We start from the raw sequence: 144,179 nt of genomic DNA, 5'->3' as shown, positions 1-144,179 counted from the left end.
GGCTGCGGAAGAGTTTTCAATATTAATGCGGCAGAGGCACAGGAAGACCCGGAGCTTGTTACGGGTACGTTTCTTATTGACAATAAATTTGCTTACGTTTTATTTGATTCGGGTGCGGATAGAAGCTATATGAGTAGAGATTTTTGTGCTAAATTAAGTTTTCCATTGACGCCTTTGGATAGTAAATTTTTACTCGAATTAGCAAATGGTAAATTAATTTCAGCAGATAATATATGTCGAAATCGAGAAATTAAACTGGTTAGCGAAACATTTAAGATTGATTTGATACCAGTAGAGTTAGGGAGTTTTGATGTGATAATCGGTATGGACTGGTTGAAAGAAGTGAAAGCAGAGATCGTTTGTTACAAAAATGCAATTCGCATTATACGAGAAAAAGGAAAACCCTTAATGGTGTACGGAGAAAAGGGCAACACGAAGCTACATCTTATTAGTAATTTGAAGGCACAAAAACTAATAAGAAAAGGTTGCTATGCTGTTCTAGCACACGTCGAGAAAGTACAAACTGAAGAAAAGAGCATCAATGATGTTCCCATTGCAAAAGAATTTCCCGATGTATTTCCGAAAGAATTACCGGGATTACCCCCACATCGATCCGTTGAATTTCAAATAGATCTTGTACCAGGAGCTGCACCAATAGCTCGTGCTCCTTACAGACTCGCACCCAGCGAGATGAAAGAACTGCAAAGCCAATTACAAGAACTTTTAGAGCGTGGTTTCATTCGACCAAGTACATCACCGTGGGGAGCTCCTGTTTTGTTTGTCAAGAAGAAAGATGGTACATTCAGGTTGTGTATCGACTACCGAGAGTTGAACAAACTTACCATCAAGAACCGTTACCCACTACCGAGAATCGACGACTTATTTGATCAACTACAAGGCTCGTCTGTTTATTCAAAGATTGACTTACGTTCCGGGTATCATCAAATGCGGGTGAAAGAAGATGATATTCCAAAGACTGCTTTCAGAACACGTTACGGTCATTACGAGTTTATGGTCATGCCGTTTGGTTTAACTAATGCACCAGCTGTGTTCATGGACCTTATGAACCGAGTGTGTGGACCATACCTTGACAAGTTTGTCATTGTTTTCATTGATGACATACTTATTTACTCAAAGAATGACCAAGAACACGGTGAACATTTGAGAAAGGTGTTAGAAGTATTGAGGAAGGAAGAATTGTACGCTAAGTTTTCAAAGTGTGCATTTTGGTTGGAAGAAGTTCAATTCCTCGGTCACATAGTGAACAAAGAAGGTATTAAGGTGGATCCGGCAAAGATAGAAACTGTTGAAAAGTGGGAAACTCCGAAAACTCCGAAACACATACGCCAGTTTTTAGGACTAGCTGGTTACTACAGAAGGTTCATCCAAGACTTTTCCAGAATAGCAAAACCCTTGACTGCATTAACGCATAAAGGGAAGAAATTTGAATGGAATGATGAACAAGAGAAAGCGTTTCAGTTATTGAAGAAAAAGCTAACTACGGCACCGATATTGTCATTGCCTGAAGGGAATGATGATTTTGTGATTTATTGTGACGCATCAAAGCAAGGTCTCGGTTGTGTATTAATGCAACGAACGAAGGTGATTGCTTATGCGTCTAGACAATTGAAGATTCACGAACAAAATTATACGACGCATGATTTGGAATTAGGCGCGGTTGTTTTTGCATTAAAGACTTGGAGGCACTACTTATATGGGGTCAAAAGTATTATATATACCGACCACAAAAGTCTTCAACACATATTTAATCAGAAACAACTGAATATGAGGCAGCGTAGGTGGATTGAATTATTGAATGATTACGACTTTGAGATTCGTTACCACCCGGGGAAGGCAAATGTGGTAGCCGATGCCTTGAGCAGGAAGGACAGAGAACCCATTCGAGTAAAATCTATGAATATAATGATTCATAATAACCTTACTACTCAAATAAAGGAGGCGCAACAAGGAGTTTTAAAAGAGGGAAATTTAAAGGATGAAATACCCAAAGGATCGGAGAAGCATCTTAATATTTGGGAAGACGGAACCCGGTATAGGGCTGAAAGGATTTGGGTACCAAAATTTGGAGATATGAGAGAAATGGTACTTAGAGAAGCTCATAAAACCAGATACTCAATACATCCGGGAATGGGGAAGATGTACAAGGATCTCAAGAAACATTTTTGGTGGCCGGGTATGAAAGCCGATGTTGCTAAATACGTAGGAGAATGTTTGACGTGTTCTAAGGTCAAAGCTGAGCATCAGAAACCATCAGGTCTACTTCAACAACCCGAAATCCCGGAATGGAAATGGGAAAACATTACCATGGATTTCATCACTAAATTGCCAAGGACTGCAAGTGGTTTTGATACTATTTGGGTAATAGTTGATCGTCTCACCAAATCAGCACACTTCCTGCCAATAAGAGAAGATGACAAGATGGAGAAGTTAGCACGACTGTATTTGAAGGAAGTCGTCTCCAGACATGGAATACCAATCTCTATTATCTCTGATAGGGATGGCAGATTTATTTCAAGATTCTGGCAGACATTACAGCAAGCATTAGGAACTCGTCTAGACATGAGTACTGCCTATCATCCACAAACTGATGGGCAGAGCGAAAGGACGATACAAACGCTTGAAGACATGCTACGAGCATGTGTTATTGATTTCGGAAACAGTTGGGATCGACATCTACCGTTAGCAGAATTTTCCTACAACAACAGCTACCATTCAAGCATTGAGATGGCGCCGTTTGAAGCACTTTATGGTAGAAAGTGCAGGTCTCCGATTTGTTGGAGTGAAGTGGGGGATAGACAGATTACGGTTCCGGAGATTATACAAGAAACTACCGAGAAGATCATCCAAATTCAACAACGGTTGAAAACCGCCCAGAGTCGACAAAAGAGCTACGCTGACATTAAAAGAAAAGATATAGAATTTGAAATTGGAGAGATGGTCATGCTTAAAGTTGCACCTTAGAAAGGCGTTGTTCGATTTGGTAAACGAGGGAAATTAAATCCAAGGTTTATTGGACCATTCAAGATTATTGATCGTGTCGGACCAGTAGCTTACCGACTTGAGTTACCTCAACAACTCACGGCTGTACATAACACTTTCCACGTCTCGAATTTGAAGAAATGTTTTGCTAAAGAAGATTTCACTATTCCGTTAGATGAAATCCAAATCAATGAAAAACTTCAATTCATCGAAGAACCCGTCGAAATAATGGATCGTGAGGTTAAAAGACTTAAGCAAAACAAGATACCAATTGTTAAGGTTCGATGGAATGCTCGTAGAGGACCCGAGTTCACCTGGGAGCGTGAAGATCAGATGAAGAAGAAATACCCGCATCTATTTCCAGAAGATTCGTCAACACCTTCAACAGCTTAAAATTTCGGGACGAAATTTATTTAACGGGTAGGTACTGTAGTGACCCGAACTTTTCCATGTTTATATATATTAATTGAGATTGATATTTACATGATTAAATGTTTCCAACATGTTAAGCAATCAAACTTGTTAAGACTTTATTAATTGAAATATGTTTCATATAGACAATTGACCACCCAAGTTGACCGGTGATTCACGAACGTTAAAACTTGTAAAAACTATATGATGACATATATATGGATATATATATAGTTAACATGATACTATGATAAGTAAACATATCATTAAGTATATTAACAATGAACTACATATGTAAAAACAAGACTACTAACTTAATGATTTTTAAACGAGACATATATGTAACGATTATCGTTGTAAAGACATTTAATGTATATATATCATATTAAGAGATATTCATACATGATAATATCATGATAATATAATAATTTAAAATCTCATTTGATATTATAAACATTGGGTTAACAACATTTAACAAGATCGTTAACCTAAAGGTTTCAAAACAACATTTACATGTAACGACTAACGATGACTTAACGACTCAGTTAAAATGTATATACATGTAGTGTTTTAATATGTATTTATACACTTTTGAAAGACTTCAATACACTTATCAAAATACTTCTACTTAACAAAAATGCTTACAATTACATCCTCGTTCAGTTTCATCAACAATTCTACTCGTATGCACCCGTATTCGTACTCATACAATACACAGCTTTTAGATGTATGTACTATTGGTATATACACTCCAATGATCAGCTCTTAGCAGCCCATGTGAGTCACCTAACACATGTGGGAACCATAATTTGGCAACTAGCATGAAATATCTCATAAAATTACAAAAATATGAGTAATCATTCATGACTTATTTACATGAAAACAAAATTACATATCCTTTATATCTAATCCATACACCAACGACTAAAAACACCTACAAACACTTTAATTCTTCAATTTTCTTCATCTAATTGATCTCTCTCAAGTTCTATCTTCAAGTTTTAAGTGTTCTTCATATATTCTACAAGTTCTAGTTACATAAAATCGAGAATACTTTCAAGTTTGCTATCTCACTTCCAATCTTGTAAGGTGATCATCCAACCTCAAGAAATCTTTGTTTCTTACAGTAGGTTATCATTCTAATACAAGGTAATAATCATATTCAAACTTTGGTTCAATTTCTATAACTATAACAATCTTATTTCAAGTGATGATCTTACTTGAACTTGTTTTCGTGTCATGATTCTGCTTCAAGAACTTCGAGCCATCCAAGGATCCGTTGAAGCTAGATCCATTTTTATCCTTTCCAGTAGGTTTATCCGAGGAACTTAAGGTAGTAATGATGTTCATAACATCATTCGATTCATACATATAAAGCTATCTTATTCGAAGGTTTAAACTTGTAATCACTAGAACATAGTTTAGTTAATTCTAAACTTGTTCGCAAACAAAAGTTAATCCTTCTAACTTGACTTTTAAAATCAACTAAACATATGTTCTATATCTATATGATATGCTAACTTAAAGATTTAAAACCTGGAAACACGAAAAACACCGTAAAACCGGATTTACGCCGTCGTAGTAACACCGCGGGCTGTTTTGGGTTAGTTAATTAAAAACTATGATAAACTTTGATTTAAAAGTTGTTATTCTGAGAAAATTATTTTTATTATGAACATGAAACTATATCCAAAAATTATGGTTAAACTCAAAGTGGAAGTATGTTTTCTAAAATGGTCATCTAGACGTCGTTCTTTCGACTGAAATGACTACCTTTACAAAAATGACTTGTAACTTATTTTTCTGACTATAAACCTATACTTTTTCTGTTTATATTCATAAAATAGAGTTCAATATGAAACCATAGCAATTTGATTCACTCAAAACGGATTTAAAATGAAGAAGTTATGGGTAAAACAAGATTGGATAATTTTTCTCATTTTAGCTACGTGAAAATTGGTAACAAATCTATTCCAACCATAACTTAATCAACTTGTATTGTATATATTATGTAATCTTGAGATACCATAGACACGTATACAATGTTTCGACCTATCATGTCGACACATCTATATATATTTCGGAACAACCATAGACACTCTATATGTGAATGTTGGAGTTAGCTATACAGGGTTGAGGTTGATTCCAAAATATATATAGTTTGAGTTGTGATCAATACTGAGATACGTATACACTGGGTCGTGGATTGATTCAAGATAATATTTATCGATTTATTTCTGTACATCTAACTGTGAACAACTAGTTGTAGGTTACTAACGAGGACAGCTGACTTAATAAACTTAAAACATCAAAATATATTAAAAGTGTTGTAAATATATTTTGAACATACTTTGATATATATGTATATATTGTTATAGGTTCGTGAATCAACCAGTGGCCAAGTCTTACTTCCCGACGAAGTAAAAATCTGTGAAAGTGAGTTATAGTCCCACTTTTAAAATCTAATATTTTTGGGATGAGAATACATGCAGGTTTTATAAATGATTTACAAAATAGACACAAGTACGTGAAACTACATTCTATGGTTGAATTATCGAAATTGAATATGCCCCTTTTTATTAAGTCTGGTAATCTAAGAATTAGGGAACAGACACCCTAATTGACGCGAATCCTAAAGATAGATCTATTGGGCCTAACAAACCCCATCCTAAGTACCGGATGCTTTAGTACTTCGAAATTTATATCATATCCGAAGGGTGTCCCGGAATGATGGGGATATTCTTATATATGCATCTTGTTAATGTCGGTTACCAGGTGTTCACCATATGAATGATTTTTATCTCTATGTATGGGATGTGTATTGAAATATGAAATCTTGTGGTCTATTATTATGATTTGATATATATAGGTTAAACCTATAACTCACCAACATTTTTGTTGACGTTTTAAGAATGTTTATTCTCAGGTGATTATTAAGAGCTTCCGCTGTCGCATACTTAAATAAGGACGAGATTTGAAGTCCATGCTTGTATGATATTGTGTAAAAACTGCATTCAAGAAACTTATTTTGTTGTAACATATTTGTATTGTAAACCATTATGTAATGGTCGTGTGTAAACAGGATATTTTAGATTATCATTATTTGATAATCTACGTAAAGCTTTTTAAACCTTTATTGATGAAATAAAGGTTATGGTTTGTTTTAAAATGAATGCAGTCTTTGAAAAACGTCTCATATAGAGGTCAAAACCTCGCAACGAAATCAATTAATATGGAACGTTTTTAATCAATAAGAACGGGACATTTCAGTTCACTAGTTTGTGAGCCATTCTACATGCCTGTTGTATGGAGGTGGGCTCGTGTGAACTTATATCTTCTTGGATTCTTTCTGGTAATCCTTTCACAAACGCGTCGATCTTCTCTTCCTCATCTTCGAATGCTCCCGGACACAATAGGCACAATTCTGTGAATCGTCTTTCGTACGTGGTAATATCAAATCCTTGGGTTCGTAACCCTCTAAGTTCTGTCTTGAGCTTATTGACCTCGGTTCTGGGATGGTGCTTCTCGTTCATCAAGTGCTTGAATGCTGACCACGGTAGTGCGTACGCATCGTCTTGTCCAACTTGCTCTAGATAGGTATTCCACCATGTTAACACAGAACCTGTGAAGGTATGCGTAGCATACTTCACTTTGTCCTCTTCAGTACACTTACTTATGGCAAACACCGATTCGACCTTCTCGGTCCACCGTTTCAATCCGATCGGTCCTTCGGTTCCATCAAATTCTAAAGGTTTGCAGCCAGTGAATTCTTTGTAGGTGCATCCTACACGATTTCCTGTACTGCTAGATCCAAGGTTATTGTTGGTATGTAGCGCAGCCTGTACTGCGGCTATGTTTGAAGCTAGAAAAGTACGGAATTCCTCTTCATTCATATTCACGGTGTGTCGAGTAGTCGGTGCCATTTCCTTCAAAATAGTCAAATGGAACAAGTTAATCATACAGAATATTAAGAGTAGTTAATAGTATTTCGTAGCATAATATGAACTCATTTATAAAAGCTTTTTCTTCATATTAGCGTTTTATAAGTTTAAATTCGGGTAGTACCTACCCGTTAAGTTCATACTTGGTAGCTAATATACAATTCAACTACTACAATTCTATATGAAAAACTGATTATAATAATATTTCGCGTTCAAACTTTTACACAATATTTTACAAACTTACAATACCGCTTATTTTACATATAGCATGAAATATAGCACACAATAAATTTGATACAAGATGGTTGTGAAGATAATTCTAGCTAGTACACAAGTCGTTCAGCAAAGGCAATAAAGACACGTAATTCATACGTCCAGAAACAAGTCATGCATTCTGGTTTTACTAGGATTACTTCCCATCCTTGGTCTTGTGGAACATAACCGTTATGGCCGTTGATAAGACAGCGTGTTGTAACGCTGTCAAAGGGACGAGGGTTACGTAATGTCCAACAGTCCCGTAACAATCTAAAAACCTCATTTCTTACCCCAATTACCGACTCCGTCACTTGTGGAAACGTTTTGTTTAATAGTTGTAGCCCGATGTTCTTGTTCTCACTTTGGTGAGAAGCGAACATTACTAATCCGTAAGCATAACATGCTTCTTTATGTTGCATGTTAGCCGCTTTTTCTAAATCACGAAGTCCAATATTCGGATATATTGAGTTAAAATAATTTCTTAACCCATTGCGTAAAATAGCATTTGGGTTCCCCGCAATATATGCGTCAAAGTAAACACATCGTAACTTATGGATTTCCCAATGTGATATCCCCCATCTTTCGAACGAAAGCCTTTTATAAACCAAGGCATTCTTAGAACGTTCTTCGAATGTCTTACAAACTGATCTCGCCTTAAATAGTTGTGCCGAAGAATTCTGACCGACTCTAGACAAGATTTCATCAATCATGTCTCCGGGTAGGTCTCTTAAAATATTGGGTTGTCTATCCATTTTGTGTTTTTATACTGTAAAATAGACAAGAGTTAGATTCATAAAAAAAAATACTTATTAATACAAGCAATTTTTACATATATCATAAAGCATAAGCACACTATATTACATATATTACACCACACGAATACAACTATCTTATTCCGACTCGCTTGTTTCTTCTTCTTCGGTTTTGGTTCGTTTTGCCAAGTTTCTAGGGATATATGATGTTCCCCTAATACGAGCCGTCGTTATCCACATTGGTTTAGAAAAACCTAGTGGTTTAGAGGTTCCCGGGTCTTTGTTACAACTTAAGGACTTCGGGGATTGACGATACATATAAAGTTCATCGGGGTTGGAATTAGATTTCTCTATTTTTATGCCCTTTCCCTTATTATTTTATTTTGCCTTTTTAAATTCAATTGGGGTAATTTCTATAACATCATCAGAATTCTCGTCGGAATCCGATTCATCGGAGAATTGGTAATCCTCCCAATATTTTGCTTCCTTGGCGGAAACACCATTGACCATAATTAACCTTGGTCGGTTGGTTGAGGATTTTCTTTTACTTAACCATTTTATTATTTCCCCCACCGGTTCTATTTCTTCATCCGGTTCCAATTCTTCTTCCGGTTCCGATTCTTCTTCCGGTTCCGACTCTTCTTCCGGTTCCTCTTCGGGAACTTGTGAATCAGTCCACGAATCATTCCAATTTACATTTGACTCTTCATTATTATTAGGTGAGTCAATGGGACTTGTTCTAGAGGTAGACATCTATCACATAATATCAAACGCGTTAAGAGATTAATATATCACATAATATTCACATGTTAAAAATATATAGTTTCCAACAAAATTTGTTAAGCAATCATTTTTCAAGTAAACACGGTCGAAGTCCAGACTCACTAATGCATCCTAACAAACTCGATAAGACACACTAATGCAAAATTCTAGTTCTCTAAGACCAACGCTCGGATACCAACCGAAATGTCCCGTTCTTATTGATTAAAAACGTTCGATATTAATTGATTTCGTTGCGAGGTTTTGACCTCTATATGAGACGTTTTTCAAAGACTGCATTCATTTTTAAAACAAACCATAACCTTTATTTTATAAATGAAGGTTTAAAAACCTTTACGTAGATTATCAAATAATGATAATCTAAAATATTCTGTTTACACACGACCATTACATAATGGTTTACAATACAAATATGTTACATCGAAATTAGTTTCTTGAATGCAGTTTTTACACAATATCATACAAACATGGACTCCAAATCTTGTCCTTATTTTAGTATGCAACAGCGGAAGCTCTTAATATTCACCTGAGAATAAACATGCTTAAAACGTCAACAAAAATATTGGTGAGTTATAGGTTTAACCTATATATATCAAATCATAATAATAGACCACAAGATTTCATATTTCAATACACATCCCATACATAGAGATAAAAATCATTCATATGGTGAACACCTGGTAACCGACATTAACAAGATGCATATATAAGAATATCCCCATCATTCCGGGACACCCTTCGGATATGATATAAATTTCGAAGTACTAAAGCATCCAGTACTTTGGATAGGGTTTGTTAGGCCCAATAGATCTATCTTTAGGATTCGCGTCAATTAGGGTGTCTGTTCTCTAATTCTTAGATTACCAGACTTAATAAAAAGGGGCATATTCGATTTCGATAATTCAACCATAGAATGTAGTTTCACGTACTTGTGTCTATTTTGTAAATCATTTATAAAACCTGCATGTATTCTCATCCCAAAAATATTAGATTTTAAAAGTGGGACTATAACTCACTTTCACAGATTTTTACTTCGTCGGGAAGTAAGACTTGGCCACTGGTTGATTCACGAACCTATAACAATATATACATATATATCAAAGTATGTTCAAAATATATTTACAACACTTTTAATATATTTTGATGTTTTAAGTTTATTAAGTCAGCTGTCCTCGTTAGTAACCTACAACTAGTTGTCCACAGTTAGATATACAGAAATAAATCGATAAATATTATCTTGAATCAATCCACGACCCAGTGTATACGTATCTCAGTATTGACCACAACTCAAACTATACATATTTTGGAATCAACCTCAACCCTGTATAGCTAACTCCAACATTCACATATAGAGTGTCTATGGTTGTTCCGAAATATATATATAGATGTATAGACATGATAGGTCGAAACATTGTATACGTGTCTATAGTATCTCAAGATTACATAATATACAATACAAGTTGATTAAGTTATGGTTGGAATATATTTGTTACCAATTTTCACGTAGCTAAAATGAGAAAAATTATCCAATCTTGTTTTACCCATAACTTCTTCATTTTAAATCCGTTTTGAGTGAATCAAATTGCTATGGTTTCATATTGAACTCTATTTTATGAATCTAAACAGAAAAAGTATAGGTTTATTGTCGGAAAAATAAGTTACAAGTCATTTTTGTAAAGGTAGTCATTTCAGTCGAAAGAACGACGTCTAGATGACCATTTTAGAAAACATACTTCCACTTTGAGTTTAACCATAATTTTTGGATATAGTTTCATGTTCATAATAAAAATCATTTTCTCAGAATAACAACTTTTAAATCAAAGTTTATCATTGTTTTTAATTAACTAACCCAAAATAGCCCGCGGTGTTACTACGACGGCGTAAATCCGGTTTTACGGTATTTTTCGTGTTTCCAGGTTTTAAATCATTAAGTTAGCATATCATATGGATATAGAACATGTGTTTAGTTAATTTTAAAAGTCAAGTTAGAAGGATTAACTTTTGTTTGCGAACAAGTTTAGAATTAACTAAACTATGTTCTAGTGATTACGAGTTTAAACCTTCGAATAGGATAGTTTTATATATATGAATCGAATGATGTTATGAACATCATTACTACCTCAAGTTTAGTAGGTAAACCTACTGGAAGTGACAAGAAATGATCTAGCTTCAAAGTATCTTGGATGGCTTGAAAGTTCTTGAAGTAGGATCATGACACAAAAACAAGTTCAAGTAAGATTTTTACTCGAATTAAGATAGTTTATAGTTATAGAAATTGAATCAAAGTTTGAATATGAATATTACCTTGAATAAGAAAGATAACCTACTGTATATAACAAAGGTTTCTTGATCTTAGATGATTACTTGGAATGGATTAGAAAGCTTGGAAGTAAATTAGTAAACTTGAAGGGATTTTTGAAGTGTTCTTGAAGTGTTCTTCCTATGATGATTATAGCTTGATTCTTGAAGTGATTTTTGATGAAGATGATGATTAGATACTGGAAAAATACATTCATAATAGTGTGTGTGTGTGTGTGTTGAGAGAGAATTAGAAAGAGAATTGGAAGTGAAATGGAGTGAATGATGAGTGGTAATTGGTGAGTGGTGAGTGGGGTTAAAAGGAGTTCTAGTTAGTTGACTAGCTCATGGTAGAAGTTAAAATTGATTAGTCATACATGACATAATCAAGAGTGGAATCCCATGCTAGTTCCTATTGGTATATACCCATAGTAAGTACGTTTTGAAGCTGTGTATAATACGGGTAAGAATACGACTAGAATTCTTGATGAAAGAAAAGAATGGGAAAGTAACTGTAACCATTTTCGTTAAGTATGAGTGTTTTGATATATGTCTTGAAGTCTTCCAAAAGTATTTTAATACATCTAAATACACTACATGTATATACATTTTAACTGAGTCGTTAAGTCATCGTTAGTCGTTACATGTAAGTGTTGTTTTGAAACCTTTAAGTTAACGATCTCAATTAATGTTGTTAACCCATTGTTTATTATATCTAATGAGATGTTAAATTATTATATTATCATGATATTATGATATATTAATATATCTTAATATGATATATATACATTTAAATGTCGTTACAACGATAATCGTTACATATATGTCTCGTTTCGAAATCCTTAAGTTAGTAGTCTTGTTTATATGTATATAACTCATTGTTAATATAATTATGGAGATACTTACTTATCATAATCTCATGTTAACCATATGTATATCCATATATATATCGTCATGTCGTTTTTACAAGTTTTAACGTTCGTGAATCGCCGGTCAACTTGGGTGGTCAATTGTCTCTATGAAACATATTTCAATTAATCAAGTCTTAACAAGTTTGATTGCTTAACATGTTGGAAACATTTAATCGTGTAAATATCAATCTCAATTAATATATATAAACATGGGAAAGTTCGGGTCACTACAATATGTCTGCCCGTATGTAAGAGGATCAAGTTCTGGAGCGGGGCCAGGAGCACAGTCGGGATCGATAGGTGGGTCTTCTGGTTCTCCGGTAGGGCGGAAAAGAAAGAATCCAACTACGACAGAAGCAAGAGCTTATCAGATGGTTGATGATACAGATACTGCTTATGATGTGAACACCGGTATGTTCTAGAATCCTTATACTATTTAGTTGAATATATATACATATATTTTAGTATAGTGGACTTCAACTCTAGTTTTATTTGTGTTTTGTTGTGTTATGTTGCTTATGTGTTGGTCGTAACCCTTGTATGCTTTGTGGGGTAAGGGTGACCTTTAGATTGACTTTTGGGTTTAGAACCATAAATTGGGATATGTTAAGTACCTTGTGTAGTGGACTTTTGGTCAACATGAGACTATTTGATAGCAACATTGTTGTGACGAATATGATAGAAAGAGGACTATGCTGATTGGATAATTGATTTGCTTAATCAGAAGTATGACACTGCTAGTTGAGTGTATTTTGACATTGATGGACGTATTCTGTGATTGATATGACATTAGTGGACCTTATTGACTAGATAATATCCTATGCTTGTTGGATGCGCGGCAATATTGGTAGGTTATGTTTGGACAATTAATGGACACTCTTTAGGGGTAACAGTGATTGAACAGACAGTTTGACTAGTTGTAAAGTAGTTAGTTTTTTACCGATGCTTTTAGAAGGGACCGATAGAGCTTAAGTTTGTGGATAAGGTAAGTAGAATTTTCCGTTTCGAGCAACTCAGAATGAAAGTATGATTTACAAAAATATGCTTGTGTCTGGCCAACAGAAGTATATTGTTGATATCGCTCTAATTATACATGTTTTATCTCGCGATATCTCCCTCACTTTGCTCAGTTTTTGATGATTATGGAGCCTATTTGATATGCTTATGAGCTAAATGGCAGTTTGGGGGCTAAGGACTTGATTTGGTGTAAAATTGACCAAGTCTTAATTAAAAGTGGCAAAGAAAATGGCAAGTGCATAATTCAGCATCAAAAGCACCGCTCCTATATTCAAAGCACCGCTCCTTCCAGATAAAAGCATCGCACCTAATTCAAAGGCGACGTTCTTGTGCACGTTTTGGCTCCATTTTCCACCAGTAGCCAGAAGCGCCGCTCCTATTGCCAAAAGCGCCGCTCCTAGCCAAGCAAAAAGCGGCGTTCCTAAGTTAAAGCGTCGCCCCTGAGTGAAGCCAAAAGCGGCGCTCCTGAGTAAAAGCGGCGCTCCTGAAGTATGCCAAAAGCGCTGCTCCTGTATCAAAAACGATGCTCCTGTCACTGATTCAACCCAGAATTTTCAGCACTATAAAAGGAAAGAGATGAGGCCATTTTCAAAAGAGCTGCAATCCTAAGTCTGATTTTCACCTACAAAACCCTAATTTCATCATCCATTGGAGTTTGAGGGTGAATTGAAGGAAGGTAGCTCAAGATCCATCATAGTTTTAGCTCTAGATCTTCATCTCTTTGTATTTCGGTTGTAATCTTCACTTTACTTTATCTCTTTTGAATCAATTGCTTGTAATAACTTTAAATGATGATTATTTTTGTTTCTATGCTTATGATTAGTTTAATCTTAGCCATGATTGGCTAAATCTATTGTGTTTGCTTGTCTATGAATCTCTAATGTAAGTGTTTGCCTCTAAATCAATTGAATGATGTTGTTTGAATGAATTACATGATCAAGTGTTATTGTGTTAGCTATAGATCCATTGGTATGCATTTGTTTTAGGCTTTACTTTGATTACATAGGTTGAGTAGCCCTCTTAGTGATTTGAGAAGTGAATCAATTTGTGCTTCAACACCTTGAGTGATCTAGACAACTAGCTTAAGGATTTCAAGTGATTGTGTTCTTGATCTAGGTTGGTTTTCAATTGGCCTTTAGTCAACATAGTGGTTTTCGATTATCTTAAGTGATTTTGATAGTTGAAGGGTTCTAAGTTATTTCAACCCAAGCATAATCTCAATAACCAATCATGCTTAACTTGATCTTAGAATGCAATGCTTATGTGAATTCGCAAGGTGTTATTTGATTAAGGTTTGATAGTGATGCTAAACATTTAATACTTCAACAACTAGTGCGATAGCAAATTGGGCAAAACGGGGCAATCCAAGCATAGAGAGGATTAGACAAGTGAACACTACTTAGTTAATTGAATTTAGTTCTTAATATTTCGTTACGTGCTACTTGCTACTTTTTTTAATTGTTAAGTTTAAGTTTTTTTAATTGTGCACGTTTTAGTTGTTAGTCAAAATCAATCAAAACCCCCTAATCAAACAAACGCCTAGGACAATTAATAGTTTCAACTATTCAACTTGCATCGCTCTCTTGGAACGAACTTGAAAAGAATACTTACATAAAAAGTGCTAAAATAATCAGGTTCTAAGTGCTCGCTAGTTGTGTGTGCTTATTTGTAGTGTTTGATTCTTTTATAAGTTTTGGGGGTAAAAGATGTATTGTTATGCGACACCAAAAACTTTCTTGGCGCCACTGCCTGAGAGTGGTTAGCTTAGTTGAATATTTGGTTTAAACTTTTATTTGTGCGATCCTTTTGTAAGGGTTTACCCTTACAAAAGTTACTTTTCTCGTCTTTATATTCTATTTTGTATTGGAAAACCGTTTGTGTTTGCGTTGTGATTGAAGGATAGGTACATTGGTGTATGAAAACAAGGTCCCACAAGGATCAAGAGTTTACGCATCCATTTTTCGATCCGGAGAAACACGTGCACGGGGTTTATAAGCGTAGAGTAGCAAGGGTACTAAAGAGAAATTTCGAAGCTTTACCGTTTTGTTTAAAAGAGATGGATCCGAATGGTCAACCAATTCATAATGAAGAGGGTGATCCAATCATCCAACTACCGGTTAATTAAGAGCAACTAGATGATCCAAATGACACGCCGATGTGAAATGCTAGATTGGTGGCACCAACGGTGATAGCTCTGGCTATTACAAAACCACCAATTGGAGCCGATAATTGGAAGATTGAGGGAAATTTTTTCACAATGATCAAAGATATGTTTTTCCATGGGTTAATAGAAGAAAATCTGTTCGAGCATATTCAACACTTTAACGATATTTTTGATCTCTACAACACCAAAGATGTCACCGATGACGCTTCCAAGTTAAGGGCATTCCCCTTCACACTTAAAGGAGACGCAAAAGTTTGGATAATGAATTTACCCTAAATCCCTTGAATTTCGGAAATCAACCGTGACTACGTCACCGGTTAAGACGAACATGCAATTATTTATTTCACTCTTTTGTGATAGCTTCATTCGTACTCTTCGAATACTCGAATTATTTTATCCTTATTACACTATGGTAATAAAATTCTATTTATCAACTCATAATCGTCATGAAAACATTTTTATTGTTAGCCATGACAACCCCGATCAAATTTCGGGACGAAATTTCTTTAACGGGTAGGTACTGTGACGACCCGGGAATTTTCGACCAAATTTAAACTTAATCTTTATATGATTTTGACACGATAAGAAAAGTCTGTTATGTTGAGTCTAGAAAATTTTGAAACTACATTCATGTAATCAATTACCTTTTGACTATGCTCGACGATTCATGAACCATTAAATGGATATGATTGTATATATATGTGTATATATATTATAACTTGAATACGTAAACATATTATTAGATATAATACTTTACATGAACGTATTTGTTTTAATATGTTTATCGATGGAATTGGAAGATAATATCAAATGATTGATTTATCAGATATATTGTATGATTGCGAGTCTCTGTTGAGAGGTCCACTTTGATTTAGGAAACTTTTCTTTTTAACGGTATTCGGAATAATTGGTAAGGTGATTTACATGTAAGAACAAATGTGTCAAATAACAGAATCTAGACAAAGGTTAGTGGAGATTCCTATTTGATTTCCAAATCATGCTTTACAATATTTTCCTCATGACTTTGTTAAGATAACTATTCTAGCTTCCATTTTATTTAATGCGAAAGTAAGAACGTGGAGTGTAATTAACTTAGATGTTGGATACCGACAAATTAAGTAAATCGAAATCTTACATTAAGATAATTTCATACCTTCATTTAACCTTTAGACTTTATCCCATGCTTCACTAACAAACTATAATTTAAAAACTTGAAATCTATTATGAGTATATATAATTTACTTTTCTAAAACATTTTATGATATAACGATTTCCATTATTTTAATTTTTTAACAAAATGATGGCTGCTAATTCTAGTTCACATGTTAATTATTTATTATTATAATATTAATAGTATTTTAATATTATATATATTTCTGTTCTAAATTTACACATCCGTGAAATTGATATGAGACATACTGTGACTGATTGATGAATTATTTGGATATTACTATGCTTGTTTGATTCTCTCCACTTACTCAAAATTTTATCTTATGTTATATATCACTATGTTGTTTTGTTTTCATATTAATATATTACATACATATATACACATACATCACCAACCACTATCATCAATTCAATTTCCCGAATCCAAATACCCTTATCATGATCTATTCTCTATCCCATAATTCAATTGTTAACTAAAAGCTCACAAAACCCACTTAGCCATTTGTTTCTTTTCTGCTTTCTATTTTGAACACCCAAAACCACCAACCCACTTTGGACTAAATCCCATGAAAACCGAATACTCATTTGATGTTGCAACAAACATCGGTTGAAACACAAATTTCTTACTAACGTTTCCGTTTCAATCATAAATCGAGCATCACCCTAAACCATCATCAAACCCTTAACACTTACTAGCTCTTCATGCTTGATAACCACCACTATAACCGGCTCTCAAACACCACCACCATCATCCATTGAGTCTTATCGAACACGGTCACCACTAGCTACTACTATTCAGTTTTACTACTTCTGTTCGAACACCTCTACTACTACTGCGAATTCTCTTGTTCCCAAACCACCTAGCTTAACCGTACCACCACCTTCACTCTAATTCACCGTCTCTCTATTTCATCCTCTCTCTCTCTTGGCCATGAACCACCTTACAAATCAAGATCACCACTAGTTGTTTCTATTCGAATGTAAACCAAAACCAAACACCATCATCCGTTAATCATTGTTACTAAGACGTTTCTGTTGGTTTCAGTCGAATGACAATGGCCATCACAAACCACTTACTGCTGCTACGAAGATTACTGCTATTGCTGCTAAACGAGTTTCTGTTACGCTGTAAAGCAACCAACCATCACCATCGTTGCCATCATCAACCCACCACCTAGCCCATGATCACCATTATTTTTGCAAACTACCACCACCACGAAGACCTGCAAATCCCTTACTATTCCTGTTTCTTGATTCACATCGAAACCCATCTGCAAATACCTTCTTTTGCTGCAGTAAGTTTCTATTTCGATTTCATTAATAACAAGATGATGGTATTGTTTTTTACGAATGAAAAGATGAGATAGAAAGATGTTTTTCTTGTGGCCGACAGATAAGAAATCAATCACCACTTGGACGTGGACCCATTCCCTAATTAACTGTGAAACCTTTATTTAAAACCACGACATATTCATACTTCTAAATGGCCTAATGTTTAAAACTTCTGTTTCCGTTCTAGTTATGGTTCACAAATCCAAGTTATCACCATATAACCTGCAACTATTTTATTTGATCCTTATTGCTGACGTGATGTTAATTTCTTGAAGAAACCCACAAAACCATCGATAACCAACACCACAATTAAATATTCAAACCCACTATCCGCATACTTTATATTATTGTTATTAAACAGATAAATGCGTATTTTTTTGTTTTGATGGCCGACATTCATTAAAAAGGAGAACCCCACAAAGAATGGTAACTCTCCATTTACTTTATATCACGATACTTTGTTCCTGCTAGCTGTCTATTTTTTTTGAAAACCGAAGACCCCAAGTATTTTATCTCGTTCACCCTAATTCATTTATGAAGCCGATATGGACCTGGATAAATTGCTTGGGCTAGATGGTGGATTTAGTTAATAAGCATTTAGACAAATTAATTGGGCTCGTTACACTAAGTTGGACTGTTTTCATACAAAACCCATGACTGCAGTTTTCTATCTATATTTTTTTTCCTTTGTTCGATCCATGATTAAGGAGGACATAATAACAGTATGTTCCTATGATAATGAACATGATGTGGTTGATGATAACTGAGAACAGTAGGATAATTGTGATTTTACGTGATAGAGATGAAAGGAGTTAAGATGATAAGATGATGATAGAAATAACGAAGTGTTGATGATCATGAAGAAGAATGGGAATGATGAGGATTAAGATGATTAGTAAATTATGATTATGATTACGATTGTGATTATGATTATAATGAAATGAAAAATCATGATGAAGTTTGATGATGATGATAATATACGAGAATGAATGATGAAGGTGATACATGATACTAGTGATTCTAATGGTTATGGTTATGATAAACAGATACATGATAAAATTAATTAAAGTCCTTATTAAATCAGAAAAACAAGAATGGATGGATGGTTAGAGGTGTTTGGTGTTAAGCGAGAGGTCTCGGGTTCGAGCCCCGGTGATAGCATTTTTTTTTAGAAAAAGAAGAAGAAGAAATAGGGAAAACAGAAAAACAAGGGTTATATATTACTTAGATAGGAAGTATTTCAGAAAAATCTAAATGGATCAATGGTTAAAGCTGTTATCGGGTTAGCGTGACATTGCGGGTTCAAACCCGGACTTGGGCATTTTTTAAGGGGCTATTTCTTTGAGGTAGTTTACTTAATACTCAATATTATTATTATTAGTGTTATCAATATTATCATTATTTTATCATTAACATGATTCTTATTATTATTATAATAATTAATATTATTACTATTATTATTTTTAAACATTATTATTATTATCATTATTATTAGTATTATTATTATTATTATCATTATTATTATTATTATTATTATTATTATTATTATTATTATTATTATTATTATTATTATTATTATTATTATTATTATTATTATTATTATTATTATTATTATTACAACATATATTTTTATGCAAAATATATTCATTACCTATATCATAAATAGATTAATATTACATAATGTCTTGTTTTTAACTAATATAGTATTATTTATATATCATGTACATACTATAACAGATTACAAGTATTAACATAAAAATATATAAGGACATTAGTCTTAATACGACGTAAACTTAGTTGATTAATATTATATGTGTTAATATATATACTTGGTGTAGGTTCGTGAATCCGAGGCCAACCCTATACTTGTTCAATGTCATCATATGTATTTTCACTATAAAATACAGTATAGTGAGTTTCATTTGCTCCCTTTTTAAATGCTTTTGCAATATATATTTTTGGGACTGAGAATACATGCGCTTTTATAAATGTTTTACGAAATAGACACAAGTAATTGAAACTACATTATATGGTTGAATGATCGAAGCCGAATATGCCCCTTTTGCTTGGTAACCTAAGAATTAGTAAACCGATCTACTAATTGACGCGAATCCTAAAGATAGATCTATCGAGCCCTACAAGCCCCATTCTGGAATTTGGAATGTTTTAGTACTTCGATTTTATCATGTCCAATGGGTGTCCCGGAATGATGGGGATATTCTATATGCATCTTGTTAATGTCGGTTACCAGGTGTTCAATCCATATGAATGATTTTTGTCTCTATGCATGGGACGTATATTTATGAGAAATGAAAATGAAAATCTTGTGGTCTATTAAAATGATGAAAATGAATGATTATGATAAACTAATGAACTCACCAACCTTTTGGTTGACACTTGAAAGCATGTTTATTCCCAGGATTGAAAGAAATCGTCCATTGTGCATTTGCTCATTTTAGAGATATTACTTGGAGTCATTCATGACATATTTCAAAAGACGTTGCATTCGAGTCGTTGAGTTCATCAAGATTATTATTAAGTCAGTGATAGTTGGATATATTATGAAATGGTATGCATGCCTGTCAATTTTTGATGAAATGAAAGTTTGTCTTTTAAAAGTAAATGCAATGTTTGTAAAATGTATCATATAGAGGTCAAGTACCTCGTGATGTAATCATATGTTATTGTATTCGTTCTTATGGATTAGGACGGGTCTTGACATGTGGTATCAGAGCGGTGATCTTAGCGAACCAGGTCTTGCATTAGTGTGTCTAACTGATAGTTGCTTAGATGCATTTATGAGTCTGGACTTCGACCGTGTCTGCATGTCAAAAGTTTTGCTTATCATTTCGTGTCGAAAATTACCTACTTATCATCCTTAGGAAATTACCTGCTTATCATTCTTAGTCTAGACACATCTTACTGCATTGATTGTATGAATAGTGTATAGACAAATCCATATCTTAGTGTATCTGTTACTGTAGACTTTATCTGACACGTTTCCTTAATTTCCTCCGTAATATACGGGATCTTCTGTACTATATTAGATATTCTATATAATTAGAATATTATCCGATAACCGAAAATCATAATTACCTGTGATTAATTTGATGGAAAAAAATAATAAAAATATAAAAAATAAAAGAACATAGGCTGCTGTTCGACGAGTTCAAGAAAAAAAATAAAAAAATTGATTTAAGTTTTAAGCTTGTTTTGGACAATCTTTACATCATGAAATATATTTTAATTTCCTCCTAGAAACTATCTGAATCATCAAATAAACCTAACACATAACAGAAATTTAGAAATTTACCATTAACAGATTATTTGACTTTTGAATTTAAAATTTTGACTTCAAAATTAAAAATCAATATGATGAATTATAATATGAGATTTTGCATATAGTTTAAGTAAATGTTTTCAAACACAACTGCATTCATAAATTTTGAAATTGTATCCGAATTTGATCAATTGCATTTTCATTGTTCATGAATATGAACTCAATCATTGAATTCGAATTTAAAACTGTTTTGAACAAAAATTATAACATGAATTAGGTAGTACAACGTTCCTAGAAACTTTATGGTTCATTAATTTAACTGGAATCATCAAAATGAATTCCAATTTCCACATGAACAAAATTGTTGACTTTTTGAAATTTAACTTTGACTCAAAAATTGGAACTTGTTAGAAAGAATTGGGGTATGAGATTTTCCAGATAGTTTGTTCAAAAGATTCCTAATAAAACTGTATTTATGGATTTTAAAATTTATTAAAAAATCGAGTTTTGAATAAAATACTCAAGAACAGAGACTTCGTTCCTGTTTTTCTTTATTTTCTGTTTTATTTTTCAGATAAATGTGAAGGTAATTGCTGATTGGTAGTGAAACGAATTTGGAATGACTGAATTAATCAATTCGATCAATTTATTTTATAGCAGCTAATTGATCGACAGAAATATTCGCTCAGACAAAAATAATAGTGTTTAGAAAGAGACCTGTAACAAAATTTTCAAATTGCCTGTTTAATCGCATTGTATCAGATTGTGATGGAATAAAGTTTGAAAGAGATCTGTAACAAACTAATCCGCGTAATTTTCTGTTTTGATGCATCTTCATATAATTAATATTGATTATTAATAGATTACTAATAATACTAATTAATAATAATAACATTAATAATAATATTAATATTATTAATAAAGATAAAAATAATAATTGATAAAAAAATATAATATGATAAATATGATAATAGTAATAGCAATTTTAATGATAATAATGATAATAATGTAACAAATTACATATATCGAATTTTATATCTATATTTTATATTTTTTAATAGTATTAATAATACTGATATTATTATAATTATTAATATTAATGCTAATAATAATAAAGAGAGTAAAAATAATAATGTTAGTATAATACTATATTTTAAACTTGTAATTACCTTGTATATATTGACATCACACCTTATTAGATACTACCATATTTAATAATTTATATATAACATATATTGAATATTGAATATTTATACATTTTATATATTATGAGGTTGCATATTATTTATATTATACTCTATGTATGTAAATATAATGCTTTATCTACATAAGTACTATATGTTATTTCATAATAGATATTATAAATTTCCAGCGTGTAATATTATACTTTTTATATTACAATATACCTATAATAATATTTATGTATAGAAACTCTATGTGTGTGTGTGTGTATATATATATATATATATATATATATATATATATATATATATATATATATATATATATATATATATATATATATATATATATATATATATATAAATATATATAGTTCACTTCGTTAAGAAAAAAAATCGAGTACTAAAATCATTTAATACTATTTTTTTAAAATACTTTATATATATATATATATATATATATATATATATATATATATATATATATATATATATATATATATATATATATATCATTTTAAATATACAACTTTATTATATCTTATTTTATTTTATTCTACATTTTTATTTCTAACACTTAAATAGTATTTTATTTCAAATTATATTTCCAATCATTATATATACATTTAAACATATATGTATCTATTTACAAATAGTGGTTCGTGAATCATCGGGAATGATTGAAAGTCAAATGAATTCATGAATATAGTTCAAAATTTTGAGGCTCGGTTTAATAGACTTTGCTTATCGTGTCGAAACCATATAAAGATTAAGTTTAAATTTGGTCGAAAATTTCCGGGTCATCACAGTACCTACCCGTTAAAGAAATTTCATCCCCGAAATTTGATCGAGGTCGTCATGGCTATCAGTAAGAATGTTTTCATGACGAATATGAGTTGATAAATAGAGTTTTATCACCAGTGAGTAATATGATTAAAACAAATGGGTTTATGTGAAGAGTACGAGTGAAGCTATCACAAAAGAGTGAAATGAAGAAATAGATATTCGTCTTAGCTTTTGACGTAGTCAGGGTTGAATTCCGGAATTCAAGGGACTTGGAGAAAATCTTTTTAATAAGATTTAATTCTTCGGTAATTAAGGGAATTAGAATCCTATTTGATTAAATGCGATGATCTGTCTCGATTGCCCTTCAGGATATTTTACTATAAATCCACCCCTTTCATTTCCTTTTTATTTTGGAGTTCCATACCTTTGCTTTCTCTTCCCGACTTTAAGTCAAGCGAATAATGGTCTAGAATTCGTATGTATGAAGTTTCGAATGAACATGGCTAATGTTCTAAGAGAGAGATTGTAATAGCACGATCTTGATTGGTTAAATTACCAGATTCCAAGAGAAAGTATAGAACTATCAGAAAGATATGTTCTCGATATGTTTGGAGATTAAGTATAATGTAAGAGTCGTGTAACATGGTACATGATGACATTATGGTCTGTGAATCACCACGTTTCATTAGAAACTCAGCATGACTTACTGTAATATAATCACGTTGATTAAGTGTCATTATATTATACTAAATCATGCATCAATTTCCAACACTACTTCAAAACATTCATAATTCAAACTCTACGTTTTTCAGAGATTTAGAAACTAAAATAGTTTTCCTTTATGATATAACACAGATAGCGCGGAGAGATAATTAATATCGGACAAGAATATTTATGAAGATATCTTCAGAAATATTGAGGATATTTATAATGAAAGATACGATAATATCTTAGAATTTCTAATATCGATGGATGATGATGAAAATTTGTCCGTAAAGATTTAGAGTCATGAGCAAGGTATTCGTTAATGATTTCAGCAGATACTAAATCATTTGGATTCTTTAAAGGCAGGTTTAGTCTTTGTGATTTGTCCACAACCTCCTTCATGGTTTGCTCCATCCGTTTTCTAGTATCAAAACTTTTGAGCTTTTTCAGAACTCAGAGTTCTGATTCGTAAGCTAGAGTGCTTTTCAGAAATTCAGAGATTCTGAATTAAAATTCATCAGTCCAAAAGATATACGTTATATATAGATATATAACTGTTGACATAGGAACGCTACGAAATTCGAGAATAATGATTCAAGCTTTTTTTTGTTTTTTTTTGTATGGCAACTACTGTTACAGAATGTAGGTGAGTACATGATGAGGTTTCATGAATAATATAGATATTTTTCAGAGAGACTAAAGCCAAAGTTGCTGGTACATCTGTTGATAGTGTGGTGGAATATAAAAGGTTCTCTGGTAACGATGATGAAAGACAAACTTATGTAGTGACCCGAACTTTTCCACGTTTATATATATTAATTGAGATTGATATTTACATGATTAAATGTTTCCAACATGTTAAGCAATCAAACTTGTTAAGACTTGATTAATTGAAATATGTTTCATATAGACAATTGACCACCCAAGTTGACCGGTGATTCACGAACGTTAAAACTTGTAAAACCTATACGATGACATATATATGGTTATATATATAGTTAACATGTTTTTATTATAAGTATGTATCTCATTAGGTATTTTAACAATGAGTTATATACATAAAAATGAGACTATTAATTTAAGAAACTCGAAAACGATATATATAACGATTATCGTTATAACAACGTCTTACTAGGTACATATGAATCATATTAAGATATTGATACAATTGGTTAATTATGTTAAATGATAAGTAAATATATTATTAAGTGTATTAACAATGAAATACATATGTAAAAATAAGACTACTAACTTAATGATTTCGAAACGAGACATATATGTAACGATTATCGTTGTAACGACATTTAACTGTATATACATCATACTGAGATATATTATATATCATAATATCATGATAATATAACAATTTAACATCTCATTTGTTATAATAAACAATGGGTTAACAACATTCAACAAGATCATTAACCTAAAGGTTTCAAAACAACATTTACATGTAACGACTAACGATGACTTAACGACTCAGTTAAAATGTATATACATGTAGTGTTTTAATATGTATTCATACACTTTTGAAAGACTTCAAGACACTTATCAAAATACTTCTACTTAACAAAAATGCTTACAATTACATCCTCGTTCAGTTTCATCAACAATTCTACTCGTATGCACCCGTATTCGTACTCGTACAATACACAGCTTTTAGATGTATGTACTATTAGTATATACACTCCAATGATCAGCTCTTAGCAGCCCATGTGAGTCACCTAACACATGTGGGAACCATCATTTGGCAACTAGCATGAAATATCTCATAAAATTACAAAAATATGAGTAATCATTCATGACTTATTTACATGAAAACAAAATTACATATCCTTTATATCTAATCCATACACCAACGACCAAAAACACCTACAAACACTTTCATTCTTCAATTTTCTTCATCTAATTGATCTCTCTCAAGTTCTATCTTCAAGTTCTAAGTGTTCTTCATATATTTTACAAGTTCTAGTTACATAAAATCAAGAATACTTTCAAGTTTGCTAGCTCACTTCCAATCTTGTAAGGTGATCATCCAACCTCAAGAAATCTTTGTTTATTACTGTAGGTTATAATTCTAATACAAGGTAATAATCATATTCAAACTTTGGTTCAATTTCTATAACTATAACAATCTTATTTCAAGTGATGATCTTACTTGAACTTGTTTTCGTGTCATGATTCTGCTTCAAGAACTTCGAGCCATCCAAGGATCCGTTGAAGCTAGATCCATTTTTCTCATTTCCAGTAGGTTTATCCAAGGAACTTAAGGTAGTAATGATGTTCATAACATCATTCGATTCATACATATAAAGCTATCTTATTCGAAGGTTTAAACTCGTAATCACTAGAACATAGTTTAGTTAATTCTAAACTTGTTCGCAAACAAAAGTTAATCCTTCTAACTTGACTTTTAAAATTAACTACACACATGTTCTATATCTATATGATATGCTAACTTAATGATTTAAAACCTGGAAACATGAAAAACACCGTAAAACCGGATTTACGCCGTCGTAGTAACACCGAGGGCTGTTTTGGGTTAGTTAATTAAAAACTATGATAAACTTTGATTTTAAAGTTGTTATTCTGAGAAAATGATTTTTATTATGAACATGAAACTATATCCAAAAATTATGATTAAACTCAAAGTGGAAGTATGTTTTCTAAAATGGTCATCTAGACGTCGTTCTTTCGACTGAAATGACTACCTTTACAAAAACGACTTGTAACTTATTTTTCCGACTATAAACCTATACTTTTCTGTTTAGATTCATAAAATAGAGTTCAATATGAAACCATAGCAATTTGATTCACTCAAAACGGATTTAAAATGAAGAAGTTATGGGTAAAACAAGATTGGATAATTTTTCTCATTTTAGCTACGTGAAAATTGGTAACAAATCTATTCCAACCATAACTTAATCAACTTGTATTGTATATTATGTAATCTTGAGATACCATAGACACGTATACAATGTTTCGACCTATCATGTCGACACATCTATATATATTTCGGAACAACCATAGACACTCTATATGTGAATGTTGGAGTTAGCTATACAGGGTTGAGGTTGATTCCAAAATATATATAGTTTGAGTTGTGATCAATACTGAGATACGTATACACTGGGTCGTGGATTGATTCAAGATAATATTTATCGATTTATTTCTGTACATCTAACTGTGGACAACTAGTTGTAGGTTACTAACGAGGACAGCTGACTTAATAAACTTAAAACATCAAAATATATTAAAAGTGTTGTAAATATATTTTGAACATACTTTGATATATATGTATATATTGTTATAGGTTCGTGAATCAACCAGTGGCCAAGTCTTACTTCCCGACGAAGTAAAAATCTGTGAAAGTGAGTTATAGTCCCACTTTTAAAATCTAATATTTTTGGGATGAGAATACATGCAGGTTTTATAAATGATTTACAAAATAGACACAAGTACGTGAAACTACATTCTATGGTTGAATTATCGAAATCGAATATGCCCCTTTTTATTAAGTCTGGTAATCTAAGAATTAGGGAACAGACACCCTAATTGACGCGAATCCTAAAGATAGATCTATTGGGCCTAACAAACCCCATCCAAAGTACCGGATGCTTTAGTAGTTCGAAATTTATATCATATCCGAAGGGTGTCCCGGAATGATGGGGATATTCTTATATATTAATCTTGTTAATGTCGGTTACCAGGTGTTCACCATATGAATGATTTTTATCTCTATGTATGGGATGTGTATTGAAATATGAAATCTTGTGGTCTATTATTATGATTTGATATATATAGGTTAAACCTATAACTCACCAACATTTTTGTTGACGTTTTAAGCATGTTTATTCTCAGGTGATTATTAAGAGCTTCCGCTGTCGCATACTTAAATAAGGACGAGATTTGGAGTCCATACTTGTATGATATTGTGTAAAAACTGCATTCAAGAAACTTATTTTGTTGTAACATATTTGTATTGTAAACCATTATGTAATGGTCGTGTGTAAACAGGATATTTTAGATTATCATTATTTGATAATCTACGTAAAGCTTTTTAAAACCTTTATCTATGAAATAAAGGTTATGGTTTGTTTTAAAAATGAATGCAGTCTTTGAAAAACGTCTCATATAGAGGTCAAAACCTCGCAACGAAATCAATTAATATGGAACGTTTTTAATCAATAAGAACGGGACATTTCAGTTGGTATCCGAGCGTTGGTCTTAGAGAACCAGAAAATTTGCATTAGTGTATCTTATCGAGTTTGTTAGGATGCATTAGTGATTCTGGACTTCGACCGTGTTTTCTTTAAAAATGATTGCTTAACATTTTTGTTGGAAACTATATATTTTTAACATATGAATATTATGTGATATATTAATCTCTTAACGTGTTTGATATTATGTGATAGATGTCTACCTCTAGAACAAGTCCCAATGACTTACCTAATAATAATGAAGAATCAAATGTAAATTGGAATGATTCATGGACTGATTCACAAGTTCCCGAAGAGGAACCGGAAGAAGAGTCGGAACCGGAAGAAGAATCGGAACCGGACGAAGAATCGGAACCGGAAGAAGAATCGGAACCGGTGGGGGAAATAATAAAACGGTTAAGTAAAAGAGAATCCTCAACCAACCGACCAAGGTTAATTATGGTCAATGGTGTTTCCGCCAAGGAAGCAAAATATTGGGAGGATTACCAATTCTCCGATGAATCGGATTCCGACGAGAATTCCAATGATGTTATAGAAATTACCCCAACTGAATTTAAAAAGGCAAAAGAAAATAATAAGGGAAAGGGCATAAAAATAGAGAAATCTAATTCCAACCCCGATGAACTTTATATGTATCGTCAACCCCCGAAGTTCTTAAGTTGTAACAATGACCCGGGAACCTCTAAACCACCAGGTTTTGTTAAACCAATGTGGACAACGACGGCTCGTATTAGGGGAACATCATATATCCCTAGAAACTTGGCAAAACGAACCAAAACCGAAGAAGAAGAAACGAGCGAGTCGGAATAAGATAGTTGTATTCGTGTGGTGTAATATATGTAATATAGTGTTCTTATGCTTTATGATATATGTAAAAATTGCTTGTATTAATAAGTATTTTTTTATGAATCTAACTCTTGTCTATTTTACAGTTTAAAAACACAAAATGGATAGACAACCCAATATTTTAAGAGACCTACCCGGAGACATGATTGATGAAATCTTGTCTAGAGTCGGCCAGAATTCCTCGGCACAACTATTTAAGGCGAGATCAGTTTGTAAGACATTCGAAGAACGTTCCAAGAATGTCTTGGTTTATAAGAGACTTTCGTTTGAAAGATGGGGGATATCACATTGGGAAACCCATAAGTGACGATGTGTTTACTTTGACGCATATATTGCGGGGAACCCAAATGCTATTTTACGCAACGGGTTAAGAAATTATTTTGACTCAATATATCCGAATATTGGACTTCGTGATTTAGAAAAAGCGGCTAACATGCAACATAAAGAAGCATGTTATGCTTACGGATTAGTAATGTTCGCTTCTCACCAAAGTGAGAACAAGAACATCGGGCTACAACTATTAAACAAAACGTTTCCACAAGTGACGGAGTCGGTAATTGGGGTAAGAAATGAGGTTTTTAGATTATTACGGGACTGTTGGACATTACGTAACCCTCGTCCCTTTGACGACGTTACAACACGCTGTCCTATCAACGGCCATAAAGGTTATGTTGCACAAGACCAAGGATGGGAAGTAGTCCTCGTAAAACCAGAATGCATGACTTGTTTCTGGACGTATGAATTACGTGTCTTTATTGCCTTTGCTGAACGACTTGTGTACTAGCTAGAATTATCTTCACAACTATCTTGTATCAAAGTTATTGTGTGTTATATTTCATGCTTTATGTAAAATAAGCGGTATTGTAAGTTTGTAAAATATTGTATAAAAGTTTGAACGCGAAATATTATTATAATCAGTTTTTCATATAGAATTGTAGTAGTTGAATTGTATATTAGCTACTAAGTATGAACTTAACGGGTAGGTACTACCCGAATTTAAACTTATAAAACGCAAATATGAAGAAAAAGCTTTTATAAATGAGTTCATATTATGCTACGAAATACTATTAACTACTCTTAATATTCTGTATGATTAACTTGTTCCATTTGACTATTTTGAAGGAAATGGCACCGACTACTCGACACACCGTGAATATGAATGAAGAGGAATTCCGTACTTTTCTAGCTTCAAACATAGCCGCAGTACAGGCTGCGCTACATACCAACAATAACCTTGGATCTAGCAGTACAGGAAATCGTGTAGGATGCACCTACAAAGAATTCACTGCCTGCAAACCTTTGGAATTTGATGGAACCGAAGGACCGATCGGATTGAAACGGTGGACCGAGAAGGTCGAATCGGTGTTTGCCATAAGTAAGTGTACTGAAGAGGACAAAGTGAAGTACGCTACGCATACCTTCACAGGTTCTGCGTTAACATGGTGGAATACCTATCTAGAGCAAGTAGGACAAGACGATGCGTACGCACTACCGTGGTCAGCATTCAAGCACTTGATGAACGAGAAGTACCGTTCCAGAACCGAGGTCAATAAGCTCAAGACAGAACTTAGAGGGTTACGAACCCAAGGATTTGATATTACCACGTACGAAAGACGATTCACAGAATTGTGCCTATTGTGTCCGGGAGCATTCGAAGATGAGGAAGAGAAGATCGACGCATTTGTGAAAGGATTACCGGAAAGAATCCAAGAAGATATAAGTTCACACGAGCCCGCCTCTATACAACAGGCATGTAGAATGGCTCACAAACTAGTGAACCAGATTGAAGAAAGAATTAAAGAACAGACTGCTGAAGAGGCCAATGTGAAGCAAGTCAAAAGAAAGTGGGAGGAAAACGGTGATAAGAATCACCAATACAACAACAACAGCAATTACAACAATAATCGCAACAATTATCCCAACAATCGCAACATCAATCGCAACTACAACAAACGGCCCAACAATAACAACAACAGCAACAGCAACTACAACAATCATCCCAACAACAATAATAACCGCAACAACAACAACAACAATCAGAAGCAGCTATGCCAAAGGTGTGAAAAGTATCACTCGGGGTTCTGCACCAAATTTTGCAACAAGTGTAAAAGAAATGGTCATAGCGCGGCGAAGTGTGAGGTCTACGGACCAGGGGTTAATAGAACGAAAGGAACAAATGGTGTCGGAACGAGTAATGGCGGAGCAAGTAGTGTCGGAGCAAGTTATGCCAATGTAGTTTGTTATAAATGTGGAAAACCGGGCCACATTATTAGAAATTGCCCGAACCAGGAGAACACGAATGGACAAGGCGCGGAAGAGTTTTCAATATTAATGCGGCAGAGGCACAGGAAGACCCGGAGCTTGTTACGGGTACGTTTCTTATTGACAATAAATCTGCTTAAGTTTTATTTGATTCGGGTGCGGATAGAAGCTATATGAGTAGAGATTTTTGTGCTAAATTAAGTTGTCCATTGACGCCTTTGGATAGTAAATTTTTACTCGAATTAGCAAATGGTAAATTAATTTCAGCAGATAATATATGTCGGAATCGAGAAATTAAACTGGTTAGCGAAACATTTAAGATTGATTTGATACCAGTAGAGTTAGGGAGTTTTGATGTGATAATCGGTATGGACTGGTTGAAAGAAGTGAAAGCAAAAATCGTCTGTTACAAAAATGCAATTCGCATTATACGAGAAAAAGGAAAACCCTTAATGGTGTACGGAGAAAAGGGCAACACGAAGCTACATCTTATTAGTAATTTGAAGGCACAAAAACTAATAAGAAAAGGTTGCTATGCTGTTCTAGCACACGTCGAGAAAGTACAAACTGAAGAAAAGAGCATCAATGATGTTCCCATTGCAAAAGAATTTCCCGATGTATTTCTGAAAGAATTACCGGGATTACCCCCACATCGATCCGTTGAATTTCAAATAGATCTTGTACCAGGAGCTGCACCAATAGCTCGTGCTCCTTACAGACTCGCACCCAGCGAGATGAAAGAACTGCAAAGCCAATTACAAGAACTTTTAGAGCGTGGTTTCATTCGACCAAGCACATCACCATGGGGAGCTCCTGTTTTGTTTATCAAGAAGAAAGATGGTACATTCAGGTTGTGTATCGACTACCGAGAGTTGAACAAACTTACCATCAAGAACCGCTACCCACTACCGAGAATCGACGACTTATTTGATCAACTACAAGGCTCGTCTGTTTATTCAAAGATTGACTTACGTTCTGGGTACCATCAAATGCGGGTGAAAGAAGATGATATTCCAAAGACTGCTTTCAGAACACGTTACGGTCATTACGAGTTTATGGTCATGCCGTTTGGTTTAACTAATGCACCAGCTGTGTTCATGGACCTTATGAACCGAGTGTGTGGACCATACCTTGACAAGTTTGTCATTGTTTTCATTGATGACATACTTATTTACTCAAAGAATGACCAAGAACACGGTGAACATTTGAGAAAGGTGTTAGAAGTATTGAGGAAAGAAGAATTGTACGCTAAGTTTTCAAAGTGTGCATTTTGGTTGGAAGAAGTTCAATTCCTCGGTCACATAGTGAACAAAGAAGGTATTAAGGTGGATCCGGCAAAGATAGAAACTGTTGAAAAGTGGGAAACCCCGAAAACTCCGAAACACATACGCCAGTTTTTAGGACTAGCTGGTTACTACAGAAGGTTCATCCAAGACTTTTCCAGAATAGCAAAACCCTTGACTGCATTAACGCATAAAGGGAAGAAATTTGAATGGAATGATGAACAAGAGAAAGCGTTTCAGTTATTGATGAAAAAGCTAACTACGGCACCTATATTGTCATTGCCTGAAGGGAATGATGATTTTGTGATTTATTGTGACGCATCAAAGCAAGGTCTCGGTTGTGTATTAATGCAACGAACGAAGGTGATTGCTTATGCGTCTAGACAATTGAAGATTCACGAACAAAATTATACGACGCATGATTTGGAATTAGGCGCGGTTGTTTTTGCATTAAAGACTTGGAGGCACTACTTATATGGGGTCAAAAGTATTATATATACCGACCACAAAAGTCTTCAACACATATTTAATCAGAAACAACTGAATATGAGGCAGCGTAGGTGGATTGAATTATTGAATGATTACGACTTTGAGATTCGTTACCACCCGGGGAAGGCAAATGTGGTAGCCGATGCCTTGAGCAGGAAGGACAGAGAACCCATTCGAGTAAAATCTATGAATATAATGATTCATAATAACCTTACTACTCAAATAAAGGAGGCGCAACAAGGAGTTTAAAAGAGGGAAATTTAAAGGATGAAATACCCAAAGGATCGGAGAAGCATCTTAATATTCGGGAAGACGGAACCCGGTATAGGGCTGAAAGGATTTGGGTACCAAAATTTGGAGATATGAGAGAAATGGTACTTAGAGAAGCTCATAAAACCAGATACTCAATACATCCTGGAACGGGGAAGATGTACAAGGATCTCAAGAAACATTTTTGGTGGCCGGGTATGAAAGCCGATGTTGCTAAATACGTAGGAGAATGTTTGACTTGTTCTAAGGTCAAAGCTGAGCATCAGAAACCATCAGGTCTACTTCAACAACCCGAAATCCCAGAATGGAAATGGGATAACATTACCATGGATTTCATCACTAAATTGCCAAGGACTGCAAGTGGTTTTGATACTATTTGGGTAATAGTTGATCGTCTCACCAAATCAGCACACTTCCTGCCAATAAGAGAAGATGACAAGATGGAGAAGTTAGCACGACTGTATTTGAAGGAAGTCATATCCGGACATGGAATACCAATCTCTATTATCTCTGATAGGGATGGCAGATTTATTTCAAGATTCTGGCAGACATTACAGCAAGCATTAGGAACTCGTCTAGACATGAGTACTGCCTATCATCCACAAACTGATGGGCAGAGCGAAAGGATGATACAAACGCTTGAAGACATGCTACGAGCATGTGTTATTGATTTCGGAAACAGTTGGGATCGACATCTACCGTTAGCAGAATTTTCCTACAACAACAGCTACCATTCAAGCATTGAGATGGCGCCGTTTGAAGCACTTTATGGTAGAAAGTGCAGGTCTCCGATTTGTTGGAGTGAAGTGGGGGATAGACAGATTACGGGTCCGGAGATTATACAAGAAACTACCGAGAAGATCATCCAAATTCAACAACGGTTGAAAACCGCCCAAAGTCGACAAAAGAGCTACGCTGACATTAAAAGAAAAGATTTAGAATTTGAAATTGGAGAGATGGTCATGCTTAAAGTTGCACCTTGGAAAGGCGTTGTTCGATTTGGTAAACGAGGGAAATTAAATCCAAGGTATATTGGACCATTCAAGATTATTGATCGTGTCGGACCAGTAGCTTACCGACTTGAGTTACCTCAACAACTCGCGGCTGTACATAACACTTTCCACGTCTCGAATTTGAAGAAATGTTTTGCTAAAGAAGATCTCACTATTCCGTTAGATGAAATCCAAATCAACGAAAAACTTCAATTCATCGAAGAACCCGTCGAAATAATGGATCGTGAGGTTAAAAGACTTAAGCAAAACAAGATACCAATTGTTAAGGTTCGATGGAATGCTCGTAGAGGACCCGAGTTCACCTGGGAGCGTGAAGATCAGATGAAGAAGAAATACCCGCATCTATTTCCAGAAGATTCGTCAACACCTTCAACAGCTTAAAATTTCGGGACGAAATTTATTTAACGGGTAGGTACTGTAGTGACCCGAACTTTTCCATGTTTATATATATTAATTGAGATTGATATTTACATGATTAAATGTTTCCAACATGTTAAGCAATCAAACTTGTTAAGACTTGATTAATTGAAATATGTTTCATATAGACAATTGACCACCCAAGTTGACCGGTGATTCACGAACGTTAAAACTTGTAAAAACTATACGATGACATATATATGGTTATATATATAGTTAACATGTTTTTATTATAAGTATGTATCTCATTAGGTATTTTAACAATGAGTTATATACATAAAAATGAGACTATTAATTTAAGAAACTCGAAAACGATATATATAACGATTATCGTTATAACAACGTCTTACTAGGTACATATGAATCATATTAAGATATTGATACACTTGGTTAATTATGTTAAATGATAAGTAAATATATTATTAAGTGTATTAACAATGAAATACATATGTAAAAATAAGACTACTAACTTAATGATTTCGAAACGAGACATATATGTAACGATTATCGTTGTAACGACATTTAACTGTATATACATCATACTGAGATATATTATATATCATAATATCATGATAATATAACAATTTAACATCTCATTTGTTATAATAAACAATGGGTTAACAACATTCAACAAGATCATTAACCTAAAGGTTTCAAAACAACATTTACATGTAACGACTAACGATGACTTAACGACTCAGTTAAAATGTATATACATGTAGTGTTTTAATATGTATTCATACACTTTTGAAAGACTTCAAGACACTTATCAAAATACTTCTACTTAACAAAAATGCTTACAATTACATCCTCGTTCAGTTTCATCAACAATTCTACTCGTATGCACCCGTATTCGTACTCGTACAATACACAGCTTTTAGATGTATGTACTATTGGTATATACACTCCAATGATCAGCTCTTAGCAGCCCATGTGAGTCACCTAACACATGTGGGAACCATCATTTGGCAACTAGCATGAAATATCTCATAAAATTACAAAAATATGAGTAATCATTCATGACTTATTTACATGAAAACAAAATTACATATCCTTTATATCTAATCCATACACCAACGACCAAAAACACCTACAAACACTTTCATTCTTCAATTTTCTTCATCTAATTGATCTCTCTCAAGTTCTATCTTCAAGTTCTAAGTGTTCTTCATATATTTTACAAGTTCTAGTTACATAAAATCAAGAATACTTTCAAGTTTGCTAGCTCACTTCCAATCTTGTAAGGTGATCATCCAACCTCAAGAAATCTTTGTTTCTTACTGTAGGTTATCATTCTAATACAAGGTAATAATCATATTCAAACTTTGGTTCAATTTCTATAACTATAACAATCTTATTTCAAGTGATGATCTTACTAGAACTTGTTTTCGTGTCATGATTCTGCTTCAAGAACTTCGAGCCATCCAAGGATCCGTTGAAGCTAGATCCATTTTTCTCTTTTCCAGTAGGTTTATCCAAGGAACTTAAGGTAGTAATGATGTTCATAACATCATTCGATTCATACATATAAAGCTATCTTATTCGAAGGTTTAAACTCGTAATCACTAGAACATAGTTTAGTTAATTCTAAACTTGTTCGCAAACAAAAGTTAATCCTTCTAACTTGACTTTTAAAATTAACTACACACATGTTCTATATCTATATTATATGCTAACTTAATGATTTAAAACCTGGAAACATGAAAAACACCGTAAAACCGGATTTACGCCGTCGTAGTAACACCGCGGGCTGTTTTGGGTTAGTTAATTAAAAACTATGATAAACTTTGATTTTAAAGTTGTTATTCTGAGAAAATGATTTTTATTATGAACATGAAACTATATCCAAAAATTATGATTAAACTCAAAGTGGAAGTATGTTTTCTAAAATGGTCATCTAGACGTCGTTCTTTCGACTGAAATGACTACCTTTACAAAAACGACTTGTAACTTATTTTTCCGACTATAAACCTATACTTTTCTGTTTAGATTCATAAAATAGAGTTCAATATGAAACCATAGCAATTTGATTCACTCAAAACGGATTTAAAATGAAGAAGTTATGGGTAAAACAAGATTGGATAATTTTTCTCATTTTAGCTACGTGAAAATTGGTAACAAATCTATTCCAACCATAACTTAATCAACTTGTATTGTATATTATGTAATCTTGAGATACCATAGACACGTATACAATGTTTCGACCTATCATGTCGACACATCTATATATATTTCGGAACAACCATAGACACTCTATATGTGAATGTTGGAGTTAGCTATACAGGGTTGAGGTTGATTCCAAAATATATATAGTTTGAGTTGTGATCAATACTGAGATACGTATACACTGGGTCGTGGATTGATTCAAGATAATATTTATTGATTTATTTCTGTACATCTAACTGTGGACAACTAGTTGTAGGTTACTAACGAGGACAGCTGACTTAATAAACTTAAAACATCAAAATATATTAAAAGTGTTGTAAATATATTTTGAACATACTTTGATATATATGTATATATTGTTATAGGTTCGTGAATCAACCAGTGGCCAAGTCTTACTTCCCGACGAAGTAAAAATCTGTGAAAGTGAGTTATAGTCCCACTTTTAAAATCTAATATTTTTGGGATGAGAATACATGCAGGTTTTATAAATGATTTACAAAATAGACACAAGTACGTGAAACTACATTCTATGGTTGAATTATCGAAATCGAATATGCCCCTTTTTATTAAGTCTGGTAATCTAAGAATTAGGGAACAGACACCCTAATTGACGCGAATCCTAAAGATAGATCTATTGGGCCTAACAAACCCCATCCAAAGTACCGGATGCTTTAGTAGTTCGAAATTTATATCATATCCGAAGGGTGTCCCGGAATGATGGGGATATTCTTATATATGCATCTTGTTAATGTCGGTTACCAGGTGTTCACCATATGAATGATTTTTATCTCTATGTATGGGATGTGTATTGAAATATGAAATCTTGTGGTCTATTATTATGATTTGATATATATAGGTTAAACCTATAACTCACCAACATTTTTGTTGACGTTTTAAGCATGTTTATTCTCAGGTGATTATTAAGAGCTTCCGCTGTCGCATACTTAAATAAGGACGAGATTTGGAGTCCATACTTGTATGATATTGTGTAAAAACTGCATTCAAGAAACTTATTTTGTTGTAACATATTTGTATTGTAAACCATTATGTAATGGTCGTGTGTAAACAGGATATTTTAGATTATCATTATTTGATAATCTACGTAAAGCTTTTTAAAACCTTTATCTATGAAATAAAGGTTATGGTTTGTTTTAAAAATGAATGCAGTCTTTGAAAAACGTCTCATATAGAGGTCAAAACCTCGCAACGAAATCAATTAATATGAAACGTTTTTAATCAATAAGAACGGGACATTTCAACTTATATATCATGGTTATAATAAGGCTAATCCGAATGAAAGTCGAAGTTGGCTTGCTGAAGCTGTGACAAAATTGGCTATTTTGAAAAAAATTGCAGTGTTATTTTCGGTAATAATAATGCCAAAGGAGCTAGCACAGATACGTGTTAAACGTTTACTCAGGTTCCGAGTGTTTTCAGGTACATAACTATATGCATCAATCTTTTCTTCCGTAGATGAAGTGCGGTTGGTTCATCTTCCCGATTGAGGTGTTTTCAAGATTCATGAAAGGTTTAAACGCAGATTGTAATCGTCAAGATACAAATGAGGTTTAAGATGAAATCAAGTGGCAAACTTGAAGAAATGTTTAGTTTCATATGTTATAATCAATATTTTAATTCATTTAATTGTCCAATGTTATTAGTCCATAATTAGTAGTTCAACAATTCATATATAGTTTAATATATAATATTCGAATTAATTAATACGTGTCGTGACCCATTATATACATGTCTCAGACTCGATCACAACTCAAAGTATATATATTATTTTAGAATCAACCTCAACCCTATATAGTTAACTCCAGCATTACTTGAAATGTCCCGTTCATATTGATTATAAACGTTCCATATTAATTGATTTCGTCGCGAGGTTTTGACCTCTATGTGAGACGTTTTTCAAAGACTGCATTCATTTTTAAAACAACCATAACCTTTATTTTATCGATAAAGGTTTAAAAAGCATTACGTAGATTATCAAGTAATGATAATCTAAAATATACCGTTTACACACGACCATTACATAATGGTTTACAATAAGAATATATTACATCAAAAATAAGTTTCTTGAATGCAGTTTTTACATAATATCATACAAACCTGAGAATAAACATGCTTAAAACGTCAACAAAAATGTTGGTGAGTTATAGGTTTAACCTATATATTATCAAATCATAATAATAATAGACCACAAGATTTCATATTTCAATATACATCCCATACATAGAGATAAAATTCATTCATATGGTGAACACCTGGTAACCGACATTAACAAGATGCATATAAGAATATCCCCTATCATTCTGGGAAATCCTTCGAACATGATAAAAACGAATTTGAAGTACTAAAGCATCCGGTACTTTGGATGGGGTTCGTTAGGCCCAATAGATCTATCTTTAGGATTCGCATCAATTAGTAGATCGGTTTACTAATTCTTAGGTTACCAAGCAAAAGGGGCATATTCGGCTTCGATCATTCACCCATATAATGTAGTTTCAATTACTTGTGTCTATTTCGTAAAACATTTATAAAACTGCATGTATTCTCATCTTAAAATATTAGATTTTAAAAGTGGGACTATAACTCACTTTCACAGATTTTTATTTCGTCGGGAAGTAAGACTTGGCCACTGGTCAATTCACGAACCTATAACAAATATGTACATATATATCAAAGTATGTTCAAAATATTTTACAACACTTTTAATACATTTTGATGTTTTAAGTTTATTAAGTCAGTTGTCCTCGTTAGTAACCTACAACTAGTTGTCCATAATTAGATGTACATAAATAAATTGATATATATTATCTTGAATCAATCCACGACCCAATGTATACACGTCTCAGGCTAGATCACAACTCAAAGTATATATATTTTTGGAATCAACCTCTACCCTGTATAGCTAACTCCAACATTAATGCATATAGAGTGTCTATGGTTGTTCCAAATAATATATATAGATTGGTCAATATGATATGTCAAAACATTTATATACGTGTCTATGGTATCCCAAGATTACATAATATATTAGAATACATATATAATACAATATAAGTTAGCTAGGATATGATTAATATAAATTTGTTACCAATTTTCACGTAGCTACAACAAGCAAAAATATCCAATCTTGTTTTACCCATAACTTCTTCGTTTTAAATCCGTTTTGAGTGTTTCAAGTTGCTATGGTTTCATATTGAACTTAAGTTTATGAATCTAAACAGAAAAAATATAAGTTTATATTCAAAAATACAGGTTACAAGTCATTTTTGTAAAGGTAGTCATTTCAGTCGAAAGAACGACGTCTAGATGACCATTTTAGAAAACATACTTCCACTTTGAGTTTAACCATAATTTTTGGATATAGTTTCATGTTCATAAGAAAAATCATTTTCCCAGAAGAACAACTTTTAAATCAAAGTTTATCATAGTTTTTAATTAACTAACCCAAAACAGCCCGCGGTGTTACTACGACGGCGTATATCCGGTTTTACGGTATTTTTCGTGTTTTCCGGTTTTAAATCATTAAGTTAGCATATCATATAGATATAGAACATGTTTTTAGTTGATTTTAAAAGTCAAGTTAGAAGGATTAACTTTTGTTTGCGAACAAGTTTAAAATTAACTAAACTATGTTCTAGTGATTTCAAGTTTAAACCTTCGAATAAAGTAGTTATATATATATGAATTGAATGATGTTATGAACATCATTACTACCTCAGGTTTTGTTTATAAACCTACTGGAAATGAGAAAAATAGATCTAGCTTCAAAGGATCATTGGATGGCTTGAAAGTTCTTGAAGAAGAATCATGACACGAAAAAAAGTTCAAGTAAGATTTCCACTCGAAATAAGATTGTTATAGCTATAGAAATTGAATCAAAGTTTGAATATGAGTATTACCTTGTATTAGAAAGATATCTTACTATAAATAAGAAATATTTCTTGAGGTTGGATAATCACTTTACAAGATTGGAAGTAAGCTAGCAACCTTGGATGTATTCTTGATTTTATGAAACTAGAACTTATAGAATTTATGAAGAACACTTAGAACTTGAAGATAGAACTTGAGAGAGATCAATTAGATGAATAAAATTGAAGAATGAAAGTGTTTGTAGGTGTTTTTGGTCGTTGGTATATGGATTAGATATAAAGGATGTGTAATTTTGTTTACATGTAAATAAGTCATGAATGATTAATAATATTTTTGTAATTTTATGAGATATTTCATGCTAGTTGCCAAATGATAGTTCCCACATGTGTTAGGTGAATCACATGGGCTGCTAAGAGCTGATCATTGTAGTGTATATACCAATAGTACATACATCTAAAAGCTGTGTATTGTACGAGTACGAATACGGGTGCATACGAGTAGAATTGTTGATGAAACTGAACGAGGATGTAATTGTAAGCATTTTTGTTAAGTAGAAGTATTTTGATAAGTGTCTTGAATTCTTTCAAAAGTGTATGAATACATATTAAAACACTACATGTATATACATTTTAACTGAGTCGTTAAGTCATCGTTAGTCGTTACATGTAAATGTTGATTTGAAACCTTTAAGTTAACGATCTTGTTAAATGTTGTTAACCCAATGTTTATTATATCTAATGAGATGTTAAATTATTATATTATCATGATATTATGATATATTAATATATCTTAATATGATATATAAACATTTAAATGTCGTTACAACGATAATCGTTACATATATGTCTCGTTTCGAAATCCTTAATTTAGTAGTCTTGTTTTTACATATGTAGTTCATTGTTAATATACATAATGACATGTTTAATTATCATTTATCATGATTAAGCATAGTGTAACAATATCTTAATATGATTCATATATAATTAGTAAGACGTTGTTATAACGATAATCGTTATATATATCGTTTCGAGTTTCTTAATTCAATAAACTCAATTTTATGTATATAACTCATTGTTAAAATACCTAATGAGATACTTACTTATCATAATATCTTGTTAATTATATATATAATCATATATATGTCATCATATAGTTTTTACAAGTTTTAACGTTCGTGAATCACCGGTCAACTTGGGTGGTCAATTGTCTATATGAAACATATTTCAATTAATCAAGTCTTAACAAGTTTGATTGCTTAACATGTTGGAAACACTTAATCATGTAAATATCAATTTAATTTAATATATATAAACATGGAAAATTTCGGGTCACTACAGTACCTACCCGTTAAATAAATTTCGTCCCGAAATTTTAAGCAGTTGGAGGTGTTGACGTATCTTCTGGAAATAATTGTGGGTATTTCTTCTTCATCTGATCTTCTCATTCCCAGGTGAACTCGGGTCCTCTACAAGCATTCCATCAAACCTTAATAGTTGGTATCTTGTTTTGTTTAAGTCTTTTAACCTCACGATCCATTATTTCGACGGGTTCTTCGATGAATTGAAGTTTTTCCTTGATTTGGATTTCATCTAACGGAATAGTGAGATCTTCTTTAGCAAAATATTTCTTCAAATTTGAGACGTGGAAAGTGTTATGTACAGCCGCGAGTTGTTGAGGTAACTCTAGTCGGTAAGCTACTGGTCCGACACGATCAATAACCTTGAATGGTCTAATATACCTTGGATTTAATTTCCCTCGTTTACCAAATCGAACAACGCCTTTCCAAGGTGCAACCTTAAGCATGACCATCTCTCCAATTTCAAATTCTATATCTTTTCTTTTAATGTCGGCGTAGCTCTTTTGTCGACTTTGGGCGGTTTTCAACCGTTGTTGAATTTGGATGATCTTCTCGGTAGTTTCTTGTATTATCTCTGGACCCGTAATCTGTCTATCCCCCACTTCACTCCAACAAATCGGAGACCTGCACTTTCTACCATAGAGTGCTTCAAACGGTGCCATCTCAATACTTGAATGGTAGCTATTGTTCTAGGAAAATTCTGCTAATGGAAGGTGTCGATCCTAACTGTTTCCGAAATCAATAACACATGCTCGTAGCATGTCTTCAAGCGTTTGTATCGTCCTTTCGTTCTGCCCATCTGTTTGTGGATGATAAGCAGTACTCATGTCTAGACGAGTTCCTAATGCTTGCTGTAATGTCTGCCAGAATCTTGAAATAAATCTCCCATCCCTATCAGAGATAATAGAGATTGGTATTCCATGTCTGGAGACGACTTCCTTCAAATACAATCGTGTAAACTTCTCCATCTTGTCATCTTCTCTTATTGGTAGGAAGTGTGCTGATTTGGTGAGACGATCAACTATTACCCAAATAGTATCAAAACCACTTGCAGTCCTTGGCAATTTAGTGATGAAATCCATGGTAATGTTTTCCCATTTCCATTCCGGGATTTTGGGTTATTGAAGTAGACCTGATGGTTTCTGATGCTCCGCTTTGACGTTAGAACACGTCAAACATTCTCCTACGTATTTAGCAACATCGGCTTTCATACCCGGCCACCAAAAATGTTTCTTGAGATCTTTGTACATCTTCCCTGTTACAGGATGTATTGAGTATCTGGTTTTATGAGCTTCTCTAAGTATCATTTCTCTCATATCTCCAAATTTTGGTACCCAAATTCTTTCAGCCCTATACTGTAAGACCCAAATATTTGTTGTGTACATAAGTGTAATTAAGATACTTGAAGTGGGGTTTTGATGTTCATATTCAAAAAAGAAACAGATTCTGATCTGGGGGATCTGCGCGCCGCGCCATTTGCTGTGACAGCTCACCCTTCTTTTTTTTAAATGAGATATTTTGAGGGCTTTTTGGTAATTACACATGGGGGCCCAAATTTATGGCCCTAGATCAGTAGTGGAGCCTCATTTACTCCATTTTCCATCTACCTTATCTTCTTCCATTAAATCTTAGTGAGAGAAAGGGTTTCTAGTGTGAGAGAGCTCAAAACAAAGAAGAAGGAGGTTGAATCGGGTCTAAGTGCAAGCATTAAAGTTGTTCATCTATCCTCTAGCTACGTTTTGATCATACCGGTATGTTCTAATCTTGATTTCCTAATTTAATTTTGTGAAAGGGTTAGTGTTAGGGTTAATGGTGAACTTAAAACTGTAGTGACCCGAACTTTTCCATATTTATATATATATTAAATGAAATTGTTATTTACATGATTAAGTGTTTCCAACATGTTAAGCAATCAAACTTGTTAAGACTTGATTAATTGAAATATGTTTCATATGGACAATTGACCACCCAAGTTGACCGGTGATTCACGAACATTAAAACTTGTAAAAACTATATGATGACATATATATGGATATATATATATATAGTTAACATGATACTATGATAAGTAAACATATCATTAAGTATATTAACAATGAACTACATATGTAAAAACAAGACTACTAACTTAATGATTTTTAAACGAGACATATATGTAACGATTATCGTTGTAAAGACATTTAATGTATATATATATCATATTAAGAGATATTCATACATGATAATATCATGATAATATAATAATTTAAAATCTCATTTGATATTATAAACATTGGGTTAACAACATTTAACAAGATCGTTAACCTAAAGGTTTCAAAACAACACTTACATGTAACGACTAACGATGACTTAACGACTCAGTTAAAATGTATATACATGTAGTGTTTTAATATGTATTTATACACTTTTGAAAGACTTCAATACACTTATCAAAATACTTCTACTTAACAAAAATGCTTACAATTACATCCTCGTTCAGTTTCATCAACAATTCTACTCGTATGCACCCGTATTCGTACTCGTACAATACACAACTTTTAGATGTACGTACTATTGGTATATACACTCCAATGATCAGCTCTTAGCAGCCCATGTGAGTCACCTAACACATGTGGGAACCATCATTTGGCAACTAGCATGAAATATCTCATAAAATTACAAAAATATGAGTAATCATTCATGACTTATTTACATGAAAACAAAATTACATATCCTTTATATCTAATCCATACACCAACGACCAAAAACACCTACAAACACTTTCATTCTTCAATTTTCTTCATCTAATTGATCTCTCTCAAGTTCTATCTTCAAGTTCTAAGTGTTCTTCATATATTCTACAAGTTCTAGTTACATAAAATCAAGAATACTTTCAAGTTTGCTAGCTCACTTCCAATCTTGTAAGGTGATCATCCAACTTCAAGAAATCATTGTTTCTTACAGTAGGTTATCATTCTAATACAAGGTAATAATCATATTCAAACTTTGGTTCAATTTCTATAACTATAACAATCTTATTTCAAGTGATGATCTTACTTGAACTTGTTTTCGTGTCATGATTCTGCTTCAAGAACTTCGAGCCATCCAAGGATCCGTTGAAGCTAGATCTATTTTTCTCTTTTCCAGTAGGTTTATCCAAGGAACTTAAGGTAGTAATGATGTTCATAACATCATTCAATTCATACATATAAAGCTATCTTATTCGAAGGTTTAAACTTGTAATCACTAGAACATAGTTTAGTTAATTCTAAACTTGTTCGCAAACAAAAGTTAATCCTTCTAACTTGACTTTTAAAATCAACTAAACACATGTTCTATATCTATATGATATGCTAACTTAATGATTTAAAACCTGGAAACACGAAAAACACCGTAAAACCGGATTTACGCCGTCGTAGTAACACCGCGGGCTGTTTTGGGTTAGTTAATTAAAAACTATGATAAACTTTGATTTAAAAGTTGTTATTCTGAGAAAATGATTTTTATTATGAACATGAAACTATATCCAAAAATTATGGTTAAACTCAAAGTGGAAGTATGTTTTCTAAAATGGTCATCTAAACGTCGTTCTTTCGACTGAAATGACTACCTTTACAAAAACGACTTGTAACTTATTTTTCCGACTATGAACCTATACTTTTTCTATTTAGATTCATAAAATAGAGTTCAATATGAAACCATAGCAATTTGATTCACTCAAAACGGATTTAAAATGAAGAAGTTATGGGTAAAACAAGATTGGATAATTTTTCTCATTTTAGCTACGTGAAAATTGGTAACAAATCTATTCCAACCATAATTTAATCAACTTGTATTGTATATTATGTAATCTTGAGATACCATAGACACGTATACAATGTTTCGACCTATCATGTCGACACATCTATATATATTTCGGAACAACCATAGACACTCTATATGTGAATGTTGGAGTTAGCTATACAGGGTTGAGGTTGATTCCAAAATATATATATAGTTTGAGTTGTGATCAATACTGAGATACGTATACACTGGATCGTGGATTGATTCAAGATAATATTTATCGATTTATTTCTGTACATCTAACTGTGGACAACTAGTTGTAGGTTACTAACGAGGACATCTGACTTAATAAACTTAAAACATCAAAATATATTAAAAGTGTTGTAAATATATTTTGAACATACTTTGATATATATGTATATATTGTTATAGGTTCGTGAATCAACCAGTGGCCAAGTCTTACTTCCCGACGAAGTAAAAATCTGTGAAAGTGAGTTATAGTCCCACTTTTAAAATCTAATATTTTTGGGATGAGAATAAATGCAGGTTTTATAAACGATTTACAAAATAGACACAAGTACGTGAAACTACATTCTATGGTTGAATTATCGAAATCGAATATGCCCCTTTTTATTAAGTCTGGTAATCTAAGAATTAGGGAACAGACACCCTAATTGACGCGAATCATAAAGATAGATCTATTGGGCCTAACAAACCCCATCCAAAGTACCAGATGCTTTAGTACTTCGAAATTTATATCATATCCGAAGGGTGTCCCGGAATGATGGGGATATTCTTATATATGCATCTTGTTAATGTCGGTTACCAGGTGTTCACTATATGAATGATTTTTATCTCTATGTATGGGATGTGTATTGAAATATGAAATCTTGTGGTCTATTATTATGATTTGATATATATAGGTTAAACCTATAACTCACCAACATTTTTGTTGACGTTTTAAGCATGTTTATTCTCAGGTGATTATTAAGAGCTTCCGCTATCGCATACTTAAATAAGGACGAGATTTGGAGTCCATGCTTGTATGATATTGTGTAAAAACTGCATTCAAGAAACTTATTTTGTTGTAACATATTTGTATTGTAAACCATTATGTAATGGTCGTGTGTAAACAGGATATTTTAGATTATCATTATTTGATAATCTATGTAAAGCTTTTTAAAACCTTTATCTATGAAATAAAGGTTATGGTTTGTTTTAAAAATGAATGCAGTCTTTGAAAAACGTCTCATATAGAGGTCAAAACCTCGCAACGAAATCAATTAATATGGAACGTTTTTAATCAATAAGAACGGGACATTTCAGTTGTTATCCGAGCGTTGGTCTTAGAGAACCAGAATTTTGCATTAGTGTGTCTTATCGAGTTTGTTAGGATGCATTAGTGAGTCTGGACTTCGACCGTGTTTACTTGAAAAATGATTGCTTAACAAATTTTGTTGGAAACTATATATTTTTAACATGTGAATATTATGTGATATATTAATCTCTTAACGCGTTTGATATTATGTGATAGATGTCTACCTCTAGAACAAGTCCCATTGACTCACCTAATAATAATGAAGAGTCAAATGTAAATTGGAATGATTCGTGGACTGATTCACAAGTTCCCGAAGAGGAACCGGAAGAAGAGTCGGAACCGGAAGAAGAGTCGGAACCGGAAGAAGAATCGGAACCGGATGAAGAAATAGAACCGGTGGGCGAAATAATAAAACGGTTAAGTAAAAGAAAATCCTCAACCAACCGACCAAGGTTAATTATGGTCAATGGTGTTTCCGCCAAGGAAGCAAAATATTGGGAGGATTACCAATTCTCCGATGAATCGGATTCCGACGAGAATTCCGATGATGTTATAGAAATTACCCCAACTGAATTTAAAAAGGCAAAAGAAAATAATAAGGGAAAGGGCATAAAAATAGAGAAATCTAATTTCAACACCGATGAACTTTATATGTATCGTCAACCCCCGAAGTCCTTAAGTTGTAACAATGACCCGGGAACCTCTAAACCACCAGGTTTTTCTAAACCAATGTGGAAAACGACGGCTCGTATTAGGGGAACATCATATATCCCTAGAAACTTGGCAAAACGAACCAAAACCGAAGAAGAAGAAACAAGCGAGTCGGAATAAGATAGTTGTATTCGTGTGGTGTAATATATGTAATATAGTGTGCTTATGCTTTATGATATATGTAAAAATTGCTTGTATTAATAAGTATTTTTTTTATGAATCTAACTTTTGTCTATTTTACAGTATAAAAACACAAAATGTATAGACAACCCAATATTTTAAGAGACCTACCCGGAGACATGATTGATGAAATCTTATCTAGAGTCGGTCAGAATTCTTCGGCACAACTATTTAAGGCGAGATCAGTTTGTAAGACATTCGAAGAACGTTTCAAGAATGCCTTGGTTTATAAAAGGCTTTCGTTCGAAAGATGGGGGATATCACATTGGGAAATCCATAAGTTACGATGTGTTTACTTTGACGCATATATTGCGGGAAACCCAAATGCTATTTTACGCAATGGGTTAAGAAATTATTTTGACTCAATATATCCGAATATTGGACTTCGTGATTTAGAAAAAGCGGCTAACATGCAACATAAAGAAGCATGTTATGCTTACGGATTAGTAATGTTCACTTCTCACCAAAGTGAGAACAAGAACATCGGGCTACAACTATTAAACAAAATGTTTCCACAAGTGACGGAGTCGGTAATTGGGGTAAGAAATGAGGTTTTTAGATTGTTACGGGACTGTTGGACATTACGTAACCCTCATCCCTTTGACGACATTACAACACGCTGTCTTATCAACGGCCATAATGGTTATGTTCCACAAGACCAAGGATGGGAAGTAATCCTAGTAAAACTAGAATGCATGACTTGTTTCCGGACGTATGAATTACGTGTCTTTATTGCCTTTTCTGAATGACTTGTGTACTAGCTAGAATTATCTTCAGAACCATCTTGTATCAAATTTATTGTGTGCTATATTTCATGCTATATGTAAAATAAGCGGTATTGTAAGTTTGTAAAATATTGTGTAAAAGTTTGAACGCGAAATATTATTATAATCAGTTTTTCATATAGAATTGTAGTAGTTGAATTGTATATTAGCTACTAAGTATGAACTTAACGGGTAGGTACTACCTGAATTTAAACTTATAAAACGCTATTAGGAAGAAAAAGCTTTTATAAATGAGTTCATATTATGCTACGAAATACTATTAACTACTCTTAATATTCTGTATGATTAACTTGTTCCATTTGACTATTTTGAAGGAAATGGCACCGACTACTCGACACACCGTGAATATGAATGAAGAGGATTTCCGTACTTTTCTAGCTTCAAACATAGCCGCAGTACAGGCTGCGCTACATACCAACAATAACCTTGGATCTAGCAGTTCAGGAAATCGTGTAGGATGCACCTACAAAGAATTCACTGCCTGCAAACCTTTGGAATTTGATGGAACCGAAGGACCGATCGGATTGAAACGGTGGACCGAGAAGGTCGAATCGGTGTTTACCATAAGTAAGTGTACTGAAGAGGACAAAGTGAAGTACGCTACGCATACCTTCACAGGTTCTGCGTTAACATGGTGGAATACCTATCTAGAGCAAGTGGGACAAGACGATGCGTACGCACTACCGTGGTCAGCATTCAAGCACTTGATGAACGAGAAGTACCGTCCCAGAACCGAGGTCAATAAGATCAAGACAGAACTTAGAGGGTTACGAACCCAAGGATTTGATATTACCACGTACGAAAGACGATTCACAGAATTGTGCCTATTGTGTCCGGGAGCATTCGAAGATGAGGAAGAGAAGATCGACTCGTTTGTGAAAGGATTACCGGAAAGAATCCAAGAATATATAAGTTCACACGAGCCCGCCTCCATACAACAGGCATGTAGAATGGCTCACAAACTAGTAAACCAGATTGAAGAAAGAATTAAAGAACAGACTGCTGAAGAGGCCAATGTGAAGCAAGTCAAAAGAAAGTGGGAGGAAAACGGTGATAAGAATCACCAATACAACAACAACAGCAATTACAACAATAATCGCAACAATTATCCCAACAATCACAACATCAATCGTAACTACAACAAACGGCCCAACAACAACAACAACAACAACAACAGCAACTACAACAATCATCCCAGTAACAATAATAACCGCAACAACAACAACAATCAGAAGAAGCTATGCCAAAGGTGTGAAAAGTATCACTCGGGGTTCTGCACCAAATTTTGCAACAAGTGTAAAAGAAATGGTCATAGCGCGGCGAAGTGTGAGGTCTACGGACCAGGGGTTAATAGAACGAAAGGAACAAATGGTGTCGGAATGAGTAATGGCGGAGCAAGTAGTGTCGGAGCAAGTTATGCCAATGTAGTTTGTTATAAATGTGGAAAACCGGGCCACATTATTAAAAATTGCCCGAACCAGGAGAACACGAATGGACAAGGCCGCAGAAGAGTTTTCAATATTAATGCGGCAGAGGCACGGGAAGACCCGGAGCTTGTTACGGGTACGTTTCTTATTGACAATAAATCTTCTTACGTTTTATTTGATTCGGGTGTGGATAGAAGCTATATGAGTAGAGATTTTTGTGCTAAATTAAGTTGTCCATTGACGCCTTTGGATAGTAAATTTTTACTCGAATTAGCAAATGGTAAATTAATTTCAGCAGATAATATATGTCAGAATCGAGAAATTAAACTGGTTAGCGAAACATTTAAGATTGATTTGATACCAGTAGAGTTAGGGAGTTTTGATGTGATAATTGGTATGGACTGGTTGAAAGAAGTGAAAGCAGAGATCGTTTGTTACAAAAATGCAATTCGCATTATACGAGAAAAAGGAAAACCCTTAATGGTGTACGGAGAAAAGGGCAACACGAAGCTACATCTTATTAGTAATTTGAAGGCACAAAAACTAATAAGAAAAAGTTGCTATGCTGTTCTAGCACACGTGGAGAAAGTACAAACTGAAGAAAAGAGCATCAATGATGTTCCCATTGCAAAAGAATTTCCCGAAGTATTTCCGAAAGAATTACCGGGATTACCCCCACATCGATCCGTTGAATTTCAAATAGATCTTGTACCAGGAGCTGCACCAATAGCTCGTGCTCCTTACAGACTCGCACCCAGCGAGATGAAAGAACTGCAAAGCCAATTACAAGAACTTTTAGAGCGTGGTTTCATTCGACCAAGCACATCACCGTGGGGAGCTCCTGTTTTATTTGTCAAGAAGAAAGATGGTACATTCAGGTTGTGTATCGACTACCGAGAGTTGAAAAAACTTACCATCAAGAACCGCTACCCACTACCGAGAATCGACGACTTATTTGATCAACTACAAGGCTCGTCTGTTTATTCAAAGATTGACTTACGTTCCGGGTATCATCAAATGCGGGTGAAAGAAGATGATATTCCAACGACTGCTTTCAGAACACGTTACGGTCATTACGAGTTTATGGTCATGCCGTTTGGTTTAACTAATGCACCAGCTGTGTTCATGGACCTTATGAACCGAGTGTGTGGACCATACCTTGACAAGTTTGTCATTGTTTTCATTGATGACATACTTATTTACTCAAAGAATGACCAAGAACACGGTGAACATTTGAGAAAGGTGTTAGAAGTATTGAGGAAGGAAGAATTGTACGCTAAGTTTTCAAAGTGTGCATTTTGGTTGGAAGAAGTTCAATTCCTCGGTCACATAGTGAACAAAGAAGGTATTAAGGTGGATCCGGCAAAGATAGAAACTGTTGAAAAGTGGGAAACCCCAAAAACTCCGAAACACATACGCCAGTTTTTAGGACTAGCTGGTTACTACAGAAGGTTCATCCAAGACTTTTCCAGAATAGCAAAACCCTTGACTGCATTAACGCATAAAGGGAAGAAATTTGAATGGAATGATGAACAAGAGAAAGCGTTTCAGTTATTGAAGAAAAAGCTAACTACGGCATCTATATTGTCATTGCCTGAAGGGACTGATGATTTTGTGATTTATTGTGACGCATCAAAGCAAGGTCTCGGTTGTGTATTAATGCAACGAACGAAGGTGATTGCTTATGCGTCTAGACAATTGAAGATTCACGAACAAAATTATACGACACATGATTTGGAATTAGGCGCGGTTGTTTTTGCATTAAAGACTTGGAGGCACTACTTATATGGGGTCAAAAGTATTATATATACCGACCACAAAAGTCTTCAACACATATTTAATCAGAAACAACTGAATATGAGGCAGTGTAGGTGGATTGAATTGTTGAATGATTACGACTTTGAGATTCGTTACCACCCGGGGAAGGCAAATATGGTAGCCGACGCCTTGAGCAGAAAGGACAGAGAACCCATTCGAGTAAAATCTATGAATATAATGATTCACACTAACCTTACTACTCAAATAAAGGAGGCGCAACAAGGAGTTTTAAAAAAAGGGAAATTTAAAGGATGAAATACCCAAAGGATCGGAGAAGCATCTTAATATTCGGGAAGACGGAACCCGGTATAGGGCTGAAGGGATTTGGGTACCAAAATTTGGAGATATGAGAGAAATGGTACTTAGAGAAGCTCATAAAACCAGATACTCAATACATCCTGGAACGGGGAAGATGTACAAGGATCTTAAGAAACATTTTTGGTGGCCAGGTATGAAAGCCGATACTGCTAAATATGTAGGAGAATGTTTGACGTGTTCTATGGTCAAAGCTGAATATCAGAAACCATCAGGTCTACTACAACAACCTGAAATCCCGAAATGGAAATGGGAAAACATTACCATGGATTTCATTACTAAATTGCCAAGGACTGCAAGTGATTATGATACTATTTGGGTAATAGTTGATCGTCTCACCAAGTCAGCACACTTCCTGCCAATAAGAGAAGATGACAAGATGGAGAAGTTAGCACGACTGTATTTGAAGGAAGTCGTCTCCAGACATGAAATACCAATCTCTATTATCTCTGATAGGGATGGCAGATTTATTTCAAGATTCTGGCAGACATTACAGCAAGCATTGGGAACTCGTCTAGACATGAGTACTGCCTATCATCCACAAACTGATGGGCAGAGCGAAAGGACGATACAAACGCTTGAAGACAAGCTACGAGCATGTGTTATTGATTTCGGAAACAGTTGGGATCGACATCTACCGTTAGCAGAATTTTCCTACAATAACAGCTACCATTCAAGCATTGAGATGGCGCCGTTTGAAGCACTTTATGGTAGAAAGTGCAGGTCTCCGATTTGTTGGAGTGAAGTGGGGGATAGACAGATTACGGGTCCGAATATAATACAAGAAACTACCAAGAAAATCATCCAAATTCAACAAAGATTGAAAAACGCCCAGAGTCGACAAAAGAGCTACGCGGACAGTAAAAGAAAAGATATAGAGTTTGAAATTGGATAAATGGTCATGCTTAAGGTTTCACCTTGGAAAGGCGTTGTTCGATTTGGTAAACGGGGGAAACTAAATCCAAGGTACATTGGACCATTCAAGATTATTGATCGTGTCGGACCAGTAGCTTACCAACTGGAGCTACCTCAACAACTCGCGGCTGTACATAACACTTTTCACGTCTCAAATTTGAAGAAATGTTTTGCTAAAGAAGATCTCACTATTCCGTTGGATGAAATCCAAATCAATGAAAAACTTCAATTCATTGAAGAACCCGTCGAAATAATGGATCGTGAGGTTAAGAGACTTAAACAAAACAAGATACCGATTGTTAAGGTTTGATGGAATGCTCGTAGAGGACCCGAGTTCACCTGGGAGCATGAAGATCAGATGAAGAAGAAATACCCGCATTTATTTCCAGAAGATACGTCAACACCTCCAACTGCTTAAAATTTCGGGACGAAATTTATTTAACGGGTAGGTACTGTAGTGACCCGAACTTTTCCATGTTTATATATATATTAAATGAAATTGTTATTTACATGATTAAGTGTTTCCAACATGTTAAGCAATCAAACTTGTTAAGGCTTGATTAATTGAAATATGTTTCATATAGACAATTGACCACCCAAGTTGACCGGTGATTCACGAACGTTAAAACTTGTAAAAACTATATGATGACATATATATGGATATATATATAGTTAACATGATACTATGATAAGTAAACATATCATTAAGTATATTAACAATGAACTACATATGTAAAAACAAGACTACTAACTTAATGATTTTTAAACGAGACATATATGTAACGATTATCGTTGTAAAGACATTTAATGTATATATATCATATTAAGAGATATTCATACATGATAATATCATGATAATATAATAATTTAAAATCTCATTTGATATTATAAACATTGGGTTAACAACATTTAACAAGATCGTTAACCTAAAGGTTTCAAAACAACACTTACATGTAACGACTAACGATGACTTAACGACTCAGTTAAAATGTATATACATGTAGTGTTTTAATATGTATTTATACACTTTTGAAAGACTTCAATACATTTATCAAAATACTTCTACTTAACAAAAATGCTTACAATTACATCCTCGTTCAGTTTCATCAACAATTCTACTCGTATGCACCCGTATTCGTACTCGTACAATACACAGCTTTTAGATGTATGTACTATTGGTATATAAACTCCAATGATCAGCTCTTAGCAGCCCATTTGAGTCACATAACACATGTGGGAACCATCATTTGACAACTAGCATGAAATATCTCATAAAATTACAAAAATATGAGTAATCATTCATGACTTATTTACATGAAAACAAAATTACATATCCTTTATATCTAATCCATACACCAACGACCAAAAACACCTACAAACACTTTCATTCTTCAATTTTCTTCATCTAATTGATCTCTCTCAAGTTCTATCTTCAAGTTCTAAGTGTTCTTCATATATTCTACAAGTTCTAGTTACATAAAATCAAGAATACTTTCAAGTTTGCTAGCTCACTTCCAATCTTGTAAGGTGATCATCCAACCTCAAGAAATCTTTGTTTATTACAGTAGGTTATCATTATAATACAAGGTAATAATCATATTCAAACTTTGGTTCAATTTCTATAACTATAACAATCTTATTTCAAGTGATGATCTTACTTGAACTTGTTTTCGTGTCATGATTCTGCTTCAAGAACTTCGAGCCATCCAAGGATCCGTTGAAGCTAGATCTATTTTTCTCTTTTCTAGTAGGTTTATCCAAGGAACTTAAGGTAGTAATGATGTTCATAACATCATTCGATTCATACATATAAAGCTATCTTATTCGAAGGTTTAAACTTGTAATCACTAGAACATAGTTTAGTTAATTCTAAACTTGTTCGCAAACAAAAGTTAATCCTTCTAACTTGACTTTTAAAATCAACTAAACACATGTTCTATATCTATATGATGTGCTAACTTAATGATTTAAAACCTGGAAACAAGAAAAATACCGTAAAACCGGATTTACGCCGTCGTAGTAACACCGCAGGCTGTTTTGGGTTAGTTAATTAAAAGCTATGATAAACTTTGATTTAAAAGTTGTTATTCTGAGAAAATGATTTTTATTATGAACATGAAACTATATCCAAAAATTATGGTTAAACTCAAATTGGAAGTATGTTTTCTAAAATGGTCATCTAGACGTCGTTCTTTCGACTGAAATGACTACCTTTACAAAAACGACTTGTAACTTATTTTTCTGACTATGAACCTATACTTTTTCTGTTTAGATTCATAAAATATAGTTCAATATGAAACCATAGCAATTTTATTCACTCAAAACGGATTTAAAATGAAGAAGTTATGGGTAAAACAAGATTGGATAATTTTTCTCATTTTAGCTACGTGAAAATTGGTAACAAATCTATTCCAACCATAACTTAATCAACTTGTATTGTATATTATGTAATCTTGAGATACCATAGACACGTATACAATGTTTCGACCTATCATGTCGACACATCTATATATATTTTGGAACAACCATAGACACTCTATATGTGAATGTTGGAGTTAGCTATACAGGGTTGAGGTTGATTCCAAAATATATATAGTTTGAGTTGTGATCAATACTGAGATACGTATACACTGGGTCGTGGATTGATTCAAGATAATATTTATCGATTTATTTCTGTACATCTAACTGTGGACAACTAGTTGTAGGTTACTAACGAGGACAGCTGACTTAATAAACTTAAAACATCAAAATATATTAAAAGTGTTGTAAATATATTTTGAACATACTTTGATATATATGTATATATTGTTATAGGTTCGTGAATCAACCAGTGGCCAAGTCTTACTTCCCGACGAAGTAAAAATATGTGAAAGTGAGTTATAGTCCCACTTTTAAAATCTAATATTTTTGGGATGAGAATACATGCAGGTTTTATAAATGATTTACAAAATAGACACAAGTACGTGAAACTACATTCTATGGTTGAATTATCGAAATCGAATATGCCCCTTTTTATTAAGTCTGGTAATCTAAGAATTAGGGAACAGACACCCTAATTGACGCGAATCCTAAAGATAGATCTATTGGGCCTAACAAACCCCATCCAAAGTACCGGATGCTTTAGTACTTCGAAATTTATATCATATCCGAAGGGTGTCCTGGAATGATGGGGATATTCTTATATATGCATCTTGTTAATGTCGGTTACCAGGTGTTCACCATATGAATGATTTTTATCTCTATGTATGGGATGTGTATTGAAATATGAAATCTTGTGGTCTATTATTATGATTTGATATATATAGGTTAAACCTATAACTCACCAACATTTTTGTTGACGTTTTAAGCATGTTTATTCTCAGGTGATTATTAAGAGCTTCCGCTGTCACATACTTAAATAAGGACGAGATTTGGAGTCCATGCTTGTATGATATTGTGTAAAAACTGCATTCAAGAAACTTATTTTGTTGTAACATATTTGTATTGTAAACCATTATGTAATGATCGTGTGTAAACAGGATATTTTAGATTATCATTATTTCATAATCTACGTAAATCTTTTTAAAACCTTTATCTATGAAATAAAGGTTATGGTTTGTTTTAAAAATGAATGCAGTCTTTGAAAAACGTCTCATATAGAGGTCAAAACCTCGCAACGAAATCAATTAATATGGAACATTTTTAATCAATAAGAACGGGACATTTCAAAAACCCACTTTGTTAGTGAATTTGGTGTTTTGGGTGAAATTGGGTCATGTAGACTCAAAGATGACTAACTGGGTTTTCAAAGTGTTAGGTTGATGTTTATGAACTTAAATTAGTTAGTAAATTACTAGGTCACCTATATATATATATATATATATATATATATATATATATATATATATATATATATATATATATATATATATATATATATATATATATATATATATATATATATATATATATATATATATATATATATATATATATATATAAGTAGGCGTTGTGTGGGTTAGTGGATGACCCGAAATGGGTGTTGACCTTAAATTGGTCAAACGGGTCAAAATGGACCTAGGTTAGTTAATGTTTGTGATTAATGCATAAACCTTGTGTTGAAATGTGTTTTAAACCTATCTTGGCTAATGTTCGGGTTTTGTTGTGAGTTGACCCAATTTTAGGGTTAAGTGTCCAAATGGGTCAAAATGACCTAGTAATGGTGAGTGTTGTGAGTTTGACCAACTTGAACGAATGATTGATTATATATACTTTGTATAGGTGCGTTACCTTGAAGTTTCAAGCTTGGTTTATTGATTCAACGAAGGCGTAAGGTGAGTGGAATAATAGATATATAATGTGTTTATTTGTGTAGCGTGAGATGTGAAGTGTCGATGTACTAAGACACCATGTTCACGTAATGAGTGAAGTGTCTATGTGTTAAGACGCCACTCGGGAGTGAAGTATCGATGTGCTAAGATGCCACTCCAAGTAAGTTGAAGGGTGAAGTGCCGATGTGTTAAGGCACCACTCGAGGTGAAGTATCGACGTGTTAAGATTCCACCTCAAGTAAGATGAAGAGTGAAGTATCGATGTGTTAAGATGCCACCCGTGGGGTTAGTGTACGAAGTGTTAAGTGCACTAATGGTTGTTATGAACTCCGACGGTCTTTAAACACCGTTCCCTCATTCGATTGGTTAACCATGGTTATTGTGTTGTAGTGTAAGCATATTATAATTGTTCAAGTTAAATATGCTATTGTTATGCTAGCTTGGTTATTGGAGGTTATAGCTTGTATTTATGACGATAAGCTAATCGTGTTTGCTAGTATGTATACGGTATGTGTGTAAGTGTTTGCAAGTAGATATATTATATATGTATGTGTATAATTATTGCATTCACTAAGCTTTGCTTACCCTCTCGTTGTTTACCTTTTTATAGGTTCGGTTGTGGACAAGGGTAAGGGCATTATCTTGGATTAGAGATCCCGCTTTGTTGTTGGGGGATGCTTTTAGGATGAGTTAGCTTTTGGAGTTTGACTGAGGCTTGGGTAGTTTAACCCCAAACACCATGCTCGTAGTGTCGTTTGGTATTTAAACTTAATGTGGTCGAAACTCAAACTTTTGTATGAAACTCGTAAAACGACCGATGTGGGCCCCGCTTTGTAAAACTCATTTTATGTTCGAATCGTGTTAGTTTTACATGTTTGAATATGTGGTTAAAAGCGTTTTGTCTAATTATGTCGGGAAGTGGCCGATCTTTTTCGCAAAAATGGAAAAACGGGACAGACCGTTTTGGCGCGCCGCGTGGCCATATGGCGCGCCGCGCCATTAGCTGAACAAAGAAATAATTTTTTTTGTGTGTGACATTTTAAGCGGGTTTGTTCGTGGTTTTGGTTTGGGTTGTTACAAGTGGTATCAGAGCATGGTCTAAGGGATTTAGGTGACTTGAGATAGGCGCCTAGACTTAGACTTTTTGTGTGCGCGTTATGCGGGACTTGTAGGACTTTGGGTCGGATCGGGTTTTGGTTAGTGCATAGGTTTATGTGAACTAATCATGCGCTATTGTTTTGTGTGATTTTTGAAATCGTCGAGCGAGATAGACGTGGTACAAGTGAGTTAACGCGATGTGCTCGCGTATCAATGATTAGCTACCATTGTTACGGGTTCAAATCGTGTCAAACAAGCGATGTACGGCGATTGTTGAGCGAGATGGAGTAGTGTGGTGTATATGTACACATGTGTTAAAGTCCTTTCGTTTCATGGCTTAATTTACTTCGTTTTATAGAATGAAGATGAGAAATGGACACGACACCAATGATGGAAGTACGAGTAAGAACGTTGAGTTCACGGCCAAAGTTGAGGCCATCTTTAAACGTCAAAAGGCGTAGTTCCTCGAGGATGTTAAGAAAATGTTTCTAGATACGATTGACGAACAACTAGTCAATGTAGTAAAAGAACAAGTTAAGGCCGTTCTTCACGAGGATAATGTGGGAAGACGGGACTTTTTCTTTAAAAATTTCAAGAATGCACAACCTCCTACCTTTGAAGGTGAATGAGACCCTCTTAAAAGTGCCCGATGGATCTCCGATATGGAGGGGGCTTTCCGTACTTGTGAGTGCCCTCTCGATAAGAAGACAAGGTACGGGTCTAACATGTTAAGGGGTGATGCTAAGTTATGGTGGGACGCGAAAATCCGAATTTATGGCGAAGAACAATGTATGGAATTCACGTGGGATGAATTCAAAGTGGAGTTTTTCAATGAATACCGAACTTCGGCCGATCTTACACGGCTTAAGGACGAGTTGCGTTCCTTGAGGCAAGGGTCAATGGATTTGTACTGAAATGTCCCGTTCTTATTGATTAAAAACGTTCCATATTAATTGATTTCGTTGCGAGGTTTTGACCTCTATATGAGACGTTTTTTAAAGACTGCATTCATTTTTAAAACAAACCATAACCTTTATTTCATAAATAAAGGTTTAAAAAGCTTTACGTAGATTATCAAATAATGATAATCTAAAATATCCTGTTTACACACGACCATTACATAATGGTTTACAATACAAATATGTTACATCGAAATCAGTTTCTTGAATGCAGTTTTTAAACAATATCATACAAACATGGACTCCAAATCTTGTCCTTATTTTAGTATGCAACAGCGGAAGCTCTTAATATTCACCTGAGAATAAACATGCTTTAAACGTCAACAAAAATGTTGGTGAGTTATAGGTTTAACCTATATATATCAAATCGTAACAATAGACCACAAGATTTCATATTTCAATACACATCCCATACATAGAGATAAAAATCATTCATATGGTGAACACCTGGTAACCGACAATAACAAGATGCATATATAAGAATATCCCCATCATTCCGGGACACCCTTCGGATATGATATAAATTTCGAAGTACTAAAGCATCCGGTACTTTGGATGGGGTTTGTTAGGCCCAATAGATCTATCTTTAGGATTCGCGTCAATTAGGGTGTCTGTTCCCTAATTCTTAGATTACCAGACTTAATAAAAAGGGGCATATTCGATTTCGATAATTCAACCATAGAATGTAGTTTCACGTACTTGTGTCTATTTTGTAAATCATTTATAAAACCTGCATGTATTCTCATCCCAAAAATATTAGATTTTAAAAGTGGGACTATAACTCACTTTCACAGATTTTTACTTCGTCGGGAAGTAAGACTTGGCCACTGGTTGATTCACGAACCTATAACAATATATACATATATATATCAAAGTATGTTCAAAATATATTTACAACACTTTTAATATATTTTGATGTTTTAAGTTTATTAAGTCAGCTGTCCTCGTTAGTAACCTACAACTAGTTGTCCACAGTTAGATGTACAGAAATAAATCGATAAATATTATCTTGAATCAATCCACGACCTAGTGTATACGTATCTCAGTATTGATCACAACTCAAACTATATATATTTTGGAATCAACCTCAACCCTGTATAGCTAACTCCAACATTCACATATAGAGTGTCTATGGTTGTTCCGAAATATATATAGATGTGTCGACATGATAGGTCGAAACATTGTATACGTGTCTATGGTATCTCGAGATTACATAATATACAATACAAGTTGATTAAGTTATGGTTGGAATAGATTTGTTACCAATTTTCACGTAGCTAAAATGAGAAAAATTATCCAATCTTGTTTTACCCATAACTTCTTCATTTTAAATCCGTTTTGAGTGAATCAAATTGCTATGGTTTCATATTGAACTCTATTTTATGAATCTAAACAGAAAAGTATAGGTTTATAGTCGGAAAAATAAGTTACAAGTCGTTTTTGTAAAGGTAGTCATTTCAGTCGAAAGAACGACGTCTAGATGACCATTTTAGAAAACATACTTCCACTTTGAGTTTAACCATAATTTTTGGATATAGTTTCATGTTCATAATAAAAATCATTTTCTCAGAATAAAAACTTTTAAATCAAAGTTTATTATAGTTTTTAATTAACTAACCCAAAACAGCCCGCGGTGTTACTACGACGGCGTAAATCCGGTTTTACGGTGTTTTTCGTGTTTCCAGGTTTTAAATCATTAAGTTAGCATATCATATAGATATAGAACATGTGTTTAGTTGATTTTAAAAGTCAAGTTAGAAGGATTAACTTTTGTTTGCGAACAAGTTTAGAATTAACTAAACTATGTTCTAGTGATTACAAGTTTAAACCTTCGAATAAGATAGCTTTATATGTATGAATCGAATGATGTTATGAACATCATTACTACCTTAAGTTCCTTGGATGAACCTACTGGAAAAGAGAAAAATGGATCTAGCTTCAATGGATCCTTGGATGGCTCAAAGTTCTTGAAGCAAAATCATGACACGAAAACAAGTTCAAGTAAGATCATCACTTGAAATAAGATTGTTATAGTTATAGAAATTGAACCAAAGTTTGAATATGAGTATTACCTTGTATTAGAATGATAACCTACTGTAAGAAACAAAGATTTCTTGAGGTTGGATGATCACCTTACAAGATTGGAAGTGAGCTAGCAAACTTGAAAGTATTCTTGATTTTATGAAACTAGAACTTTTGGAATTTATGAAGAACACTTAGAACTTGAAGATAGAACTTGAGAGAGTTCAATTAGATGAAGAAAATTGAAGAATGAAAGTGTTTGTAGGTGTTTTTGGTCGTTGGTGTATGGATTAGATATAAAGGATATTGATAAGGCTAAAAAGGAACATATATTTCATAGCAATATCCCTCCTAAATAATAGGTTTTCATATGTAATTGTATTATATTTTCATTGTAATTGTTTAAATAAATAAGTGCGAAGACAAAAGGCGAAAACGAAGATTTGAAGACACAAACGTCCAAAAAGCTCAAATGTTCAAGATACAATTCAAAAGGTTCAATTTATTGATGAAAAACGTCTAAAAATGACAAGAGTACAAGTTACAAAACGCAAAGTACAAGATATTAAATTGTACGCGAGGACGTTCGAAAATCCGGAACCGGGACTAGAGTCAACTCTTAACGCTCGACGCAACGGACTAAAAATTACAAGTTAACTATGTATATAAATATAATATAATATATAATTAATTATATTAATTATATATATATTATATATATATATATTAAAAACCGTCGGCACCAAGAAACTCCAAGGGTGTGAGCTGTAAATATATCTCCGCGACTCGCGGAGTTTTAAGGGCATTTTGCCGCGAGTCGCGGAGCCCCAATTTTCAACTCTGGCTATAAAGCCAACCGAATTCTGATCAAATTTATCATCTTTTTTCTTCTCATTCATACGAGTAATATATATATATAATTTATATTTTAATTTTAATTTTAATTTTAATTCTAATAATAAGGGTATGTTAGCGAATGTTGTAAGGGTGTAAGTCGAAATTCTGTCCGCGTAACGCTACGCTATTTTTAATCATTGTAAGTTATGTTCAACCTTTTTACATTAATGTCTCGTAGCTAAGTTATTATTATGCTTATTTAAAACGAAGTAATCATGATGTTGGGCTAATTACTAAAATTGGGTAATTGGGCTTTGTACCATAATTGGGGTTTGGACAAAAGAACGACACTTGTGGAAATTAGACTATGGGCTAATAATGGGCTTTATATTTGTTTAACTAAATGAAAGTTTGTTAATGTTAATATAAAGATTTACAATTGGGCGTCCCTATAAATTACCATATACACTCGATCGGACACGATGGGCGGGGTATTTATATGTACGAATAATCGTTCATTTAACCGGACACGGAAATGGATTAATAGCCACTAGAATAATTAAAACAGGGGTGAAATTACATTCAAGGGTAATTGGTGTAATTGTTAACAAAGTAGTAAAACCTTGGTTTACACGCAGTCGATAACCTGGTGTATTCATTAAACAAAGTATTAAAACCTTGTTACAATTCGAATCCCCAATTAGTTGGAATATTTATCTTCGGGTATAATAATAATTTGACAAGGACACTTGCAATTTATATTTATGACTGATGGACTGTTATGGACAAAAACCAGACGGACATATTAAATAATCCAGGACAAAGGACAATTAACCCATGAACATAAAACTAAAATCAACACGTCAAACATCATGATTACGGAAGTTTAAATAAGCATAATTCTTTTATATCATATTTAATTTCCTTTATTTTATATTTAATTGCACTTCTAATTATCGCACTTTTATTTATTGTTATTTAATCGCACTTTTAATTATCGTACTTTTTAATTATCGCAATTTTATTTTATCGCACTTTTATTATTCGCAATTTCATTATCGTTATTTACTTTACGCTTTAATTTAAGTCTTGTATTTATTTTATATTTTACATTAGGTTTTAACTGCGACTAAAGTCTTAAAATCGACAAACCGGTCATTAAACGGTAAAAACCCCCCTTTATAATAAAAATATTACTTATATATATATTTGTATTTTTATAAAAGTAAACTAATATAGCGTTGAGCTTTGTTTAAAGATTTCCCTGTGGAACGAACCGGACTTACTAAAAACTACACTACTGTACGATTAGGTACACTGCCTATAAGTGTTGTAGCAAGGTTTAAGTATATCCATTCTATAAATAAATAAATATCTTGTGTAAAATTGTATCGTATTTAATAGTGTTTTCCTAGTAAAATAATAACTATTTTATATACACCTCGCTTCACATCAAACTCATGGAATTCGATCAAAAATAACTTGATGTGAAGCGAGGTGTATATAAAATAGTTATTATTTTACTAGGAAAACACTATTAAATACGATACAATTTTACACAAGATATTTATTTATTTATAGAATGGATATACTTAAACCTTGCTACAACACTTATAGGCAGTGTACCTAATCGTACAGTAGTGTAGTTTTTAGTAAGTCCGGTTCGTTCCACAGGGAAATCTTTAAACAAAGCTCAACGCTATATTAGTTTACTTTTATAAAAATACAAATATATATATAAGTAATATTTTTATTATAAAGGGGGGTTTTTACCGTTTAATGACCGGTTTGTCGATTTTAAGACTTTAGTCGCAGTTAAAACCTAATGTAAAATATAAAATAAATACAAGACTTAAATTAAAGCGTAAAGTAAATAACGATAATGAAATTGCGAATAATAAAAGTGCGATAAAATAAAATTGCGATAATTAAAAAGTACGATAATTAAAAGTGCGATTAAATAACAATAAATAAAAGTGCGATAATTAGAAGTGCAATTAAATATAAAATAAAGGAAATTAAATATGATATAAAAGAATTATGCTTATTTAAACTTCCGTAATCATGATGTTTGACGTGTTGATTTTAGTTTTATGTCCATGGGTTAATTGTCCTTTGTCCTGGATTATTTAATATGTCCGTCTGGTTTTTGTCCATAACAGTCCATCAGTCATAAATATAAATTGCAAGTGTCCTTGTCAAATTATTATTATACCCGAAGATAAATATTCCAACTAATTGGGGATTCGAATTGTAACAAGGTTTTAATACTTTGTTTAATGAATACACCAGGTTATCGACTGCGTGTAAACCAAGGTTTTACTACTTTGTTAACAATTACACCAATTACCCTTGAATGTAATTGATGTCAAAGCAGAGGGGTATAAAATACTATTAAATTTTAGCAGGAAATACTATTAAATACGATACAATTTTACACAAGATATTTATTTATTTATAGAATGGATATACTTAAACCTTGCTACAACACTTATAGGCAGTGTACCTAATCGTACAGTAGTGTAGTTTTTAGTAAGTCCGGTTCGTTCCACAGGGAGATCTTTAAGCAAAGCTCAACGCTATATTAGTTTACTTTTATAAAAATACAAATATATATATAAGTGATATTATTATTATAAAGGGGGGTTTTTACCGTTTAATGACCGGTTTGTCGATTTTAAAACTTTAGTCGCAGTTAAAACCTAATGTAAAATATAAAATAAATACAAGACTTAAATTAAAGCGTAAAGTAAATAACGATAATGAAATTGCGAATAATAAAAATGCGATAAAATAAACTTGCGATAATTAAAAATACGATAATTAAAAGTGCGATTAAATAAAATAACAATAAATAAAAGTGCGATAATTAGAAGTGCAATTAAATATAAAATAAAGGAAATAAAATATGAAATAAAAGAATTATGCTTATTTAAACTTCCGTAATCATGATGTTTGACGTGTTGATTTTAGTTTTATGCCCATGGGTTAATTGTCCTTTGTCCTGGATTATTCAATATGTCCGTCTGGTTTTTGTCCATAACAGTCCATCAGTCATAAATATAAATTGCAAGTGTCCTTGTCAAATTATTATTATACCCGAAGATAAATATTCCAACTAATTGGGGATTCGAATTGTAACAAGGTTTTAATACTTTGTTTAATGAATACACCAGGTTATCGACTGCGTGTAAACCAAGGTTTTACTACTTTGTTAACAATTACACCAATTACCCTTGAATGTAATTTCACCCCTGTTTTAATTATTCTAGTGGCTATTAATCCATTCCCGTGTCCGGTTAAATGAACGATTATTCGTACATATAAATACCCCGCCCATCGTGTCCGATCGAGTGTATATGGTAATTTATAGGGACGCCCAATTGTAAATCTTTATATTAACATTAACAAACTTTCATTTAGTTAAACAAATATAAAGCCCATTAATAGCCCATAGTCTAGTTTCCACAAGTGTCGTTCTTTTGTCCAAACCCCAATTATGGTACAAAGCCCAATTACCCAATTTTAGTAATTAGCCCAACATCATGATTACTTCGTTTTAAACAAGCATAATAATAACTTAGCTACGAGACATTAATATAAAAAGGTTGAACATAACTTACAATGATTAAAAATAGCGTAGCGTTACACGGACAGAATTTCGACTTACACCCTTACAACATTCGCTAACATACCCTTATTATTAGAATTATAATTAAAATTAAAATATAAATTATAAATATAAATATATATTACTTATGAAGAGGAAGAGAAAAAGGATATCAAACTCGTCAGAAAACTGGCTATTTATAGGACCTGACCAGCAATCTCAAACCATGCGACTCGCATGGTTTTGTGCTTCTGGCCATGCGAGTCGCATGGCCACCCTGGATTCAGCCAACTACTTTTGTTTTCTTCTTGCCGACGTAATATAATAATAATAATATATATAATATATAATTATATATAATTATATATATATTATATTATATTCTTGTGCATAGTAGACTAGATATTTTTGGTCCGTTGCGTCGGGCGTTTCTTCTTGGCTCAGGTCCCGGTTCCGGATTTTCGGACGTCCTCGCGTATTATTTTATATCGTGTACTTTGCGTCTTGTAACTTGTACTCTTGTCATTTTGAGACGTTCCTCATCAATATTTTGAACCTTTTTGATTGTATCTTGTACTTTTTAGCTCTTTGGACCTTTTTGTCTTCAATTTGTCGAATCTGCCTTTTGTCTTCACCTTTTATTATTTAAACGAATATCACTTGTAAATAGAACAATTGCAACTAAAAGCTTGTCTTTCTTGAGGAATAATGCTATGAAATATATGTTCGTTTTTAGCATTATCAAATATTCCCACACTTGAGCGTTGCTTGTCCTCAAGCAATATTGTCTTGAAATACTAGAATCACTTCTTTATTCTTCATACTTTGTACATCAGTGATTTCTATACGGCGGTATAAACAATGGTAGTGACGATATGGTTTACAGTCCCACATGACTATAAAAATTTAGATCCATTAAGGAAATTGGATCTTTATGAAAAACATTTGATCTTTTGAAAATTAAATCTAGTTTTTACCCTAGATAAGTTTTCCGGAATAACCCTTTACCGGTGTTTGCAAAATATTTTTGTGGGTTTGGTGGGTTTCAAATTTGAAAATTTTAGCTCAAAACTTGCGGTTTTGTGTCACCCACTTGCTAACCTTGTATTTGGAAAGCAACACGTCCAGTTTACTTGTCCCGTATATTACCTTTCGGCAAACTACCGTCCGGTTGTAAAGGAAAGCGTTGAACAAGCAACTGTTAAGGCAATGTCCCGTGACATGCTTTTGATTATGTCTATAACGTGTCGGACGCAATTACTATCCTTGGTAGGAGCAATAGTAAAGCTCACCCTTATAATTTTTCGGTTTGACACAAGGTCCTGTCTTTGACCATGCTATACAACCACCGTTCTTACGGTTGACACCCGATTTAGTTCAGGTGACCTAATGAATTCCAGGTGAATTCCTAGGATTTTACGTTCAATGGTAATGAACGCATTGAAAATAGGTTTTTCAGAAAACAAATCGGTTTATAATTTTGATCAAAATATTTTCTCGTTCAAGCTCGAGTTTAGATATCATCGAATTCCATGAGTTTGTAATTCTCAATCTTTAAGGTCAATCTCTAGGATTGAGTAATATCAGTCTTAAAAGCTGATTTTTAATCTTTAAGGAGATTATCCTTTCTGGGGATCTGATTCATTAGTCTTATCCAGCTAATTTGCACGGTGCCTCCCCATTGTACGAGATAAATCCTTCTCATGGTTAGGATAAATCTGACCACTTGGCGACCCTGTTTGATGCTGAGGTCCGTGGATTTCCTGCTGATTTTAGAGATGACTTTTCTAGATTTTTCGTCAACCTACAGCTGGTCTGAACGACAACTTCATGACCTAAATCAAGAAGCGCGTGTCTTTTTCGGAAGACTTTACTTCCTTTTAATGATGGAATTGATTCATCGTGTAGATCCATCTCTTCTTTTCTTTCATTGGGTAAAACAGTTTAGTTTAGTTCAAAGCAAAAGTATTTTCAGTTATTTGTTACAAATATCTGTGGCATATGTTTAAAATAACTTGGTAAATTTTCCCACACTTGGCTTTTTATTTTTCTTTTTATCGTCCTCTATTCCATTTTAAATGAATTTTAACATTTTAGTTTGTTTCTCAATTTATGTCCTTTCCGAGGTAACAATAATTTCGGTGTTAAAACCTAGTTTTATCGTTCATAAATATGTATAAACATGATTTTGAATTCATTTAATTGAAAATTTTGAAAAATTTTACTAGAATTGGGTAGTCAGTATATAAGACTAGGGCTGTTCTTTTTTATCAGAGAGCACTAGATTCTAATACAACTACTGCTTTACTAGTATTTTTAATGGTAACCAAGTGTTTAATATAAAAATTTTAAAATCCGAAAGAATTTAACCCCTTCCCACACTTAAGATCTTGCAATGCCCTCATTTGCAAGAAATCAGTAACAATTTAAATTATTGAGGGTGATTTGTGTGAAAATGATTAAATTTTTACCAAAGTTTCCAAATATATTGGCGTTTGTTTGCTGAATGATAAATGGTGCACGTCATTTGTTCATTCCGTCTTGTTGTTATTTCACATACATTTTGCATCATTGTCGTCAAAATTACTTGCTTTTGCTGAACTTAATGCCAGTCTTTGAAAACGCGTTGTTTTACCCTGTTTTGTGCATAAAATAGAATACATACAATACAAATATAATCATACATGCAATTTGAAATGGAACTTTGGCATCCCACTTTCAAACTATAAGAAAAATATTAGTACACAATAATAATAAGAATATCAAACATTACATAAACGTAAATAAATGTTAAGTGTTTAAAATAAAAATAAAGATTACCAACTTATCTCTACTGATCAGGAGGTGGGTTAGGAGGAAAATTAGGATATGGATCCCAATTCATGTTCGCGTCCGGGTTCCATGGCTGATTATAGGTGTACTGGTATGCTGCGTCATAATCATATGAATCATAGGGTGGTCTCATCTCTGGCTGATGTGCGGGATAGTATGCGGGTCGGGTCGGATAATACATCTCACCAGGCTGCAACTGGCTTATAATTTGGCGCTGATGATAATCCCATCGGCCATGCTCTCGTTGCCGGGAATGCTCGTAGTCATTCCGGCGTTGCCATGCCTCGTACTGCATATGCCTATCATAGTTCGTCATGTATTCATCCTCCATACGAATACCTAAATCAAGAGCAGTCTCCCGAACAACTCCTATAATGTTGTTCGCCTCCTCCATCTCATCATCCGAACCTCTCTCTACCTGTCGCTGAGGTCCCTCGTATCTATATACCCGACCACGTCTCATCAATAATACCCTTGCACCGTGATAAAGGTTTGAACTTATAGTTTCACCTCCGTCCTCTATTTCGTTCATTGGACCCCCTTGGTGCTTATCTACACCTAAATACCCTCCAATGAGAGTAATGAAAATACCACCACCTATAATACTCCCCGATTTCATCCCCGAAACTACATTAGCGAGATAATAACCAACACAATAGGGAATGTTAACGAAACTCCTCGGGTCTCTAATACACTTAAGGTAGAACAAATCGTTTACGGTCAATTTCTCCTTATTCCTACCCCTTTGTGTAATTGTGTTTGCTAAGAATCTATGAATCACCCGGAGTTCAGCTCTGTCTATATCTAAGTATGTATGATTTCCACTTGCGTGAAATTCATTAAAGTGTGACATACGCCTCCAGACAGCGTTAACATCAAATTCCCTATCTACCCTTTCTCCTTGGGCAATCAGGCTATTACAGTCGGGGCTCAAAAGTTCAGCAGGGGTGTAAATCTGTAAGGCCCTAGCTAAATCTATCATGGACATTCTGTACATGCGTCCACCTAACAGAAATCTAATAAAGCTTCTATCATCTATCCTCCTAACATCACTGTTTAACTTAATAGTACTAAGTAATTCTATACACCATTCCCTATATATGGTTCTACGAATGGAAAATAGGCGCATCCAATCGTTAAACTGAGAATTACCATACCTTTGCACCAATAATTGCCGAATCGGTTCGGCAAGGTCAACTGTTTCCAAAGGTACCCAGTCAATTGCCCTTGGCATTTCAACAACCTTATTGTAGAGAATGTGCATGTTCTTTTGATAATCTGGATACTCTATCCAACATCGATCAAATCTCAGATTTGGGTGTAACTGATCTTCATTAATGTCTAAGCTCAGAATCCTTTGATGTGGAGCGAATTGACGAAACTGATTCACGAATAATTGATCTTGATCGTGATAAGGAATATGTTGCTCCTCCTGTTCTTCTTCTTCTTGTTGCATATGTTGTTCTTGTTCATGAAACATTTGCGGTTCGGGCTCTGGTTGCCTGGATGATGATGCTCCTGAACCTCCAGTATCGGCTTTCTGCAAAACACATTAAACACAAAATTTTTGCATCCAAATATGCATTAGTGTTAGCAAAATAATAACTTGAAACAATTATGATGACATGTTCAATTCATAACATATTTTATACATATTTTCCTAAAAATAACAATTATATACTTTTACATACGAAAATGTGTACAATGTTTTATTACATTTAAACTCTTAAACATGTCAACAATAATCATTATAACAATTAAACACTTGTTACATGGCATTCAAATCAAACTAGTGTTCATTTTCATATTTTTGTCAAGTCTACACTTTGTCAAATAAGCCTATACGAAAAATGTACATCAAGTTCATAAGCATTTATCTCAAATAACATGCCAAAATAATCACTACTAGCAATGAAACAAGTTTCCAATAGCCTTTATATCAAATTATCCAAGTTCATGAATTTTTTGGCTTAAAAAGTCTACTTTAATTCTCAAAAACATGTTTAGGCTCAAAGTTTGGATCAATTAACTACCTAAACATGTTACACTACTTAATTTAGCAACAATTCATGACAAAAATCGGCCATAACCTGTTTATATCAAAAAGCCCCAAATTGCTCAAGAACACAAACCCTAGATTCTTAAAAATTTGAAGTTTTTAGCTTCAATTCATGTTAAATAGCTTCTATCTAGGATATACATGCATAATATAACAACAATTTAGCTCTAATTACATCTAAATTTAACAAAATCAAAATATAAATTTTCTAGCTCAAGAACACAAAAATTCGAATTTAAAGAGATTAGGGGTGAAATCTTTACCTTTCTCCTGAAGGGGTTGAGACTACTGAATCTAGGCATGATTATTGTGAAGTTTTGCAAGAAATTTGGTAAAAAATGGCGGATTTTTGAGAGGGTTTTGGAGATGGTTCGTGTATATGTGTGTGTAATGTGAGAGACAGAGCAGCTCGCTGGAAGTTTTGATCCTGTCCAGTATTTTATGGCCATGCGAGTCGCATGGCCTTCTGCCCATCCCCATGCGACTCGCATGGGGGTCAATTCTCAGGTATTTTTTTTTTTTTTTTTTTTTTTTTTTTTTTTTTTTTATTTTTTTTTTTTTTTTATATATAAACCTTAAACTTTTTAGAACATAAAATTTAATAAAAATTTAAAAATTTTTGTTTCTTTTTAAGACGAGGTCGTTTCGGGACTATGCCCTAGTCCGTCTCTCGACAAAATTTTAAAATTTGTCTTTTTGTAGCGATTGTTTTAAAAGCTAAGATTTTTGGGTTTTTTTTTTTTAATGTTTTTGGCATACTTTAAATTAATAAGATTAAAAATAATGATAATAAAAGTTCTCGTCCCTCCCTCGGGTAAAGCAATTTCGGTTCAAAGACCTAGTCTTCAACTTACGACGAATTTTAAAAATCATATTCTTAACTTAATGAGATAAAGTAAATTTTTTTATTTTTAAATTCACACAACTTAAATATAGAATTCAAAATTAATATTAAAAATTCACACCAAACTTAAAATTTGAAATGCATAAAATTAAAAATTAATATTTTAAAAATTAAAAATTCACACCAAACTTAATTTAAAAATTTATAAATTCATATCAAACTTATATTAATTTTTCAAATATTTACAATTTTAAATATATTGTTTTTATAAAGTTTACAATATTAATTTAAGATTTAAATATTAATTTTTAAAAACATGGTAAAAATAAATTTAAAAATCTTTTTTTTTCTTTTTATCCCACTTTAATCAATCAAATATTATCAAAAATATGCGCCCCTCTTTTCGGTAAAGTAATTTCGGTTCCAAGACCTAATTTAACTCATGACGAATTTTTGAAATATTTTGGTTTGATTGATTAAAGATATTTATACCTTAAGAATAAACGTTAAATTTCGCAGTGATGTAATAAATTTTTGAACAATATCAATAATTTCGGTCGCCAAACCTAATTTTATTTAATACCAATTTAATACTTTTTAGCGAACAAATTAGCGTTTATTATCAAAAGGTTAAAAATAAAAATAAAAATAAAAAAAAACTGTACAGACATACCTGTGAAATAGATTTCTTAGTTATATGATCTATTATATTCATAAGATAGTCGGTTTAATTGGTCTTCCATGGCTGCATAGGCGTAACCTCGAGCATTCATTGTTTTTTCTTCTAAACATATGAACGGTCCGTCTCTGCATAAAGTAACAAATTCGGTATTTGAATAGGTTTGATTATTTGAACATTTACCTCCATGTGACCATTTTCCGCATTTGTGACATCGTTCTAGGTGTCGTGCTCTTCTTTTCGCTGCGGATTTTGATTTTCCTTTACCAAATTGTAACTTATTATCTTCGCATCTGGATCCTTTTCTAACTCCGTCCATTCTTTCTCTGATTACTGATACTAATTCACTCGGTAATATGTCATTATTTCTTTTAGTGATCAAAGCGTGTAGCATTAGACCATGGTTTAGTTCACAGGCAGTCTTCATTTTGTAAAAACCTAAAAAAAATAAAAATTCAGAATGGGGGGAGAAGACTAGTTCTTTAGGGTCTGCTAGGGAAAGACCATACGTGTTCCATTTTCGAGAACTACACGAAAACAGACAATCTAACTCTAACAGAAATACATATTATCCTTTAAAGACTTGATTCTCCCCACACTTAGTTAGCTGTGGTGTCGAATTTGTGATTAACTTCGTTGTCGACTTCCATCGGACCATGTATGTAATGTTTAACTCTGTGACCATTAACTTTAAATTCAATCCCATTTGAATTTATTAATTCTATCGTTCCGTATGGGAAAACTCTTTTGACTATGAATGGTCCAGACCATCTTGATTTCAATTTTCCAGGAAATAGCTTGAATCGTGAATTGAAAAGAAGAACTCTGTCTCCTTCTTTGAATTCTTTTGAACTTCTGATTCTTTTATCATGCCATTTCTTCGTTCTTTCTTTATATATTAACGAATTTTCGTATGCTTCATGTCTTAATTCTTCTAATTCGTTTAGTTGACTTAATCGTAGACGTCCGGCTTCATGTAAATCAAGATTACATGTCTTCAAAGCCCAAAATGCTTTGTGTTCAATTTCTACTGGAAGATGACATGCTTTTCCATACACAAGTCTAAAAGGTGTGGTTCCAATTGGAGTTTTGTAGGCTGTTCTAAAAGCCCAGAGTGCATCCTCCAATTTAATGGACCATTCCTTTGGATTTGATCCTACGGTTTTCTCAAGAATACGTTTTAAGGCTCGGTTGGTATTTTCAACTTGTCCACTTGTTTGTGGATGATATGCGGTGGAGATTTTATGAGTTACTCCATATCTTTTAAGAACTTTCTCAAGTTGATTATTACAGAAATGAGTACCCCGATCACTTATTAAAGCTTTCGGTGTTCCAAACCTTGCAAAAAGACGTTTTAAAAAGTTGACTACAACTCGTGCATCGTTAGTTGGGAGAGCTTGTGCTTCCGCCCATTTAGATACATAATCAATGGCTACGAGTATATATAGATTATTATGAGATTTTGGAAATGGACCCATAAAGTCAATACCCCAAATGTCAAATACTTCACATACTTGGATGACATTTTGTGGCATTTCATCACGTTGACTTATTTTTCCGGCCCTTTGACATGCATCACAGGATTTGCAAAGAAGGTGTGCGTCTTTGTAAATTGTAGGCCAATAGAATCCAGCTTCATAAACTTTTCTTGCTGTTAGTTGAGGCCCATAATGCCCTCCTGTTGGTCCTGTGTGACAATGGTTTAAAATTTTACTAGCTTCATCTCCAAATACACATCGGCGTATTATTCCATCGGGACAACTTTTAAACAGATGTGGATCTTCCCAGAAATAGTGTTTTATATCACTGAAGAATTTCTTTCGTCTTTGGTACGATAATCCTTTTTCAAGGAATCCACAAACTAAGTAGTTTGCATAGTCTGCAAACCATGGGATTTCTTTATAATCTATCTTCAATAGATATTCATCAGGAAAGTTGTCTTGTATGGCCGATTCATTCAGAACTTCTAATTCGGGATTTTCAAGACGAGAAAGATGATCAGCGGCGAGATTTTCTGCTCCCTTTTTATCTCGGATTTCAATATCAAACTCTTGTAAGAGTAAGATCCAACGGATTAATCTTGGCTTAGCATCTTGTTTTGAAAATAGGTATCTAAGAGCAGAATGGTCGGTATAGACCACCGTTTTTGCTAGAACTAGATATGATCGAAATTTGTCAAAAGCAAAGACAATAGCAAGGAGTTCTTTTTCAGTAGTTGTATAGTTCGTTTGTGCTCCTTGTAATGTCTTACTAGCATAATATATAGGTTGAAATCGTTTTTCAATCCTTTGTCCTAAAACGGCTCCCATTGCAAAATCACTTGCATCGCACATTAGTTCAAATGGTAGATTCCAATTTGGTGTTATCATGATCGGCGCATTAGTGAGTTTTTCTTTAAGAATATTAAAAGATTTGATACATTCATCTGAAAAGATGAATGGCGCATCCTTTTCTAGGAGTTTATTCATAGGAGTGGCAATTTTAGAAAAATCTTTTATGAAACGTCGGTAAAAACCGGCATGCCCTAGAAAACTCCTAACTCCTCTAACATTGGTGGGATGTGGAAGTTTAGCAATTACATCTATTTTAGCTCTATCCACTTCGATTCCTTCTTTTGAAATTTTATGTCCAAGAACGATGCCTTCTTTAACCATGAAATGGCATTTCTCCCAATTAAGTACTAGATTTGATTTTTCGCATCTAATTAGCATTCGTTCCAGATTAACTAGACATGATTTAAATGTATCACCGAAGACTGAAAAGTCATCCATGAATACTTCCATGCATTCTTCTATCATGTCATGAAAAATTGCCATCATACATCTTTGAAAGGTTGCAGGGGCGTTACAAAGTCCAAATGGCATGCGTTTGTAAGCAAAAGTACCATAAGGGCACGTGAATGTGGTTTTCTCTTGATCTTCGGGTGCTATTGGAATTTGAAAATATCCGGAAAATCCATCTAGAAAACAATAGTAACTATTTCCGGCTAATCTTTCCAACATTTGATCTATGAAAGGTAAGGGAAAGTGATCTTTTCTGGTGGCGTCATTTAATTTTCTATAATCAATACATACACGCCATCCTGTTACAGTCCTAGTAGGAATAAGCTCATTTTTCTCATTTGTGATAACAGTCATGCCACCCTTCTTAGGCACGCATTGAACTGGGCTTACCCATGGACTATCAGAAATTGGATATATCAAACCTGCATCTAGCAGTTTAATAATCTCTTTCTTAACTACATCTTGCATATTAGGATTTAGTCTTCGTTGGCGTTGCACATACGTTTTATGACCTTCTTCCATAAGGATTTTATGTGTGCAATACGAAGGACTTATTCCTTTAATATCATGAATCTTCCATGCAATGGCTGGTTTATGCGCTTTCAACACAGAAATGAGTTGTGATTTCTCATTTTCAGTAAGAGAAGACGATATTATTACAGGTAATTCAGATTCACCATGTAAATAAGCGTATTCCAAATGGTTTGGAAGCGGCTTTAACTCTAATTTCGGAGGTTCTTCTATCGATGATTTATATCGATATCTGTCTTCTTCTTTTAGCATTTGAATTTCTTCTGTTGTTGGTTCATATCCATTAGCTATAAGTGTAGCTAACATTTCAGCTTCATCAATTGGTTCATTACCTTCTCCTAAAGAACATTCTCCTGTTCCTTGTAATTCTGGAAATTCTTCTAATAATTCTGCATGTGCATCTATAGTTTTAATATAATAACATGTATCATCTGCAGATTGTGGTTGTTGCATTGCTCTATCCACTGAAAAGGTAACACTCTCATCCTCTATACTTAGGGTCAGTTTCTTACCGAACACGTCTATCATTGCTTTAGCCGTGTTTAAGAATGGTCTTCCTAATATGAGAGGAACTTGAGAATCTTCTTCCATGTCCAAAACAACAAAATCTACTGGGAATACTAAAGTACCAACTTTAACTAGCATGTTCTCCATTATCCCTCTAGGATATTTTATTGATCTATCGGCTAGTTGTATGCTTATTCTGGTTGGTTTCAATTCTCCAAGGTCTAGTTTAGCGTATAGTGAATACGGCATTAGATTTATACTAGCACCTAAATCTGCTAATGCTTCTATTGAACTAAGACTACCCAGAAAACATGGAATTGTGAAACTTCCTGGATCAGATAGTTTTTCTGGTATCTTATTCAACAGTACTGCTGAACAATTAGCATTCATAGTAACAGCCGAGAGTTCTTCCATTTTCCTTCTATTCGTGATTAGATCTTTCAAGAATTTAGCATACCTTGGCATTCCTGAAATCACATCAATGAAAGGAAGATTTACATTTATCTGTTTAAACATATCCAAGAATTTGGATTGCTCGGCTTCAAGTTTTTCCTTCTTCATTTTACTCGGGTAAGGAAGTGGTGGTTGGTATGGTTTAACATAAGGTTTATCCTTAACTGTGTTATCTTCATTAACCTTTTCAACTACCGGTTCTTTTTCGTTATCTTGATCGGGTTGTGGTTCTTGTGGAGTAGGAATAGTTTCATCAGAAGTTACAGGTATTTCAGGTGGTTTAAGTGTTGTACCACTTCTTGTGGTAATAGCTTTAGCTGTTTCATTCCGGGGGTTAGCGTTTGTATCACTAGGTAAACTTCCCGGTTTTCTTTCACCTATTAACCTTGCTAGGTTACTTACTTCTTGTTCCAGATTTTGAATAGAAGCTTGTTGATTTCTAAATGCTTGAGCATTTTGTTCATTTGTTTGTTTTTGAGATGTGAAAAACTGCGTTTGAGTTTCAACTAGCTTCGTCATCATATCTTCTAAATTCGGCTTTTTATCTTCGGTTTGTTGTGGTGGTTTGTTTTGAAAATTCGGTCTTTGCTGATTATAAGTATTATTGGATACTTGTTGATTGCTAGGACCTTGTTGGTTATTGTATGGAATATTTCGGTTATAATTCTGGTTTTGATTGTAAATCGGTCTTGGCGGTTGATAATTATTCTGATAATTATTTCCAGGCCTTTGGTTTATGTATGAAATATTCTCTCTTTGTTCCATTGTTAATTCAATATTTAGACAATCTTTTGTCAAATGTGGTCCTCCACACTGCTCACAACTAATTCGTATAGCATGAATATCTTTAGTCATCTTTTCCATTCGTCTTTCGAAAGCATCTATCTTTGCGGAAATGGAATCTAAGTCATGGCTAGAATCGGCTCTAGCTGCTTTAGATGATCTAATGATGTCTTTTTCTTGGTGCCACTCATGTGAGTGGGAAGCAGTATTATCAATAATTTTGTAAGCATCAGTTTCGGTTTTCTTCATAATAGAACCACCAGCTGCTATATCTATGTCTTTTCTTGTAGTGATGTCGCATCCTTGGTAGAATATTTGTACTATTTGACAGGTGTCTAAACCATGTTGCGGACATCCTCTTAACAACTTTCCATATCTTGTCCACGCCTCATATAGAGTTTCATTTGGTTTCTGTGTGAACGTAACAATTTCTGCTTGAAGTCTTACGGCTTTAGATGCAGGAAAGAATTGTTTAAGAAATTTGTCAATTAAAACGTCCCATGTATCGATCGCCCCTTCAGGTAACGATTCCAACCAATCTTTGGCTTCTCCCTTTAAAGTCCAGGGAAATAACATGAGATATATCTGTTCATCCTCCACTTCTCGGATTTTAAATAGTGTGCAGATCCTATTAAAGGTACGTAGATGTTCATTTGGATCTTCCTTCGGCGCACCACTAAATTGGCATTGATTAGTCACCATGTGTAGAATTTGTCCTTTGATTTCATAATCTGGCGCATTAATGTCTGGATGAGTAATTGCGTGACCTTGGCCAGTGCGTTTAGCTCTCATTCGGTCTTCCATACTTAAAGGTTCCAGATTCTCCATAATTGAATTTGTTGAATCGGTATCACTAGATGATTCTGATTTAATAGTTCGTTCCTCAACAATCTCTGTTTGAATGATTGGTGGTTCCGGAGGAAAGTTTAATGGTTCAGGATCTATGAACCGTTCCTGAATATTTTCTGGATTCTCAATTGTGAGGTTTGTTTCAAAAACTGGATTATCGGAAATTTGAACTGAAGTACTTGGTCGACTGGATGACGATTCTAAAGAAAAATCAACGGCGGTTATATTTGTTAAACGATGTCTTGATCGAGTTACAGGTGGTGAACGTACAAAAGGTGATGAACGTCTTGCTCGGTGCATTCACAGAATATCCTATTAGTTTTTAAAAGGAAAGAAAAATTATAATAAGTTATCCAATCAATAGACTTTTCTGATTTTGCCCACGTTTCGAATAGCCAAAAGATGCAGCAGAGGGGCAGGATTCGTTTGGTCTCAATATAATTGAGGACTGTTTGGCTCCAATAACCCGGTCCACGTACAAATCCAACTATTACTACGAACCAGAAAATTTTGATGTCTATCAATTTAACCACTTAAAATAAATTTTCGTAATTTTAAGAAATTTAGATAAGAAGTAGAATAAAATTCTAAGTCCTAAAACTAGAATGGCGAGAAATAAGAGAGAAAAAGATTGCGCGTCGAAAAATGTCGAAAAAGAAAAAATGGTTGAAAAATAAAAGGTGACGGAAAAATAAAAGAAACTTATAAAAACTTAAAAATACTTAACTAATTTAACCTTATTACTATAACTAACTTAAAATTATAATCGCAAATTGAAATTACTAATTGGAATGATAATTGATACATAGTAAAAGGTCTAAAAATATTAAAGCTTACAGGAAAAACTAAATCCCAAATTGAAATATCTTAAAAAGAAACTAAAACTTAAAAAGGCGTCGCAAAATTCTAAAGCACCTAAATCTTAGTCTAAAGAAAAAGCTCTTAAGGAATTTTACGACATAGCCTAAAAATCTAGGAGTAAAAATAACTATAGCAAAAACTAAGTTTAAAATTAAATATGAGTTAGAAATACAAATATTACGCTACAACGATTAAAAAGGGACAAAATATAAAAAGTTATTAAAAGTTATAAAAATATTAGATTTTATAAAAATATTATTTTTATATTTTATAATTTAAAGTATTAAGTATTATATAATTAAAACTAGTTAAAAGTAATAATTAATTTAAATAACTAAAACTTAATTAATAATAATAAATAAAACTAGGGTTTAAATAATAATAATAAATAATATCCGTAATTATTACGAAATTAGGGTTCAGATGTGGTCCTGTCAGACCCTTCATGCGAGTCGCATGATTTAAGCCGGGGAGTCATGCGAGTCGCATGACTAACTGGACCGGTTCAACTGGACAGGTTCAATTTGACAGGTCACGTATATTTAATATTTATTTTCTTTTTTTCTGTTTTATATTTAAAATATAAATATATATATATAATTAAAATAAAATTTAATTTTTAAAACTAAAAATAAACTTAAAATACTTTATAATTTTGTAAAAAGAAAAGAAAAACTTAAAAATACACTTTAAAATACTCTTTTTTTTTTTTTTTTTTTTTCGATTTTAAAAGCTTATATATTTTTTTTTTTTTATATCTTTTTAATTTTTAAACAAAAATATAAATTTTACAAAAACTAATTATAACTTAAAAATTAAAAATATGGCGTTTCGCTTCGGCGAAGAGACTCCCCGGCAGCGGCGCCAAAAATACTTGATGTCAAAGCAGAGGGGTATAAAATACTATTAAATTTTAGCAGGAAATACTATTAAATACGATACAATTTTACACAAGATATTTATTTATTTATAGAATGGATATACTTAAACCTTGCTACAACACTTATAGGCAGTGTACCTAATCGTACAGTAGTGTAGTTTTTAGTAAGTCCGGTTCGTTCCACAGGGAGATCTTTAAGCAAAGCTCAACGCTATATTAGTTTACTTTTATAAAAATACAAATATATATATAAGTGATATTATTATTATAAAGGGGGGTTTTTACCGTTTAATGACCGGTTTGTCGATTTTAAAACTTTAGTCGCAGTTAAAACCTAATGTAAAATATAAAATAAATACAAGACTTAAATTAAAGCGTAAAGTAAATAACGATAATGAAATTGCGAATAATAAAAATGCGATAAAATAAACTTGCGATAATTAAAAATACGATAATTAAAAGTGCGATTAAATAAAATAACAATAAATAAAAGTGCGATAATTAGAAGTGCAATTAAATATAAAATAAAGGAAATAAAATATGAAATAAAAGAATTATGCTTATTTAAACTTCCGTAATCATGATGTTTGACGTGTTGATTTTAGTTTTATGCCCATGGGTTAATTGTCCTTTGTCCTGGATTATTCAATATGTCCGTCTGGTTTTTGTCCATAACAGTCCATCAGTCATAAATATAAATTGCAAGTGTCCTTGTCAAATTATTATTATACCCGAAGATAAATATTCCAACTAATTGGGGATTCGAATTGTAACAAGGTTTTAATACTTTGTTTAATGAATACACCAGGTTATCGACTGCGTGTAAACCAAGGTTTTACTACTTTGTTAACAATTACACCAATTACCCTTGAATGTAATTTCACCCCTGTTTTAATTATTCTAGTGGCTATTAATCCATTCCCGTGTCCGGTTAAATGAACGATTATTCGTACATATAAATACCCCGCCCATCGTGTCCGATCGAGTGTATATGGTAATTTATAGGGACGCCCAATTGTAAATCTTTATATTAACATTAACAAACTTTCATTTAGTTAAACAAATATAAAGCCCATTAATAGCCCATAGTCTAGTTTCCACAAGTGTCGTTCTTTTGTCCAAACCCCAATTATGGTACAAAGCCCAATTACCCAATTTTAGTAATTAGCCCAACATCATGATTACTTCGTTTTAAACAAGCATAATAATAACTTAGCTACGAGACATTAATATAAAAAGGTTGAACATAACTTACAATGATTAAAAATAGCGTAGCGTTACACGGACAGAATTTCGACTTACACCCTTACAACATTCGCTAACATACCCTTATTATTAGAATTATAATTAAAATTAAAATATAAATTATAAATATAAATATATATTACTTATGAAGAGGAAGAGAAAAAGGATATCAAACTCGTCAGAAAACTGGCTATTTATAGGACCTGACCAGCAATCTCAAACCATGCGACTCGCATGGTTTTGTGCTTCTGGCCATGCGAGTCGCATGGCCACCCTGGATTCAGCCAACTACTTTTGTTTTCTTCTTGCCGACGTAATATAATAATAATAATATATATAATATATAATTATATATAATTATATATATATTATATTATATTCTTGTGCATAGTAGACTAGATATTTTTGGTCCGTTGCGTCGGGCGTTTCTTCTTGGCTCAGGTCCCGGTTCCGGATTTTCGGACGTCCTCGCGTATTATTTTATATCGTGTACTTTGCGTCTTGTAACTTGTACTCTTGTCATTTTGAGACGTTCCTCATCAATATTTTGAACCTTTTTGATTGTATCTTGTACTTTTTAGCTCTTTGGACCTTTTTGTCTTCAATTTGTCGAATCTGCCTTTTGTCTTCACCTTTTATTATTTAAACGAATATCACTTGTAAATAGAACAATTGCAACTAAAAGCTTGTCTTTCTTGAGGAATAATGCTATGAAATATATGTTCGTTTTTAGCATTATCAGTAATTTCACCCCTGTTTTAATTATTCTAGTGGCTATTAATCCATTCCCGTGTCCGGTTAAATGAACGATTATTCGTACATATAAATACCCCGCCCATCGTGTCCGATCGAGTGTATATGGTAATTTATAGGGACGCCCAATTGTAAATCTTTATATTAACATTAACAAACTTTCATTTAGTTAAACAAATATAAAGCCCATTATTAGCCCATAGTCTAATTTCCACAAGTGTCGTTCTTTTGTCCAAACCCCAATTATGGTACAAAGCCCAATTACCCAATTTTAGTAATTAGCCCAACATCATGATTACTTCGTTTTAAATAAGCATAATAATAACTTAGCTACGAGACATTAATGTAAAAAGGTTGAACATAACTTACAATGATTAAAAATAGCGTAGCGTTACACGGACAGAATTTCGACTTACACCCTTACAACATTCGCTAACATACCCTTATTATTAGAATTAAAATTAAAATTAAAATTAAAATTAAAATATAAATTATATATATATATTACTCGTATGAATGAGAAGAAAAAAGATGATAAATTTGATCAGAATTCGGTTGGCTTTATAGCCAGAGTTGAAAATTGGGGCTCCGCGACTCGCGGCAAAATGCCCTTAAAACTCCGCGAGTCGCGGAGATATATTTACAGCTCACACCCTTGGAGTTTCTTGGTGCCGACGGTTTTTAATATATATATATATAATATATATATAATTAATATAATTAATTATATATTATATTATATTTATATACATAGTTAACTTGTAATTTTTAGTCCGTTGCGTCGAGCGTTAAGAGTTGACTCTAGTCCCGGTTCCGGATTTTCGAACGTCCTCGTGTACAATTTAATATCTTGTACTTTGCGTTTTGTAACTTGTACTCTTGTCATTTTTAGACGTTTTTCATCAATAAATTGAACCTTTTGAATTGTATCTTGAACATTTGAGCTTTTTGGACGTTTGTGTCTTCAAATCTTCGTTTTCGCCTTTTGTCTTCGCACTTATTTATTTAAACAATTACAATGAAAATATAATACAATTACATATGAAAACCTATTATTTAGGAGGGATATTGCTATGAAATATATGTTCCTTTTTAGCCTTATCAAATATCCCCACACTTGAGCGTTGCTTGTCCTCAAGCAATACAGAACTTGAAATAAAAACATACATGAATCACTTTTTTATTCATCACACTTTGTACATCAGTGATTTTGATATGGTGGTATAAACAATGATAGTAACGATAGAACCATGGTTAAAGGTGGGTGTGTCATCCACAGTTGTCTCGGGTTTAGGTCAACGACACTTGCAATCAAATAGCCGATTTACTTTCGGTTTCCAAAGCAAAGTGCACATTTGAAAGGCGGTTTACAGTCCCACATGACTATGAAAATGTAGATCCTTAAGGAAATTGGATCTTTATGAAAATATTTGATCTTTTGAAAATTCAATCTAGCTTTTACCCTAGATAAGTTTTCCGGAATAACCCTTCACCGGTGTTTGCAAAATATTTTTATGGGTTGTGTGGGTTTCAGATTTGAAAATTTTAGCTCAAAACTTATGGTTTTGTGTCACCCACTTGCTAACCTTGTATTAGGAAAGCAACACGTCCAGTATACTTGCTCCGTATATTACCTTTCAGTAAACTACCGTCCGGTTGTAAAGGAAAGTGATGAACAAGCAACTGTTAAGGCAATGTCCCGTGACATGCTTTTGATTATGGTCTATAAACGTGTCGGATGCTATTACTATCCTTTGTAGGAGCAATAGTAAAGATCATCCTATGATTTTTCGGTCTGGCACAAGGTCTTGTCTTTGACCATGCTATGCAACCACCGTTCTTACGGTTGACACCCGATTTGGTTCATGTGACCTAATGAATTCCAGGTGAATTCCTAGGATTTTACGTTCAATCGTAATGAACGCATTGAAAATAGGGTTTTCAGAAAACAAATCGGTTTGTAATTTTGATCAAAATATTTTCTCTTTTAAGCTCGAGTTTAGATATCATCGAATTCCATGAGTTTGTAATTCTCAATCTTTAAGGTCAATCTCAAGGATTGAGTAATATCAGGCTTAAAAGCTGATTTTTAATCTTTAAGGAGATTATCCTTTCTGGGGATCTGATTCATTAGTCTTATCAAGCTAATTTGCACGGTGCCCCCCCATTGTACGAGATAAATCCTTCTCATGGTTAGGATAAATCTGACCACTTGGCGACCCTGTTTTATGCTGAGGTCCATGGATTTCCTGCTGATTTTAGTGATGACTTTTCTAGATTTTTCGTCAACCTACAGCTGGTCTGGACGACAACTTCATGACCTAAATCAAGAAGCGCGTGTCTTTTTCGGAAGACTTTACTTCCTTTTAATGATGGAATTGATTCATCGTGTAGATCCATCTCTTCTTTTCTTTCATTGGGTAAAACAGTTTAGTTTAGTCCAAAGCAAAAGTATTTTCAGTTATTTGTTACAAATATATGTGACATATGTTTAAAATAACTTGGTAAATTTTCCCACACTTGGCTTTTTATTTTTCTTTTTATCGTCCTCTATTCCATTTTAAATGAATTTTAACATTTTAGTTTGTTTCTCAATTTATGTCCTTTCCGAGGTAACAATAATTTTGGTGTTAAAACCTAGTTTTATCGTTCATAAATATGTATAAACATGATTTTGAATTCATTTAATTGAAAATTTTGAAAAATTTTACTAGAATTGGGTAGTCAGTATATAAGACTAGGGCTGTTCTTTTTTATCAGAGAGCACTAGATTCTAATACAACTACTGCTTTACTAGTATTTTTAATGGTAACCAAGTGTATAAAGTAAAAAATTTTAAAATCCGAAAGAATTTAACCCCTTCCCACACTTAAGATCTTGCAATGCCCTCATTTGCAAGAAATCAGTAACAATTTATATTATTGAGGGTGATTTGTGTGAAAATGATTAAATTTTTACCAAAGTTTCCAAATATATTGTCGTTTGTTTGCTGAATGATAAATGGTGCACATCATTTGTTCATTCCGTCTTGTTGTTATTTCACATATATTTTGCATCTTGTCATCAAAATTAGTTGCTTTTGCTGAACTTAATGCCAGTCTTTGAAAATGCGTTGTTTTACCCTGTTGTGTACATAAGATAAACTGCAAACATATATACATATTTTTGAAGTTTGGTATATTACCCCACATTCAAAAATTATTAAAATCTAAGAATAAAAGTTAGATAATTATAAAAATGATTACAATATTAACAAAAATACTAAATGCATCAATAATTACAAATTACAAAATAATAAAAAAAAAAAAAAAAAAGTAAACTAAGGATGATATTGGTACCAATAGGGGTTCCACGCATAACCATAAGTGCTATAGAATGCTTCAGCAGGGTCATACGTAGGATATGGTGGCTGCATCTCTATCGACCAAGGAGGGAAGACGGGTTTCGGTGTAGGAATATAGTTTCTACCTATATGTTGGCAATGCGCTATGATCTGGTTCTGATGAACTTGCCAATCTTCAAATGCCCTCTGTCTAGCATTTTCGTATTCCTGAGAAGCTATAAACCTATGCATTTCTTGCATCTCATTCCCCCCTCCTACATTACCTTGTTCCTGGTTTCTCTCCACCTGTGGATGTCTACCATGGTATCGTACTGCGGCGTTATTTCGCCGCTTCAAAACTTTCGCACCATGGTATACATTTAAACCTATAGTGTCGCGGGGTTCCGGCTCTTCTACTAATAATCCCCCCCGACTTATATCCACACCGAGATATTCACCAATCAAAGTAATAAAAATACCACCTCCTATTATGCTATGTGGACGCATCCCCCGAACCATAGCTGATAAATAATAACCCACACAATATGGTATACTTACAGCGCTGTGTGGGTCTCGAATACACATATGGTAAAACAAATCTTGTTCATTTACCTTTTCTTTGTTTTTACCCCTTTGTGTAATCGAATTAGCTAAAAACCTATGTATTACTCTTAATTCGGCTCTATCTATATCCAAATAAGAGTAGTTTCCCCCTTTGAAACGGTGATGGCTTGTCATTTGACTCCACACACCGTGTGTATCAAAATTCTCATCTATCTTTCTACCGTTTAGTATCAATCCTCTACAATCGGCAGACGCTAATTCCTCAGGCGTATATATACGTAAAGCCTGAGCCATGTCCAGTAAAGACATGTGGCGCATCGAACCGCCTAACAAAAATCTAATAAAAGAACGATCGGTTAAACTAGCTACCCGATCATTCAACTCTATACTACATAACAACTCTTCACACCATACTTTATATACAGGTCTGCGTATGGTGAATAAACATATCCAGTCATTAAAAGAAGAATTACCATACCTCTGTACCAGTAATTCCCTAATTGGCCCAGCCAATTCTACAGCTTCTAAGGGTCCCCATTCTATGACCCTTGGTACCTCAACAACCTTGGAATGAAGAGTATGCAAACCCCGTTGATATTTTGGATAATCTATCCAAAGTCTGTCAAATCTCAGGTTCGGGTGCAACTGTTCCAAGTGCATATCTGAAAAGGTCATGACTGGATGAGGTACATCCTGCTTGTAGTAGTTATCTACCTCCTGTTGTTCCAAGTTCTCAGCAGGAGCATGGCGGGCTTGGGATGAAGATTCACCCCTTTCATTCTGCAAAACACATCAAACACAAATTTTGTGCATCCAAATATGCATTAGTGTCAGCAAAATCATCAATCAAAATAATTACAATGACATTATCAATTTATATCAAACTTAAGCTTATTTTCACATTTTTATCAAATCTACACTTTTTCAAATAAGCATATGCGAAAATTTTCGCCAAGTTCATAAGCATTCAACTCAAATAACATGTCAAAATAATCATTACTAGCAAATAAACAAGTCTCAAATGGCATTATCTTTCAAAAATCAAGTTCATGAATTTTGGACTTGAAAAAGTCCACTTTAATTCTCAAAATCATGTTTAGGCTCAAAGTTTGGATCATTTAACTACCTAGACATGTTACACTACTCAATTTAGCAACAATTCATGACAAAAATCGGCCATAACCTGTTTATATCAAAAGCCCCAAATTGCTCAAGAACACAAACCCTAGATTATTCAAAATTTGAAGTTTAAGGCTTCTAATCATGTTAAACAGCATCAATCTAGGTTATACAAGCATAATACATAAACAATTTAAGTCTAATTACACTAAAAAGCATCAAAATCAAATTGGGGAAAAAATAGCTCAAGAACACTAAAATTCGAATTAAATGGTGTTTAGGTGTAGAAATTTACCGTTTTTCTTGAGTAATTCTTAGATATCATCCTTCTCAACATGATTTTAGCAAAAAATTTGGTGATTAACGGTTAAAATTTGAGATTTTTGGGGGTGATTTTCGGGTTTTTTTCGCAGTTATTTTCGAGCTGTATGTTTCTGTTTTGTGTGTGGGGGAGTGACTGATCGTTCAGCTATTTTAATTTTTTTTTTTTTTTGGGTTTTGGTCCCTCCGCGAGTCGCGGAGGTTTGCACTGCAAACTCCGCGAGTCGCGGAGTTTATCCTTTTTTTTTTTTTTTTTTTTTTTTTTTATAATCTTTAACTTATAAAACAATTAAGAAATTAATTTTAAAATTTTGTTTCCCTTGTTATTTAGGACGAGGTCGTTTCGGATCGATGTCCTAGTCCGTCCCTCGACAAAATTTTAAAATTTGTCTTTTTGTAGCGATTGTTTTAAAAGCTAAGATTTTTGGGTTTTTTAATGTTTTTGGCATACTTTAAATCAATAAGATTAAAAATAATGATAATAAAAGTTCTCGTCCCTCCCTCGGGTAAAGCAATTTCGGTTCAAAGACCTAGTCTTCAACTTACGACGAATTTTAAAAATCATATTCTTAACTTAATGAGATAAAGTAAATTTTTGTCTTTAAATTCACACAACTTAAATATAAAATTCAAAATTAAAAATTAAAAATTAAAAATTCACACCAAACTCAAAATTTGAAATGCATAAAATTAAAATTTCATATTTTAAAAATTAAAAATTCACACCAAACTTAATTTAAAAATTCATAAATTCATACCACACTTATATTAATTTTTCAAATATTTACAATTTTAAATATATTGTTTTTACAAAGTTTACAATATTAATTTAAGATTTAAATATTAATTTTAAAAACATGGTAAAAAAAAAAAATTAAAAATCTTTTTGTCTTTTTATCCCACTTTAATCAATCAAATATTATCAAAAATATGCGCCCCTCTTTTCGGTAAAGTAATTTCGGTTCCAAGACCTAATTTAACTCATGACGAATTTTTGAAATATTTTGGGTTGATTGATTAAAGATATTTATACCTTAAGAATAAACGTTAAATTTCGCAGTGATGTAATAAATTTTTGAATGATATCAATAATTTCGGTCGCCAAACCTAATTTTATTTAATACCAATTTAATACTTTTTAGCGAAAAAATTAGCGTTTATTATCAAAAGGTTAAAAATAAAAATAAAAATAAAAACTGTACAGACATACCTGTGAAATAGATTTCTTAGTTATATGATCTATTATATTCATAAGATAGTCGGTTTAATTGGTTTTCCATGGCTGCATAGGCGTAACCTCGAGCATTCATTGTCTTTTCTTCTAAACATATGAACGGTCCGTCTCTGCATAAAGTAACAAATTCGGTATTTGAATAGGTTTGATTATTTGAACATTTACCTCCATGTGACCATTTTCCGCATTTGTGACATCGTTCTAGGTGTCGTGCTCTTCTTTTCGCTGCGGATTTTGATTTTCCTTTACCAAATTGTAACTTATTATCTTCGCATCTGGATCCTTTTCTAACTCCGTCCATTCTTTCTCTGATTACTGATACTAATTCACTCGGTAGTATGTCATTATTTCTTTTAGTGATCAAAGCGTGTAGCATTAGACCATGGTTTAATTCACAGGCAGTCTTCATTTTGTAAAAACCTAAAAAAAATAAAAATTCAGAATGGGGGGAGAAGACTAGTTCTTTAGGGTCTGCTAGGGAAAGACCATTCGGGTTCCATTTTCGAAAACTACACGAAAACAGACAATCTAACTCTAACAGAAATACATATTATCCTTTAAAGACTTGATTCTCCCCACACTTAGTTAGCTGTGGTGTCAAAATTGTGATTAACTTCGTTGTCGACTTCCATCGGACCCTGTATGTAATGTTTAACTCTGTGACCATTAACTTTAAATTCAATCCCATTTGAATTTATTAATTCTATCGTTCCGTATGGGAAAACTCTTTTGACTATGAATGGTCCAGACCATCTTGATTTTAATTTTCCAGGAAATAGCTTGAATCGTGAATTGAAAAGAAGAACTCTGTCTCCTTCTTTGAATTCTTTTGAACTTCTGATTCTTTTATCATGCCATTTCTCCGTTCTTTCTTTATAGATTAACGAATTTTCGTATGCTTCATGTCTTAATTCTTCTAATTCGTTTAGTTGACTTAATCGTAGACGTCCGGCTTCATGTAAATCAAGATTACATGTCTTCAAAGCCCAAAATGCTTTGTGTTCAATTTCTACTGGAAGATGACATGCTTTTCCATACACAAGTCTAAAAGGTGTGGTTCCAATTGGAGTTTTGTAGGCTGTTCTAAAAGCCCAGAGTGCATCCTCCAATTTAATGGACCATTCCTTCGGATTTGATCCTACGGTTTTCTCTAGAATACGTTTTAAAGCTCGGTTTGTATTTTCAACTTGTCCACTTGTTTGTGGATGATATGCGGTGGAGATTTTATGAGTTACTCCATATCTTTTAAGAACTTTCTCAAGTTGATTATTACAGAAATGAGTACCCCGATCACTTATTAAAGCTTTCGGTGTTCCAAACCTTGCAAAAAGACGTTTTAAAAAGTTGACTACAACTCGTGCATCGTTAGTTGGGAGAGCTTGTGCTTCCGCCCATTTAGATACATAATCAATGGCTACGAATATATATAGATTATTATGAGATTTTGGAAATGGACCCATAAAGTCAATACCCCAAATGTCAAATACTTCACATACTTGGATGACATTTTGTGGCATTTCATCACGTTGACTTATTTTTCCGGCCCTTTGACATGCATTACAGGATTTGCAAAGAAGGTGTGCGTCTTTGTAAATTGTAGGCCAATAGAATCCAGCTTCATAAACTTTTCTTGCTGTTAGTTGAGGCCCATAATGCCCTCCTGTTGGTCCTGTGTGACAATGGTTTAAAATTTTACTAGCTTCATCTCCAAATACACATCGGCGTATTATTCCATCGGGACAACTTTTAAACAGATGTGGATCTTCCCAGAAATAGTGTTTTATATCACTGAAGAATTTCTTTCGTCTTTGGTACGATAATCCTTTTTCAAGGAATCCACAAACTAAGTAGTTTGCATAGTCTGCAAACCATGGGATTTCTTTATAATCTATCTTCAATAGATATTCATCAGGAAAGTTGTCTTGTATGGCCGATTCATTCAAAACTTCTAATTCGGGATTTTCAAGACGAGAAAGATGATCAGCGGCGAGATTTTCTGCTCCTCTTTTATCTCGGATTTCAATATCAAACTCTTGTAAGAGTAAGATCCAACGGATTAATCTTGGTTTAGCATCTTGTTTTGAAAATAGGTATCTAAGAGCAGAATGGTCGGTATAGACCACCGTTTTTGCTAGAACGAGATATGATCGAAATTTGTCAAAAGCAAAGACAATAGCAAGGAGTTCTTTTTCAGTAGTTGTATAGTTCGTTTGTGCTCCTTGTAATGTCTTACTAGCATAATATATAGGTTGAAATCTTTTTTCAATCCTTTGTCCTAAAACGGCTCCCATTGCAAAATCACTTGCATCGCACATTAGTTCAAATGGTAGATTCCAATTTGGTGTTATCATGATCGGTGCATTAGTGAGTTTTTCTTTAAGAATATTAAAAGATTTGATACACTCATCTGAAAAGATGAATGGCACATCCTTTTCTAGGAGTTTATTCATAGGAGTGGCAATTTTAGAAAAATCTTTTATAAAACGTCGGTAAAAACCGGCATGCCCTAGAAAACTCCTAACTCCTCTAACATTGGTGGGATGTGGAAGTTTAGCAATTACATCTACTTTAGCTCTATCCACTTCAATTCCTTCTTTTGAAATTTTATGTCCAAGAACGATGCCTTCTTTAACCATGAAATGGCATTTCTCCCAATTAAGTACTACATTTGATTTTTCGCATCTAATTAGCATTCGTTCCAGATTAACTAGACATGATTTAAATGTATCACCGAAAACTGAAAAGTCATCCATGAATACTTCCATGCATTCTTCTATCATGTCGTGAAAAATCGCCATCATACACCTTTGAAAGGTTGCAGGGGCGTTACAAAGTCCAAATGGCATGCGTTTGTAAGCAAAAGTACCATAAGGGCACGTGAATGTGGTTTTCTCTTGATCTTCGGGTGCTATTGGAATTTGAAAATATCCGGAAAATCCATCTAGAAAACAATAGTAACTATTTCCGGCTAATCTTTCCAACATTTGATCTATGAAAGGTAAGGGAAAGTGATCTTTTCTGGTGGCGTCATTTAATTTTCTATAATCAATACATACACGCCATCCTGTTACAGTCCTAGTAGGAATAAGCTCATTTTTCTCATTTGTGATGACAGTCATGCCACCCTTCTTAGGCACGCATTGAACTGGGCTTACCCATGGACTATCAGAGATTGGATATATTAAACCTGCATCTAGCAGTTTAATAATCTCTTTCTTAACTACATCTTGCATATTAGGATTTAGTCTTCGTTGGCGTTGCACATACGTTTTATGACCTTCTTCCATAAGGATTTTATGTGTGCAATACGAAGGACTTATTCCTTTAATATCATGAATCTTCCATGCAATGGCTGGTTTATGAGCTTTCAACACAGAAATGAGTTGTGATTTCTCATTTTCAGTAAGAGAAGACGATATTATTACAGGTAATTCAGATTCACCATGTAAATAAGCGTATTCCAAATGGTTTGGAAGTGGCTTTAATTCTAATTTCGGAGGTTCTTCTATCGATGATTTATATCGATATCTGTCTTCTTCTTTTAGCATTTGAATTTCTTCTGTTGTTGGTTCATATCCATTAGCTATAAGTGTAGCTAACATTTCAGCTTCATCAATTGGTTCATTACCTTCTCCTAAAGAACATTCTCCTGTTCCTTGTAATTCTGGAAATTCTTCTAATAATTCTGCATGTGCATCTATAGTTTGAATATAATAACATGTATCATCTGCAGATTGTGGTTGTTGCATTGCTCTATCAACTGAAAAGGTAACACTCTCATCCTCTATACTTAGGGTCAGTTTCTTACCGAACACGTCTATCATTGCTTTAGCCGTGTTTAAAAATGGTCTTCCTAATATGAGAGGAACTTGAGAATCTTCTTCCATGTCCAAAACAACAAAATCTACTGGAAATACTAAAGTACCAACTTTAACTAGCATGTTCTCCATTATCCCTCTAGGATATTTTATTGATCTATCGGCTAGTTGTATACTTATTCTGGTTGGTTTTAATTCTCCAAGGTCTAGTTTAGCGTATAGTGAATACGGCATTAGATTTATACTAGCACCTAAGTCTGCCAATGCTTCTATTGAACTAAGACTACCCAGAAAACATGGAATTGTGAAACTTCCTGGATCAGATAATTTTTCTGGTATCTTATTCAACAGCACTGCTGAACAATTAGCATTCATAGTAACAGCCGAGAGTTCTTCCATTTTCTTTCTATTCGTGATTAGATCTTTCAAGAATTTAGCATATCTTGGCATTCCTGAAATCACATCAATGAAAGGAAGATTTACATTTATCTGTTTAAACATATCCAAGAATTTGGATTGCTCGGCTTCAAGTTTTTCTTTCCTCATTTTACTCGGATAAGGAAGTGGTGGTTGGTATGGTTTAACATAAGGTTTATCCTTAACTGTGTTATCTTCATTAACCTTTTCAACTACCGGTTCTTTTTCCTTATCTTGATCAGGTTGTGGTTCTTGTGGAGTAGGAATAGTTTCATCAGAAGTTACAGGTATTTCAGGTGATTTAAGTGTTGTACCACTTCTTGTGGTAATAGCTTTAGCTGTTTCATTCCGGGGGTTAGCATTTGTATCACTAGGTAAACTTCCCGGTTTTCTTTCACCTATTAACCTTGCTAGGTTACTTACTTCTTGTTCCAGATTTTGAATAGAAGCTTGTTGATTTCTAAATGCTTGAGCATTTTGTTCATTGGTTTGTTTTTGAGATGTGAAAAACTGCGTTTGAGTTTCAACTAGCTTCGTCATCATATCTTCTAAATTCGGCTTTTTATCATCGGTTTGTTGTGGTGGTTTGTTTTGAAAATTAGGTCTTTGCTGATTGTAAGTATTATTGGATACTTGTTGATTGCTAGGACCTTGTTGGTTATTGTATGGAATATTTCGGTTATAATTCTGATTTTGATTGTAAATAGGTCTTGGCGGTTGATAATTATTCTGATAATTATTTCCAGGCCTTTGGTTTATGTATGAAATATTCTCTCTTTGTTCCATTGTTAATTCAATACTGAGACAATCTTTTGTCAAATGTGGTCCTCCACACTGCTCACAACTAATTCGTATTGAGTGAATATCCTTAGTCATCTTTTCCATTCGTCTCTCGAAAGCATCTATCTTTGCGGAAATGGAATCTAAGTCATGGCTAGAATCGGCTCTAGCTGCTTTAGATGATCTAATGATGTCTTTTTCTTGGTGCCACTCATGTGAGTGGGAAGCAGTGTTATCAATAATTTTGTAAGCATCAGTTTCGGTTTTCTTCATAATAGAACCACCAGCTGCTATATCTATGTCTTTCCTTGTAGTGATGTCGCATCCTTGGTAGAATATTTGTACTATTTGACAGGTGTCTAAACCATGTTGCGGACATCCTCTTAACAACTTTCCATATCTTGTCCACGCCTCATATAGAGTTTCATTTGGTTTCTGTGTGAACGTAACAATTTCTGCTTGAAGTCTTACGGCTTTTGCTGCAGGAAAGAATTGTTTAAGAAATTTGTCAATTAAAACATCCCATGTATCAATCGCCCCTTCAGGTAACGATTCCAACCAATCTTTGGCTTCTCCCTTTAAAGTCCAGGGAAATAACATGAGATATATCTGTTCATCCTCCCCTTCTCGGATTTTAAATAGTGTGCAGATCCTATTAAAGGTACGTAGATGTTCATTTGGATCTTCCTTCGGCGCACCACTAAATTGGCATTGATTAGTCACCATGTGTAGAATTTGTCCTTTGATTTCATAATCTGGCGCATTAATGTCTGGATGAGTAATTGCGTGACCTTGGCCAGTGCGTTTAGCTCTCATTCGGTCTTCCATACTTAAAGGTTCCAGATTCTCCATAATTGAATTTGTTGAATCGGTATCACTAGATGATTCTGTTTTAATAGTTCGTTCCTCAACAATCTCTGTTTGAATGATTGGTGGTTCCGGAGGAAAGTTTAATGGTTCAGGATCTACGAACCGTTCCTGAATATTCTCTGGATTCTCAATTGTGAGGTTGGGTTCAAAAAATGGATTATCGGAAATTTGAACTGAAGTACTTGGTCTACTGGATGACGATTCTAAAGAAAAATCAACGGCGGTTATATTTGTTAAACGATGTCTTGATCGAGTTACAGGTGGTGAACGTACAAAAGGTGATGAACGTCTTGCTCGGTGCATTCACTGAATATCCTATTAGTTTTAAAAAAGGAAAGAAAAATTATAATAAGTTATCCAATCAATAGACTTTTCTGATTTTGCCCACGTTTCGAATAGCCAAAAGATGCAGCAGAGGGGCAGGATTCGTTTGGTCTCAATATAATTGAGTACTGTTTGGCTCCAATAACCCGGTCCACGTACAAATCCAACTATTACTACGAACCAGAAAATTTTGATGTCTATTAATTTAACCACTTAAAATAAATTTTCGTAATTTTAAGAAATTTAGATAAGAAGTAGAAAAAATTCTAAGTCCTAAAAACTAGAATGGCGAGAAATAAGAGAGAAAAAGAGAGTTCGTCGAAAAAGGTCGAAAAAGAAAAAATGGTTGAAAAATAAAAGGTGACGGAAAAATAAAAGAAACTTATAAAAACTTAAAAATACTTAACTAACCTAACCTTATTACTACAACTAACTTAAAATTATAATCGCAAATTGAAATTACTAATTGGAATGATAATTGGTACATAGTAAAAGGTGTCTAAAAATTATTAAAGCTTACAAGAAAAACTAAATCCCAAATGGAAATAACTTAAAAAGAAACTAAAACTTAAAAAAAAGCGTCGCAAAATTCTAAAGCACCTAAATCTTAGTCTAAAGAAAAAGCACTTAAGGAATTCTACGGCAAAGCCTAAAAATCTAGGAGTAAAAATAACTATAGCAAAAACTAAGTTTAAAATTAAATATGAGCTAAAAAATACAAATATTACGCTACAACGATTAAAAAGGTACAAAATATAAAAATGTACAAAAAGTTGTAAAAAGTACAATTTTTATAAAAATATTATTTTTATATTATTTATTTTATAAAACTATTAATTTTACAATTTAATAAAACTAATTTAACTAAAATATATAAATAAAAAGTAAAAGTAAAATTAAAACTAATAATAATAATAATAATAATTAGGTTTAATTAATAATTAATATTAATAATATCCCGTAATTAATGCTCGATTAGGGCTTCCTTGTCGCCTGTCAGAAACCCTCCGCGAGTTGCGGTGATTAAAGAAGAAAACCCCGCGAGTCGCGGGGTTCAGAATTTGAGCTGACAGATTTATCTTTTTACGCGTTTTTCTTTTTATTTTATTTTTTTTATATTAGCGTTGCGCTTCCGGCGTTTAAGAGTTTTTCCCCGGCAGCGGCGCCAAAAATAACTTGATGTGAAGCGAGGTGTATATAAAATAGTTATTATTTTACTAGGAAAACACTATTAAATACGATACAATTTTACACAAGATATTTATTTATTTATAGAATGGATATACTTAAACCTTGCTACAACACTTATAGGCAATGTACCTAATCGTACAGTAGTGTAGTTTTTAGTAAGTCCGGTTCGTTCCACAGGGAAATCTTTAAACAAAGCTCAACGCTATATTAGTTTACTTTTATAAAAATACAAATATATATATAAGTAATATTTTTATTATAAAGGGGGGTTTTTACCGTTTAATGACCGGTTTGTCGATTTTAAGACTTTAGTCGCAGTTAAAACCTAATGTAAAATATAAAATAAATACAAGACTTAAATTAAAGCGTAAAGTAAATAACGATAATGAAATTGCGAATAATAAAAGTGCGATAAAATAAAATTGCGATAATTAAAAAGTACGATAATTAAAAGTGCGATTAAATAACAATAAATAAAAGTGCGATAATTAGAAGTGCAATTAAATATAAAATAAAGGAAATTAAATATGATATAAAAGAATTATGCTTATTTAAACTTCCGTAATCATGATGTTTGACGTGTTGATTTTAGTTTTATGTCCATGGGTTAATTGTCCTTTGTCCTGGATTATTTAATATGTCCGTCTGGTTTTTGTCCATAACAGTCCATCAGTCATAAATATAAATTGCAAGTGTCCTTGTCAAATTATTATTATACCCGAAGATAAATATTCCAACTAATTGGGGATTCGAATTGTAACAAGGTTTTAATACTTTGTTTAATGAATACACCAGGTTATCGACTGCGTGTAAACCAAGGTTTTACTACTTTGTTAACAATTACACCAATTACCCTTGAATGTAATTTCACCCCTGTTTTAATTATTCTAGTGGCTATTAATCCATTCCCGTGTCCGGTTAAATGAACGATTATTCGTACATATAAATACCCCGCCCATCGTGTCCGATCGAGTGTATATGGTAATTTATAGGGACGCCCAATTGTAAATCTTTATATTAACATTAACAAACTTTCATTTAGTTAAACAAATATAAAGCCCATTATTAGCCCATAGTCTAATTTCCACAAGTGTAGTTCTTTTGTCCAAACCCCAATTATGGTACAAAGCCCAATTACCCAATTTTAGTAATTAGCCCAACATCATGATTACTTCTTTTTAAATAAGCATAATAATAACTTAGCTACGAGACATTAATGTAAAAAGGTTGAACATAACTTACAATGATTAAAAATAGCGTAGCGTTACACGGACAGAATTTCGACTTACACCCTTACAACATTCGCTAACATACCCTTATTATTAGAATTAAAATTAAAATATAAATTATATATATATATTACTCGTATGAATGAGAAGAAAAAGATGATAAATTTGATCAGAATTCGGTTGGCTTTATAGCCAGAGTTGAAAATTGGGCTCCGCGACTCGCGGAAAAATGCCCTTAAAACTCCGCGAGTCGCGGAGATATATTTACAGCTCACACCCTTGGAGTTTCTTGGTGCCGACGGTTTTTAATATATATATATATAATATATATATAATTAATATAATTAATTATATATTATATTATATTTATATACATAGTTAACTTGTAATTTTTAGTCCGTTGCGTCGAGCGTTAAGAGTTGACTCTAGTCCCGGTTCCGGATTTTCGAACGTCCTCGCGTACAATTTAATATCTTCTACTTTGCGTTTTGTAACTTGTACTCTTGTCATTTTTAGACGTTTTTCATCAATAAATTGAACCTTTTGAATTGTATCTTGAACATTTGAGCTTTTTGGACGTTTGTGTCTTCAAATCTTCGTTTTCGCCTTTTGTCTTCGCACTTATTTATTTAAACAATTACAATGAAAATATAATACAATTACATATGAAAACCTATTATTTAGGAGGGATATTGCTATGAAATATATGTTCCTTTTTAGCCTTATCAGATATGTAATTTTGTTTTCATGTAAATAAGTCATGAATGATTACTCATATTTTTGTAATTTTATGAGATATTTCATGCTAGTTGCCAAATGATGGTTCCCACATGTGTTAGGTGACTCACATGGGCTGTTAAGAGCTGATCATTGGAGTGTATATACCAATAGTACATACATCTAAAAGCTGTGTATTGTACGAGTACGAATACGGGTGCATACGAGTAGAATTGTTGATGAAACTGAACGAGGATGTAATTGTAAGCATTTTTGTTAAGTAGAAGTATTTTGATAAGTGTCTTGAAGTCTTTCAAAAGTGTATGAATACATATTAAAACACTACATGTATATACATTTTAACTGAGTCGTTAAGTCATCGTTAGTCGTTACATGTAAATGTTGTTTTGAAACCTTTAGGTTAACGATCTTGTTAAATGTTGTTAACCCAATGTTTATAATATCAAAATAGATTTTAAATTATTATATTATCATGATATTATGATGTACGAATATCTCTTAATATGATATATATACATTAAATGTCGTTACAACGATAATCGTTACATATATGTCTCGTTTCAAAATCATTAAGTTAGTAGTCTTGTTTTTACATATGTAGTTCATTGTTAATATACTTAATGATATGTTTACATATCATAATATCATGTTAACTATATATATAACCATATATATGTCATCATATAGTTTTTACAAGTTTTATCGTTCGTGAATCACCGGTCAACTTGGGTGGTCAATTGTCTATATGAAACCTATTTCAATTAATCAAGTCTTAACAAGTTTGATTGCTTAACATGTTGGAAACATTTAATCATGTAAATATCAATCTCAATTAATATATATAAACATGGAAAAGTTCGGGTCACTACAGTACCTACCCGTTAAATAAATTTCGTCCCGAAATTTTAAGCTGTTGAAGGTGTTGACGAATCTTCTGGAAATAGATGCGGGTATTTCTTCTTCATCTGATCTTCACGCTCCCAGGTGAACTCGGGTCCTCTACAAGCATTCCATCGAACCTTAACAATTGGTATCTTGTTTTGCTTAAGTCTTTTAACCTCACGATCCATTATTTCGACGGGTTCTTCGATGAATTGAAGTTTTTCGTTGATTTGGATTTCATCTAACGGAATAGTGAGATCTTCTTTAGCAAAACATTTCTTCAAATTCGAGACGTGGAAAGTGTTATGTACAGTCGCGAGTTGTTGAGGTAACTCAAGTCGGTAAGCTACTGGTCCGACACGATCAATAATCTTGAATGGTCCAATATACCTTGGATTTAATTTCCCTCGTTTACCAAATCGAACAACGCCTTTCCAAGGTGCAACTTTAAGCATGACCATCTCTCCAATTTCAAATTCTATATCTTTTCTTTTAATGTCAGCGTAGCTCTTTTGTCGACTTTGGGCGGTTTTCAACCGTTGTTGAATTTGGATGATCTTCTCGGTAGTTTCTTGTATAATCTCCGGACCCGTAATCTGTCTATCCCCCACTTCACTCCAACAAATCGGAGACCTGCACTTTCTACCATAAAGTGCTTCAAACGGCGCCATCTCAATGCTTGAATGGTAGCTGTTGTTGTAGGAAAATTCTGCTAATGGTAGATGTCGATCCCAACTGTTTCCGAAATCAATAACACATGCTCGTAGCATGTCTTCAAGCGTTTGTATCGTCCTTTCACTCTGCCCATCAGTTTGTGGATGATAGGCAGTACTCATGTCTAGACGAGTTCCTAATGCTTGCTGTAATGTCTGCCAGAATCTTGAAATAAATCTGCCATCCCTATCAGAGATAATAGAGATTGGTATTCCATGTCTGGAGATGACTTCCTTCAAATACAGTCGTGCTAACTTCTCCATCTTGTCATCTTCTCTTATTGGCAAGAAGTGTGCTGATTTGGTGAGACGATCAACTATTACCCAAATAGTATCAAAACCACTTGCAGTCCTTGGCAATTTAGTGATGAAATCCATGGTAATGTTTTCCCATTTCCATTCCGGGATTTCGGGTTGTTGAAGTAGACCTGATGGTTTCTGATGCTCAGCTTTGACCTTAGAACACGTCAAACATTCTCCTACGTATTTAGCAATATCAGCTTTCATACCCGGCCACCAAAAATGTTTCTTGAGATCCTTGTACATCTTCCCCGTTCCAGGATGTATTGAGTATCTGGTTTTATGAGCTTCTCTAAGTACCATTTCTCTCATATCTCCAAATTTTGGTACCCAAATCCTTTCAGCCCTATACCGGGTTCCGTCTTCCCGAATATTAAGATGCTTCTCCGATCCTTTGGGTATTTCATCCTTTAAATTTCCCTCTTTTAAAACTCCTTGTTGCGCCTCCTTTATTTGAGTAGTAAGGTTATTATGAATCATTATATTCATAGATTTTACTCGAATGGGTTCTCTGTCCTTCCTGCTCAAGGCATCGGCTACCACATTTGCCTTCCCCGGGTGGTAACGAATCTCAAAGTCATAATCATTCAATAATTCAATCCACCTACGCTGCCTCATATTCAGTTGTTTCTGATTAAATATGTGTTGAAGACTTTTGTGGTCGGTATATATAATACTTTTGACCCCATATAAGTAGTGCCTCCAAGTCTTTAATGCAAAAACAACCGCGCCTAATTCCAAATCATGCGTCGTATAATTTTGTTCGTGAATCTTCAATTGTCTAGACGCATAAGCAATCACCTTCGTTCGTTGCATTAATACACAACCGAGACCTTGCTTTGATGCGTCACAATAAATCACAAAATCATCATTCCCTTCAGGCAAAGACAATATAGGTGCCGTAGTTAGCTTTTTCTTCAATAACTGAAACGCTTTCTCTTGTTCATCATTCCATTCAAATTTCTTCCCTTTATGCGTTAATGCAGTCAAGGGTTTTGCTATTCTGGAAAAGTCTTGGATGAACCTTCTGTAGTAACCAGCTAGTCCTAAAAACTGGCGTATGTGTTTCGGAGTTTTCGGGGTTTCCCACTTTTCAACAGTTCCTATCTTTGCCGGATCCACCTTAATACCTTCTTTGTTCACTATGTGACCGAGGAATTGAACTTCTTCCAACCAAAATGCACACTTTGAAAACTTAGCGTACAATTCTTCCTTCCTCAATACTTCTAACACCTTTCTCAAATGTTCACCGTGTTCTTGGTCATTCTTTGAGTAAATAAGTATGTCATCAATGAAAACAATGACAAACTTGTCAAGGTATGGTCCACACACTCGGTTCATAAGGTCCATGAACACAGCTGGTGCATTAGTTAAACCAAACGGCATGACCATAAACTCGTAATGACCGTAACGTGTTCTGAAAGCAGTCTTTGGAATATCATCTTCTTTCACCCGCATTTGATGATACCCGGAACGTAAGTCAATCTTTGAATAAACAGACGAGCCTTGTAGTTGATCAAATAAGTCGTCGATTCTCGGTAGTGGGTAGCGGTTCTTGATGGTAAGTTTGTTCAACTCTCGGTAGTCGATACACAACCTGAATGTACCATCTTTCTTCTTGACAAACAAAACAGGAGCTCCCCACGGTGATGTGCTTGGTCGAATGAAACCACGCTCTAAAAGTTCTTGTAATTGGCTTTGCAGTTCTTTCATCTCGCTGGGTGCGAGTCTGTAAGGAGCACGAGCTATTGGTGCAGCTCCTAGTACAAGATCTATTTGAAATTCAACGGATCGATGTGGGGGTAATCCCGGTAATTCTTTCGGAAATACATCGGGAAATTCTTTTGCAATGGGAACATCATTGATGCTCTTTTCTTCAGTTTGTACTTTCTCAACGTGTGCTAGAACAGCATAGCAACCTTTTCTTATTAGTTTTTGTGCCTTCAAATTACTAATAAGATGTAGCTTCGTGTTGCCCTTTTCTCCGTACACCATTAAGGGTTTTCCTTTTTCTCGTATAATGCGAATTGCATTTTTGTAACAAACGATCTCCGCTTTCACTTCTTTCAACCAGTCCATACCGATTATCACATCAAAACTCCCTAACTCTACTGGTATCAAATCAATCTTAAATGTTTCGCTAACCAGTTTAATTTCTCGATTCCGACATATATTATCTGCTGAAATTAATTTACCATTTGCTAATTCGAGTAAAAATTTACTATCCAAAGGCGTCAATGGACAACTTAATTTAGCACAAAAATCTCTACTCATATAGCTTCTATCCGCACCCGAATCAAATAAAACGTAAGCAGATTTATTGTCAATAAGAAACGTACCCGTAACAAGCTCCGGGTCTTCCTGTGCCTCTACCGCATTAATATTGAAAACTCTTCCACGGCCTTGTCCATTCGTGTTCTCCTGGTTCGGGCAATTTCTAATAATGTGGCCTGGTTTTCCACATTTATAACAAACTACATTGGCATAACTTGCTCCGACACTACTTGCTCCGCCATTACTCGTTCCGACACCATTTGTTCCTTTCGTTCTATTAACCCCTGGTCCGTAGACCTCACACTTCGCCGCGCTATGACCATTTCTTTTACACTTGTTGCAAAATTTAGTGCAGAACCCCGAGTGATTCTTTTCACACCTTTGGCATAGCTGCTTCTGATTGTTGTTGTTGTTGCGGTTATTATTGTTGTTGGGATGATTGTTGTAGTTGCTGTTGTTGTTGTTGTTGTTGTTGTTGGGCCATTTGTTGTAGTTGCGATTGATGTTGCGATTGTTGGGATAATTGTTGCGATTATTGTTGTAATTGCTGTTGTTGTTGTATTGGTGATTCTTAACACCGTTTTCCTCCCACTTTCTTTTGACTTGCTTCACATTGGCCTCTTCAGCAGTCTGTTCTTTAATTCTTTCTTCAATCTGGTTCACTAGTTTGTGAGCCATTCTACATGCCTGTTGTATGGAGGCGGGCTCGTGTGAACTTATATCTTCTTGGATTCTTTCCGGTAATCCTTTCACAAACGCGTCGATCTTCTCTTCCTCATCTTCGAATGCTCCCGGACACAATAGGCACAATTCTGTGAATCGTCTTTCGTACGTGGTAATATCAAATCCTTGGGTTCGTAACCCTCTAAGTTCTGTCTTGAGCTTATTGACCTCGGTTCTGGGACGGTACTTCTCGTTCATCAAGTGCTTGAATGCTGACCACGGTAGTGCGTACGCATCATCTTGTCCCACTTGCTCTAGATAGGTATTCCACCATGTTAACACAGAACCTGTGAAGGTATGCGTAGCGTACTTCACTTTGTCCTCTTCAGTACACTTACTTATGGCAAACACCGATTCAACCTTCTCGGTCCACCGTTTCAATCCGATCGGTCCTTCGGTTCCATCAAAATCCAAAGGTTTGCAGGCAGTGAATTCTTTGTAGGTGCATCCTACACGATTTCCTGTACTGCTAGATCCAAGGTTATTGTTGGTATGTAGCGCAGCCTGTACTGCGGCTATGTTTGAAGCTAGAAAAGTACGGAATTCCTCTTCATTCATATTCACGGTGTGTCGAGTAGTCGGTGCCATTTCCTTCAAAATAGTTAAATGGAACAAGTTAATCATACAGAATATTAAGAGTAGTTAATAGTATTTCGTAGCATAATATGAACTCATTTATAAAAGCTTTTTCTTCATATTAGCGTTTTATAAGTTTAAATTCGGGTAGTACCTACCCGTTAAGTTCATACTTAGTAGCTAATATACAATTCAACTACTAGAATTCTATATGAAAAACTGATTGTAATAATATTTTGCGTTCAAACTTTTATACAATATTTTACAAACTTACAATACCGCTTATTTTACATAAAGCATGAAATATAGCACACAATAACTTTGATACAAGATAGTTGTGAAGACAATTCTAGCTAGTACACAAGTCGTTCGACAAAGGCAATAAAGACACGTAATTCATACGTCCAGAAACAAGTCATGCATTCTGGTTTTACTAGGACTACTTCCCATCCTTGGTCTTGTGCAACATAACCGTTATGGCCGTTGATAAGACAGCGTGTTGTAACGTCATCAAAGGGACGAGGGTTACGTAATGTCCAACAGTCCCGTAATAATCTAAAAACCTCATTTCTTACCCCAATTACCGACTCCGTCACTTGTGGAAACGTTTTGTTTAATAGTTGTAGCCCGATGTTCTTGTTCTCACTTTGGTGAGAAGCGAACATTACTAATCCGTAAGCATAACATGCTTCTTTATGTTGCATGTTAGCCGCTTTTTCTAAATCACGAAGTCCAATATTCGGATATATTGAGTCAAAATAATTTCTTAACCCGTTGCGTAAAATAGCATTTGGGTTCCCCGCAATATATGCGTCAAAGTAAACACATCGTAACTTATGGGTTTCCCAATGTGATATCCCCCATCTTTCAAACGAAAGTCTCTTATAAACCAAGACATTCTTGGAACGTTCTTCGAATGTCTTACAAACTGATCTCGCCTTAAATAGTTGTGCCGAAGAATTCTGGCCGACTCTAGACAAGATTTCATCAATCATGTCTCCGGGTAGGTCTCTTAAAATATTGGGTTGTCTATCCATTTTGTGTTTTTAAACTGTAAAATAGACAAGAGTTAGTTTCATAAAAAAATACTTATTAATACAAGCAATTTTTACATATATCATAAAGCATAAGAACACTATATTACATATATTACACCACACGAATACAACTATCTTATTCCGACTCGCTAATTTCTTCTTCTTCGGTTTTGGTTCGTTTTGCCAAGTTTCTAGGGATATATGATGTTCCCCTAATACGAGCCGTCGTTGTCCACATTGGTTTAGAAAAACCTGGTGGTTTAGAGGTTCCCGGGTCATTGTTACAACTTAAGGACTTCGGGGGTTGACGATACATATAAAGTTCATCGGGGTTGGAATTAGATTTCTCTATTTTTATGCCCTTTCCCTTATTATTTTCTTTTGCCTTTTTAAATTCAGTTGGGGTAATTTCTATAACATCATCGGAATTCTCGTCGGAATCCGATTCATCGGAGAATTGGTAATCCTCCCAATATTTTGCTTCCTTGGCGGAAACACCATTGACCATAATTAACTTTGGTCGGTTGGTTGAGTATTTTCTTTTACTTAACCGTTTTATTATTTCCCCCACCGGTTCTATTTCTTCATCCGGTTCCGATTCTTCTTCCGGTTCCGATTCTTCTTCCGGTTCCGACTCTTCTTCCGGTTCCTCTTCGGGAACTTGTGAATCAGTCCACAAATCATTCCAATTTACATTTGACTCTTCATTATTATTAGGTGAGTCAATGGGACTTGTTCTAGAGGTAGACATCTATCACATAATATCAAACACGTTAAGAGATTAATATATCACATAATATTCATATGTTAAAAATATATAGTTTCCAACAAAAATGTTAAGCAATCATTTTTAAAGAAAACACGGTCGAAGTCCAGACTCACTAATGCATCCTAACAAACTCGATAAGACACACTAATGCAAATTTTCTGGTTCTCTAAGACCAACGCTCTGATACCAACTGAAATGTCCCGTTCTTATTGATTAAAAACGTTCCATATTAATTGATTTCGTTGCGAGGTTTTGACCTCTATATGAGACGTTTTTCAAAGACTGCATTCATTTTTAAAACAAACCATAACCTTTATTTCATAAATAAAGGTTTAAAAAGCTTTACGTAGATTATCAAATAATGATAATCTAAAATATCCTGTTTACACACGACCATTACATAATGGTTTACAATACAAATATGTTACATCGAAATCAGTTTCTTGAATGCAGTTTTTACACAATATCATACAAACATGGACTCCAAATCTTGTCCTTATTTTAGTATGCAACAGCGGAAGCTCTTAATATTCACCTGAGAATAAACATGCTTTAAACGTCAACAAAAATGTTGGTGAGTTATAGGTTTAACCTATATATATCAAATCGTAACAATAGACCACAAGATTTCATATTTCAATACACATCCCATACATAGAGATAAAAATCATTCATATGGTGAACACCTGGTAACCGACAATAACAAGATGCATATATAAGAATATCCCCATCATTCCGGGACACCCTTCGGATATGATATAAATTTCGAACTACTAAAGCATCCGGTACTTTGGATGGGGTTTGTTAGGCCCAATAGATCTATCTTTAGGATTCGCGTCAATTAGGGTGTCTGTTCCCTAATTCTTAGATTACCAGACTTAATAAAAAGGGGCATATTCGATTTCGATAATTCAACCATAGAATGTAGTTTCACGTACTTGTGTCTATTTTGTAAATTATTTATAAAACCTGCATGTATTCTCATCCCAAAAATATTAGATTTTAAAAGTGGGACTATAACTCACTTTCACAGATTTTTACTTCGTCGGGAAGTAAGACTTGGCCACTGGTTGATTCACGAACCTATAACAATATATACATATATATATCAAAGTATGTTCAAAATATATTTACAACACTTTTAATATATTTTGATGTTTTAAGTTTATTAAGTCAGCTGTCCTCGTTAGTAACCTACAACTAGTTGTCCACAGTTAGATGTACAGAAATAAATCGATAAATATTATCTTGAATCAATCCACGACCCAGTGTATACGTATCTCAGTATTGATCACAACTCAAACTATATATATTTTGGAATCAACCTCAACCCTGTATAGCTAACTCCAACATTCACATATAGAGTGTCTATGGTTGTTCCGAAATATATATAGATGTGTCGACATGATAGGTCGAAACATTGTATACGTGTCTATGGTATCTCAAGATTACATAATATACAATACAAGTTGATTAAGTTATGGTTGGAATAGATTTGTTACCAATTTTCACGTAGCTAAAATGAGAAAAATTATCCAATCTTGTTTTACCCATAACTTCTTCATTTTAAATCCGTTTTGAGTGAATCAAATTGCTATGGTTTCATATTGAACTCTATTTTATGAATCTAAACAGAAAAGTATAGGTTTATAGTCGGAAAAATAAGTTACAAGTCGTTTTTGTAAAGGTAGTCATTTCAGTCGAAAGAACGACGTCTAGATGACCATTTTAGAAAACATACTTCCACTTTGAGTTTAACCATAATTTTTGGATATAGTTTCATGTTCATAATAAAAATCATTTTCTCAGAATAACAACTTTTAAATCAAATTGATAATGCTAAAAACGAACATATATTTCATAGCATTATTCCTCAAGAAAGACAAGCTTTTAGTTGCAATTGCTCTATTTACAAGTGATATTCGTTTAAATAATAAAAGGTGAAGACAAAAGACAGATTCGACGATTTGAAGACGCAAACGACCAAAAAACTCAAAAGAACAAAAGACAATCAAAAAGGTTCCAATTATTGATAAGAAACGTCTCAAAATCACAAGAGTACAAGATTCAAAACGCAAAGTACAAGATATTAAATTGTACGCGAGGACGTTCGAAAATCCGGAACCGGGACCAGAGTCAATTCTTAACGCTCGACGCAACGGACTAAAAATTACAAGTTAACTATATATATAAATATAATATAATATATAATTAATTATATTAATTATATATATATTATATATATATATTTAAAACCGTCGGCAGCAGGAAACTCCAAGGGTGTAAACTGTAAATACCTCTCCGCGACTCGCGGAGTTTTAAGGGTATTTGGCCGCGAGTCGCGGAGCCCCAAATTTCACTTCTGGCTATAAAGCCAACCGAATTCTGATCGAAATTATCATCATTTTTTCTTCTCAATCATACGTAAATATATTTATATTTATAATTTATATTTTAATTTTAATTATAATTCTAATAATAAGGGTATGTTAGCGAATGTTGTAAAGGTGTAAGTCGAAATTCTGTCCGTGTAACGCTACGCTATTTTTAATCATTGTAAGTTATGTTCAACCTTTTTACATTAATGTATCGTAGCTAAGTTATTATTATGCTTATTTAAAACGAAGTAATCATGATGTTGGGCTAATTACTAAAATTGGGTAATTGGGCTTTGTACCATAATTGGGGTTTGGACAAAAGAACGACACTTGTGGAAACTAGACTATGGGTTATTAATGGGCTTTATATTTGTTTAACTAAATGAAAGTTTGTTAATGTTAATATAAAGATTTACAATTGGGCGTCCCTATAAATTACCATATACACTCGATCGGACACGATGGGCAGGGTATTTATATGTACGAATAATCGTTCATTTAACCGGACACGGGAATGGATTAATAGCCACTAGAATAATTAAAACAGGGGTGAAATTACATTCAAGGGTAATTGGTGTAATTGTTAACAAAGTAGTAAAACCTTGGTTTACACGCAGTCGATAACCTGGTGTATTCATTAAACAAAGTATTAAAACCTTGTTACAATTCGAATCCCCAATTAGTTGGAATATTTATCTTCGGGTATAATAATAATTTGACAAGGACACTTGCAATTTATATTTATGACTGATGGACTGTTATGGACAAAAACCAGACGGACATATTGAATAATCCAGGACAAAGGACAATTAACCCATGGGCATAAAACTAAAACCAACACGTCAAACATCATGATTACGGAAGTTTAAATAAGCATAATTCTTTTATATCATATTTTATTTCCTTTATTTTATATTTAATTGCACTTCTAATTATCGCACTTTTATTTATTGTTATTTCATTTTATCGCACTTTTAATTATCGTACTTTTTAATTATCGCAATTTAATTTTTATCGCATTTTTATTATTCGCAATTTCATTATCGTTATTTACTTTACGCTTTAATTTAAAGTCTTGTATTTATTTTATATTTTACATTAGGTTTTAACTGCGACTAAAGTTTTAAAATCGACAAACCGGTCATTAAACGGTAAAAACCCCTCTTTATAATAATAATATTACTTATATATATATTTGTATTTTTATAAAAGTAAACTAATATAGCGTTGAGCTTTGCTTAAAGATCTCCCTGTGGAACGAACCGGACTTACTAAAAACTACACTACTGTACGATTAGGTACACTGCCTATAAGTGTTGTAGCAAGGTTTAAGTATATCCATTCTATAAATAAATAAATATCTTGTGTAAAATTGTATCGTATTTAATAGTATTTTCTGCTAAAATTTAATAGTATTTTATACCCCTCTGCTTTGACATCAAGTATTTTTGGCGCCGCTGCCGGGGAACTACTCTTAAAAGCCGGAAGCGCAACGCTAATAAAAAAAAAAAAAAAAAGATTTTTATCTACTTTTATTAAAAGTCGTTTTTTTTTTTTTTGTAAAATTACGTTTTAAAAATTCGAAAAATATAAAAAGAAAAACAAAAATATAAGTATTTTTAGGATTTTGTTAAATATTTAAGTTTTATAAGTTTCTTTGTTTTTATTTTAGTTTATAAAAATATAAGTTTTAATTTTAATATCTTTTATTTATTTAAAAAACAGAAAACAAAATAAAAAAAAAAAAAAAATAAAGAAAAACGCGTAAAAAGTAAGTCCTGTCAACTGAATTCCTGAACCCCGCGACTTGCGGGGTTTTCTTCTTTATTTGCCGCGACTCGCGGAGACCCTCTGACACACGGACAAAAACCCTAATCACGGGTTATTTTTAATTATTATTATTATTAAAACCTAAATATTATTATTATTATTAATTTTAGTTTTATTTTTACTTTTTACTTTATATTTATGTATTTTGTTTAATTAGTTTTATTAAAATTGTAAAATTAGTAGTTTTAATTAAATAAATAATATAAAATAATATTTTTATAAAAATTGTACTTTTTACAATTTTTTTTTATATTTTTATATTTTGTACCTTTTTAATCGTTGTAGCGTAACTTTTGTATTTTTAGCTCATAATTAATTTTAAACTTAGTTTTTGCTATAGTTATTTTTACTCATATATTTTTAGGCTTTGCCGTAGAATTCCTTAAGTGCCTTTTCTTTAGACTAAGATTTAGGTGCTTTAGAATTTTGCGACGCCTTTTTAAGTTTTAGTTTCTTTTTAAGTTATTTCCATTTGGGATTTAGTTTTTCCTGTAAGCTTTAATATTTTTAGACACCTTTTACTATGTATCAATTATCATTTCAATTAGTAATTTCAATTTGCGATTATAATTTTAAGATAGTTGTAGTAATAAGGTTAAATTAGTTAAGTATTTTTAAGTTTTTATAAGTTTCTTTTATTTTTCCGTCACCTTTTATTTTTCAACCATTTTTTTTTTTTTTTTCTCGACCTTTATCGACAAACTCTTTTTCTTTCTTATTTCTCGCCATTCTAGTTTTTAGGACTTAGATTTTTATTCTACTTCTTATCTAAATTTCTTAAAATTACGAAAATTTATTTTGAGTGGTTAAATTGATAGACATCAAAATTTTCTGGTTCGTAGTAATAGTTGGATTTGTACGTGGACCGGGTTATTGGAGCCAAACAGTCCTCAATTATATTGAGACCAAACGAATCCTGCCCCTCTGCTGCATCTTTTGGCTATTCGAAACGTGGGCAAAATCAGAAAAGTCTATTGATTGGATAACTTATTATAATTTTTCTTTCCTTTTAAAAACTAATAGGATATTCAGTGAATGCACCGAGCAAGACGTTCACCACCTTTTGTACGTTCACCACCTGTAACTCGATCAAGACATCGTTTAACAAATATAACCGCCGTTGATTTTTCTTTAGAATCGTCATCCAGTCGACCAAGTACTTCAGTTCAAAATACCGATAATCCATTTTTTGAACCCAACCTCACAATTGAGAATCCAGAAAATATTCAGGAACGGTTCATAGATTCTGAACCATTAAACTTTCCTCCGGAACCACCAATCATTCAAACAGAGATTGTTGAGGAACGAACTATTAAATCAGAATCATCTAGTGATACCGATTCAACAAATTCAATTATGGAGAATCTGGAACCTTTAAGTATGGAAGACCGAATGAGAGCTAAACGCACTGGCCAAGGTCACGCAATTACTCATCCAGACATTAATGCGCCAGATTATGAAATCAAAGGACAAATTCTACACATGGTGACTAATCAATGCCAATTTAGTGGTGCGCCGAAGGAAGATCCAAATGAACATCTACGTACCTTTAATAGGATCTGCACACTATTTAAAATACGAGAAGTGGAGGATGAACAGATATATCTCATGTTATTTCCCTGGACTTTAAAGGGAGAAGCCAAAGATTGGTTGGAATCGTTACCTGAAGGGGCGATCGATACATGGGACGTTTTAATTGATAAATTTCTTAAACAATTCTTTCCTGCATCTAAAGCCGTAAGACTTCAAGCAGAAATTGTTACGTTCACACAAAAGCCAAATGAAACTCTATATGAGGCGTGGACAAGATATGGGAAGTTATTAAGAGGATGTCCGCAACATGGTTTAGACACCTGTCAAATAGTACAAATATTCTACCAAGGATGCGACATCACTACAAGGAAAGACATAGATATAGCAGCTGGTGGTTCGATTATGAAGAAAACCGAAACTGATGCTTACAAAATTATTGATAACACTGCTTCCCACTCACATGAGTGGCACCAAGAAAAAGACATCATTAGATCATCTAAAGCAGCTAGAGCCGATTCTAGCCATGACTTAGATTCCATTTCCGCAAAGATAGATGCTTTCGAGAGACGAATGGAAAAGATGACTAAAGATATTCATGCTATACGAATTAGTTGTGAGCAGTGTGGAGGACCACATTTGACAAAAGATTGTCTCAGTATTGAATTAACAATGGAACAAAGAGAGAATATTTCATACATAAACCAAAGGCCTGGAAATAATTATCAGAATAATTATCAACCGCCAAGACCGATTTACAATCAAAACCCGAATTATAACCGAAATATTCCATACAACAACCAACAAGGTCCTAGCAATCAACAAGTATCCAATAATACTTATAATCAGCAAAGACCGAATTTTCAGAACAAACCACCACAACAAACCGATGATAAAAAGCCGAATTTAGAAGAAATGATGACGAAGCTAGTTGAAACTCAAACGCAGTTTTTCACATCTCAAAAACAAACCAATGAACAAAATGCTCAAGCATTTAGAAATCAACAAGCTTCTATTCAAAATCTGGAACAAGAAGTAAGTAACCTAGCAAGGTTAATAGGTGAAAGAAAACCGGGAAGTCTACCGAGCGATACAAATGCTAACCCCCGGAATGAAACAGCTAAAGCTATTACCACAAGAAGTGGTACAACACTTAAACCACCTGAAATACCTATAACTTCTGATGAAACTATTCCTACTCCACAAGAACCACAACCTGATCAAGATAAGGAAAAAGAACCGGTAGTTGAAAAGGTTAATGAAGATAACACAGTTAAGGATAAACCTTATGTTAAACCATACCAACCACCACTTCCTTATCCGAGTAAAATGAAGAAAGAAAAACTTGAAGCCGAGCAATCCAAATTCTTGGATATGTTTAAACAGATAAATGTAAATCTTCCTTTCATTGATGTAATTTCAGGAATGCCAAGATATGCTAAATTCTTGAAAGATCTAATCACGAATAGAAAGAAAATGGAAGAACTCTCGGCTGTTACTATGAATGCTAATTGTTCAGCAGTGCTGTTGAATAAGATACCAGAAAAACTATCTGATCCAGGAAGTTTCACAATTCCATGTTTTCTGGGTAGCCTTAGTTCAATAGAAGCATTGGCTGATTTAGGTGCTAGTATAAATCTAATGCCGTATTCACTATACGCTAAACTAGACCTTGGAGAATTGAAACCAACCAGAATAAGCATACAACTAGCCGATAGATCAATAAAATATCCTAGAGGGATAATGGAGAACATGCTAGTTAAAGTTGGTACTTTAGTATTTCCAGTAGATTTTGTTGTTTTAGACATGGAAGAAGATTCTCAAGTTCCTCTCATATTAGGAAGACCATTTTTAAACACGGCTAAAGCAATGATAGACGTGTTCGGTAAGAAACTGACCCTAAGTATAGAGGATGAGAGTGTTACCTTTTCAGTTGATAGAGCAATGCAACAACCACAATCTGCAGATGATACATGTTATTATATTCAAACTATAGATGCACATGCAGAATTATTAGAAGAATTTCCAGAATTACAAGGAACAGGAGAATGTTCTTTAGGAGAAGGTAATGAACCAATTGAAGAAGCTGAAATGTTAGCTACACTTATAGCCAATGGATATGAACCAACAACAGAAGAAATTCAAATGCTAAAAGAAGAAGACAGATATCGATATAAATCATCGATAGAAGAACCTCCGAAATTAGAGTTAAAGCCACTTCCAAACCATTTGGAATACGCTTATTTACATGGTGAATCTGAATTACCTGTAATAATATCATCTTCTCTTACTGAAAATGAGAAATCACAACTCATTTCTGTGTTGAAAGCTCATAAACCAGCCATTGCATGGAAAATTCATGATATTAAAGGAATAAGTCCTTCGTATTGCACACATAAAATCCTTATGGAAGAAGGTCATAAAACGTATGTGCAACGCCAACGAAGACTAAATCCTAATATGCAAGATGTAGTTAAAAAGGAAATTATTAAACTGCTAGATGCAGGTTTGATATATCCAATTTCTGATAGTCCATGGGTAAGCCCAGTTCAATGCGTGCCTAAGAAGGGTGGCATGACTGTTATCACAAATGAGAAAAATGAGCTTATTCCTACTAGGACTGTAACAGGATGGCGTGTATGTATTGATTATAGAAAATTAAATGACGCCACCAGAAAAGATCACTTTCCCTTACCTTTCATAGATCAAATGTTGGAAAGATTAGCCGGAAATAGTTACTATTGTTTTCTAGATGGATTTTCCGGATATTTTCAAATTCCAATAGCACCCGAAGATCAAGAGAAAACCACATTCACGTGCCCTTATGGTACTTTTGCTTACAAACGCATGCCATTTGGACTTTGTAACGCCCCTGCAACCTTTCAAAGGTGTATGATGGCGATTTTTCATGACATGATAGAAGAATGCATGGAAGTATTCATGGATGACTTTTCAGTCTTCGGTGATACATTTAAATCATGTCTAGTTAATCTGGAACGAATGCTAATTAGATGCGAAAAATCAAATCTAGTACTTAATTGGGAGAAATGCCATTTCATGGTTAAAGAAGGCATCGTTCTTGGACATAAAATTTCAAGAGAAGGAATTGAAGTGGATAGAGCTAAAGTAGATGTAATTGATAAACTTCCACATCCCACCAATGTTAGAGGAGTTAGGAGTTTTCTAGGGCATGCCGGTTTTTACCGACGTTTCATAAAAGATTTTTCTAAAATTGCCACTCCTATGAATAAACTCCTAGAAAAGGATGCGCCATTCATCTTTTCAGATGAATGTATCAAATCTTTTAATATTCTTAAAGAAAAACTCACTAATGCACCGATCATGATAACACCAAATTGGAATCTACCATTTGAACTAATGTGCGATGCAAGTGATTTTGCAATGGGAGCCGTTTTAGGACAAAGGATTGAAAAACGATTTCAACCTATATATTATGCTAGTAAGACGTTACAAGGAGCACAAACGAACTATACAACTACTGAAAAAGAACTCCTTGCTATTGTCTTTGCTTTTGACAAATTTCGATCATATCTCGTTCTAGCAAAAACGGTGGTCTATACTGACCATTCTGCTCTTAGATACCTATTTTCAAAACAAGATGCTAAACCAAGATTAATCCGTTGGATCTTACTCTTACAAGAGTTTGATATTGAAATCCGAGATAAAAGAGGAGCAGAAAATCTCGCCGCTGATCATCTTTCTCGTCTTGAAAATCCCGAATTAGAAGTTCTGAATGAATCGGCCATACAAGACAACTTTCCTGATGAATATCTATTGAAGATAGATTATAAAGAAATCCCATGGTTTGCAGACTATGCAAACTACTTAGTTTGTGGATTCCTTGAAAAAGGATTATCGTACCAAAGACGAAAGAAATTCTTCAGTGATATAAAACACTATTTCTGGGAAGATCCACATCTGTTTAAAAGTTGTCCCGATGGAATAATACGCCGATGTGTATTTGGAAATGAAGCTAGTAAAATTTTAAACCATTGTCACACAGGACCAACAGGAGGGCATTATGGGCCTCAACTAACAGCAAGAAAAGTTTATGAAGCTGGATTCTATTGGCCTACAATTTACAAAGACGCACACCTTCTTTGCAAATCCTGTGATGCATGTCAAAGGGCCGGAAAAATAAGTCAACGTGATGAAATGCCACAAAATGTCATCCAAGTATGTGAAGTATTTGACATTTGGGGTATTGACTTTATGGGTCCATTTCCAAAATCTCATAATAATTTATATATACTCGTAGCCATTGATTATGTATCTAAATGGGCGGAAGCACAAGCTCTCCCAACTAACGATGCACGAGTTGTAGTCAACTTTTTAAAACGTCTTTTTGCAAGGTTTGGAACACCGAAAGCTTTAATAAGTGATCGGGGTACTCATTTCTGTAATAATCAACTTGAGAAAGTTCTTAAAAGATATGGAGTAACTCATAAAATCTCCACCGCATATCATCCACAAACAAGTGGACAAGTTGAAAATACCAACCGAGCTTTAAAACGTATTCTAGAGAAAACCGTAGGATCAAATTCGAAGGAATGGTCCATTAAATTGGAGGATGCACTCTGGGCTTTTAGAACAGCCTACAAAACTCCAATTGGAACCACACCTTTTAGACTTGTGTATGGAAAAGCATGTCATCTTCCAGTAGAAATTGAACACAAAGCATTTTGGGCTTTGAAGACATGTAATCTTGATTTACATGAAGCCGGACGTCTACGATTAAGTCAACTAAACGAATTAGAAGAATTAAGACATGAAGCATACGAGAATTCGTTAATATATAAAGAAAGAACGAAGAAATGGCATGATAAAAGAATCAGAAGTTCAAAAGAATTTAAAGAAGGAGACAGAGTTCTTCTTTTCAATTCACGATTCAAGCTATTTCCTGGAAAATTGAAATCAAGATGGTCTGGACCATTCATAGTCAAAAGAGTTTTCCCATACGGAACGATAGAATTAATAAATTCAAATGGGATTGAATTTAAAGTTAATGGTCACAGAGTTAAACATTACATACATGGTCCGATGGAAGTCGACAACGAAGTTAATCACAATTTCGACACCACAGCTAACTAAGTGTGGGGAGAATCAAGTCTTTAAAAGATAATATGTATTTCTGTTAGAGTTAGATTGTCTGTTTTCGTGTAGTTCTCGAAAATGGAACACGTATGGTCTTTCCCTAGCAGACCCTAAAGAACTAGTCTTCTCCCCCCATTCTGAATTTTTATTTTTTTAGGTTTTTACGTAATGAAGACTGCCTGTGAATTAAACCATGGTCTAATGCTACACGCTTTGATCACTAAAAGAAATAATGACATACTACCGAGTGAATTAGTATCAGTAATCAGAGAAAGAATGGACGGAGTTAGAAAAGGATCCAGATGCGAAGATAATAAGTTACAATTTGGTAAAGGAAAATCAAAATCCGCAGCGAAAAGAAGAGCACGACACCTAGAAAAATGTCACAAATGCGGAAAATGGTCACATGGAGGTAAATGTTCAAATAATCAAACCTATTCAAATACCGAATTTGTTACTTTATGCAGAGACGGACCGTTCATATGTTTAGAAGAAAAGACAATGAATGCTCGAGGTTACGCTTATGCAGCCATGGAAAACCAATTAAACCGACTATCTTATGAATATAATAGATCATATAACTAAGAAATCTATTTCACAGGTATGTCTGTACAGTTTTTATTTTTTATATTTATTTTTAACCTTTTGATAATAAACGCTAATTTGTTCGCTAAAAAGTATTAAATTGGTATTAAATAAAATTAGGTTTGGCGACCGAAATTATTGATATCGTTCAAAAATTTATTACATCACTGCGAAATTTAACGTTTATTCTTAAGGTATAAATATCTTTAATCAATCAACCCAAAATATTTCAAAAATTCGTCATGAGTTAAATTAGGTCTTGGAACCGAAATTACTTTACCGAAAAGAGGGGCGCATATTTTTGATAATATTTGATTGATTAAAGTGGGATAAAAAGAAAAAAAAGATTTTTAATTTTATTTTTACCATGTTTTTAAAATTAATATTTAAATCTTAAATTAATATTGTAAACTTTGTAAAAACAATATATTTAAAATTGTAAATATTTGAAAAATTAATATAAGTTTGGTATGAATTTATGAATTTTTAAATTAAGTTTGGTGTGAATTTTTAATTTTTTTTTTAATTTTTAATTTTGAATTTTATATTTAAGTTGTGTGAATTTAAAAACAAAAATTTACTTTATCTCATTAAGTTAAGAATATGATTTTTAAAATTCGTCGTAAGTTGAAGACTAGGTCTTTGAACCGAAATTGCTTTACCCAAGGGAGGGACGAGAACTTTTATTATCATTATTTTTAATCTTATTGAATTAAAGTATGCCAAAAACATTGAAAAAAAAAAAAAAAAACCCAAAAATCTTAGCTTTTAAAACAATCGCTACAAAGAGACAAATTTTAAAATTTTGTCGAGGGACGGACTAGGACATCGATCCGAAACGACCTCGTCCTAAATAACAAGGGAAACAAAATTTTAAAATTAATTTCTTAATTGTTTTAATAAGTTAATGATAATAAAAAAAAAAAAAAAAAAAAAAAAGTAAACTCCGCGACTCGCGGAGTTTGCAGTGCAAACCTCCGCGACTCGCGGAGGGACCAAATTACAGAAAAAAAATAAAACAGCTGAAACGATCAGTCACTCCCACACACACAAAACACAGAAAAATACTGCGAAGAAGAGCTCGAAAAAACCCGAAAATCACCCCCAAAAATCTCAATTTTTAACCGTTAATCACCAAATTTTTTGCTAAAATCATGTTGAGAAGGATGATATCTAAGAACTACTCAAGAAAAACGAATGAAAGGGGTGAATCTTCATCCCAAGCCCGCCATGCTCCTGCTGAGAACTTGGAACAACAGGAGGTAGATAACTACTACAAGCAGGATGTACCTCATCCAGTCATGACCTTTTCAGATATGCACTTGGAACAGTTGCACCCGAACCTGTGATTTGACAGACTTTGGATAGATTATCCAAAATATCAACGGGGTTTGCATACTCTTCATTCCAAGGTTGTTGAGGTACCAAGGGTCATAGAATGGGGACCCTTGGAAGCTGTAGAATTGGCCGGGCCAATTAGGGAATTACTGGTACAGAGGTATGGTAATTCTTATTTTAATGACTGGATATGTTTATTCACCATACGCAGACCTGTATATAAAGTATGGTGTGAAGAGTTGTTATGTAGTATAGAGTTGAATGATCGGGTAGCTAGTTTAACCGATCGTTCTTTTATTAGATTTTTGTTAGGCGGTTCGATGCGCCACATGTCTTTACTAGACATGGCTCAGGCTTTACGTATATATACGCCTGAGGAATTAGCGTCTGCCGATTGTAGAGGATTGATACTAAACGGTAGGAAAATAGATGAGAATTTTGATACACACGGTGTGTGGAGTCAAATGACAAGCCACCACCGTTTCAAAGGGGGAAACTACTCTTATTTGGATATAGATAGAGCCGAATTAAGAGTAATACATAGGTTTTTAGCTAATTCGATTACACAAAGGGGTAAAAACAAAGAAAAGGTAAATGAACAAGATTTGTTTTACCATATGTGTATTCGAGACCCACACAGCGCTGTAAGTATACCATATTGTGTGGGTTATTATTTATCAGCTATGGTTCGAGGGATGCGTCCACATAGCATAATAGGAGGTGGTATTTTTATTACTTTGATTGGTGAATATCTCGGTGTAGATATAAGTCGGGGGGGATTATTAGTAGAAGAGCCGGAACCCCGCGACACTATAGGTTTAAATGTGTACCATGGTGCGAAAGTTTTGAAGCGGCGAAATAACGCCGCAGTACGATACAATGGTAGACATCCACAGGTAGAGAGAAACCAGGAACAAGGTAATGTAGGAGGGGGGAACCAGATGCAAGAAATGCATAGGTTTATAGCTTCTCAGGAATACGAAAATGCTAGACAGAGAGCATTTGAAGATTGGCAAGTTCATCAGAACCAGATCATAGCGCATTGCCAACATATAGGTAGAAACTATATTCCTACACCGAAACCCGTCTTCCCTCCTTGGTCGATAGAGATGCAGCCACCATATCCTACGTATGACCCTGCCGAAGCATTCTATAGCACTTATGGTTATGCGTGGAACCCCTATTGGTACCAATATCATCCTTAGTTTACTTATTTTGTTTTATTATTTTGTAATTTGTAATTATTGATATATTTAATATTTTTGTTAATATTGTAATCATTTTTATAATTATCTAACTTTTATTCTTAGATTTTAATAATTTTTGAATGTGGGGTAATAAACCAAACTTCAAAAATATGTATATATGTTTGCAGTTTATCTTATGTACACAACAGGGTAAAACAACGCATTTTCAAAGACTGGCATTAAGTTCAGCAAAAGCAAGTAATTTTGACGACAATGATGCAAAATATATGTGAAATAACAACAAGACGGAATGAACAAATGACGTGCACCATTTATCATTCAGCAAACAAACGCCAATATATTTGGAAACTTTGGTAAAAATTTAATCATTTTCACACAAATCACCCTCAATAATTTAAATTGTTACTGATTTCTTGCAAATGAGGGCATTGCAAGATCTTAAGTGTGGGAAGGGGTTAAATTCTTTCGGATTTTAAAAATTTTTATATTAAACACTTGGTTACCATTAAAATACTAGTAAAGCAGTAGTTGTATTAGAATCTAGTGCTCTCTGATAAAAAAAGAACAGCCCTAGTCTTATATACTGACTACCCAATTCTAGTAAAATTTTTCAATTAAATGAATTCAAATCATGTTTATACATATTTATGAACGATAAAACTAGGTTTTAACACCGAAATTATTGTTACCTCGGAAAGGACATAAATTGAGAAACAAACTAAAATGTTAAAATTCATTTAAATTGGAATAGAGGACGATAAAAAGAAAAATAAAAAGCCAAGTGTGGGAAAATTTACCAAGTTATTTTAAACATATGTCACATATATTTGTAACAAATAACTGAAAATACTTTTGCTTTGAACTAAACTAAACTGTTTTACCCGATGAAAGAAAAGAAGAGATGGATCTACACGATGAATCAATTCCATCATTAAAAGGAAGTAAAGTCTTCCGAAAAAGACACGCGCTTCTTGATTTAGGTCATGAAGTTGTCGTTCAGACCAGCTGTAGGTTGACGAAAAATCTAGAAAAGTCATCACTAAAATCAGCAGGAAATCCACGGACCTCAGCATTAAACAGGGTCGCCAAGTGGTCAGATTTATCCTAACCATGAGAAGGATTTATCTCGTACAATGGGGGGGGCACCATGCAAAATAGCTGGATAAGACTAATGAATCAGATCCCCAGAAAGGATAATCTCCTTAAAGATTAAAAATCAGCTTTTAAGACTGATATTACTCAATCCTAGAGATTGACCTTAAAGATTGAGAATTCAAACTCATGGAATTCGATGATATCTAAACTCGAGCTTAAACGAGAAAATATTTTGATCAAAAATACAAACCGATTTGTTTTCTGAAAACCCTATTTTCAATGCGTTCATTACCATTGAACGTAAAATCCTAGGAATTCACCTGGAATTCATTAGGTCACCTGAACTAAATCGGGTGTCAACCGTAAGAACGGTGGTTGCATAGCATGGTCAAAGACAGGACCTTGTGCCAGACCGAAAAATTATAAGGGTGAGCTTTTACTATTGCTCCTACCAAGGATAGTAATTGCGTCCGACACGTTATAGACCATAATCAAAAGCATGTCACGGGACATTGCCTTAACAGTTGCTTGTTCAACGCTTTCCTTTACAACCGGACGGTAGTTTGCCGAAAGGTAATATACGGAACAAGTAAACTGGACGTGTTGCTTTCCAAATACAAGGTTAGCAAGTGGGTGACACAAAACCGCAAGTTTTGAGCTAAAATTTTCAAATCTGAAACCCACCAAACCCACAAAAATATTTTGCAAACACCGGTAAAGGGTTATTCCGGAAAACTTATCTAGGGTAAAAACTAGATTTAATTTTCAAAAGATCAAATGTTTTCATAAAGATCCAATTTCCTTAATGGATCTAAATTTTTATAGTCATATGGGACTGTAAACCATATCGTTACTACCATTGTTTATACCGCCGTATAGAAATCACTGATGTACAAAGTGTGAAGAATAAAGAAGTGATTCTAGTATTTCAAGACAATATTGCTTGAGGACAAGCAACGCTCAAGTGTGGGAATATTTGATAATGCTAAAAACGAACATATATTTCATAGCATTATTCCTCAAGAAAGACAAGCTTTTAGTTGCAATTGCTCTATTTACAAGTGATATTCGTTTAAATAATAAAAGGTGAAGACAAAAGACAGATTCGACGATTTGAAGACGCAAACGACCAAAAAACTCAAAAGAACAAAAGACAATCAAAAAGGTTCCAATTATTGATAAGAAACGTCTCAAAATCACAAGAGTACAAGATTCAAAACGCAAAGTACAAGATATTAAATTGTACGCGAGGACGTTCGAAAATCCGGAACCGGGACCAGAGTCAATTCTTAACGCTCGACGCAACGGACTAAAAATTACAAGTTAACTATATATATAAATATAATATAATATATAATTAATTATATTAATTATATATATATTATATATATATATTTAAAACCGTCGGCAGCAGGAAACTCCAAGGGTGTAAACTGTAAATACCTCTCCGCGACTCGCGGAGTTTTAAGGGTATTTGGCCGCGAGTCGCGGAGCCCCAAATTTCACTTCTGGCTATAAAGCCAACCGAATTCTGATCGAAATTATCATCATTTTTTCTTCTCAATCATACGTAAATATATTTATATTTATAATTTATATTTTAATTTTAATTATAATTCTAATAATAAGGGTATGTTAGCGAATGTTGTAAAGGTGTAAGTCGAAATTCTGTCCGTGTAACGCTACGCTATTTTTAATCATTGTAAGTTATGTTCAACCTTTTTACATTAATGTATCGTAGCTAAGTTATTATTATGCTTATTTAAAACGAAGTAATCATGATGTTGGGCTAATTACTAAAATTGGGTAATTGGGCTTTGTACCATAATTGGGGTTTGGACAAAAGAACGACACTTGTGGAAACTAGACTATGGGTTATTAATGGGCTTTATATTTGTTTAACTAAATGAAAGTTTGTTAATGTTAATATAAAGATTTACAATTGGGCGTCCCTATAAATTACCATATACACTCGATCGGACACGATGGGCAGGGTATTTATATGTACGAATAATCGTTCATTTAACCGGACACGGGAATGGATTAATAGCCACTAGAATAATTAAAACAGGGGTGAAATTACATTCAAGGGTAATTGGTGTAATTGTTAACAAAGTAGTAAAACCTTGGTTTACACGCAGTCGATAACCTGGTGTATTCATTAAACAAAGTATTAAAACCTTGTTACAATTCGAATCCCCAATTAGTTGGAATATTTATCTTCGGGTATAATAATAATTTGACAAGGACACTTGCAATTTATATTTATGACTGATGGACTGTTATGGACAAAAACCAGACGGACATATTGAATAATCCAGGACAAAGGACAATTAACCCATGGGCATAAAACTAAAACCAACACGTCAAACATCATGATTACGGAAGTTTAAATAAGCATAATTCTTTTATATCATATTTTATTTCCTTTATTTTATATTTAATTGCACTTCTAATTATCGCACTTTTATTTATTGTTATTTCATTTTATCGCACTTTTAATTATCGTACTTTTTAATTATCGCAATTTAATTTTTATCGCATTTTTATTATTCGCAATTTCATTATCGTTATTTACTTTACGCTTTAATTTAAAGTCTTGTATTTATTTTATATTTTACATTAGGTTTTAACTGCGACTAAAGTTTTAAAATCGACAAACCGGTCATTAAACGGTAAAAACCCCTCTTTATAATAATAATATTACTTATATATATATTTGTATTTTTATAAAAGTAAACTAATATAGCGTTGAGCTTTGCTTAAAGATCTCCCTGTGGAACGAACCGGACTTACTAAAAACTACACTACTGTACGATTAGGTACACTGCCTATAAGTGTTGTAGCAAGGTTTAAGTATATCCATTCTATAAATAAATAAATATCTTGTGTAAAATTGTATCGTATTTAATAGTATTTTCTAGTAAAATAATAACTATTTTATATACTACCCCGCTGCACATCAAAGTTTATTATAGTTTTTAATTAACTAACCCAAAACAGCCCGCGGTGTTACTACGACGGCGTAAATCCGGTTTTACGGTGTTTTTCGTGTTTCCAGGTTTTAAATCATTAAGTTAGCATATCATATAGATATAGAACATGTGTTTAGTTGATTTTAAAAGTCAAGTTAGAAGGATTAACTTTTGTTTGCGAACAAGTTTAGAATTAACTAAACTATGTTCTAGTGATTACAAGTTTAAACCTTCGAATAAGATAGCTTTATATGTATGAATCGAATGATGTTATGAACATCATTACTACCTTAAGTTCCTTGGATGAACCTACTGGAAAAGAGAAAAATGGATCTAGCTTCAATGGATCCTTGGATGGCTCAAAGTTCTTGAAGCAAAATCATGACACGAAAACAAGTTCAAGTAAGATCATCACTTGAAATAAGATTGTTATAGTTATAGAAATTGAACCAAAGTTTGAATATGAGTATTACCTTGTATTAGAATGATAACCTACTGTAAGAAACAAAGATTTCTTGAGGTTGGATGATCACCTTACAAGATTGGAAGTGAGCTAGCAAACTTGAAAGTATTCTTGATTTTATGAAACTAGAACTTTTGGAATTTATGAAGAACACTTAGAACTTGAAGATAGAACTTGAGAGAGTTCAATTAGATGAAGAAAATTGAAGAATGAAAGTGTTTGTAGGTGTTTTTGGTCGTTGGTGTATGGATTAGATATAAAGGATATGTAATTTTGTTTTCATGTAAATAAGTCATGAATGATTACTCATATTTTTGTAATTTTATGAGATATTTCATGCTAGTTGCCAAATGATGGTTCCCACATGTGTTAGGTGACTCACATGGGCTGCTAAGAGCTGATCATTGGAGTGTATATACCAATAGTACATACATCTAAAAGCTGTGTATTGTACGAGTACGAATACGGGTGCATACGAGTAGAATTGTTGATGAAACTGAACGAGGATGTAATTGTAAGCATTTTTGTTAAGTAGAAGTATTTTGATAAGTGTCTTGAAGTCTTTCAAAAGTGTATGAATACATATTAAAACACTACATGTATATACATTTTAACTGAGTCGTTAAGTCATCGTTAGTCGTTACATGTAAATGTTGTTTTGAAACCTTTAGGTTAACGATCTTGTTAAATGCTGTTAACCCAATGTTTATAATATCAAAATAGATTCTAAATTATTATATTATCATGATATTATGATGTACGAATATCTCTTAATATGATATATATACATTAAATGTCGTTACAACGATAATCGTTACATATATGTCTCGTTTCAAAATCATTAAGTTAGTAGTCTTGTTTTTACATATGTAGTTCATTGTTAATATACTTAATGATATGTTTACATATCATAATATCATGTTAACTATATATATAACCATATATATGTCATCATATAGTTTTTACAAGTTTTATCGTTCGTGAATCACCGGTCAACTTGGGTGGTCAATTGTCTATATGAAACCTATTTCAATTAATCAAGTCTTAACAAGTTTGATTGCTTAACATGTTGAAACATTTAATCATGTAAATATCAATCTCAATTAATATATATAAACATGGAAAAGTTCGGGTCACTACATGTACACCCTCAAATCCGTGTTTTTGTCCAAGACCCAATTTTGCCCGGAGTATGTCGGGAATGATAAGATGTTGAAGGAAGACTTTTATCGAACGTTGAATGATTGTTATCAAGATAAGATTAGCGTAATGGTAGTGAAAACTTTTGATGAGTTATTTGATATGGCCAAGGGTTTTGAGGCGCTCGTGCTGAGGAAGAGCGGCTTTACTTTTGGCAAGAGAAAGAGTGAAGGTTCGAACCATTCGAACTTTTCGAACAAAAAGAACAAAAAGGGTTCCGGTAATGCTAGTGGTGGGAAGAAGGGTGCTTCCGGGGATTTTTCTTATTCGTGCTATAATTGTGGACAAAAGGGCTACATGGCTCGTGAATTTCCGAGTCTATCCTCCGCAAACAAAATCACTTGTTTTAATTGTGGTAAAGAGGGGCACAAAAGGCCGGAATGTCCCGACTTGCGTAATGAAAATGTTAAGAAGTTAGAGAAGGGTACGGAAAGGGGTCAAAATTATTTGATGACCAATGATGAAGCCAAGCAATCAAATGAAGTCATCTCAGGTACTTTCACGGTTAATTCTAATCCGGCAAGGATACTCTTTGATAGTGGTGCTAACTTGTCGTTCGTGTCACCAAAATTTGTTCCGAAACTTAATAAACCGTTAGCTAAGTTGAGTCATCCGGTAGAAGTAGAAATAGCGGATGGCAAAACGGTGCTAGTGGTTGATGTGTGTAAAAATTGTGATGTCGTTTTTGGTGCCGAAAACTTTAAGATTGATCTTATCCCGATGACTTTGGGGGATTTTGATATCGTTGTTGGCATGGATTAGCTTGATCAAAATAGAGCCGATATTGCATGCCATGAAAAATTTATTCGTGTGAAAGCCCCAAGTGGGGGACAGTTAATTATTCACGGTGATAAGCGTAGAAGACTTGTGCCGATATGCACTTTTGCACGGGCACGTCGTTTCCTTGTTAGTGGTGGCATGGCTTTTCTTGCCCATGTTGTTGACACTCGTGATGAGCCACCACCCATTCATGAAATTCCGGTGGTTAGTGATTCGAAGACATTTTTCTGGACGAGTTACCGGGTGTTCCGGCGGAAAGACAAGTTGAATTTCGCATTGAGTTGGTTCCGGGAGCTACTCTCATTGCTAAAACTCCTTATCGTTTAGCGCCGACGGAAATGCAAGAATTGTTAAATCAAACCCAAGAGTTGCTTGAAAAGGGTTTTATTCGACCGAGTGCTTTGCCATGGGGCGGTCCGGTTTTATTCGTGAAAAAGAAGGATGGTAGTATGCGGATGTACATCGATTACCGGGAGTTGAATAAAGTGACGATCAAGAATCGTTATTCATTACCTCGGATTGACGATTTGTTTGACCAACTCCAAGGTGCGACGTATTTCTCAAAGATTGACCTACGGTCCGGCTATCACCAAATGCTGGTCCGTGAGGAAGATATCGAGAAAACGGCGTTTCGAACGTGTTATGGGCATTTTGAATTCGTAGTTATGCCCTTTGGTCTTACGAATGCACCGGCAGCATTCATGGACCTTATGAACCGAGTGTGTCAACCTATGTTGGACAAGTCGGTGATTGTGTTCATTGACGACATATTAGTTTACTCGAAAAGTATGAACGAACATGAACGTCATTTGCGTGAAGTATTGAAGATGTTACGAAAGGAGAATTTGTATGCTAAGTTCTCCAAATGTGAATTTTGGCTAAGGGAGGTTCAATTCCTTGGCCACATTGTGAACAAAGACGGTATTCAAGTAGATCCGGGGAAGATAGAGACTGTAACGAGTTGGAGACAACCGACTACGCCTACGGAGGTCCGAAGTTTTCTCGGATTGGCCGGTTATTATCGTCGGTTTATCCAAGACTTTTCTAAGATCTCTTCTTCATTGACAAAATTGACGAGGAAGAACGCGAGATTTAATTGGGAGAACGAACAAGAAATTGCTTTCCAATTGTTAAAGAGAAGTTGTGTCAAGCTCCGGTGTTAGTGTTGCCGGAAGGAGTGGAAGACATGACGGTTTATTGTGATGCTTCGTTAAATGGGCTCGGGTGTGTTCTAATGCAAAGAGGTAAAGTCATTGCTTAAACCTCTCGACAATTAAAGGAACACGAAACGAGATATCTGACTCATGATCTTGAGTTGACGGCGGTGGTACATGCGTTGAAAATTTGGCCCACTACTTGTATGGTGTCAAGAGTACGATTTATTCGGATCATAAGAGTTTGAAACATCTCTTTAACCAACGAGATTTGAATTATCGTCAACGTAGGTGGATGGACGTGGTAAAAGACTATGATTGTGAAATACTTTATCATCCGGGCAAGGCGAATGTGGTCGCGGATGCGTTAAGTCGAAAGAGTCATCACCCGGCTTTACGATTGGGATTGTTACGTATGATTATTACTAACGACTTTATTGAAAAACTTGGTGTGACTCAAATAGAGGCTTACGTTCACAACAAGCATGCGAAACGAATTATGGGACAATCGGAATTCATTACCATGGGTTCGCGTGATTTGTTGTCTTTTCAAGGAAGGGTGTGGGTGCCTAAAATGGGTGATTACCGGCGGGTACTACTTGATGAAGCACATAAGTCAAAGTATTCCATTCATCCGGGCGCGACGAAAATGTATCATGATTTGAAGAAGGATTATTGGTGGCCGGGCATGAAACGTGATGTTGTGAAGTATGTTGAGCAATGCGTCACGTGTTTACAAGTAAAAGCCGAACACCAAAAGCCGTATGGTAAGTTACAACCGTTAGAAATTCTGAAGTGGAAATGGGAGCACATTACCATGGATTTCATTACAAAGTTGCCTAAAACGGCGAGAACCCAATTTGATTCGATTTGGGTGAATGTTGATAGATTGACGAAAAGTGCTTTGTTTCTTCCCATTAAAGAAGCAATATCATCGGAGGCCTTGGCTAAGTTGTTCATCAAGGAAGTGGTGTCGAGACACGGGGTTCCTATATCTATTGTTTAGGATCGAGATACTCGTTTTACATCTCGGTTTTGGAAAAAGTTTCATGAAGATATGGGTACGCAATTAAAATTAATCACGGCGTATCATCCTCAAACGGACGGTCAAACCGAACGTACGAATCAAACTTTGGAGGATATGTTACGGGTGTGTATTATTGATTTTGGTGGTAGTTGGGACGAGCACTTACCTTTGGTGGAATTCTCGTACAATAATAGTTATCATACTAGTATCGGGATGCCACCTTACGAGATGCTTTATGGGCGGAGGTGCCGAACTCCAATTTGTTGGGGTGAAATTGGTCAAAGAGAAATCGGGAGTACCGATTTGGTTTTGGAGATGAATAACAAGATTGATATTATTCGGGATCACTTGAAGAAGGCTCAAGATAGACAAAAGTCGTATGCCGGTAAACATAGACGAACGATCGAATTTCAAGAAGGTGACATGGTGATGCTTAAGGTTTCGCCATGGAAAGGTATTATTCGATTTTGAAAACGGGGAAAGTTAGCTCCTCGGTTTATTGGGCCATTTAAGGTTTTAGCTCGTGTTGGTGAAGTCGCGTATCGTTTGGAATTACCCGAAGAGCTTGCGGGGATTCATAATACTTTCCATGTCTCCCATCTCCGTAAGTGTCTTGCGGATGATTCATCTTGGGTACCATTAGACGAAATTGAGCTAAACAACAAGTTAGAATATATTGAGGAGCCGATTGCTACTCGATGAGAAGGTCAAAAGGTTGAGAAATAAAGAAGTAAGGACTTTTAAAGTTTAATGGCGTCGGAGTAAAGGTTCCGAGTTTACGTGGGAGCCCGAAGAATTCGTGTTAGTTTATCTTCCTTCTTGTCATGCGGCTTGGATCGCGAGGACGCGCTCTGATTCAAGTGGGGGAGAGTTGTAAGATCCAAATATTTGTTGTGTACATAAGTGTAATTAAGATACTTGAAGTGGGGTTTTGATGTTCATATTCAAAAAAGAAACAGATTCTGATCTGGGGGATCGGCGCGCCGCTCAGGTATATGGCGCGCCGCGCCATTTGCTGTGACAGCTCACCCTTCTTTTTTTAAATGAGATATTTTGAGGGCTTTTTGGTAATTACACATGAAGGCCCGAATTTAAGGCCCTAGATCAGTAGTGGAGCCTCATTTACTCCATTTTCCATCTACCTTATCTTCTTCCATTAAATCTTAGTGAGAGAAAGGGTTTCTAGTGTGAGAGAGCTCAAAAAAGAAGAAGGAGGTTGAATCGGGTCTAAGTGCAAGCATTAAAGTTGTTCATCTATCCTCTAGCTACGTTTTTATCATAGTGGTATGCTCTAATCTTGATTTCCTAATTTAATTTTGTGAAAGGGTTAGTGTTAGGGTTAATGGTGAACTTAAAACCCACTTTGTTAGTGAATTGGGTGTTTTGGGTGAAATTGGGTTATGTAGACTCAAAGATGACTAACTAGGGTTTTCAAAGTGTTAGGTTGATGTTTATGAACTTAAATTAGTTAGTAAATTGCTAGCGAACCTATATATATATATATATATATATATATATATATATATATATATATATATATATGTGTAAGTAGGCGTTGTGTGGGTTAGTGGATGACCCGAAATGAGTGTGTTGACCTTAAATTGGTCAAACGGGTCAAAATGGACCTAGGTTAGTTAATGTTTGTGATTAATGCATAAACCTTGTGTTGAAATGTGTTTTAAACCTATCTTGGCTAATGTTAGGGTTTTGGTGTGAGTTGAACCAATTTTAGGGTTATGTGTCCAAATGGGTCAAAATGACCTAGTAATGGTGAGTGTTGTGAGTTTGACCAACTTGAACGAATGATTGATTATATATACTTTGTATAGGTGCGTTACCTTGAAGTTTCAAGCTTGGTTTATTGATTCACCGAAGGCGTAAGGTGAGTGGAATAATTATATGCGTAGATATATAATGTGTTTATTTGTGTAGCGTGAGATGTGAAGTGTCGATGTGCTAAGACACCACGTTCACGTAACGAGTGAAGTGTCGATGTATTAAGAAGCCACTCGGGAGTGAAGTATCGATGTGCTAAGATGCCACTCTAAGTAAGTTGAAGGGTGAAGTGCCGATGTGTTAAGGAGCCACTCGAGGTGAAGTATCGACGTGTTAAGATGCCACCTCAATTAAGATGAAGAGTGAAGTGTCGAAGTGTTAAGACACCACTCGGGGTGAAGTGTCGAAGTGTTAAGGCACCACCTGAGGTGAAGTATCGATGTGTTAAGATGCCACCCGTGGGGTTAGTGTACGAAGTGTTAAGTGCACTAATGGTTGTTATGAACTCCGACTGTCTTTAAACACCGTTCCCTCGTTCGATTGGTTAACCATGGTTATTGTGTTGTAGTGTAAGCATATTATAATTGTTCAAGTTAAATATGCTATTGTTATGCTAGCTTGGTTATTGGAGGTTATAGCTTGTATTTATGACGATAAGCTAATCGTGTTTGCTAGTATGTATACGGTATGCGTGTAAGTGTTTGCAAGTAGATATATTATATATGTATGTGTATAATTATTGCATTCACTAAGCTTTGCTTACCCTCTCGTTGTTTACCTTTTTATAGGTTCGGTTGTGGACAAGGGTAAGGGCATTATCTTTGATTAGAGATCCCGCTTTGTTGTTGGGGGACGCTTTTTGGATGAGTTAGCTTTTGGAGTTTGACCGAGGCTTGGGTAGTTTAACCCCAAACACCATGCTCGTAGTGTCGTTTGGTATTTAAACTTAATGTGGTCGAAACTCAAACTTTTGTATGAAACTCGTAAAACGGCTGATGTGGGCCCCGCTTTGTAAAACTCATTTTATGTTCGAATCGTATTAGTTTTACATGTTTGAATATGTGGTTAAAAGCGTTTTGTCTAATTATGTCGGGAAGTGGCCGATCTTTTTCGCAAAAATGGAAAAACAGGACAGACCGTTTTGGCGCGCCGCGCCATTAGCTGAACAAAGAAATAATTTTTTTTTTGTGTGACATTTTAAGCGGGTTTGTTCGTGGTTTTTGTTTGGGTTGTTACATATACCGGGTTCCGTCTTCCCGAATATTAAGATGCTTATCTGATCCTTTGGGTATTTCATCCTTTAAGTTTCCCTCTTTTAAAACTCCTTGTTGCGCCTCCTTTATTTGAGTAGTAAGGTTAGTGTGAATCATTATATTCATAGATTTTACATGAATGGGTTCTCTGTCCTTTCTGCTCAAGGCGTCGGCTACCACATTTGCCTTCCCTGGGTGGTAACGAATCTCAAAGTCGTAATCATTCAACAATTCAATCCACCTGCGCTGCCTCATGTTCAGTTATTTCTGATTAAATATGTGTTGAAGACTTTTGTGGTCGGTATATATAATACTTTTGGCCCCATATAAGAAGTGCCTCCAAGTTTTTAATGCAAAAACAACCACGCCTAATTCCAAATCATGCGTCGTATAATTCTGCTCGTGAATCTTCAATTATCTTGACGCATAAGCAATTACTTTCGTTCGTTGCATTAATACACAACCGAGACCTTGCTTTGAGGCGTCACAATATATCACAAAATCATCATTCCCTTCAGGTAATGACAATATAGGTGTCGTAGTTAACTTTTTCTTCAACAATTGAAACGCTTTTTCTTGTTCATCCTTCCATTCAAATTTCCTCCCTTTATGCGTTAATGCAGTCAAGGGTTTTGCTATTTTAGAAAAATCTTGGATGAATCTCCTGTAATAACCAGCTAGTCCTAAAAATTGGCGTATGTGTTTCGGAGTTTTCGGGGTTTCCCACTTTTCAATAGTTTCAATCTTTGCTGGATCAACCTGAATACCTTCTTTGTTCACTATATGACCGAGGAATTGAACTTGTTCCAACCAAAATGCACACTTTGAAAACTTAGCGTACAGTTTTTCTTTTCTCAGCAACTCTAGCACTTTTCTCAGATGTTCTTCATGCTCTTGGTCATTCTTTGAGTAAATAAGTATGTCATCGATGAAAACAATGACAAACTTGTCAAGATATAGCCCACACACTCGGTTCATGAGGTTCATGAACACAGCTGGTGCGCTAGTCAATCCAAACGGCATAACCATAAACTCGTAATGACCGTAACGCGTCCTAAAAGCAGTCTTTGGAATATCATCCTCCTTCACCCGCATTTGATGATATCCAGAACGTAAATCAATCTTCGAATAAACCGACGAGCCTTGTAGTTGATCAAATAAGTCATCGATTCTCGGTAATGGGTAACAGTTCTTGATGGTAAGTTTGTTCAACTCTCGGTAGTCGATACACAACCTGAATGTACCATCTTTCTTCTTGACAAACAGAACAGGAGCTCCCCATGGTGATGTACTTGGTCGAATGAAACCACGCTCTAAAAGTTCCTGTAATTGACTTTGTAATTCTTTCATTTCGCTGGGTGCGAGTGAAATGTCCTGTTCTTATTGATTAAAAATGTTCGATATTAATTGATTTCGTTGCGAGGTTTTGACCTCTATATGAGACGTTTTCAAAGACTGCATTCATTTTAAAACAAACCATAACCTTTATTTCATCAATAAAGGTTTAAAAAGCTTTACATAGATTATCACATAATGATAATCTAAAATATCCTGTTTACACAAGACTATTACATAATGGTTTACAATACAAATATGTTACAACGAAAGAAGTTTCTTGAATGCAGTTTTTACACAATATCATACAAGCATGGACTCCAAATCTTGTCCTTATTTAAGTATGCGACAGCGGAAGCTCTTAATATTCACCTGAGAATAAACATGCTTTAAACGTCAACAAAAATGTTGGTGAGTTATAGGTTTAACCTATATATCAAATCGTAACAATAGACCACAAGATTTCATATTTCAATATACATCCCATACATAGAGATAAAAATCATTCATATGGTGAACACCTGGTAACCGACATTAACAAGATGCATATATAAGAATGACCCCATCATTCCGGGACACCCTTCGGATATGATATAAATTTCGAAGTACTAAAGCATTCGGTACTTTGGATGGGGTTTGTTAGGCCCAATAGATCTATCTTTAGGATTCGCGTCAATTAGGGTGTCTGTTCCCTAATTCTTAGATTATCAGACTTAATAAAAAGGGGCATATTCGATTTCGATAATTCAACCATAGAATGTAGTTTCACGTACTTGTGTCTATTTTGTAAATCATTTATAAAACCTGCATGTATTCTCATCCCAAAAATATTAGATTTTAAAAGTGGGACTATAACTCACTTTCACCAAATATCACTTCGTCGAGAATTTGACTTGGCCACGGGTTGATTCACGAACCTATAACAATATATACGTATATCAAAATATAATAGAAATATATTCACAATATTTTCTTTATTACGTGTTGATGATTTTTAGTTGTCCAGTTAGCGGTCCGATGTTAGAAGTCCACAATTGATCGTACATGAATAAATTAATATATATATATCTTGAATCAATCCACGACCCAGTGTATACATATCTCAGTATTGATCACAACTCAAACTATATATATTTTGGAATTAACCTCAACCCTGTATAGCTAACTCCAACATTCACATATAGAGTGTCTATGGTTGTTCCGAAATATATATAGATGTGTCGACATGATAGGTTGAAACATTGTATACGTGTCTATGGTATCTCAAGATTACATAATATACAATACAAGTTGATTAAGTTATGGTTGGAATAGATTTGTTACCAATTTTCACGTAGCTAAAATGAGTAGTTTTTACGAATTTTGTTTTGCTCGCCATTTCTTCGTTTCTAATCCGTTTTGAGTGATTTAAGCGGCCACGGTTTCGTATTGAACTTGACTTTATGAAACTAAACAGAAAAGGTATAGGTTTATAGTCAGAAATTCAAGTTACAAGTCATTTTTGAAAGAGGTAGTCATTTCCGTCGAAAGAACGACATCTTGATGACTGTTTTGAAAAACATACTTTCACTTTGAGTTTAACCATGATTTTTGGATATGGTTTCATGTTCATAAGAAAAATCATTTTCCCAGAAGTATAGCTTTTAAATCAAAGTTTTTCATAGTTTTTAATTATCCAAACCAAAACAGCCCCCGGTTGTAACTACGACGGCGTAAATCCGGTTTTATGGTGTTTATCGTGTTTTTGGGTTTTAAATCATTAAGTTAGCATATAATATAGATATAGAACATGTGTATAGTTTATTTTAAAAGTGTAGTTAGAAGGATTAACTTTATTTGCTAACAAGTTTAGAATTAACTAAACTATGTTCTAGTGATTACAAGTTTACCACTTCGAATATGATAGCTTTTCATGTATGAATCGAATGATGTTATGAACATCATTACTACCTTAAGTTCCTTAGATAAACCTACTGGAAAAGAGAAAAATAGATCTAGCTTCAACGGATCCTTGGATGGCTCGAAATTCTTGAAGCAGAATCATGACACGAAAACAAGTTCAAGTAAGATCATCACTCGAAATAAGATTGTTATAGTTATAGAAATTGAACCAAAGTTTGAATATGAGTATTACCTTATATTAGAAAGATATCTTACTGTAAATAAGAAAGATTTCTTGAGGTTGGATGATCACTCTACAAGATTGGAAGTAAGCTAGCAAACTTGGAAGTATTCTTGATTTTATGAAACTAGAACTTGTAGAATTTATGAAGAACACTTAGAACTTGAAGATAGAACTTGAGAGAGATCAATTAGATGAAGAAAATTGAAGAATGAAAGTGTTTGTAGGTGTTTTTGGTCTTGGTGTATGGATTAGATATAAAGGATATGTAATTTTATTTTCATGTAAATAAGTCATGAATGATTACTCATATTTTTGTAATTTTATGAGATATTTCATGCTAGTTGCCAAATGATGGTTCCCACATGTGTTAGGTGACTCACATGGGCTGCTAAGAGCTGATAATTGGAGTGTATATATGATAATGCTAAAAACGAACATATATTTCATAGCATTATTCCTCAAGAAAGACTAGCTTTTAGTTGCAATTGTTCTATTTAAAAGTGATATTCGTTTAAATAATAAAAGGTGAAGACAAAAGACAGATTCGACGAATTGAAGACGCAAACGACCAAAAAGCTCAAAAGTACAAAATACAATCAAAGAGGTTCCAATTATTGATAAGAAACGTCTCGAAATTACAAGAGTACAAGATTCAAAACGCAAAGTACAAGATATTAAATTGTACGCAAGGACGTTCGAAAATCCGGAACCGGGACCAGAGTCATCTCTCAACGCTCGACGCAACGGACTAAAAATTACAAGTCAACTATGCACATAAATATAATATAATATTTAAATAATTCTTATAATTATTTATATATTATATAAATAAAAAAATCCGTCGGCAAGAAAGACTCCAAAGTTGGTGAGCTGGAATTTCAAACTCCGCGACTCGCGGAGTTTAAAGGCAGAAAAGGCCGCAAGTCGCGGAGCCCCAAAAACTAAAACTCCCTATAAAAGCAAACGAATTCTGATCGCAAAAAAAATATCATATATCCATCCTCTCTATATCTATACGTAAATATTTATATTTATATTTTAATTTTAATTTTAAATCCTAATAATAAGGGTATGTTAGCGAATGTTGTAAGGGTGTAAGTCGAAATTCTGTCCGTGTAACGCTACACTATTTTTAATCATTGTAAGTTATGTTCAACCATTTTAATTTAATGTCTCGTAGCTAAGTTATTATTATGCTTATTTAATCCGAAGTAATCATGATGTTGGGCTAATTACTAAAATTGGATAATTGGGCTTTGTACCATAATTGGGGTTTGGACAAAAGAACGACACTTGTGGAAATTAGACTATGGGCTATTAATGGGCTTTATATTTGTTTAACTAAATGATAGTTTGTTAATGTTAATATAAAGATTTACAATTGGGCGTCCTTATAAATTACCATATACACTCGATCGGACACGATGGGCGGGGTATTTATATGTACGAATAATCGTTCATTTAACCGGACACGGGAATGGATTAATAGCCACTAGAATAATTAAAACAGGGGTGAAATTATGTACAAGGACACTTGGTATAATTGATAACAAAATATTAAAACCTTGGGTTACACTCAGTCGACATCCTGGTGTAATTATTAAACAAAGTATTAAAATCTTGTTACAGTTTAAGTCCCCAATTAGTTGGAATATTTAACTTCGGGTATAATGATAATTTGACGAGGACACTCGCACTTTATATTTATGACTGATGGACTTTTATGGACAAAAACCAGACGGACATATTAAATAATCCAGGACAAAGGACAATTAACTCATGGGCATAAAACTAAAATCAACAAGTCAACCATCATGATTACGGAAGTTTAAATAAGCATAATTCTTTTATTTCATATTTAATTTCCTTTATTTTATATTTAATTGCACTTCTAATTATCGCATTTTTATTGTTATTGTATTTAATTGCACTTTTAATTATCGTACTTTTTAATTATCGCAAGTTTATTTTATCGCACTTTTATTAATCGCAATTTCATTATCGTTATTTACTTTACGCTTTAAATTAAGTCTTGTATTTATTTATTATTTTACATTTGGTTTTAACTGCGACTAAAGTTTTAAAATCGACAAACCGGTCATTAAACGGTAAAAACCCCCCTTTATAATAATAATATTACTTATATATATATTTGTATTTTTACAAAAGTAAACTAATATAGCGTTAAGCTTTGTTTAAAGATTTTCCCTGTGGAACGAACCGGACTTACTAAAAACTATACTACTCTACGATTAGGTACACTACCTATAAGTGTTGTAGCAAGGTTTAAGTATATCCATTCTCTAAATAAATAAATATCTTGTGTAAAATTGTATCGTATTTAATAGTATTTCCTGCTAAAAAATTAATAGCTATTTTACATACACTCCGCTACCACATCAAGTTATTTTTGGCGCCGCTACCGGGGAACAATCTAGCTTAAAATCCGGAAGCGCAACGCTAATTAAAAAAAAAAAAAATTTAGTTTACTTTTATTAAAATTCGTTTTTATAAAAATACGTTTTAAATATTCGAAAATATAAAAAGAAAACAAAAATATAAGTATTTTTAAGATTTTGTTAAATATTTAAGTTTTATAAAGTTTCTTTATTTTTATATAAGTTTTATTTAAGTATTTTATTTTTATTTAAAACATAAAACATAAAAAAACCGAAAAAAAAATATATATATAAATCTAGTTTTAAGATTTTTATTTATAAAATTATAAAGTAGTTCTATTTTTATTCTAGTTTTTAAAATATAAGTTTTTATTATATAAATATTTTTATTTAAACAGAAAAAAAAACGTCGAATTAAAAACTGTACCTGAGTTTAATTCTGGAACCCCGCGACTCGCGGAGTTTACAGCTTCTAATACCGCAACTCGCGGAGACAACCTGACACGCCACACAGTAACCCTAATCAGCATTAATTACGGAGTAATTATTAATTATTATTATTATTAACCCTAATTAATTATTATTATTATAATTAGTTTTATTTTAAAGTTTCTTTTTATTTAATTTGTTTTATTTAGTTAAATTAGTTTAATTAAAATATAAAATTAATAGTTTTAATAAATAATTAATATAAAAATAATATTTTTATAAAAATTGTACTTTTTACAAATTTTAGTTTATTTTTATATTTTATCCCTTTTTAATCGTTTTAGCGTAATATTTGTATTTTTAGCTCATATTTAGTTTTAAACTTAGTTTTTGCCATAGTTATTTTTATTTCTAGATTTTTAGGCCTTGCCGTAAAATCCCTTAAGTGCTTTTTCTTTAGACTAAGATTTAGGTACTTTAGAATTTTGCGACGCCTTTTTAAGTTTTAGTTTTTTTTAAGTTATTTCCATTTGGGATATAGTTTTTCTTGTAAGCTTTAATATTTTTAGACAGCTTTTTCCTATGTATCAATTATCATTCCAATTAATAATCTCAATTTGCGATTATAATTTTAAGTTAGTTGTAGTAATAAGGTTAGGTTAGTCAAGTGTTTTTAAGTTTTATAAGTTTCTTTTATTTTTCCGTCACCTTTTATTTTTCAACCATTTTTCTTTTTCGACCTTTTTCGACGAACTCTTTTTCTTTCTTATTTCTCGCTATTCTAGTTTTTAGGACATAGATTTTTATTCTACTTCTTATCTAAATTTCTTAAAATTACGAAAATTTATTTTAAGTGGTTAAATTGATAGACATCAAAATTTTCTGGTTCGTAGTAATAGTTGAATTTGTACGTGGACCGGGTTATTGGAGCCAAACAGTCCTCAATTATATTGAGACCAAACGAATCCTGCCCCTCTGCTGCATCTTTTGGCTATTCGAAACGTGGGCAAAATCAGAAAAGTCTATTGATTGGATAACTTATTATAATTTTTCTTTCCTTTTAAAAACTAATAGGATATTCAGTGAATGCACCGAGCAAGACGTTCACCACCTTTTGTACGTTCACCACCTGTAACTAGATCAAGACATTTAGCAAATATTACCGCCATTGATTTTTCTTTAGAATCGTCATCCAGTCGACCAAGTACTCCAGTTCAAATTTCCGATAATCCATTTTTTGAACCCGACCTCACAATTAAGAATCCGGAGAATATTCAGGGACGATTCGTAGATCCTGAACCACTAAATTTTCCTCCGGAACCACCAATCATTCAAACAGAGATTGTTGAGGAACGAACCATTAAATCAGAATCCTCTAGTGATTCCGATTCAACAAGTTCAATTATGGAGAATCTGGAACCTTTAAGTATGGAAGACCGAATGAGAGCTAAACGCACTGGCCAAGGTCACGCAATTACTCATCCAGACATTAATGCGCCAGATTATGAAATCAAAGGACAAATTCTACACATGGTGACTAATCAATGCCAATTTAGTGGTGCGCCGAAGGAAGATCCAAATGAACATCTACGTACCTTTAATAGGATCTGCACACTATTTAAAATCCGAGAAGTGGAGGATGAACAGATATATCTCATGTTATTTCCCTGGACTTTAAAGGGAGAAGCCAAAGATTGGTTGGAATCGTTACCTGAAGGGGCGATTGATACATGGGACGTTTTAGTTGAAAAATTTCTTAAACAATTCTTTCCGGCATCTAAAGCCGTAAGACTTCAAGGAGAAATTGTTACATTCACACAGAAGCCGAATGAAACTCTATATGAGGCGTGGACTAGATTTGGAAAGTTGTTAAGAGGATGTCCGCAACATGGTTTAGACACCTGTCAAATAGTACAAATATTCTACCAAGGATGCGACATCACTACAAGGAAAGACATAGATATAGCAGCTGGTGGTTCTATTATGAAGAAAACCGAAACTGATGCTTACAAAATTATTGATAACACTGCTTCCCACTCACATGAGTGGCACCAAGAAAAAAATATCGTTAGATCATCTAAAGCAGCTAGATCCGATTCTAGCCATGACTTAGATTCCATTTCCGCAAAGATAGATGCTGTCGAGAGACGAATGGAAAAGATGACTAAAGATATTCACTCAATACGAATTAGTTGTGAGCAGTGTGGAGGACCACATTTGACAAAAGATTGTCTCAGTATTGAATTACCAATGGAACAAATAGAGAATATTTCATACATAAACCAAAGGCCTGGAAATAATTATCAGAATAATTATCAACCGCCAAGACCGATTTACAATCAAAACCAGAATTATAACCGAAATATTCCATACAACAACCAACAAGGTCCTAGCAATCAACAAGTATCCAATAATAATTACAATCAGCAAAGACCTAATTTTCAAAACAAACCACCACAACAAACCGATGATAAAAAGCCAAATTTAGAAGATATGATGACGAAGCTAGTTGAAACTCAAACGCAGTTTTTCACATCTCAGAAACAAACTAATGAACAAAATGCTCAAGCATTTAGAAATCAACAAGCTTCTATTCAAAACTTGGAACAAGAAGTAAGTAACCTAGCAAGGTTAATAGGTGAAAGAAAACCGGGAAGTCTACCTAGTGATACAAATGCTAACCCCCGGAATGAAACAGCTAAAGCTATTACCACAAGAAGTGGTACAACACTTAAACCACCTGAAATACCTGTAACTTCTGATGAAGCTATTCCTACTCCACAAGAACCACAACCTGATCAAGATAAGGAAAAAGAACCGGTAGTTGAGAAGGTTAATGAAGATAACATAGTTAAGGCTAAACCTTATGTTAAACCATACCAACCACCACTTCCTTACCCGAGTAAAATGAAGAAAGAGAAACTTGAAGCCGAGCAATCCAAATTCTTGGATATGTTTAAACAGATAAATGTAAATCTTCCTTTCATTGATGTGATTTCAGGAATGCCTAGATATGCTAAATTCTTGAAAGATCTAATCTCAAATAGAAAGAAAATGGAAGAACTCTTGGCTGTTACTATGAATGCTAATTGTTCAGCAGTGCTGTTGAATAAGATACCAGAAAAACTATCTGATCCAGGAAGTTTCACAATTCCATGTTTTCTGGGTAGTCTTAGTTCAATAGAAGCATTGGCAGACTTAGGTGCTAGTATAAATCTAATGCCGTATTCACTATACGCTAAACTAGACCTTGGAGAATTGAAACCAACCAGAATAAGCATACAACTAGCCGATAGATCAATAAAATATCCTAGAGGGATAATGGAGAACATGCTAGTTAAAGTTGGTACTTTAGTATTTCCTATAGATTTTGTTGTTCTGGACATGGAAGAAGATTCTCAAGTTCCTCTCATATTAGGAAGACCATTCTTAAACACGGCTAAAGCAATGATAGACGTGTTCGGTAAGAAATTGACCCTAAGTATAGAGGATGAGAGTGTTACCTTTTCAGTTGATAGAGCAATGCAACAACCACAATCTGCAGATGATACATGTTATTATATTCAAACTATAGATGCACATGCAGAATTATTAGAAGAATTTCCAGAATTACAAGGAACAGGAGAATGTTCTTTAGGAGAAGGTAATGAACCAATTGATGAAGTTGAAATGTTAGCTACACTTATAGCTAATGGATATGAACCAACAACAGAAGAAATTCAAATGCTAAAAGAAGAAGACAGATATCGATACAAATCATCGATAGAAGAACCTCCGAAATTAGAGTTAAAGCCACTTCCAAACCATTTGGAATACGCTTATTTACATGGTGAATCTGAATTACCTGTAATAATATCGTCTTCTCTTACTGAAAATGAGAAATCACAACTCATTTCTGTGTTGAAAGCTCATAAACCAGCCATTGCATGGAAGATTCATGATATTAAAGGAATAAGTCCTTCGTATTGCACACATAAAATCCTTATGGAAGAAGGTCATAAAACGTATGTGCAACGCCAACGAAGACTAAATCCTAATATGCAAGATGTAGTTAAGAAAGAGATTATTAAACTGCTAGACGCAGGTCTAATTTATCCAATTTCTGATAGTCCATGGGTAAGCCCAGTTCAATGCGTGCCTAAGAAGGGTGGCATGACTGTCATTACAAATGAGAAAAATGAGCTTATTCCTACTAGGACTGTAACAGGATGGCGTGTGTGTATTGATTATAGAAAATTAAATGACGCCACCAGAAAAGATCACTTTCCCTTACCTTTCATTGATCAAATGTTGGAAAGATTAGCCGAAAATAGTTACTATTGTTTTCTAGATGGATTTTTCGGATATTTTCAAATTCCAATAGCACCCGAAGATCAAGAGAAAACCACATTCACGTGCCCTTATGGTACTTTTGCTTACAAACGCATGCCATTTGGACTTTGTAACACCCCTGCAACCTTTCAAAGGTGTATGATGGCGATTTTTCATGACATGATAGAAGAATGCATGGAAGTTTTCATGGATGACTTTTCAGTCTTCGGTGATACATTTGAATCATGTCTAGCTAATCTTGAACGAATGCTTATTAGATGCGAACAATCAAATCTAGTTCTTAATTGGGAGAAATGCCATTTTATGGTTAAAGAAGGCATCGTTCTTGGACATAAAATTTCAAAAGAAGGAATTGAAGTGGATAGAGCTAAAGTAGATGTAATTGCTAAACTTCCACATCCCACCAATGTTAGAGGAGTTAGGAGTTTTCTAGGGCATGCCGGTTTTTACCGACGTTTCATAAAAGTTTTTTCTAAAATTGCCACTCCTATGAATAAACTCCTAGAAAAGGATGCTCCATTCATCTTTTCAGATGAGTGTATCAAATCTTTTAATATTCTTAAAGAGAAACTCACTAATGCACCGATTATGATAACACCAAATTGGAATCTACCATTTGAACTAATGTGCGATGCAAGTGATTTTGCAATGGGAGCCGTTTTAGGACAAAGGATTGAAAAACGATTTCAACCTATATATTATGCTAGTAAGACGTTACAAGAAGCACAAATGAACTATACAACTACTGAAAAAGAACTCCTTGCTATTGTCTTTGCTTTTGACAAATTTCGATCATATCTCGTTCTAGCAAAAACGGTGGTCTATACCGACCATTCTGCTCTTAGATACCTATTTTCAAAACAAGATGCTAAACCAAGATTAATCCGTTGGATCTTACTCTTACAAGAGTTTGATATTGAAATCCGAGATAAAAGAGGAGCAGAAAATCTCGCCGCTGATCATCTTTCTCGTCTTGAAAATCCCGAATTAGAAGTTCTAAATGAATCGGCCATACAAGACAACTTTCCTAATGAATATCTATTGAAGATAGATTATAAAGAAATTCCATGGTTTGCAGACTATGCAAACTACTTAGTTTGTGGATTCCTTGAAAAAGGATTATCGTACCAAAAATGAAAGAAATTCTTCAGTGATATAAAACACTATTTTTGAGAAGATCCACATCTATTTAAAAGTTGTCCAGATGGAATAATACGCCGATGTGTATTTGGAGATGAAGCTAGTAAAATTTTAAACCATTGTCACACAGGACCAAGGTTGCAAAAGACGCGAGACGGGGTCGAGACGGTCGGGTCCTAAAAGGGTCGAGACGGTCGAGACGGATGTTGACTAACGTTGACTTTTAAATAAAAATGTTATATATTATATATATATTGTACATTACATTATTCCAAACATAAGCATTTCACACATGTTTAAATATTTCAACATTTCAAACATAAAAAAAGAAACCCTAAGTAATAGCACAACGTTTAATATTAAAAAAAAAAACAAAAACAAAAAAAAACTTGAAAAAAATCAGAAAAACCCGTTTTTTTCCGTCTCGGACCGTGTTTGACTGTCTTTTGACCGTTTTTTGGCCGATTTCCGTTTTTTCAAACGTTTTATGTATAAACGGGACGGGGCACTCCAAAATCCGTCTACACCCCCGTCTACACCCCCGTTTTTTCCATTTTTTACAACACTGCACAGGATCAACAGGAGGGCATTATGAGCCTCAACTAACAGCAAGAAAAGTTTATGATGCTGGATTCTATTGGCCTACAATTTACAAAGACGCACACCTTCTTTGCAAATCCTGTGATGCTTGTCAAAGGACCGGAAAAATAAGTGAACGTGATGAAATGCCACAAAATGTCATACAAGTATGTGAAGTATTTGACATTTGGGGTATTGACTTTATGGGTCCATTTCCAAAATCTCATAATAATCTCTATATTCTCGTAGCCATTGATTATGTATCTAAATGGGCGGAAGCACAAGCTCTCCCAACTAACGATGCACGAATTGTAGTCAACTTTTTAAAACGTCTTTTTGCAAGGTTTGGAACACCGAAAGCTTTAATAAGTGATCGGGGTACTCATTTCTATAATAATCAACTTGAGAAAGTTCTTAAAAGATATGGAGTAACTCATAAAATCTCCACCGCATATCATCCACAAACAAGTGGACAAGTTGAAAATACCAACCGAGCTTTAAAACGTATTCTAGAGAAAACCGTAGGATCAAATCCGAAGGAGTGATCCATTAAATTGGAGGATGCACTCTGGGCTTTTAGAACAGCCTACAAAACTCCAATTGGAACCACACCTT

The sequence above is a fragment of the Rutidosis leptorrhynchoides genome, chromosome 1 (genome assembly GCF_046630445.1).
Source record: "Rutidosis leptorrhynchoides isolate AG116_Rl617_1_P2 chromosome 1, CSIRO_AGI_Rlap_v1, whole genome shotgun sequence".
Lineage (NCBI taxonomy): Eukaryota > Viridiplantae > Streptophyta > Magnoliopsida > Asterales > Asteraceae > Rutidosis > Rutidosis leptorrhynchoides.
Note: the sequence above shows the minus strand (reverse complement) of the source record.